The sequence below is a fragment of the Microcaecilia unicolor genome, unplaced genomic scaffold (genome assembly GCF_901765095.1).
Source record: "Microcaecilia unicolor unplaced genomic scaffold, aMicUni1.1, whole genome shotgun sequence".
Classification (NCBI taxonomy): Eukaryota; Metazoa; Chordata; class Amphibia; order Gymnophiona; family Siphonopidae; genus Microcaecilia; species Microcaecilia unicolor.
Genome location: NW_021963057.1, coordinates 1 through 130,265, shown reverse-complemented (window position 1 = coordinate 130,265; position 130,265 = coordinate 1). Strand labels below are relative to the sequence as shown.

General features: G+C 46.7%; 1 protein-coding gene across 2 annotated transcripts; it reads left to right on the top strand.

The window, feature by feature from the left end:
• The first annotated feature begins 27,465 nt into the window (after nt 1–27,465).
• On the top strand, nt 27,466–88,065 carry LOC115458855 (desumoylating isopeptidase 1-like). 2 transcript variants are annotated; one of them, XM_030188693.1, is made up of 5 exons: nt 27,466–27,850; nt 31,989–32,010; nt 60,372–60,481; nt 64,393–64,515; nt 88,029–88,065. In XM_030188693.1, exons 1-5 carry the CDS (start codon nt 27,744–27,746, stop codon nt 88,054–88,056), a joined length of 390 nt encoding a protein of 129 aa, XP_030044553.1. In that variant the 5' UTR covers nt 27,466–27,743; the 3' UTR covers nt 88,057–88,065. The 2 variants fall into 2 exon arrangements, with proteins under 2 accessions (XP_030044553.1, XP_030044552.1); XM_030188692.1 differs by lacking the exon at nt 88,029–88,065 and adding an exon at nt 85,962–87,524 and having other exon boundaries at nt 27,474–27,850.
• Nucleotides 88,066–130,265: the final 42,200 nt, after the last annotated feature.

Below are 130,265 nucleotides of genomic sequence, written 5' to 3'. Positions count from 1 at the left end.
GTTTCGTCTTTAGAAATGTTAAGTAGTAGTAGTGTTCCTGTGACACCTGGCTGATTCATCGCCTGGTGAGTTCTTACTTTTCTTCTTCAATCTCCTAAGTGGGGCGATGGAGGTCTCTGTGTAAGCAAAGGCGGTCACTCACTCATCCTTGATTCTTTCCCTCTTTTGCAGCCTCTACAGCTTTCCTGCTCCAGAGTCCAGAGTGGGAGAGCCCCAAGTGTGCCTGCAGCGAAGTTCCAGTGTTCCTGCAGTATACGGTCCCAAGGCCCTAAGAGTCCGGTGAGTCCTCTTCTTGGAGGGGGTGGGTGTCACACAGTAACCTGAGCATTGGGTGAGAGAGTCATGCTTTATTCTCTCTTGTTTCCTTTTCAGTCCGAGTTCCTGTGCCTGGCTGCGTCAAGAGAGCCAGGGGGTTTCTGTGCCTGGCTACGTCGAACGAGTCAGAGAGGGTTCCTTTGCCTGTCCGTGTGAAACGAGTCAGGGGGGGTTCCTATGCCTGGCTGCGTCCATCGAGTCAGAAGGGGTTCTTTCGCCTTTAGAAATGTTAAGTAGTAGTAGTGTTCCTGTGACACCTGGCTGATTCATCGCCTGGTGAGTTCTTACTTTTCTTCTTCAATCTCCTAAGTGGGGCGATGGAGGTCTCTGTGTAAGCAAAGGCGGTCACTCACTCATCCTTGATTCTTTCCCTCTTTTGCAGCCTCTACAGCTTTCCTGCTCCAGAGTCCAGAGTGGGAGAGCCCCAAGTGTGCCTGCAGCGAAGTTTCCAGTGTTCCTGCAGTATACAGTCCCAAGGCCCTAAGAGTCCGGTGAGTCCTCTTCTTGGAGGGGGTGGGTGTCACACAGTAACCTGAGCATTGGGTGAGAGAGTCATGCTTTATTCTCTCTTGTTTCCTTTTCAGTCCGAGTTCCTGTGCCTGGCTGCGTCAAGAGAGCCAGGGGGTTTCTGTGCCTGGCTACGTCGAACGAGTCAGAGAGGGTTCCTTTGCCTGTCCGTGTGAAACGAGTCAGGGGGGGTTCCTATGCCTGGCTGCGTCCATCGAGTCAGAAGGGGTTCTTTCGCCTTTAGAAATGTTAAGTAGTAGTAGTGTTCCTGTGACACCTGGCTGATTCATCGCCTGGTGAGTTCTTACTTTTCTTCTTCAATCTCCTAAGTGGGGCGATGGAGGTCTCTGTGTAAGCAAAGGCGGTCACTCACTCATCCTTGATTCTTTCCCTGTTTTGCAGCCTCTACAGCTTTCCTGCTCCAGAGTCCAGAGTGGGAGAGCCCCAAGTGTGCCTGCAGCGAAGTTTCCAGTGTTCCTGCAGTATACGGTCCCAAGGCCCTAAGAGCCCGGTGAGTCCTCTTGTTGGAGGGGGTGGGTGTCACACAGTAACCTGAGCATTGGGTGAGAGAGTCATGCTTTATTCTCTCTTGTTTCCTTTTCAGCCCGAGTTCCTGTGCCTGGCTGCGTCAAGAGAGCCAGGGGGTTTCTGTGCCTGGCTACGTCGAACGAGTCAGAGAGGGTTCCTTTGCCTGTCCGTGTGAAACGAGTCAGGGGGGGTTCCTATGCTTGGCTGCGTCCATCGAGTCAGAAGGGGTTCTTTCGCCTTTAGAAATGTTAAGTAGTAGTAGTGTTCCTGTGACACCTGGCTGATTCATCGCCTGGTGAGTTCTTACTTTTCTTCTTCAATCTCCTAAGTGGGGCGATGGAGGTCTCTGTGTAAGCAAAGGCGGTCACTCACTCATCCTTGATTCTTTCCCTCTTTTGCAGCCTCTACAGCTTTCCTGCTCCAGAGTCCAGAGTGGGAGAGCCCCAAGTGTGCCTGCAGCGAAGTTTCCAGTGTTCCTGCAGTATACAGTCCCAAGGCCCTAAGAGTCCGGTGAGTCCTCTTCTTGGAGGGGGTGGGTGTCACACAGTAACCTGAGCATTGGGTGAGAGAGTCATGCTTTATTCTCTCTTGTTTCCTTTTCAGTCCGAGTTCCTGTGCCTGGCTGCGTCAAGAGAGCCAGGGGGTTTCTGTGCCTGGCTACGTCGAACGAGTCAGAGAGGGTTCCTTTGCCTGTCCGTGTGAAACGAGTCAGGGGGGGTTCCTATGCCTGGCTGCGTCCATCGAGTCAGAAGGGGTTCTTTCGCCTTTAGAAATGTTAAGTAGTAGTAGTGTTCCTGTGACACCTGGCTGATTCATCGCCTGGTGAGTTCTTACTTTTCTTCTTCAATCTCCTAAGTGGGGCGATGGAGGTCTCTGTGTAAGCAAAGGCGGTCACTCACTCATCCTTGATTCTTTCCCTCTTTTGCAGCCTCTACAGCTTTCCTGCTCCAGAGTCCAGAGTGGGAGAGCCCCAAGTGTGCCTGCAGCGAAGTTTCCAGTGTTCCTGCAGTATACGGTCCCAAGGCCCTAAGAGCCCGGTGAGTCCTCTTCTTGGAGGGGGTGGGTGTCACACAGTAACCTGAGCATTGGGTGAGAGAGTCATGCTTTATTCCCTCTTGTTTCCTTTTCAGTCCGAGTTCCTGTGCCTGGCTGCGTCAAAGAGCCAGGGGGTTTCTGTGCCTGGCTACGTCGAACGAGTCAGAGAGGGTTCCTTTGCCTGTCCGTGTGAAACGAGTCAGGGGGGGTTCCTATGCCTGGCTGCGTCCATCGAGTCAGAAGGGGTTCTTTCGCCTTTAGAAATGTTAAGTAGTAGTAGTGTTCCTGTGACACCTGGCTGATTCATCGCCTGGTGAGTTCTTACTTTTCTTCTTCAATCTCCTAAGTGGGGCGATGGAGGTCTCTGTGTAAGCAAAGGCGGTCACTCACTCATCCTTGATTCTTTCCCTCTTTTGCAGCCTCTACAGCTTTCCTGCTCCAGAGTCCAGAGTGGGAGAGCCCCAAGTGTGCCTGCAGCGGAGTTTCCAGTGTTCCTGCAGTATACGGTCCCAAGGCCCTAAGAGTCCGGTGAGTCCTCTTCTTGGAGGGGGTGGGTGTCACACAGTAACCTGAGCATTGGGTGAGAGAGTCATGCTTTATTCTCTCGTTTCCTTTTCAGTCCGAGTTCCTGTGCCTGGCTGCGTCAAGAGAGCCAGGGGGTTTCTGTGCCTGGCTACGTCGAACGAGTCAGAGAGGGTTCCTTTGCCTGTCCGTGTGAAACGAGTCAGGGGGGGTTCCTATGCTTGGCTGCGTCCATCGAGTCAGAAGGGGTTCTTTCGCCTTTAGAAATGTTAAGTAGTAGTAGTGTTCCTGTGACACCTGGCTGATTCATCGCCTGGTGAGTTCTTACTTTTCTTCTTCAATCTCCTAAGTGGGGCGATGGAGGTCTCTGTGTAAGCAAAGGCGGTCACTCACTCATCCTTGATTCTTTCCCTCTTTTGCAGCCTCTACAGCTTTCCTGCTCCAGAGTCCAGAGTGGGAGAGCCCCAAGTGTGCCTGCAGCGAAGTTTCCAGTGTTCCTGCAGTATACAGTCCCAAGGCCCTAAGAGTCCGGTGAGTCCTCTTCTTGGAGGGGGTGGGTGTCACACAGTAACCTGAGCATTGGGTGAGAGAGTCATGCTTTATTCTCTCTTGTTTCCTTTTCAGTCCGAGTTCCTGTGCCTGGCTGCGTCAAGAGAGCCAGGGGGTTTCTGTGCCTGGCTACGTCGAACGAGTCAGAGAGGGTTCCTTTGCCTGTCCGTGTGAAACGAGTCAGGGGGGGTTCCTATGCCTGGCTGCGTCCATCGAGTCAGAAGGGGTTCTTTCGCCTTTAGAAATGTTAAGTAGTAGTAGTGTTCCTGTGACACTTGGCTGATTCATCGCCTGGTGAGTTCTTAATTTTCTTCTTCAATCTCCTAAGTGGGGCGATGGAGGTCTCTGTGTAAGCAAAGGCGGTCACTCACTCATCCTTGATTCTTTCCCTGTTTTGCAGCCTCTACAGCTTTCCTGCTCCAGAGTCCAGAGTGGGAGAGCCCCAAGTGTGCCTGCAGCGAAGTTTCCAGTGTTCCTGCAGTATACGGTCCCAAGGCCCTAAGAGTCCGGTGAGTCCTCTTCTTGGAGGGGGTGGGTGTCACACAGTAACCTGAGCATTGGGTGAGAGAGTCATGCTTTATTCTCTCTTGTTTCCTTTTCAGTCCGAGTTCCTGTGCCTGGCTGCGTCAAGAGAGCCAGGGGGTTTCTGTGCCTGGCTACGTCGAACGAGTCAGAGAGGGTTCCTTTGCCTGTCCGTGTGAAACGAGTCAGGGGGGGTTCCTATGCCTGGCTGCGTCCATCGAGTCAGAAGGGGTTCTTTCGCCTTTAGAAATGTTAAGTAGTAGTAGTGTTCCTGTGACACCTGGCTGATTCATCGCCTGGTGAGTTCTTACTTTTCTTCTTCAATCTCCTAAGTGGGGCGATGGAGGTCTCTGTGTAAGCAAAGGCGGTCACTCACTCATCCTTGATTCTTTCCCTGTTTTGCAGCCTCTACAGCTTTCCTGCTCCAGAGTCCAGAGTGGGAGAGCCCCACGTGTGCCTGCAGCGGAGTTTCCAGTGTTCCTGCAGTATACAGTCCCAAGGCCCTAAGAGTCCGGTGAGTCCTCTTCTTGGAGGGGGTGGGTGTCACACAGTAACCTGAGCATTGGGTGAGAGAGTCATGCTTTATTCTCTCTTGTTTCCTTTTCAGTCCGAGTTCCTGTGCCTGGCTGCGTCAAGAGAGCCAGGGGGTTTCTGTGCCTGGCTACGTCGAACGAGTCAGAGAGGGTTCCTTTGCCTGTCCGTGTGAAACGAGTCAGGGGGGGTTCCTATGCCTGGCTGCGTCCATCGAGTCAGAAGGGGTTCTTTCGCCTTTAGAAATGTTAAGTAGTAGTAGTGTTCCTGTGACACCTGGCTGATTCATCGCCTGGTGAGTTCTTACTTTTCTTCTTCAATCTCCTAAGTGGGGTGATGGAGGTCTCTGTGTAAGCAAAGGCGGTCACTCACTCATCCTTGATTCTTTCCCTCTTTTGCAGCCTCTACAGCTTTCCTGCTCCAGAGTCCAGAGTGGGAGAGCCCCAAGTGTGCCTGCAGCGAAGTTTCCAGTGTTCCTGCAGTATACAGGTCCCAAGGCCCTAAGAGTCCGGTGAGTCCTCTTCTTGGAGGGGGTGGGTGTCACACAGTAACCTGAGCATTGGGTGAGAGAGTCATGCTTTATTCTCTCTTGTTTCCTTTTCAGTCCGAGTTCCTGTGCCTGGCTGCGTCAAGAGAGCCAGGGGGTTTCTGTGCCTGGCTACGTCGAACGAGTCAGAGAGGGTTCCTTTGCCTGTCCGTGTGAAACGAGTCAGGGGGGGTTCCTATGCCTGGCTGCGTCCATCGAGTCAGAAGGGGTTCTTTCGTCCTTTAGAAATGTTAAGTAGTAGTAGTGTTCCTGTGACACCTGGCTGATTCATCGCCTGGTGAGTTCTTACTTTTCTTCTTCAATCTCCTAAGTGGGGCGATGGAGGTCTCTGTGTAAGCAAAGGCGGTCACTCACTCATCCTTGATTCTTTCCCTGTTTTGCAGCCTCTACAGCTTTCCTGCTCCAGAGTCCAGAGTGGGAGAGCCCCACGTGTGCCTGCAGCGAAGTTTCCAGTGTTCCTGCAGTATACAGTCCCAAGGCCCTAAGAGTCCGGTGAGTCCTCTTCTTGGAGGGGGTGGGTGTCACACAGTAACCTGAGCATTGGGTGAGAGAGTCATGCTTTATTCTCTCTTGTTTCCTTTTCAGTCCGAGTTCCTGTGCCTGGCTGCGTCAAAAGAGCCAGGGGGTTTCTGTGCCTGGCTACGTCGAACGAGTCAGAGAGGGTTCCTTTGCCTGTCCGTGTGAAACGAGTCAGGGGGGGTTCCTATGCCTGGCTGCGTCCATCGAGTCAGAAGGGGTTCTTTCGCCTTTAGAAATGTTAAGTAGTAGTAGTGTTCTTGTGACACCTGGCTGATTCATCGCCTGGTGAGTTCTTACTTTTCTTCTTCAATCTCCTAAGTGGGGCGATGGAGGTCTCTGTGTAAGCAAAGGCGGTCACTCACTCATCCTTGATTCTTTCCCTGTTTTGCAGCCTCTACAGCTTTCCTGCTCCAGAGTCCAGAGTGGGAGAGCCCCAAGTGTGCCTGCAGCGGAGTTTCCAGTGTTCCTGCAGTATAAGGTCCCAAGGCCCTAAGAGTCCGGTGAGTCCTCTTCTTGGAGAGGGGTGGGTGTCACACAGTAACCTGAGCATTGGGTGAGAGAGTCATGCTTTATTCTCTCTTGTTTCCTTTTCAGTCCGAGTTCCTGTGCCTGGCTGCGTCAAGAGAGCCAGGGGGTTTCTGTGCCTGGCTACGTCGAACGAGTCAGAGAGGGTTCCTTTGCCTGTCCGTGTGAAACGAGTCAGGGGGGGTTCCTATGCCTGGCTGCGTCCATCGAGTCAGAAGGGGTTGTTTCGCCTTTAGAAATGTTAAGTAGTAGTAGTGTTCCTGTGACACCTGGCTGATTCATTGCCTGGTGAGTTCTTACTTTTCTTCTTCAATCTCCTAAGTGGGGCGATGGAGGTCTCTGTGTAAGCAAAGGCGGTCACTCACTCATCCTTGATTCTTTCCCTCTTTTGCAGCCTCTACAGCTTTCCTGCTCCAGAGTCCAGAGTGGGAGAGCCCCAAGTGTGCCTGCAGCGAAGTTTCCAGTGTTCCTGCAGTATACGGTCCCAAGGCCCTAAGACTCCGGTGAGTCCTCTTCTTGGAGGGGGTGGGTGTCACACAGTAACCTGAGCATTGGGTGAGAGAGTCATGCTTTATTCTCTTTTGTTTCCTTTTCAGTCCGAGTTCCTGTGCCTGGCTGCGTCAAAAGAGCCAGGGGGTTTCTGTGCCTGGCTACGTCGAACGAGTCAGAGAGGGTTCCTTTGCCTGTCCGTGTGAAACGAGTCAGGGGGGGTTCCTATGCCTGGCTGCGTCCATCGAGTCAGAAGGGGTTCTTTCGCCTTTAGAAATGTTAAGTAGTAGTAGTGTTCCTGTGACACCTGGCTGATTCATCGCCTGGTGAGTTCTTACTTTTCTTCTTCAATCTCCTAAGTGGGGCGATGGAGGTCTCTGTGTAAGCAAAGGCGGTCACTCACTCATCCTTGATTCTTTCCCTCTTTTGCAGCCTCTACAGCTTTCCTGCTCCAGAGTCCAGAGTGGGAGAGCCCCAAGTGTGCCTGCAGCGAAGTTTCCAGTGTTCCTGCAGTATACGGTCCCAAGGCCCTAAGAGTCCGGTGAGTCCTCTTCTTGGAGGGGGTGGGTGTCACACAGTAACCTGAGCATTGGGTGAGAGAGTCATGCTTTATTCTCTCTTGTTTCCTTTTCAGTCTGAGTTCCTGTGCCTGGCTGCGTCAAGAGAGCCAGGGGGTTTCTGTGCCTGGCTACGTCGAACGAGTCAGAGAGGGTTCCTTTGCCTGTCCGTGTGAAACGAGTCAGGGGGGGTTCCTATGCCTGGCTGCGTCCATCGAGTCAGAAGGGGTTCTTTCGCCTTTAGAAATGTTAAGTAGTAGTAGTGTTCCTGTGACACCTGGCTGATTCATCGCCTGGTGAGTTCTTACTTTTCTTCTTCAATCTTCTAAGTGGGGCGATGGAGGTCTCTGTGTAAGCAAAGGCGGTCACTCACTCATCCTTGATTCTTTCCCTCTTTTGCAGCCTCTACAGCTTTCCTGCTCCAGAGTCCAGAGTGGGAGAGCCCCAAGTGTGCCTGCAGCGAAGTTTCCAGTGTTCCTGCAGTATACGGTCCCAAGGCCCTAAGAGTCCGGTGAGTCCTCTTCTTGGAGGGGGTGGGTGTCACACAGTAACCTGAGCATTGGGTGAGAGAGTCATGCTTTATTCTCTCTTGTTTCCTTTTCAGTCCGAGTTCCTGTGCCTGGCTGCGTCAAGAGAGCCAGGGGGTTTCTGTGCCTGGCTACGTCGAACGAGTCAGAGAGGGTTCCTTTGCCTGTCCGTGTGAAACGAGTCAGGGGGGGTTCCTATGCCTGGCTGCGTCCATCGAGTCAGAAGGGGTTCTTTCGCCTTTAGAAATGTTAAGTAGTAGTAGTGTTCCTGTGACACCTGGCTGATTCATCGCCTGGTGAGTTCTTACTTTTCTTCTTCAATCTCCTAAGTGGGGCGATGGAGGTCTCTGTGTAAGCAAAGGCGGTCACTCACTCATCCTTGATTCTTTCCCTGTTTTGCAGCCTCTACAGCTTTCCTGCTCCAGAGTCCAGAGTGGGAGAGCCCCAAGTGTGCCTGCAGCGAAGTTTCCAGTGTTCCTGCAGTATACGGTCCCAAGGCCCTAAGAGTCCGGTGAGTCCTCTTCTTGGAGGGGGTGGGTGTCACACAGTAACCTGAGCATTGGGTGAGAGAGTCATGCTTTATTCTCTCTTGTTTCCTTTTCAGTCCGAGTTCCTGTGCCTGGCTGCATCAAGAGAGCCAGGGGGTTTCTGTGCCTGGCTACGTCGAACGAGTCAGAGAGGGTTCCTTTGCCTGTCCGTGTGAAACGAGTCGGGGGGGTTCCTATGCCTGGCTGCGTCCATCGAGTCAGAAGGGGTTCTTTCGCCTTTAGAAATGTTAAGTAGTAGTAGTGTTCCTGTGACACCTGGCTGATTCATCGCCTGCTGAGTTCTTACTTTTCTTCTTCAATCTCCTAAGTGGGGCGATGGAGGTCTCTGTGTAAGCAAAGGCGGTCACTCACTCATCCTTGATTCTTTCCCTCTTTTGCAGCCTCTACAGCTTTCCTGCTCCAGAGTCCAGAGTGGGAGAGCCCCAAGTGTGCCTGCAGCGAAGTTTCCAGTGTTCCTGCAGTATACGGTCCCAAGGCCCTAAGAGTCCGGTGAGTCCTCTTCTTGGAGGGGGTGGGTGTCACACAGTAACCTGAGCATTGGGTGAGAGAGTCATGCTTTATTCATTCTTGTTTCCTTTTCAGTCCGAGTTCCTGTGCCTGGCTGCATCAAAAGAGCCAGGGGGTTTCTGTGCCTGGCTACGTCGAACGAGTCAGAGAGGGTTCCTTTGCCTGTCCGTGTGAAACGAGTCAGGGGGGGTTCCTATGCCTGGCTGCGTCCATCGAGTCAGAAGGGGTTCTTTCGCCTTTAGAAATGTTAAGTAGTAGTAGTGTTCCTGTGACACCTGGCTGATTCATCGCCTGGTGAGTTCTTACTTTTCTTCTTCAATCTCCTAAGTGGGGCGATGGAGGTCTCTGTGTAAGCAAAGGCGGTCACTCACTCATCCTTGATTCTTTCCCTCTTTTGCAGCCTCTACAGCTTTCCTGCTCCAGAGTCCAGAGTGGGAGAGCCCCAAGTGTGCCTGCAGCGAAGTTTCCAGTGTTCCTGCAGTATACGGTCCCAAGGCCCTAAGAGTCCGGTGAGTCCTCTTCTTGGAGGGGGTGGGTGTCACACAGTAACCTGAGCATTGGGTGAGAGAGTCATGCTTTATTCTCTCTTGTTTCCTTTTCAGTCCGAGTTCCTGTGCCTGGCTGCGTCAAGAGAGCCAGGGGGTTTCTGTGCCTGGCTACGTCGAACGAGTCAGAGAGGGTTCCTTTGCCTGTCCGTGTGAAACGAGTCAGGGGGGGTTCCTATGCTTGGCTGCGTCCATCGAGTCAGAAGGGGTTCTTTCGCCTTTAGAAATGTTAAGTAGTAGTAGTGTTCCTGTGACACCTGGCTGATTCATCGCCTGGTGAGTTCTTACTTTTCTTCTTCAATCTTCTAAGTGGGGCGATGGAGGTCTCTGTGTAAGCAAAGGCGGTCACTCACTCATCCTTGATTCTTTCCCTCTTTTGCAGCCTCTACAGCTTTCCTGCTCCAGAGTCCAGAGTGGGAGAGCCCCAAGTGTGCCTGCAGCGAAGTTTCCAGTGTTCCTGCAGTATACAGTCCCAAGGCCCTAAGAGTCCGGTGAGTCCTCTTCTTGGAGGGGGTGGGTGTCACACAGTAACCTGAGCATTGGGTGAGAGAGTCATGCTTTATTCATTCTTGTTTCCTTTTCAGTCCGAGTTCCTGTGCCTGGCTGCATCAAAAGAGCCAGGGGGTTTCTGTGCCTGGCTACGTCGAACGAGTCAGAGAGGGTTCCTTTGCCTGTCCGTGTGAAACGAGTCAGGGGGGGTTCCTATGCTTGGCTGCGTCCATCGAGTCAGAAGGGGTTCTTTCGCCTTTAGAAATGTTAAGTAGTAGTAGTGTTCCTGTGACACCTGGCTGATTCATCGCCTGGTGAGTTCTTACTTTTCTTCTTCAATCTCCTAAGTGGGGCGATGGAGGTCTCTGTGTAAGCAAAGGCGGTCACTCACTCATCCTTGATTCTTTCCCTCTTTTGCAGCCTCTACAGCTTTCCTGCTCCAGAGTCCAGAGTGGGAGAGCCCCAAGTGTGCCTGCAGCGGAGTTTCCAGTGTTCCTGCAGTATACGGTCCCAAGGCCCTAAGAGTCCGGTGAGTCCTCTTCTTGGAGGGGGTGGGTGTCACACAGTAACCTGAGCATTGGGTGAGAGAGTCATGCTTTATTCTCTCGTTTCCTTTTCAGTCCGAGTTCCTGTGCCTGGCTGCGTCAAGAGAGCCAGGGGGTTTCTGTGCCTGGCTACGTCGAACGAGTCAGAGAGGGTTCCTTTGCCTGTCCGTGTGAAACGAGTCAGGGGGGGTTCCTATGCCTGGCTGCGTCCATCGAGTCAGAAGGGGTTCTTTCGCCTTTAGAAATGTTAAGTAGTAGTAGTGTTCCTGTGACACCTGGCTGATTCATCGCCTGGTGAGTTCTTACTTTTCTTCTTCAATCTCCTAAGTGGGGCGATGGAGGTCTCTGTGTAAGCAAAGGCGGTCACTCACTCATCCTTGATTCTTTCCCTCTTTTGCAGCCTCTACAGCTTTCCTGCTCCAGAGTCCAGAGTGGGAGAGCCCCAAGTGTGCCTGCAGCGGAGTTTCCAGTGTTCCTGCAGTATACGGTCCCAAGGCTCTAAGAGCCCGGTGAGTCCTCTTCTAGGAGGGGGTGGGTGTCACACAGTAACCTGAGCATTGGGTGAGACAGTAATCCTTTATTCCCCCCTGTTTCCTTTTCAGTCCGAGTTCCTGTGCCTGGCTGCCTCTGTCTGCGTTGGTGTTCAGTGTTCCTGTGCCTGCCTCGGGAGCTAGGACTGGAGAGTTCAGCATTCCTGTCTGTACCAGTTTCATTTTCATCTGTTTCATTCAGTGTACTTCTAACTGTTCCATCCTAATCTGTTTCTTTTTCTTTTTCTCTTTCAGTTTGTGTTCCTGTGCCTGTTCCTGCCTTGGTGATGGACGATGGTGATGTTCCTGTCCCTGGGCCTGCCTTGGTGTTTCTGTTCCTGTTTCTGTTCCTATTCCTGGGCAGGAGCAGTAACACTGGGGCAGTTCCAGGAACAGGAACACTGGGGCAGGCCTCAGTGTGTACCTGGTTTCCTGGGCCTGCCTCAGTGTTCTGTTCCTGGCCTGGGCCTACCTCAGTCACCATTGCTGCTTCTGTTTTCAGGTGCTCTGATTCTGTTTTTTTTCAGGTGCTCTGTTGCTGCTTCAGTCGCCATCCTGTTCCTGTTGCCTCAGCATTTCCTGTCAGGATCTTGATACTTAAGCTAAGTGCTTGCTTAAATTAATTTTAAAATCTACTCAAATAGAAATGTAATTTGCAATATATCGAATTTCTCATTAATATTCATAATTTCCTCATTAATATTCATAATTTCCTATGAATATTCATATTTTTTATGAATATTCACGATTCTGCATGAATATTAACGTTGGGCTCCTTTTGGGCTCCTTTTGGCCACTAATTGGGCTGGAAATTTTTTTGCCATCTGGCAACCCTGCTAAGCACATGGAAAGAGCTGATAATCCAAATGTATTGTATTATGTTAAATAAGCCTGCCTGAATATCAATCTAACTAAAACTGTGAGTAAACAGATGTTTTGTTAATTCAACTTTAAAGTGACTCAGCAGTGAATTATTCTGGGGTGTATGTGAGAGAGATGAAGAAAAGAAATTAACATTTCTAAAGCTGAAGCTGTGTGTATAAAAATCTGCTAATTATTTACTACAAATAATCCAACAAATCCGACGCATGAAGAGAAAACACGGCTCTGACATGGCAGATGAAAGGATGTTTCCTTGAGTCTGGATATACTGGACCTGAACTAAGAAATGATTGGAGTGCTTTATGAGCAATTATATAGAATGAGCAATAGGGGAGGCCAAACACTAACAGATTGATTTGCAGGCTTTATTCCCCAGTGATGAAAACAAAATCAATGTGGCCATCACAGTGCCCATAGCTGAGCTTCCCCTGCCAAAGTTTGCTAGACTGACCTTGAGACTAACATTAATCTGGATCAGGTATGAAAAGGGGTGAACAGTGTAACAGTCCAGCCAACATGTTGAATGTACTCTGGAGAGCAGGGCAGCAAGCAGATAGCACCCGTCTCTAACATATTCTCTTCTTTTTTCTATTTCAGATGCTAATCTTCTTCAATCAAGGTTAAAAGTAATAAAAATTAGTCTCTAATAAAGGTTGTATGGTTTTTTGTAATGTCTCTAACATTTCTGGTGACTGTAGCCTTGCTGAAATGGTCAGAGTGACAACACAGGATGCTGGACTCTTTGATTTCTGTACAGAGCAGGAACAGCAAACCACTCCTGATGAAAGCTCCCTGCTTTGGAGGGAGCAATGTAAAAGGTGAAAAGGGGATTTTAGTATTCAGGCTCTGTTAGTTTCTTTGCTGATAATGCCATCACAATGTGAAATACATATGGTTATTTTAATGCTGAGGGCACCCGTCACTAGGAAACGTCTCCTCTGCAGTTCCCACAGCTCCTCTCTACACATGCAAGGACAAATAGGAAGCATGGTTAAATATGAAAGTTTACTCTCAACCCCACCACCATGCAAGCAACTAGGGTTCAATATTTTGACATAGGCTCCCATTCCTTAAGCTTGGAACAGGCAAAAGTCCTACAGTAGCATAACTCCTGATGCCTAATAGAGCAAAGGGGGTGAAGTCAAGCAGTATACACTAGTGAAGGCCTGAAATTTTTTCATTATGTGTAGGACCCAGCCCAAAAACTTAGGAGCCAGTGACTCAGACCTTTCTCGTTCCCCCCCCCCCCCCCCCCACACACACACCCATTCCTCTGAGATTAGCAGCAGCTCTTCTAAAAACTGATTACTAATGCTTTTTTTCCTATTCTGTATGTGTATGGGCAAAGAAACTTTAATAAATCAGTCTGTTAAAGTGCTTCTGCAATCATTAGCCCAAGCCAACAGTCTCCCTTCCACCTTAATAGGTGAAGCAAAAAAGCACTCGCCTCTTTGCTTCACCTGTCATCATGGTCTGGAACCCCACCAGTCTCTCTCTCTCTCTCTTGTTCTCTTCACCATCTACCCCCCCCCCCCCCCCTTCTTCAGTTGTTCTCTTTAAAAAACAAAAAAAAACTTTTTTCACTTTTATCAATAACAAACCATGCATTTTCATAACGTCATAATGCATTTTCATAATGCAAGCAAATCACTCCACCACTATACCTTCAATCTCCCTCACTCACATCCCCAGCCCCATCCTGGGCCCAAAATCAGGAATCAGATGAATGGAATCCCATCTGTGGCATCCCTCAAGGCTCACCGTTGTCATCTTTATTGTTTAATATGTTTTGCATTTCTTTGGGTTCCGTTTTAAGTCAAGCAGGTTTCGAATTATACATATATGCAGATGACATCACGGTGCTTATTCCAAGCTGTTTGAAAGAAACAGATATTTCAAGCAAGATTTGTATTCGTCTTTTGGAGGAATGGATTTCTTCTCCTCTTCTAAAAATGAACAAAGATAAAACCAAAATTCTTCTAATAGGTCAAACTTATGGAATGACCATATTTTAAGAGTAGCTAATACTCAATTCAAATTCAAATCTAGTCTGAAAATATTAGGAGTGAATCCTGACTAGTACTACTAGTAAATCCAGATTTACAGGTTCAAGCCTTGGTTAAAAAAATATATGTAATGGAAAAAGTTAAGAAGGGTAAGAAATTAATTTAATTTGATTAGCTTTTAAGCTAATTGTGCAAAGTTTTATAATAGGTCAGATAGACTATTGTGATAGCATCTATCTGGGCTGCTCTTTGCTGAAAAGGATTCAAACAATCCAGAATACTGCTGCTCGCCTTATATTCTCAGCCCATAAATTTGATAGGGTTTCACCATTGCTAATTAGGATTCATTGGCTACCAGTGGAAGCTCAACATCATTTTAAATTGTGTACCTTTGTTTTTAAAATACTTTATGGTAAGGCTCCCATATATATGAAAGATTTATTAGCCTTTTGTCACACTCAAGAATACCACTACCAGAAATCCTATACTGCTGCTATTTCCTAGCCCCAGAGGATTGTGTTCAGCATAAATATGGAATTCTCTTCCAGTCAGAATTCAAATAATTTCAGGTAATATGTTTTTTTTTTAATTAAAAACATATCATTTTAACAAATTTTTTGTAGCTGGGCAGAATGATATTATTCAGTAGCAAGACGTTAGAAAATCGCATTCATTTTAGGATTGATGTTTGAATCTTCAGATACCGTCTGAACTCTTTTACTATATGTTATCTGTACTGAACTGTAAGGTAGCTGTGGAATACAAGAGTGTATCAGTATCAGTACCACCAACACCCCATTCTATAATTCCACCTTCAACCCTCCTGAACACCACTCAATTATCCACCCATACACACACACTCCGCTCCATCATAAATATCCTATTGTTGGAACCACATTGTTCAGCACCCCACAATCAAATATTCCCATGTAAATCAGTGAGACTGAAAAGTGGGGCTCATGAGCAAAGATCTCACAGCCTGGAGGTAGTATTGGTGGAAACAATTTGAGAACTACTCTTTCAATTAAATGATTTAATCCATAGCAGCCACATCATTGAGTGAGCCCAGAGAACTGGTTGCTTTGCCTAGCAAGTCCTGCCTTACGTTGAAGGTAATGTCAATAATTGCCCCTTACTTGAAATGGAATTACTATTCTTAAATAGCCAGGATTTATACCCCCTACTTCCAGAAACGATTTGCTTACCAGAATAGTCAATCCAAATAGAGAAGAAAACACCAAGAGAAAGATCACAGGGAATAAACAAGGAGTTGGCCACAGGATACCAAGGGAAAAGACCACAGGATTCAGATGGAAGATTTCTCACCACTTATATTAAAATAGTGACCCAACATGGACCGTGTTTTGGCCAGAGCCTGCATCAGGGATCTGAATTAAATGATACTAAAAAAGAATCAGTCAAACAGTGGTCATGATGTCGTAAAAAAATCAGTAAACAGCATATTATGGTCACACTTTGCTGACACTTTTTATACAAGGGCTCACGACCACACCAGGAGCATGGCTGATGTTTTTTCGTATGCCATTTGCTGACAGTGTTCATACCTGTGTTCATGACCGCAACAAACCTGTTTAATGGTTTTTTTTTAAATTTTTTATTTATGCTTTATTCAAATTTACATTTATGCAATACAACATAAATCGATCAAGACAAAAGTAGAAAAAAAAAATTCAGTTCAAAGCGGAAATTATCCAACATTATATCGACCACAAATTATGATCCAAGATCTAGGAAAATAACTGTAAAATCAAGAGTAGTCAATTTAAGTGAACAGAGAGAGGTGACGGTAAATCGCAGCCGAATAGCGCCTAATACAGTGCCTATTACAACATTATTCTTTAGAGGAAATAAATTCTTGTAATTTTTCTGGGTCAAAGAAAATATATGATATGGAATTAATGTTAATAAGACATTTACAGGGAAACCTCAATTGAAAGGTTCCACCTAAACGGAGAACTCTTTCTTTTAACAACAGGAAAACTTTTCTTCTTCTCTGGGTATCCTTGGAAAAGTCTGGAAAAATCTGTATTTTTGATGTTTAATGGTTTTTTAAGACATCACTATCACTGTTTGATTTTTAGTACCATTTTATTAGGGCTGCAAGTTAACTTTGTGATTGTTTAAATTCTTCATCACAAATGTAAAAATCATATTGCAGCATCTTCTGTCTCTTCCAGACATTTCTTCTGCTCAATTCCACTCCCAACCCCCATTCTCAGTGTGATCTGGCATCTCCCCCCCCCCCCCCCCCCCCGCAATTCAACATCAACACCCCCCCTAGTTGGCTTTCTGCTGTCTCCTGGCAGCAAGTGTTGCACATATGCTGCTTTCAGCCTCCTCTAAAGCTTTCCATCAGACCAGACCCGCCCATGCAGACACAGAAAGTGATGTCAGAGAAGGTGGGAAGGACCAGAGGGAATGCTTTGAAGAAGGCTGTGGGTGTGCAAAGCTGCTGCTGCTGGGGACCAACAGAAGACCACCTTTAAGGTAGACCGGCAGGGTGGGGGGATCAAGAGGGAAGATGCCAAACCTTGGGTGGGTGAAGGGGAGTGAGCTGCAGACCCACAAGCAGAACTGGAGGGGCCACTGGTGGAAGCTATGCCTGAGGTGGTAAGCTCCAGCAGCCATGAGAAGAGCTTGGTCTTGCTCGCCACCAAGTTTGTGCTGCTGCTCAAGGGGTGGAGGGGAGGGAAAGAGGAAGGGAAGAGAGAGAGATGATGGACCTGGAAGGAAGAGAAAGGGAGAGATGCTGGATCTGGGGATGGGAGGCAGGGTGATTATCAGTTCTTTAGGGAAAAGAAAGGAGATGGGATTTGATATACCGCCTTTCTGTGGTTACAATCAAAGAAGTTTACATATTATTGTAACCCTATGGGTTAAATGTTAAACGATTACCTGGCTCATTCTGGATCTGGTGTGGAGAAAGTGAGCAGTGCAGTGAAACTGAGTGGTCTGTGTGCATGCGCTGAGTGTTCCGCATGCTGATGGAACTCTCAGGAGAGTGACAAACAGCTCAGGCTGGCAGTTGGGAGAGAGCTCTATTGGTGAGAACATGTTACTAGGGAAAGACAAGAGAGCCAGAGAGAGAAAACAAAGAGAGCAGCTAAGTGACTGAAACTATTTTAAAAAGTGCACATAAGAGAAAAAAGTAAAGGAAACCTGAACAATACGTGAGAGATAACTAAAAGAAGAAAAAAGAGTAGAGGAAAACTTACATGTTGGGATCCTTGGGGGTCTCCAGGGGTCTGAGGGACAGGAGATGGGAGACTTTGAAGAGTCTGGTGTTTTGTGGAATTGAATGTACTTAAATGATTTGTGTAACTATTATTTATACTTATCTGAGGATGCTCTCAATGTTTCTAGAGACTAAACTGATTTGTGTTGCTAACCTGTAATTGGAATACATATGTTAAATTTGCAAGTTGATAAAATTTCATTAGCATTTAAATACAATTCACTAATAAAAAAATATTTTCTTTTTATTGTTAAACTCCCTGGTTGGTGTTGAGTCATTTTGGGGAAACACTGTGACATATTTGGTACCATCATTGTAATACCTTGCCCTGCCACCAGGGGGTTTACTTTATATACTGGTACTTTATTTTGTATGTGGAGCAATGGAAAGTTAGTGACTTGCCCAGAATCACAAGGAGCTGCAGTGGGGAATAAATAAAATATCTTTAATTGTTTGATTAATTCTGATTAAAACATTTTAATGGAAGCAGTAGGGATGTTTTTTCTTAGATTTCCTTGTAAATGCTTGAACATACAAATCACTAAATAGAACAAGCGAACTATCTCTGTTACCTAGATAACCTTTTAATTAGTGGAGGAAAAGACTTCAGAAACTCTACAACAGCTGATCCAACTTATAACAGGACTGCTGATTGCTCTGCTCTGCGTGGCCAATTATTCGACTCACGCTGGCGAGAATCCTCATCTGTCCAAATCCTCTCTCACTAGCACTAGCAGTAATATATTTTTTTCACATTTTAAAAAATGTTTATACATGCTGTGCAGTGTAAAAAAGAACAAATACTTAGCTGTGGCTGTGCTGGAATGGTAGCGAATGTCTGCACCCAACAGCGAGCTCCTGTTTCGCTGAATGCTTCTAAGGGGCCGGACTTTACATGTTTTCACAGCACTTTCACAAGCCACCAGCCAGCTAAGTATTTGTTCTTTTTTACACTGCACAGCATGTATAAAAATTTTAAAAAATGTGAAAAAAATATATTACTACTAGTGCTAGTGAGAGAGGATTTGGACTGATGAGGATTCTCGCCAGCGTGAGTCGAATAATTGGCCATGCAGAACAGAGCAATCAGCAGTCCTGTTATACGTTGGATCAGCTGTTGTAGAGTTTCTGAAGTCTTTTCCTCCACTAATTAAAAGGTTATCTAGGTAACAGAGATAGTTCGCTTGTTCTATTTAGTGATTTGTATGTTCAAACTCAGACAAGCACCAAGATTATAGTTTAACACTTGTAAATGCTTGGCAACTTTTGGGAATATCTATTTTTAGAATCAATTGATTTGGATAAGTTTCTTTAGAATAAAACTGGTATGCAAACTAATTGAGAATTTAGAATTTTTTGATGTTTCTAGCTGATAAGGATGTAGGGAATCTTTAAATGAATTTATCCTGTCATCACTTTTATGGTCTAATTAAGTGGCATTTAGGTAGCATTTATCCCCATATTGTAGCCTTGAAATTGATCTTTTTCTTTATATATCTTATTATCTGTAATTATCTGCCACAATAAAAGATCACTGAGCAAGTGTCCATAGTTGAAGATATCCAAAGAAAGACCTCAGCATGGAACATGTTGAGGATGCTGGACTGCATGGCTTCAATGGCACACACAACTCCCCTAGAACATCTCAAAATATGACAGGCTCAATTAACCTTGAGCATGAGATGGACACAGATCACACACAAGCTTAGAGATGTCATATTTGTCACCAGAGCTGTCTGGGACTCTACGTCCTGGTGGGCAGTTTAATCCAATTTTGCAAAGTGCACCCCCTCAAGTTGCACTATGTAAAAACAACACTTATAACATGCATCCATACCACGTCTGGCCCAAAATACTTACGAGGAATAGGAGTCTGCCTAGGGTGGCACGCTTTGGGGGTGGCAACCAGCATGTCTATGCATCACTCATGGTGATTTGCATGGGGCCCTGAGCTCAAGGCCTGCCAGGAACTGTCCTCTTTGAACTTCCTGTTTTGGAGCAGGGAGATCAGATGAGACCTTAAACATGATCAAGGCCCTGTACAAGCTGATGTAAAACAGAAGAACAAACCCTCGCAGTCAATCAGACAAACATAAATAGAACGAAGGTGACTAGAAAACAGACAATGAGAGATATCAACTGTTTATTAACATCCAAGACTAAACATGGGCCGTGTTTTAGCCAAGTAGACCTGCATCAGGAGTCTTAAAGGGACGTAAGTAAAAATGATCCATCTGTAACAATTGTATCAGAATATTGGAAATACACTACGCATAAAATGAAACCTTGCCAGGTGGCTAGTTTCCACTGAACAAAGAATGAGCAACAATATCTGTTCTAAGAACCTTGATTCTGCTTCAGTTGAAACTTTCATTTTGACTCTAGCATCATGCAGTTAAAATCTGTCATTGTCTGGCTATTTTCAAGGCCCTGCACAACCACAATAAGTCTTCTATAGACTCATGAGTGCTGTCCCAGAGGGAGTAAGAAAGGGAAGGGAAGCTGAGGAACATTTTTCCGGGGGGGGGGGGGGGGGGGGGAGAGTTGCTGGACACATCAGGGGGGGGGGAGGAGAAGCGGATAGAGGTGGAGAGATGCTGGACATTTGCAGGGAGGAGGAGAGAGACATGTCAGACACCATGATGGGGAAAGAAGGGAAGGAGAAAGATGCTGGTCATGGTGGTGAGAGGGCTTTAAGCCACCCCTTGGTGGTAGTGAAGGTGCATGGCTGAAGATCAGTTTAGAGCACAGCATCCATCCTCAGCCCTTGAGGCCAGAACCTAGTCAGGTTTCAGGATCAATGAATATGTTTGAGATTATTTATTTAGAATTTTCTCACACCCTTTTCAGTAGCAGCTCAAGATGAGTTACATTCAGGTACACTAAGTATTTGCATACAAGGGAGGCAGTGCATGCAAACAGTTATCATGCATATTCATTAGGGAAATCCTGAAAACCCAACTGGGTTGTGGCCCTCAAGGACCAAGGTTGAACACCTCTGGTCTACAGTGTCAGATAGCCTTGTGTTGGCCCTAGTCCAAACACAGGCGCCCTGTTATCAAATTAGCTCCCTCAAGGGCAATTTCCATAAGCCATTCAACCAGGTAAATAAGTTATTTGAAAACTGCTCATTATCCCTGTTGGTAAAAGCATAAGCTTGTGGTTCCTTGAATTTGGCCTACATGCAGGACATGGCTGACAACCAGGGAAGCTAAGTTCAAATCCTGCTGCTGCTCCTTGTGATCTTAACATAACATAGTAGCATAACACAGTAGATGACGGCAGATAAAGACCTATACGGTCCATCTAGACTGCCCAACAGATAAACTCATTTCATATGGTATGATGTGATACATCATGCGTACACCTGATCTTGATTTATCCTTGCCATGTTTAGGGAATAGACTGTAGAAGTCTGCCCGGCACTGGCCTTGTTCTAAAATTTCTGAAGTTGTCAAAGCCCCTGAAAAGCTCCACTCCAGCCCATCCAAATCTATTCAGCCTCGATCAGGGCACAGACCACACCGGCTTTCCTACCTATTCTCCACTAAGCTTCTTTGGATCCATTTCTTCTAAACAGGATTCCTTTGTGCTTGTCCCACACATTTTTGAATTCCGTTACTGTTTGCATCTCTACCACCTCCCGCAGGAGGGCATTCCAGGTATCTACAACCCCCTCCGTGAAAAAATACTTCCTGCATTATTCCTGAGTTGGCCCCCTTTCAACTTCAATTCATGTCCTCTAGTTCTACCACCTTCCCTTCTCTGGAAAATATTTGTTTGCAGATTAATACGTTTCAAATATTTGAATATCTGTATCATTCTCCTTTCCTGCAAGGTATACATGTTTAGGTCAGCAAGTCTCTCCATGTATGTCTTGCTATGTAAACCCCATACCATTTTCGTCACTTTTCTCTGAACCACTTCAAGTCTTTTTACATCCAAGTGGGGCCTCACCAACAACTTGTTCAGCGGCATCAACACCTTCTTTCTTCTGCTGGTGACCGGAGAATTGAACCGTGGACGTGCTATAGACGTAATCTACTTAGATTTCAGCAAGGCTTTTGACACGGTTCCCCACAGGAGGCTCTTAAATAAACTGGATGGGCTGAAGATAGGACCCAAAGTGGTGAACTGGATTAGGAACTGGTTGACGGACAGGCGCCAGAGGGTGGTGGTGAATGGAGTTCGCTCAGAGGAGGGAAAGGTGAGTAGTGGAGTGCCTCAGGGATCGGTGCTGGGGCCGATTCTGTTTAATATATTTGTGAGTGACATTGCCGAAGGGTTAGAAGGTAAAGTTTGCCTATTTGCGGATGATACTAAGATTAGTAACACAGTGGACACCCCGGAGGGAGTGGAAAACATGAAAAAGGATCTGAAAAAAGCTAGAAGAATGGTCTAAGGTTTGCAATTAAAATTCAATGCGAAGAAATGCAAAGTGATGCACTTAGGGAGTAGAAATCCAAGAGAGGCATATGTGTTAGGCGGTGAGAGTCTGCTAGGTACGGATGGGGAGAGGGATCTTGGGATGATAGTATCTGAGGATCTGAAGGCGATGAAACAGTGTGACAAGGCGGTGGCCGTAGCTAGAAGGTTACTAGGCTGTATAGAGAGAGGTGTGACCAGCAGAAGAAAAGAGGTGTTGATGCCCCTGTACAAGTCGTTGGTGAGGCCCCACCTGGAGTATTGTGTTCAGTTTTGGAGGCCGTATCTTGCTAAGGATGTAAAAAGAATTGAAGCGGTGCAAAGAAAAGCTACGAGGATGGTATGGGATTTGCATTACAAGACGTATGAGGAGAGACTTGCGGACCTGAACATGAATACCCTGGAGGAAAGGAGGAACAGGGGTGATATGATACAGACGTTCAAATATTTGAAAGGTATTAATCCGCAAACAAACCTTTTCCAGAGATGGGAAGGCGGTAGAACGAGAGGGCATGAAATGAGATTGAAGGGGGGCAGACTCAAGAAGAATGTCAGGAAGTATTTTTTCACGGAGAGGGTGGTGGATGCTTGGAGATTTCTTTATTTACAGCAACGAATAACAAAAATACAGAAATCATATAAATACCAATATTCACATGCCTAACACAAACCATTCTATCACCAAAACAATCCCTTCTGCCCCTATACATATATACACCCCTCCCCCTCCCTTTTCCCCCCCCTTATTCCCCCCCTAAAATTACAACCAACACAACATCACAGTAACTATAATCATAAGGCCTTTAACCTCACATGCTTCCACCACAAGGACACCATCTGTGAATCCCTCTCCACTCTTTCCCATTGCGCCACTTGCTGTACAGCCCGCATCACATCCCAACTGACCTGTTCAATGGATCGATTTTCTTGGTGCAGGGATACCCGGCAACGAGCCATCCAAAGACAGAACCGGAGAATGAGCGAAATCAAGAACCCCGTCCCCGGATCCAGCTGACCTCTCTTGAATCGATATCCATACACCCAGTCCGCATACGTATAGGAACGGAACGTGGGGATCTGGAGGAGAGCAGAAACCCTGTCACCCACCCCCCGGGAAAAGGGACAGTCCTTCAAAAAGTGGTCCATGGTTTCTAACTTCCCCACACATTCCCCCCTTGGACAATTCCTGTCCTGGATCTTCCTATCTCTCAGATTCTCTCTGACATATAATTTGCCGTGTAGGGACAGCCAGGCAATGTCCCGATATTTAGCCGGAATCCTCTCCGAATTGATATTCCGTAGCCCTTGCCTCAGCACTTCCCCGGGAGCATCCCTAAGTACCAGAGGGGACGAGAACATCTGGGAGCGCACTCTCTCCACCCAGATTCCTCTCTTCCCATCCCTAATCTCCCCCACTAGAATCCCACAGACCCGAACTAATTTTACTAACGTTTTATAGTACCCTACCCTTTCCGGAGCCCCTTTCCGCAATACCCCTACCCTCTCCCCTCTCCTCCACCCCACCCAAACCCTCTCCCACCACCCCAGCACACTACTCGCCCACCCTGGAGGAGCCTGACCCACCGCTCTCCCTAGATTAAAGTGCACAAACAAAGAACTAAAAAACAAAACCGGATTGATCATCCCTACCCCCCCCCCCCCCCTCCTTCCTAGATAGATATGTGGTGTTTCGTTTGACTGGATTCAACCGATTGCCCCACAGCAGCTGGAAGAAAATGCTATACAACGAGGCATAGCACTTTTCAGGTACCAAACAAATGTAGCTGATGAACAAAAAGAGGGGCACCAAATGGGTCTTGATGAGTTTCACCCGATCTTCCATGGACATTTTCCACCTCTTCCACCTGTCCACCCGCCCCTTTGCTTCCTGAAGACAACGGTCCCAGTTGAATTTAGCATAATCTCCTAACTCAAAGTAAATCCCCAAAACCCTCATTCTATCCACCACCCCCGGGAAACCCCCTCCTAATTCAAACTGCTCCCCTACTGGCCCCAACCACAAACTGTTGCATTTGTGGATATTCACCCGTGACCCTGTATCCCCTGCGAAAACGTGGATGAACTCCAAAAGTTTATCCCCTTCTGCTTTGTTTGCCACCCACACAGTAATATCGTCTGCGTATGCCACCACCCGCAACTGTTCTCCCGTGCTTACCTCCACCCCCCTCAATCCTCCCACCCCACCCTGCTCCAGACGCCTAATAAAAGGGTCTATAGAAAATGCATACAGCAAAGGGCTTAAAGGGCACCCTTGCCGAACCCCTGCCGTCAGCTCAAATTCCCCCCCTTTCCACCCATTGATCAATGGAAATGCATGTGCATGAGAATATAACAACCGTAATTGTGCCACCCAATCCCTAGGGAACCCGTAATACTCTAAAACCCGCCAGAGAAATCCCCATTGGACCCTGTCAAAGGCTTTTTCTTGGTCAAGCGCCACCATCAGCCACCCTGTCCCCTCCTCCCGACTCCGCTCTAAACCTTCCCTCACCCATGCCGCAGCCTCCAGAACCCCTCTACCCGGCACCCCACAAGCCTGTGAGGCTGCCAACAAGTCCCCCGAGAATTGCCGCATACGCTTGAAGAGCATCTGCGCAAAGATCTTACGATCACAGTTTAGTAGCGCAATAGGCCTCCAGTTAGTTAACAGCTGCGGATCTTTGCCCTTACTTAACAAAATCAATGCAGACTCCAACAAGGATTTTGGAAGAGACCCCCTCTGACGTGCCTCTTCCCAGAGATCCAATAAAATCGGAGCCAGGCGCCTGCGAAACGTATGATAGAATTCTGCCGGCAGCCCGTCCGGCCCCGGAGATGTCCTCTTTCTCAGGGCCCCTATAGCCTCCTCAACCTCCTGCAGTGTCCAGGGGCACGAAAGGGCCTGGAGATGAGACCCCCAATTCCCCACCCCCGGAGTCCCTTCCACATACTGATCCATCCTCCCCCCATCCAAGTGCTGATCCGAAAAAAAACCCCTGAAGTGCTCTTCCACCACCTTCAATATTCCCTCTTTGGAATCCTGCATCACCCCCCTAGTATCCCTAAAACCCTCCACCACCCTATGCTCTCTTCTTTCCCTACAACAAACGAAGGGATCTGGGCTAATCAATTTACCAAAGTCCCTCTCATAAACTAAAGAGGAATACCGATCGTATTGAGTCTTCTCTAACAGAGACTGTAATTCTTGGATATCCTCTTTCCTCCCTCCCTTGGAAATCAAATAATCCTTCCTTTGCTTCAAGGCCATCCCCAAACGTGTCCTTTCCCTTCCCCTCCTCCGTGCCTGTCCCATGAAAAGGAAACGCGTCCGTTTTTTCACCACCTCCCACCATTCTCCTCTGGAGGGAAAGATCCCCCGTAAGGATAACTGGTCTTCTAAAAAATTCAAATATTTCTTTTGAGCCTCCTCATCCTGGACCCATCTTAAATTCATCCTCCACAACCCCCTACCTATCCTATGAGCCGCTGACCCCCCTACTTCCACAAGAAGCAGTTTATGGTCGGAAAAATCCACGTCCAGCAGGCGAGGCCCCCGCTGGCATACCCCTCTACGAACCAAAAACCGATCAATTCGGCTCCTACATCTCCCCCTGCTAAACGTGAATCCATCCTCATCTGGGAAATGTTCTATGTGAACATCTATCAGCCCCCCCTCTTTCATGATCCCGAGCAAACGCACCCCATCATATGTCACCTGTACCTTAGTACCCCCACTATCCTGTTTCCTAAGAATTAAATTGAAATCTCCCCCCCAAATTACCTGGCGTGCAGTAAACAAGTAAGGCCTGATCTTCCCTAATAACAAACTGCGCTCCTTCCTAGTCTGCGGCCCATAAAGATTAATAATTCGCAACGCCATACCCTGCCATAATACGTCTACCACTAAACACCTCCCAACCCCGAGTTCCATCACACGCTGAATTTCCACCTTATGTGTCTTAAATAAAATCCCCACTCCCCCATATCTTTCCCCTGCCAGCCCCCACACCGAGGGTCCCCATCTCCAATCCCTGCGCGCCCTTCTCAGCTGCTCCAGGTTCTGCAAACGCGTTTCCTGAATCAGAAAACAATCGGCCTTAACCTGAGAAAAGCACTCATAGGCCAAACACTGAGCTCTCTGGGAAGCCACACTCGCCACATTTAGGGTGGCGAACGTCAGAAGAAGCCCTGCCATACCCCCCATTAGGACTCATGCAACTCCTCACTCTCCTCCTTCCTTTGCATACTATCTACTCTCTGTGGCAACCTGCTACCCAGAATGTAATCCTCCTCTCCATTATCCCCTATCTCTGCCGCCCAGTCCCGTATCCTTGTATCCTGCTCCCAACCTTCCCCTCCCCCCTCCCTCATACCTTTCTTCCTCCCTTTCTTCTTTTTAAACCCTACGGAATCCCCCCCTGCAACCTTCCCCTCTTGAACCTCTCCCCTCTGCACCCCTTCCCCCTCCTTTCCTACCTCTACACTACCGTCCCCTTGAGCTTGCTCCTGGCTAACCACCCCCTGCCCCATCCTCCTCTTACCCCCCCCTCCCTTCCCTACCGGAACCCCCTCCTCCTCCCCAACCTCAACATCTTCCACTTCCATCCCCCCCTCCTCGTCATGGGTACCCCTTCCCTTCCTACCTTGACTCCTTTCCCCCTTATCCTTTCCCCGACTCCTCTCCCCTCCTCCCTCTTCCTGAGGTCCCTTCTCCCCATCATCCCCCTTCCCCTGTATCTCTGCCCCCCCATCCTCTTCTTCCAAAATCTGAAATCGATTACCCCCCTGCCCCACCCCAGGCAACCCCTGTAATGTCAAACCCTTTCCCTTTGAAACCTTCCGTTTCTTTAATTTTGACACTTGAACCCACTCTCCCTTTCCCTCCTCCTCCTGTCCCCTTCTAGTCTCTAGACCCCCGCCCTCCTCTAACCGTAAACCCTCCTCTTCCCCCTGCAAACCACCCCTCCCCTGTACCCCCAAACCTCCCTCTCCTCCCCCTTCCTCCCAAGCCCTCCCGACCCCCAGACCCCCAGAACCCTGACCTAGATCCTGCCCCTCTCCCCGAATCATATTCCCCCTGCCCTCATCCCTCCTATTATGACGCGCCCTCGGGCAGTCTCTAAAGGCATGCCCCAGACCCCCGCACAAATTGCAACGGATAGAGGAACAATTTTCTGTATAGTGCTCCTTACTCCCGCACTTTACACACTGTTGTACTGGGCAAGACATACTATAATGGCGAAAGGATCCGCAACGGAAACACTGCCGTGGCTGTCCCTTGTAAAAACAGAGAATCCTGTCCCGGCCAATAAAAGCCGCAGAAGGAATGTGCTTGACCACTTGCCCTTCCTGTCTTAGCTTAACCCAAGCCCCCCACCCCCCTGCCCACACCCTACTTGGATCCGGGAGTTTGGATAACGGGGTTCTCAAATCCGCATGCCGCTGTAACCAGTAGGCCAGGTCTGCCCCTGAAATGGACTCGTTTCGTACCAATACAGTGACTTGCACCAAGTCAGGTCTACTAATAGGAATAACCACATAATTGCTCCAATCCCCCCTTCCTTTCACCCCCTCATACCTCTCCCAAAAGATTTCCATACCCCTCTGCGTTAGAAAACTAACATCGTACTCAGGCAAATTAACTGGGTGAATACAGGCATAGAAGTCCTCCGGCACAAACCCCAGACCCATGACCATCCTCAACACCGTCTCCCGAGAAGGCATAGCCCCCTCCCCCACCCATCTAATCTGCACCACATTCCTTCGTTTGGGGATTTGCCCCGCCCCTCTCCCTTCCCCCCCTTTCCCCCTTGATCCCTCCACAGACACTGGCCGCCCCCCCATCTCCCCTCCCCCCTCACCACCGCCGCAAAGGAAAGAGCACCCTGCCCCTCCCCCGCCCCCCTCACTTCTCCCATACCCTTCTTCCCTTCCTCCGAATCCCGGCTCCCCACATCCCCCTCCCCCACCTTCCGACAAGAAAGCATACCCCTCTCTTGACCAAGACCCTCCCCCCGCCCCCCACCCTCCCCTCGCACACAGCCCCCCCTCAACCAGTTCAAACCCAGACCTTCAACTGGGACATCAGGAGCTTTAAAAATTAGTGCACTTTCAGAGCTTACTCTGGTCTGAGCAATTGGTCCAATGTCCTGCTCCATTCCATGCAACTCCTGTTCCAGCTCCTCTTTCTCCTGCTGATTCTCTATGTCCTGGGCACCATACCCTAGCAGGTCCCCTGCAAACTTGACTGCAGATTGAACAGAGACCTCTCCTGATTCTTCCTCCTGTCCGTCCTGACCTCGCGGGCAGACCTGCTCTGAGCCAAGCTGCACAGCTGATGATAATTGATTACCAGAAACTGCTGCCTCAATCAGAGCACCTTTGGAGTGCTCCTGCAGTTGAAAGCCTGCTGGCTTTTGCTTCTCTTGCAATCTCTCCACACAGGTAAGTTCAATACTTTTTTCCACACCCTGTTCTTCTTCCCCACTAGTGGGTACTGAAAAAGTGTCCTGGGTGAAAAGCCTGTCTCCATCCGTTTCAATAATATGAAAGTGTTGTAACTTTGTGTCTTTTCCTTTCTGTTCTACCGGAATACCTGAGGCCAAACAATCCGCCCCTCCCCCTTCTCCTGGAGCTGTATCCAACCTGAGTACTCCCTCTTCCCTTGGGCTCATCAGGGCTTTCATAGTTTGCAATGTACTTTGACTGTTTGGACTTTGTACAATCTCTGTTACCAACTGCCTTTTGTGAAACAATGTTCCTGAGCTGAAACTGGTAGATTCCTGTGCTGGGGAAAAAACCTCCTGGCTCATAGTTTTAGATGTACCAGCCTGCATCCTCTCTTGATTCTCATAAACCTCCCTCAAGGGATTTGCAGAGCCTGTCTTAAAACAAACAATTCTTTTTTCCTTCTGTTTCAGCAACTTTGTTAAGCGCTTTTCTTCCGTCTTATACTTTTGACCATGCTCTGCTGGGGCCAGCCTACTCATGGCTTTAGTCATTTTCAACCGTTTCCCCAGCTCCTCTATTTCCTTCTCCAGAGACTTGATGTGCCTCACCCGCTCCACCGTTTCTCTGGCACACTGTCCTGGGTCCATATTCTCCCACTCACCGGCCTCCTCCCCTTCTTCTGACCACTCTTCTTCACTGCCGGCTGCCTCAAATCCCAACTGGGCCTCCTGCCCCACCTCCATTCCTTCTTGTCCTTGCTCCTTCTGGGTCTGCACCTTTAGGGCCTCAACCTTCCTCCTTCCTCCCCCATGATCTTCAGGCTCCTTACCTGGACGCCGCTGGGTCATGGAGGAGGCACCAGATCCACAATCCTCCCTGGCCCTGGAAGCTTTACGGTCCAGGGGACTACGCTCCCTTCGTGCTGGAGGAGGGGCTGGCTGAGAGCTACTCCGCCGGGCCTTCAGATCCTTCGGCCTTGTAGGCCCCATAGCCTGGGAGTTTCCTGGGCCTCTCTCCCCAGGCCCCCTCCGCATAGCTGGGGAAGGGACCAGGCCTGGCTCCCTTTCCTCAGAGCCTCTGACCGCACCTCCTTCCTGCCCTCTGTCTGACAACGACTGACGCTTGGAATGCCCTCCCGCGGGAGGTGGTGGAGATGAAAACGGTAACGGAATTCAAACATGTGTGGGATAAACATAAAGGAATCCTGTGCAGAAGGAAGGTATCCTCAGGAGCTTAGTCTAGAATGGGTGGCAGAGCTGGTGGTTGGGAGGCGGGGCTAGTGCTGGGCAGACATATACGATCTGTGCTGGGGCTGGTGGTTGGGAGGCGGGACTAGTGCTGGGCAGACTTATACGGTCTGTGCCGGGGCTGGTGGTTGGGCGGCAGGGATAGTGCTGGGCATACGGTCTGTGCCAGAGCCGGTGGTGGGAGGCAGGGATAGTGCTGGGCAGACTTATACGGTCTGTGCCAGAGCTGGTGGTTGGGAGGCGGGGTTGGTGGTTGGGAGGCGGGGATGGGGCTGGCCAGACTTGTACGGTCTGTGCACTGAAGAGGACAATACAAATAAAAAAAGTAGCACATATGAATTTATCTTCTTGGGCAGACTGGATGGACCGTGCAGGTCTTTTTCTGCCGTCATCTACTATGTTACTATGTTACCCCTCTCTATGCAGCTTAGCATTCTTCTGGCTGCAGCCACCAATTTGTCGCACTGTTTTGTCACCTTGAGATCCTCGGACACCATCACCCCACAAAGAAAGGAAGATAAGATGATACCTTTTTTATTGGACTAACAATACATTTTTTGATTACCATTATTTGCATATTTCTAATACAAAGCCTAGGATAGGGTAGGGAAATATGTAGTGTACCTGAATATAACTAGGGTTGCTAGGGAATACCCTCCCGCGGGAGGTGGTGGAGAGGAAAACGGTAATGGAATTCAAACATGCGTGGGATAAACATAAAGGAATCCTCAGAAGGAAGGGATCCCCAGAAGCTTAGCCGGCGGTGGGAGGCAGGGCTGGTGGTTGGAAGGTGGGGATAGTGCTGGGCAGACTTATACGGTCTGTGCCAGAGCCGGTGGTGGGAGGCGGGGCGGGTGGTTGGGAGGTGGGGATAGTGCTGGGCAGACTTATACGGTCTGTGCCCTGAAAAGGACAGGTACAAATCAAGGTAAGGTATACACAAAAAAAATGACACGTGAGTTTATCTTGTTGGGCAGACTGGGTGGACCGTGCAGGTCTTTTTCTGCCGTCATCTACTATGTTATATTTGTGCAGACACAAAAAAAAAGAACAGAAAAAATAAAAATGGTTGCTACCTTTGCTAAAGAAATATTTAATTGTAGTTAATGAACACACATGAAAGTGACTTACAGTACAGCAGTAGACATTCTACACATCAGGATATTCTGGATTTGAGTTTGAGTGTTAGCCTAAGCGTACTTATCATAAGATCGCATATCCCTTTGTCTGGCTTCTGTGATATGTGTGAAAGTCTTTGCATGACAAATGCTTAAAATCATGCAGTACAAACAAAATTCCTTTGACAGATTCAACCAGCAGGGGAGCAGAGAGTAATGCATTTTTCTTTGTTTAGCACTCCCCCCCCATATGTCCAGACTGACTAATAAGCCAGAGATGGTTTCTCTCATTATGTGGGTAGGTGTGTTGGTCATAGGCACATAAAAGAAAAACAGGGCATTTCCCTAAAAATTAAAAATCCTGTAGGACATATTTGAAGATGTCCAAAAAGAGGACATATGGTAACCCTAAATATAACACCCTGAGTTACTACTGAAAAAGATTTCACTAATTCCAGATTATTATTATTAATAAATTAAAACCTAGTCTAGTGGGAAGGCAAAAAAAAAAAAAAAAGCAAAAACAGAAAGCAATGAACTAACAACTGCGCTGCTACCAACTTCCTGCAGGGGCCATTTAAGCTAGTTCTGGTTTTGGAGCTTACATCACCAGTAGAGGTATTTGTGATCCATGATTCATCCATTGAAAATCACAGCTGCAGATGGATCCCATAATACCTGAGTTGTCAAAAATCCAGGACTGGCTTTTAATGACCCTCCTTGAACTGCTTGGAGGACACCACATTTCCCAAGATGTTGAAGGTTGCCATAATAACCGATTTCACTCTCAACTATGTACTACATTCAAAAAAAAGGCAAAGGTAGAAAGGGCTTTGCTATCTCGCCTTTCTGTGGTTAATAATCGAAGCAGTCTGTTTACATACTATATATATATACCGGTACCAGAGCTGCCAAGTTACCCATTCCAGGAGGGAGACTTTTTGGCCAGACCTGGTTTTTTAATGTGCATTCCAAAGCACTGTTTGTAGTCCATGATTCTATCCATTGAAATCACTGCTGCAGGTCCCATAATGCACCAGGATGAGGCTGACAGAATTCCAGGACCGGCCAAAAAGTCTCCCTACTACTACAAATCATTTCTATAGCGCTACCAGTCTCCTGGAATGGGTAACTTGGCAGCTCTGCGGTACATATTTTGTACATGCGGTAATGGCGATTTACGTGAGTCGTGACGTATCCAGGGTCACAGAAAGTGGCAGCTGGAACCGAGCCAGTTGCTGTTTCACCTCGTTCTAAGGTCATTGCCCCAAACCAATAATACTATCTTCACTCTTCGGTGCTCCATGACAGGAGATAGCATGACGTCAAGAAGTTGAAGCTGCCTCCTCCCCCCCCCTTCTCCCGCGCAGCCGCCATATAGTGTGACCCCAAACATTCGCAGACGCTATTGAAAACAATAGCAAACTTGTGAGGTTTAGTGACCCCCTTCACCTTTCAAAATAAATAAAAAAACACACAGAGGCAATCATAAACCTCATAAGTTTGCTATTGTTTTCAACTAGAGCGTCTTCTAATGTTTGGGGTCACACAATATGGCGGCAAGATCCGCCCAATGGCTTCGCAGAATGGGCCAGATATGCATTGCTGATGCCGTTTCCTGTCATGAAATCTCCAAGCTCCGGGCTGTAACTTTTAGGAGACCCTGCTTTGTGTAGTTGTATCATTATAACAATGGTATAGACTTAGCTATGCATCAGACAAATTGGTAATGCTTGTTCTCTCTCTCCTTGTCTTTTCTTCTTACAGGGAAACAGCTGGAAGGCATCTGGTAAGCATTTGGATGAAGTTTCTTGCATGAGTTTTGAATGTGCCTTATTCAATCCTCCTCTGTCAGGTCGCCATGTACCATGTACCCCCCCCCCCCCCAATATATTTTTTAATTACCTGCCAAACAGGAAATGATGAAAACGAGGTCGGGACCCAGCCGATGGAAGCCTGCAGGGCTAGCACAGGCAGCAATAATCAAATTGCTGCAGGCGCCGAGGACTCCTGTAAGATACATCAGAGATGGGCAGGCAGATGCCGGGACAGTGCGGAGGAGGAGAGATGTTGATGTGGTGTTCCACCGCGGGGTGGGCTTGTGCCCACCCAGGCCCACCTGTAGCTACGCCACTGATTCAGAGTAAATTAAAACTGCCTTGTGTGCTGCAGTGAAATTTATATGACCCAATATTCAAAATGTTTATGTACATAATGCAGGGGTGGAACATTCCTAACCGAGAGGGCCTGGTGATAAGCAGGTGCCATCTGTGTAGTTATGCAGATAAATTCAGCAAAAAGGCCATCCTACATTTATCAATATAGCTCTACGGATAGCAGCTGAATATAGTCTGCTATCCATATAGTGACTGCTCTTGCTGCTATAGATGTGTATTCAGCATCATTGCTTCTGCAGATAGATTCAGTGCCACTATGTAAAATATTTATATAGCATAGCTGGCATTTTTAAAAACATCAACTGCAAATGTAGGGGTGAGATACCTAAATCAGTCGGGTGAAAGTAAATAGGTTAAAGGTACTCAAAAATTTTTTTTTAGCAAGTACACTTATTTGTCTTAGGAGCAGGGCTTTTTTTGAGGGGTTACTCGGGGGTACTGAGTACCGGCACTTTTTCCAGTGTCTGCTAAAATTGACCCATGAACCACAAGTTTTAATGAAACAGCTCAGGCTCTACACACCAATTCTGCCTTGTCATAGATTCTGTGACTGGTTGCAGGGGGCCTGGCTATTGTGGGGTGGGTCCCTCAGTCATCACCCCACCCCTGAAGGGTGGCCTGGCTTTTGAGTACCGGCACCTTTTTTTGCTAGAAAAATTGCACTGCTTAGGAGGAAAAGGCCTTGAGAAACCCCTTGACATATGAAAAAGTCAATAGGGGGTTGGACTTCCTCATCATTGGCCAGAAAACCTCCGTATGGGATCTCACTTTGTAGTTCTTAAACTTTTAAGCTTAGCTAATCAGTGCTAAAATAGACTTAGCTCAATAGAGAGATGATCTCTGTATTTTCTTGTTGACTTTGTGATCAATGGCGGCCAGCGTTTCAAGTTTGCGTGTTCTGCTTCAGGATCACTGAAGCAGAACACGCGAACTTGAAACGCTGGCCACCATTGATCACGGAACTTTGGTTAGCCAATACCTTTCTGAAATTGGCGACAGCTGTCCTTATTCGTTTGGATAGGGTGCATCGACTGGGGTGATGCCAAGATAGAGACGCGGCCTCGCCCTTCATCTTTTTTGTTGTTCTGATATGGGAATGGTGCATTGTACTTGCTATTAGTTGGGGTGGGTGGTGCATGTTCTCCATGTGAGTGCTGGGTGGAAGGGGTAACTGATGTCTTAGTGTCAATTGGGAACGGTTTTAAGTCTCTTGAAAGAACATAAAGCTGGCATCGTTTATCTTCAGGAGATAAAATTAACTGATGTTGAACATGGGAAACTCTGAAAGGGCTGGATGGGTGAGATTTTTTTTTTAATTATTCATCTATGTCTAGGAAGGGCGGAGTAGCAGTGTTGATTTGAAAGAACCTGTTGGGGACTGTGAAATTAGTTTGTAAAGACTCCTATGGTCGCTATATATTACAGGTAACCTTAAGTGATCAGACATTTTTTCTTTTAGTGGTGTATGGCCCGAATAGATATGAGCACGTTTTTTTTTTTTTTTTTTTAATTGGTACATATGGAGGGGCATAATGGAACAGAAACGCCTATCTCCATGGGCGTTAATCTCCGAGAACGGGTCCGTGAAGGGGCGGACCGAACCGTATTATCGATAAAAAATAGACGCCCATGTTTTATTCGCCAATGTGTGAGCTGGGCGTTTTTGCTTTTCAGCGATAATGGAAAAGGAAAGTGCCCAGCTCAAAAACGAATAAATCCAAGGCATTTGTTCGTGGGAGGGGCCAGGATTCGTAGTGCACTGGTCCCCCTCACATGCCAGGACACCAACCGGGCACCCTAGGGGGCACTTTTACAAAAACAAAAAAACAGGTAAAAGAGCTCCCAGGTGCATAGCACCCTTCCATTGTGTGTTGAGCCCCCCAAATCCCCCTCAAAACCCACTGCCCACAAGTCTACACCATTACTATAGCCCTAAGGGGTGAAGGGGGGCACCTACATGTGGGTACAGTGGGTTTGGGGGGGTTGGACGACTAATAAGCATTAAGCAGCACAATTGTAACAGGTAGGGGGGATGGGCCTGGGTCCACCTGCCTGACGTCCACTGCACCCCCTAACAACTGCTCCAGGGACCTGCATACTGCTGCCTGGGAGGAGGGTATGACATTTGAGGGTGAAAATAAAAAGTTGTGAAACATCATTTTTTTGTGGTGGGAGGGGGTTAGTGACCACTGGGGGAGTCAGGGGAGGTCATCCCCGATTCCCTCTGGGGGTAATCTGGTCATTTAGGGCACTTTTTGGGGCCTTATTCGTGAAAAAACAGGGTCCAGGAAAAGTGCCCTAAATTCTAGCTACAAACGCATCCATTATCGGCGAAGGGCGCCCATCTCTGTTCGGGTGATAACCACGCCCCAGTTCCGCCTTCGACACGCCTTCGACACGCCCCCGTCCACTTTGTCCGCATCCGCGACGGAGTGCAGTTGAAAGCGTCCCAAATTCGGCTTTTGATTATACCGCGTTATTCGTTTTTGTGAGATAAACGCCCATCTCCCGATTTAGGTCGGAACTTGGGCGTTTTTCTCGTTCGATTATAAGCTGGATGGGCTTACAAGATACCACCTTGTCTATGATAGTAGTGGGGCATTTTAATCAAGTGATAGACCCATTAGTAGATAGATGAGCTTTGAGGAGTGGTGTGGACTTGCGGCCCATGAAGATGCTGCCCTTTCTTTGTTCTTTTCTGAATTTGGTCGGTCCCTGGCACCTCCTGCACCCCACGGAAAGAGATTGTATACCCATTTATCTAGGGTACATAATACCTTTTCACATACTGATTATATCTTGCTTACTGAAACCTTATTTTTTTAGGTTGCAGGGGCTGCGATTGGACCATTGGCTGTTTATGATCATAATATGATTTGGGTTGATTTGGAAGGTAGTAAACAGCAGTGTAGTGGTCATCGATGACAATTTCTGGCTTATCTCTATAAGGATGAGCATTTTCGGAAGTATCTTTGCCAGGAATCCAAAGAATTTGAGGAGTTTAATGGGCAACATCGCGATGACCAACCACCTATACTGGAATTCTTCATGGAGATGTCATTGCGTATGTTGTAACCCGAAGTAAGCAGATTACACAAGGTATAATTGGACTGGAAGCTAAATATAAAGCAGAAAAAAAATTGTAAATCCTAGTTTAGTTGATTAATCCATGATCATACAAAAAAGGAGTTGATCTTTTGGAAATATAAATTTCATAAATTTGGAAATAAACCGGGGAAATTATTGACTAAAGTAACGAAAGCGTGGCATGGCTTGCATTTTATCTTCTCTATGCAGACTTCTGGAGATCAACGTACCAATAAGGTGGAGGAAATCGCAAACATTTTTTTATGATCGCTTTAGTAATTTGTATAAGGGTGAGGACCAGCTGGTTGGGCCTTCTTTGACAGATTATTTAGAGGATGCTGGACTACCTCGCTTTTCTGCAGCAGTTCTCACCCAGTTGAGTGCTCCATTGGGTGCCATTGAGATCCAAAAAGCTATTAAGGCACTTAAATGTTTTATAGCCCCAGGTCCCGATGGGTACTCACCGGAGTCTTACAAAATGGTACATCCTCATCTGTGTGGCCCCTTGGAGGCATATTACTCGGCTTCATTAGAAGCGGGGGTTTTACCACCATATGATGGTATGGCTTTGATCACACTTATTCCAAAACCGGGTAAACTCCAACATTTACCAGAAGCATACCGTTTAATTTCCCTTCTTAATGTGGATTTAAAGATTTTTCGCATCTTTTGGCGGACAGGTTGGCTCTTCATCTTCCTGATGTGATCGACCCTGAACAGACAGGTTTTGTGAAGGGACAACATTCGGTATTGAATATTTGGAAGACCTTAGTTGGCATCTCTCATAGTCACCGTCATGGAGTCCCAGCTATTCTAGTTAGTCTAGATGCCAAAAAGGCGTTTGACTTGGTTGACGAACTATCTATTCTCGGTTTTGAAGTACATGGGCCAGTGTAGTTTTTAAGAGCTTTGTAACTCTTGTATGCCAATCCATCTGCTGCAGTATTTGTTAATGGGCAACCTACTCCATCCTTTTCAATTGGTTGTGGCGTGCGGCAAGGTTATCCTCTGTCCCTGCTCTTATTTCTACTGTGTTTGGAACCCGTTATTTGTATGGTTTTCAGGGATGGTGAAATCTTTGGTATACAGATAGAGACTGAAACTATCAATGTATTCGCGTTTGCTGATGATTTGTTAGTTCTTTGTCTTCTCCACAGGTGTCTCTGCCATGTCTTATGAGTGTCAGTATTATTCGGGATGTACATTAAATCTCCATAAATCAGTAGCCCTTCCAGTGCAACAGACAGTCCATCATGATTGGGTGAGGTCATTTCCCTTACTGTAGGCTGATGCTTCTATCAAACATCTAGGTATCCAGATTCCACAGGATCTGACACAGTTTTATGAGGTTACATTTCTCCCACTATTGGAGGCAACTTGGTGCAAATTACACATTTGGAGGGTGTATCCGCTTTCACTGATGGGGAAAATAGTTTTATATAATATGATGATTGTGGTCCCACAGTGTCTCTATTATTTTCAAATGCATCTGTGTGTGTTAACTGGTATTATGGAGAAACGTCTTAATAAACATCTCATAGGTTACCTATGGAATGGGGAGAGAGCTCGCCTTCCTCTAGCAAAGGTGGTCTTACCTAGAGATAAAGTGGGGTTGGGATTGCTTAATTTAAAGCTGCTCTCGATGGCATGCAGGATGTGACATCTCAATGATTGGTATTGCGATACTGACTATTTTTCCTACTTAATTCTGGAAAAGAGACTGTGTGCACTGTATCAGTTGTGTTGCATGCCTCAACGGCACTATGCCAGCCAAAGGTGAGGGATTCACTTTGTGTCTCCCCTATGTTAGGTGTGGGGCTGGGTAGGCAGTCAGTCTCATCTTGTCCAAAAGGTTTCACCCCTCTTGCCTCTACAAGGTAATGGGTCCTTCCTCCCCCGGTATGAATAATGCTTCCTTTCAGTGTTTAGGACGGAAGGGAATATTTTATTTCTTTTTCATGTATTTCCAAAGGAGGGTTACTGTAAATCTTATGATTGTTTACGAACGGAGTTTACATTAAAAGATTGATACATTTTCTTATCTACAGTTAAAACATTATGTAAACTCTTTGCCTGCCTCTGCTTTGACAGAGGACTTGCGGGAGCAGCTGTCTACTACATTTACACTAGGTGCACAACAACTGGTGACTCTGCAATATCACCATCAATCTTTGAAAGACTTATTGTTGGTTTTGGACTATGAGCCTCTGGCGGGGGCATGGACTAGAGATCTGAATGTACAAATTGATTCCACTTGGATACCAAATTGTCTAAAACACACCATAGCCCTTACTGACAACATTACCTTATGGAAACTACAATATAAAATGGTATTTTATCTACATACAGTGGGGGAAATAAGTATTTGATCCCTTGCTGATTTTGTAAGTTTGCCCACTGACAAAGACATGAGCAGCCCATAATTGAAGGGTAGGTTATTGGTAACAGTGAGAGATAGCACATCACAAATTAAATCCGGAAAATCACATTGTGGAAAGTATATGAATTTATTTGCATTCTGCAGAGGGAAATAAGTATTTGATCCCCCACCAACCAGTAAGAGATCTGGCCCCTACAGACCAGGTAGATGCTCCAAATCAACTCGTTACCTGCATGACAGACAGCTGTCGGCAATGGTCACCTGTATGAAAGACACCTGTCCACAGACTCAGTGAATCAGTCAGACTCTAACCTCTACAAAATGGCCAAGAGCAAGGAGCTGTCTAAGGATGTCAGGGACAAGATCATACACCTGCACAAGGCTGGAATGGGCTACAAAACCATCAGTAAGACGCTGGGCGAGAAGGAGACAACTGTTGGTGCCATAGTAAGAAAATGGAAGAAGTACAAAATGACTGTCAATCGACAAAGATCTGGGGCTCCACGCAAAATCTCACCTCGTGGGGTATCCTTGATCATGAGGAAGGTTAGAAATCAGCCTACAACTACAAGGGGGGAACTTGTCAATGATCTCAAGGCAGCTGGGACCACTGTCACCACGAAAACCATTGGTAACACATTACGACATAACGGATTGCAATCCTGCAGTGCCCGCAAGGTCCCCCTGCTCCGGAAGGCACATGTGACGGCCCGTCTGAAGTTTGCCAGTGAACACCTGGATGATGCCGAGAGTGATTGGGAGAAGGTGCTGTGGTCAGATGAGACAAAAATTGAGCTCTTTGGCATGAACTCAACTCGCCGTGTTTGGAGGAAGAGAAATGCTGCCTATGACCCAAAGAACACCGTCCCCACTGTCAAGCATGGAGGTGGAAATGTTATGTTTTGGGGGTGTTTCTCTGCTAAGGGCACAGGACTACTTCACCGCATCAATGGGAGAATGGATGGGGCCATGTACCGTACAATTCTGAGTGACAACCTCCTTCCCTCCGCCAGGGCCTTAAAAATGGGTCGTGGCTGGGTCTTCCAGCACGACAATGACCCAAAACATACAGCCAAGGCAACAAAGGAGTGGCTCAGGAAGAAGCACATTAGGGTCATGGAGTGGCCTAGCCAGTCACCAGACCTTAATCCCATTGAAAACTTATGGAGGGAGCTGAAGCTGCGAGTTGCCAAGCGACAGCCCAGAACTCTTAATGATTTAGAGATGATCTGCAAAGAGGAGTGGACCAAAATTCCTCCTGACATGTGTGCAAACCTCATCATCAACTACAGAAGACGTCTGACCGCTGTGCTTGCCAACAAGGGTTTTGCCACCAAGTATTAGGTCTTGTTTGCCAGAGGGATCAAATACTTATTTCCCTCTGCAGAATGCAAATAAATTCATATACTTTCCACAATGTGATTTTCCGGATTTAATTTGTGATGTGCTATCTCTCACTGTTACCAATAACCTACCCTTCAATTATGGGCTGCTCATGTCTTTGTCAGTGGGCAAACTTACAAAATCAGCAAGGGATCAAATACTTATTTCCCCCACTGTATATCACCTCACCGTGCCTTTAAAGCCACTATGAGTGTAGAGGATAAATGTCCAAAATGTCAGGCATCTTCGGCATCACTGGGACACATGTACTGGCGCTGCTCAGTAATTCATCAGTTTTGGGCTCGCCTGAAAGCACCCCAAAAATCTTGTTTAATGTCTTTGGATTGGCACATTCTATTAAACCTAGCCTGACTGGTTTTTTACACAGGGCCACTTTGATGGAGAAAAAGAGTATTTTGAGGTGTTGGTTGCACCTCCACCATCCTTGGCCTCTTGGCGGGCTGATATGGTTATGTTGTGTCCTATGGAAAGACTGACTGTGGGTCAATTAGATTCTGTTTAGGGGAAAAGATTTACTGTGATATAGGAGCCATTTTGGACTATGTTGTCATACAGCACGAAGCAGAATACTTAGTGTTGATTTTGATGTTGAAGATTGATGGGGGTGGGGGGATAGGTGGGGGAAAGGGTAAAATTAAAAACTAAAAGTTTGTATTTGATGTAACATTGTTAACTGTGTGGATGGAACAATTTGTATTTCTTAAGATTTCTGGAGATCTGTTGTTTGTTCCTCTTTGGTAATAAAGAGATTTAAACATAAAAATTAACGTATTTTTCACACTGTTTTGTAAATGGTGTGAAAAAATGTTTAGATTTAATATGGATGAGAATTTGTGAGCATGCATTCAGGTTTGTTTGGGTGTCTAAAATTGTAAAGTGCACAAATTGCTTGTATGCGCGTATATTTCATGTTTATCCACTTCTGCCCTAGCTGAGAGAATATTCAGCCATCTCTCTGACCTCATGTGCAACTTTCTTTAAATCAATCACCTTATTTTCTAACTCTTCCTACTTTCTTACCTACTTGTATGTTACTTCTTTGCTTTACCCTTCAGTATCAATTATAATTCTCTATTATGTATTGTGTTATTGTAAGTAGTATACTCAGTGCTTTTTTTGTGCCGGTACGCAACGGTACGGCGTACCGGCACCTTTTTTTTTTGCTCCCCCCGCCCCGTGACAGACGCAGTGCCAGCCCCCGTTTCCGGCCGCTGCTGCTTCTCCTGTTGAGCAGCAGCGGCCGCTACACAAAGAAAAAGATTAAAAAAAACTTCAAACCTGGCTGAAACGTGGCACCCCGGCACTGTAGACAGCCATTAGGCATTGGCTGTTGTCCCGCAGCTGCTCCTCCTCTTGCCTTACGTCACTGCACTCCTCCGGGGTCTTCCTCCAGGGGCAGTGACGTAGAGGCAAGAGGAGGAGCGGCTGTGGGGCAACAGCCAATGCCTAATGGCTGTCTACAGTGCCGGGGTGCCGCGTTTCAGCCAGGTTTCAATTTTTTTTTAAATCTTTTTCTTTGTGTAGCGGCCGCTGCTGCTCAACAGGAGAAGCAGCAGCGGCCGGAAATAGGGGCTGGTGCCGCGTGCATCGCAACTTCGCGCCGTTCGCGGGAAACTTGGCAGGGAGAGGGAAACCAACAGAGGGAAGGATTGGGGAGAGAGAGAGAGAGAGGGAAAACAACAGAGGGAAGGATTGGGGAGAGAGAGAAAGAGGGAAAACAACAGAGGGAAGGATTGGGGAGAGAGAGAGAGGGAAAACAACAGAGGGAAGGATTGGAGAGAGATAGAAAGAGGGAAACCAACAGAGGGAAGGGTTGGGGAGAGAGAGAGAGGGAAACCAACAGAGGGAAGGATTGGGGAGAGAGAGAAAGAGGGAAAACAACAGAGGGAAGGATTGGGGAGAGAGAGAAAGAGGGAAAACAACAGAGGGAAGGATTGGGGGGGGGGGAGAGAGAAAGAGGGAAACCAACAGAGGAAGGATTGGGGGGAGAGAGAGAAAGAGGGAAACCAACACAGGGAAGGATGGGGGGGGGGAGAGAGAAAGAGGGAAACCAACAGAGGAAGGATTGGGGGGAGAGAGAGAAAGAGGGAAACCAACAGAGGAAGGATTGGGGAGAGAGAGAAAGAGGGAAACCAACAGAGGAAAGGATTGGGGAGAGAGAGAGAGAGGGAAACAACAGAGGGAAGGATTGGGAGAGAGAGAGAGGGAAAACAACAGAGGGAAGGATTGGAGAGAGATAGAAAGAGGGAAACCAACAGAGGGAAGGGTTGGGGAGAGAGAGAGAGGGAACAACAGAGGGAAGGATTGGGGAGAGAGAGAAAGAGGGAAAACAACAGAGGGAAGGATTGGGGAGAGAGAGAAAGAGGGAAAACAACAGAGGGAAGGATTGGGGAGAGAGAGAAAGAGGGAAAACAACAAAGGGAAGGATTGGGGAGAGAGAGAAAGAGGGAAAACAGCAGAGGGAAGGATTGGGGAGAGAGAGAAAGAGGGAAAACAACAGAGGAAAGGATTGGGGAGAGAGAGAGAGAGGGAAAACAACAGAGGAAAGGATTGGGGAGAGAGAGAGAGAGGGAAAACAACAGAGGGAAGGATTGGGGAGAGATAGAAAGAGGGAAACCAACAGAGGGAAGGATTGGGGAGAGAGAGAAAGAGGGAAACCAACAGAGGGAAGGATTGGGGAGTTAGAGAAAGAGGGAAAACAACAGAGGGAAGGATTGGGGAGAGAGAGAGAGGGAAAACAACAGAGGGAAGAATTGGGGAGAGAGAGAAAGAGGGAAAACAACAGAGGGAAGGATTGGGGAGAGAGAGAAAGAGGGAAAACAACAGAGGGAAGGATTGGGGAGAGAGAGAGGGGGAAAGCAACAGAGGGAAGGATTGGGGAGAGAGAAAGAGGGAAAACAACAAAGGGAAGGATTGGGGGAGAGAGAGGGAAAACAGGGGAGAGAGAGGGAAAAACAGATGGAAGGATGGGGAGAGAGAGGGAAAAACAGATGGAAGGATTGGGGAGAGAGGAGAAAAACAGATGGAAGGATTGGGGAGAGAGGGGAAAACAGATGGAAGGATGGGGAGAGAGAGAAAGAGGGAAAACAACAGAGGGAAGGATTGGGGAGAGAGAGAAAGAGGGAAAACAACAGAGGGAAGGATTGGGGAGAGAGAGAGAGGGAAAACAACAGAGGGAAGGATTGGGGAGAGAGAAAGAGGGAAAACAACAGAGGGAAGGATTGGGGAGAGAGAGGGAAAACAGGGGAGAGAGGGAAAAACAGATGGAAGGATGGGGAGAGAGAGGGAAAAACAGATGGAAGGATTGGGGAGAGAGGGGAAAAACAGATGGAAGGATTGGGGAGAGAGGGGAAAACAGATGGAAGGATGGGGAGAGAGAGAAAGACGGAAAACAACAGAGGGAAGGATTGGGGAGAGAGAGAAAGAGGGAAAACAACAGAGGGAAGGATTGGGGAGAGAGAGAAAGAGGGAAAAAACAGAGAAGGATTGGGGAGAGAGAGGGGAAAACAGATGGAAGGATGGGGAGAGAGAGGGAAAAAGAGATGGAAGTATTGGGGAGAGGGGAAAAACAGATGGAAGGATGGGGAGAGAGAGGGAAAAACACAGATGGAAGGATTGGGGAGAGAGGGAAAAACAGATGGAAGGATGGGGAGAGAGAGGGGGAAAACAGATGGAAGGATGGGGAGAAAGAGAGAGGGAAAAACGGAAGGATGGGGAGAGAGAGAGGGAAAACGGAAGGATAGGGAGAGAAAGAGGGAAGACGCTGGATGGAAGAATGCAGAAAGAAATAGGGGAGACACTGGAAGGATGGGGAGAGAAAGCAGAGCTGCTGGATGGAAAAGGGGAATAGAGAAAGATTGGAGAATAAGAGGAAGGGGCATGGGGAGAACAAGGGTGAGGAAAAGATGAAAAGCCACGGGTAGATGAAGGAAATTAAAGAATGGATAGTAAGAATGAATTAAATCTGGACAGAGAGAGAGCCTGAAAAATATTGAAGAAAGCAAAGAAAAAGGAGACAAAAAATGACAAATGGCACAGAAGAGTTAAGCGAAAACAAAGGAAAGGAGAATCACAGACTGGGACCAATATGGAAAGAAAAACAGTCACCAGACAACAAAGGTAGAAAAAAATCATTTTATTTTCATTTTAGTGTTTGTAATATGTCCAATTTGAGAATTTACATTAGCTGTCTTATTTACTGCTACTACTTAGCAAATCACGTTATTTTTTTCTCCTATAGTACTGTAATATTTTCAATGATGTCTGTTTATATGCGCCATGGCTGGTATAGGGGGTGTGGTTAATGTGGGTGTGGCTATCATAGGGGTGGAGCCATATGTGGTGACCCCGCCCATAATGAGTACCGGCACCTTTTTTTCTACAAAAAAAGCACTGAGTATACTATGCTATACTTTGTATTGTTTTTGAATATTTTTACTGCTGTAATTGCCTATTGCTCGTTTGATCTATTCTTACTGTACGCCGCCTTGAGTGAATTCCTTCAAAAAGGCTGTAAATAAAGCCTAATAAATATTTCAGATTTAATACAGGCACATTGTGTGCACTTTTAAAATCTTGTGTGCATACAGTGTGCACCTAAAAAAAGAGTAGCTTTAATGACACAAAAGATACCTGAAAATAAGGAAAATGCCATCTTAAAAACTTAAGAATAGCCATACTGTGTCAGACCAATGGTCCATCTAGCCCAGTATCCTACTTCCAACAGTGGCCAATTCAGGTCACAAGTACCTGACAGAATCCCAAATAGTAGCAAGATTCATGCTGCTGCTGATCCCAGGCACAAGCACTAGCGTCCCCTATGTCGTATCTCAATTGCAGACTCTGGACTTTTCCTGCAGGAACTTGTCCAAACCTTTTTTTAAACCCAGATATAATAACCACTGATACCACATCCTCTAGCAACAAGTTCCAGAGCTTAACTATTCATTGAGTTTCAAGTTTCTTAGTAGTCTGATATACTGTCCTATGGTGAGGCCTTCAGGGCAGTCAGTATAGAGTAAGAGGCGAGAGAAAGAGGGCGGGGAAGAACTCCATAAACATATAGGAAAGAAGGATTGGGAAAGGGGAAGGGAAGAGAACATGTGCTCTCTGTACAGGATCACCAGTCACTGATGTCCAAAAGACTCTGGGAGTAGCATCTAAAGCATTCTAAAGGGGTTAAAGGCATCAGGAATTTTTTTTTTTAAAGGGCAGCACAGAATACAGTGTGATTAGTCAGGGAGTACAGATGAAGGGGCAGGGAGTTCCAGAGGGTAGAGGCTGCTACACTGAAAGCTTTGGAGCGGATGGAATCAAAGCGGAGCTAACATAGGGAAGGAACATGTAATAGGTTGGAGGAGGATGAGCACAGGGATCTGGAGGGAGCATAAGGGATCAGGTGTGTAAGAGAGGAGTCGTGTCAAATTGGAGTGTTACAGTAGTCCAGAAAGGAATTCACCAAAGAGTGAATAAAGACCCGAAGAGCTGGTTTAGTAAAAAAGTGGTGAATTGAAGAGATCATTTTACGTTTATAAAAGTAACGTTGTACTATGGCTGAGATATGAGTATGGTATGTGAGGGCTGAATCAAATGTAACGCCTAGAAGTTTGAGAGTAGGCTGAAAAATGACAGGAGAACTGGCTCAATAATGGGAAGATCTGGATTAGGAGTCCCTGAGCAAGTCATAAGTAGAGCCTGTGGGGTTTTTTTTTTCTGGGTTGAGTTTGTTTGGATGAGAAAAACCAGTTGGCTGCTGTATAGAGTTTTCATTGAGTGAAGCAATAGCCAAAGGATCAGTGTTATTTGAAAGTAGTACCGTGTAACTTCCTTGAATGTCCCCTAGTCTTTATACTTTTTGAAAAAAGTAAAAAAAAATCAATTTATGTTTACTTGTTCTACACTGCTTAGTATTTTTAGACCTCTGTTGTATCCCCCCTTAGTTGTCTCTCTTGTTCCAAGCTGAAGAGTCCTAACTTCTTAAGCCCTTCCTTATATGAGAGGAGTTCCATCCCACTTTATCGTTTTGGTTGCCCTTCTTTCATAGGCGTAGACTGGGGGGGGGCGAGGGGGGGCAATGCCCCCCCAAACGACGAGGACGTGGACTGGCGCTAGAAGAATGAAAAAAAAAAAAAAAAAAAACAAGCAGGCACGCCTCGTCTCCGTCCGCTTCGCTGCTTCCCTGCCCTCTCTGTCTGCGTCCCGCCCGAAAGGAAATGACATCAGAGGAAGGCGGGACGCAGACAGAGAGGGCAGGGAAGCAGCGAAGCAGACGGAGACGAGCGTGTCTATCTACCCCCTCTCTTCCTACCCTCCGGCGCAGGCAGCACCAATCTTCTCTAAGCCTTTCTTGTTCCTGGCAGCGGTAGCGACGTACACGCTGCCTTCAGCTCTGCTCCGAAGCCTTCTCTTCAAGTTCCTGTTCCCGCATAGGTGGGAACAGGAACTTGAAGAGAAGGCTTCCGGGACAGACCGAAGGCAGCGTGTATACGTCGCTACCGCTGCCAGGAACGCTGGAAAAGACTGCTGCCTGCGCCGGAGGGAGGGAGGGAGGAAGAGAGGGGGTAAACGGAGTCACCATCTTGGACCTCGCGGGGGGGGGGGAGCAGAGGGAAGATGGATGGGACGGAGGGATGGTGAGCAGAGGAAAGGAACAGAAGATGGATGGGACTGGGAGGGGTGGGGAGCAGAGGGAAGGAGCAAGAGATGGTTGGGACTGGGAGGGGTGGGGAGCAGAGGGAAGGAGCAAGAGATGGATGGGACTGCGAGGGGTGGGGAGCAGAGGGATGGACCAGGAGATGGATGGGATTGGGAGGGGTGGGTGGGGAGCAGAGGGAAGGAGCAGGAGATGGATGGGACTGGGAGGGTGGGAAGCAGTGGAAAGGAGCAGGAGATGGATGGGACTGGGAGGGGTGGGAAGCAGAGGGAAGGAGCAAGAGATGGATGGGACTGGGAGGGGTGGGTGGGGAGCAGAGGGAAGGACCAGGAATTGGATGGGACTGGGAGGGTGGGAAGCAGAGTGAAGGAGCAGGAGATGGATGGGACTGGGAGGGTGGGAAGCAGTGGGAAGGAGCAGGAGATGGATGGGACTGGGAGGGGTGGGAAGCAGAGGAAAGGAGCAAGAGATGGATGGGACTGGGAGGGGTGGGTGGGGAGCAGAGGGAAGGACCAGGAATTGGATGGGACTGGGAGGGTGGGAAGCAGAGGGAAGGAGCAAGAGATGGATGGGACTGGGAGGGGTGGGTGGGGAGCAGAGGGAAGGACCAGGAATTGGATTGGACTGGGAAAGGAGGTGAGCAGAGGGAAGGAACAGAAGATGGATGGGACTGCGAGGGGTGGGGAGCAGAGGGATGGACCAGGAGATGGATGGGATTTGGAGAGGTCAGGCACAGCAGAGGGAAGGAGCAAGAGATGGATGGGACGGAGGGATGGTGAGCAGAGGGAAGGAACAGAAGATGGATGGGACTGGGAGGGGTGGGGAGCAGAGGGAAGGAGCAAGAGATGGATGGGACTGCGAGGGGTGGGGAGCAGAGGGATGGACCAGGAGATGGATGGGATTGGGAGAGGTCAGGCACAGCAGAGGGAAGGAGCAGAAGATGGATGGGACGGAGGGATGGTGAGCAGAGGGAAGGAACAGAAGATGGATGGGACTGGGAGGGGTGGGAAGCAGAGGGAAGGAGCAAGAGATGGATGGGACTGGGAGGGTGGGGAGCAGAGGGAAGCCTACTGGAAAGAAGACACTGCATAAAACAGAAGACACTGGGATCAAAGCGAATAGAAAAACTACATGATCAGACAACAAAGGTAAATAAAAGTTTATTTTATTCAGAATTTATTAATTGAAATGTGTCAGCTTTTTGAAATGTGCATCTGTGATATTTTGCCTGTAAATTTCATTTCCTTCCTCCATATTAGCATATTCATTTGCATATGTATATATGCAAATGATATGCTAATATGCTCCGCCCATTTTTTTTGCCCCCCCCAAATGAAACAGTCAAACTACGCCTATGCCTTCTTTGAACCTTTTGTAATTCCATTATATCATTTTTACAATGCAACAGCCAAAATTGCGCGCAATACTGAAGGTGTGATCACACCATGGAGCGATATAGAGCCATTAATAACATCTTAGTCTTATTTTCTATCCCTTTCCTAATAATTCTTATCATTCTGTTTTCATTTTTGGCCTCCACCACACACTGGCAGAAGACTTCAGTGGATTATCCACATGACACTTAGATTTTTTTCTTCAGAGCTACTCCTAGGGTGGACCCTAGCATCAAATAACTGATTTGGATTATTCTTTCCAATGTGCATCACTTTGCACTTGTCCACATTAAATCTCATCTGCCATTTGGATGCCCAGTCTTCCAACTTCTAAGGTCTTCCTACAATTGTTCACAGTCTTCTGCATTTGACAACTTGAAATAGTTTTGTTATTGTCAAATTTAATCGTCTCACTTGTTTATTTTCCAGATAACTGAAGGATGCCAAGTAGCTGTAAATCTCATATGTGCATTCGCACTATTGAGAAACGACACAAATTGCTGGAGTTCTTCCTCAGTTCCGTCCCAAATAATGAGGATGTCGTCAATATAACGCTTCCATACCAAAACCTTACCTATCAAAGGAGCAATGCACATATGAGATTTACAGCTACTTGGCATCCTTCAGTTATCAGTTTTCTTGATGTAAGTATTACCTTACAGGAAGGAAAATTATGTACTTCTTTATAAGTGAATGTTACTTAGAACTGGGGTTCATAGTTTAATTACAGTTACTTGCTTTGTGGTATAATAGGTACTTAAGGGTACATGTTTTCATTGTACAGCTGATTCAATGAGATCTGGGTCTTAAGAGTTTGTAACATCGTTAACTGTAAGCTGCATTATATATAACAGCAGGTGTGTGCGCATACACTTTTGAGGAGGTGGAACACGGGTTGTGCTATGATGGTTCCATCTAAACACTACCACATGTTCTCCTTGGGAACGCTATGGGTGTAATGGATATGGACTGAGCACAATTTAAATAATTTAATTAATTACATTAGTGGTTATGTGTGTGAATGGTTAGTTTAATTTGTCCCAAGTATTTTGTGGTATATTTATATTTGAGGACTTGGGTAGTTTATTTGATTTATTCTTCCGTTTGAGTAGATAGTTTAATTTAAGGCCAGAATAGGACCCAAATTCTTTAAATATCTCTAAAAGATACGCTAGCGTCTCCCAGGGCTTCATGAGTATGATTAACAGGTCGTCGGCAAATGCCGCCACCTTAAATTCCTGGTGCTCAAATTTAACTCCTTTAATTGCCGGGCATGTGCATATGTCTCGGATCAGAGGATCCAGATATAGAGCAAAAAGTAAAGGTGACAATGGGCATCCCTCTCGGGTCCCTCGACAAATTTCAAACTCTTCTGAGTACAGCCCGTTCACCCATATCCTGGCTCGAGGCGACGTGTATAATGCAGAGATCGCCCTCCGAAACCAGCCCTGAAACCCATATTTGGCTAAGGTTGTAAATAAATAAGGCCAGTCCACATGATCAAATGTCTTTTCGGCGTCGAAACTAATCATTATAGCCAATTCTTGAGTGGTTTCCAATCTCTCTAGTGAAGCCAATATGCTTCTCGGATTACGCGCCACTGAGTGCCCCTGAACAAAAACCCTACCTGTGCTTCGTGAATGACTCTCGGTAACACTCTACTCAACCTGTTAGCTAAAATTTTGGCAAATAGTTTTACCTCTTGATTTAGGAGAGAGATCGGCCTATATGAAGACACCAGAGTGGGATCTCTCTGTTGTTTAGGTAGCACTATAATCTGAGCTAGATTGAGATGTTCTGGTAGCCGGCCAACCTTCACCCACCTGTTAAATGCTTTCGCTATTGACGGAGCTATCGGATCCCCCAGCATCCTATAGAATTCTAATTTGAGACCATCTGGGCCCGGGGCCTTACCCAACTTACTATGTCCAATTGCCCAGCTCACCTCGTCATCAGTTATAGGGGCATTTAACATCTTACGATCTGCTTGCGTAATGCCAGGGAGGGCAATGTTTTCTAAGTATAGCTCCCCACTAAGACCACTCTCCGCCTCTGACTTGTAGAGTTGCTTGAAAAATTTTTGGAAGACATCACGTATCTCTCTGTCAGTATGAAGCAATTGCCCCTTATCATTCCTAATAGTTAGAATTTGTTTAGAAGTGTGCCTAGGAGCAGTTAAATGAGCCAACATCTTGCCCCCCTTGTTACCAAATTTATAAAGATGAAATTTATAATACGTATGGGATTTAACTGCACGTTCGTGTATCAATGAGTTCAAAGCGCATTGGGCCCCTACTATATCTTGTCGAACCCTTGGTATCGGGTTCACACTAAATTGTTTCCTCAAACCCAGCAATTGTTTTTCCAATCGAAGGATTTCCCTATCTCTAGCTCTCTTGTGGTGACTAACATAGTTTATTATGTCCCCTCTTAGAACGGCCTTTGCCGCTTCCCAGAAGAGTGTGGCATCTACATTTGGAGCTGCATTAAAATGTGAGTATTCACCCCATTTGGTTAACAAATATTCCCGAAAATGCACAAGCTTAGCATGTTCTTGTCCAGACAGATGTGTTTCCTGGAGGAATACTATATCCGCTCTAATGCGCTGTAAATACTGTAAAATTTTTGATCTTTTTATTGGGGAGTGTATACCCCCCACGTTCCAGGTAACAATCTTAAGCATCCCTCTCACAGTGTTTAAGAGTATTAAGCCAGATGAATCTTTTATCTAACATGAGGAGCCAGCCCAGCCTCTGGCCCCTCTTCCACAAACCATTGATGTGTCCCTCGTGTCTCTTGTCACTCCTTAACTTCCAGTAATAGATCAAAATTTTCCTTGTGTCATCTTTACAGTCTAAACTCCAGTCTACTCCTACTTCTTTCCATTCATGCCCCGAAGCTAACTTCCTTATTATACCTTCCTTTACACTCCCACCCTCCCAATCCCATCCCCCCTTTTCCCCCTCCTATCCCTATGGGATACAGGTCACTTCGAACGCCCCTCCTCTACACCCTGATAGTCAACTAATCAAATTTTTTGGTGCAACCACCCCCCATCCACCAATCATCAGCCAATGACCCCCTTGCCATTATTACCCAGAAAACCGGGACAGCCTCTGCCAACCACTATTTTCACTCCCTTATTTTTCCATTTCACCCCATTCTGGGAACCAAAAACATTGCTAACAACATCATTTACTCTAAACAGTGAACATAACAAATAGAAACATAACATATTTCAAATGTACTTGGTTTCTCTTACTACTGCATTAGATCTTATAAGCAACCAGACACTTGATATCAAATGTTCCTGAGTTGATGAGCCGTTTCAACTGGGAGCCAGAAAACTGCATGGAAGATGGCTTTCTCTCTCTTGAAGCTGTGGTTGCTTCCCCAGCCACTGACCTTTTTCTGCAGCAGCAAACCCTCTCAAAATGTTGCTGTAGATCAATTCACCAATCCACTCTGCTGCAACATATATAAATCTGCATTGTTTCACTGCCGCTTCGCCAAAAGTTTGACTACTGATTATAGGCATCCATTTAAGCTTAACAACTCTTTTCAGCTTGCTCTAGGTGTCTCCAAATCTTTTATAAAGGCACGGGCTTCTTCTGCTGTAGTGTAAAACTTTGTCTCCGACTTGTGCACTATGCGCAGCTTCGCTGGATATAATAAAGCAAACGGAATTTTGCACTGCACTAGTTCAGAACAAACAGGTGAGAACTGCTTTCTCCTAGCCGCAACTCTGGCTGAATAATCTTGAAAGCAAAGTATTTTCTGGTTTCCAACACGCAGTTCTCTCCCGCCTCTCAGCGCCTGCAGAATAGCCGTTTTATGTGCAAAATTTAGTACACGACAAATAATCACCCTGGGTCTTGTAGCATTAGTTTGTTTTGGTCCCAGCCGATGTGCCCTCTCGATTTTTAAAGGGCCCAGCTCCTGCGGAAGGTCCAATTCTTTAGTGAGCCAACTTTCCAAATAGCTTCTCAAATCACGGTCTCCTCGATCTTCCGCTAAGCCTACCAAGCGAAGATTGTTGCGTCTCGACCTGTTCTCGAGATCTTCAATTTTGTCGGCGTATTGGGATAATTGTTTTTCCATCTCACTATGGCTGGCCTCCATTTTAGCGACACGGTCCTCTATATCGCTTGTCCGCTGTTGGTAGGACGCCATGTCTTCCTTAATTTGCGCGACATTATTATGCAGTGATTCCAGTTTCGATTCCAGCGAACCCAGCTTGTTTTCTAATATTGTTTCCAGCGCATTAGTGACCTCCCCAACTATTTCAGCTGTCCACATCGAGCTGACCTGGGAGGAAGACTGACTAGCCGGGGCCGCCATCTTGTCATCTGTCGGCCGTTTTTTCTCCTTGCGTTTTCGCCGCCATTGAGTCTCGCCGCCGGGTCTGGCTGATCTTAAAGCTTCCCTCCAGGTTATCCTGGTAGAATGGGTCGGAGGTCGCTCGAATTTCTGCTGTTTATCCGCAAGGTTCTCGAGGAGTTGGCAGGAGCGAAGTAGCTAACGTCCGCTCTTGTGCATAGCGTCACGTGACCCCCTCGTATGTTTTTTTTTTTTTTTAATGAACCTGTTTGGAGGGGAGAAGTGTAATTCTCACTTAACACTTACTCCTTTCTTCTTAAATTTCACTTCTTTAAATATCTTTCTATAGATTTGCTTCTTTTTGGTTCCTCTCCTTTATTTTGGACTATGATTAAAGTTGTATTTCTTGTTTGATGTATTGATCACTATTGTTATTTCTTAATTTGTTCTGAATTTCTATTCAAAGTTTTTGATCTTTGATGTTTTTGTGAAATGCAAATAAATAATAATAATTTTTAAAAAAGGACTAGATCTAAAATAGCTCCCCTTCTTGTTGTCTCCTGGACCAGTTGCTCCAAAAAGCAGTCATTTATTACATCTGGAAATCTTACCTTCCTAGCACTCCCTGACGTGGCATTTATTTGAAATCACCCATTATTGTGCTCAGGGCCGTGCCTAGGGTCTCTGGCGCCCCCCTGCAGACTATCAGTTGGCGCCCCCCCCCCCCCCGTGAAAATGATCACGCCCCCCCCCCAATGAAAATGATCGCTCACCACTTGCCACACTGAAAGGAATTGTCAGCAATATTCTTAGAAACAAATTGGTATACATTGCAAAATAAGATAGCAGATGTAAATCCTCAAAGTGGACATATTCCAAACGCTAAAATGAAAATAAAATTATTTTTTTCTACCTTTGTTGTCTGGTGACTTTCTTTTTCCGATCATGCTGGCCCAGTATCTGAGTCTGCTGCTATCTGTCCTCTTAACTCCATTTCCAGGGCTTCCTTTCCATTTATTTCTTTACTTTCCTCCTTTCTTCTTCATTTCTTGCTCTATATCCATTTCCAGCAATTTCTCCTCTCTCCCTGGGTCCTGCCCTCCCATCCATGTCCATTCTTGTCCCTCTCTGCCCTTCCCTCCTCCATCCATAGCCAGCAATCCTCCTCTCTCCCCTCCCCTCCATTTCCAGCAATTTGTCCTCTCCCTGGGCCCCCATGTCCATCCTTGTCCCTCTCTGCCCTTCCCTCCTCCATCCATAGCCAGCAATCCTCTCTCCCCTCCCCTTCCAGCAATTTGTCCTCTCCCTGGGCCCTGCCCTCCCATCCATGCCTCTCTGCCCTCCCATCCATGCCTCTCTGCTCTTCCCTCCGCGCCCTGGGGCCTTTAAATCTTTTACTTCCGGTCGCAGCAGCGTCAGTGAAAGCGGAGCGCTGCCGACGTCTCCCTTCCCTTTGCGCTCTTGGTTCCCTCAGTGTCCGCCTTCTTCTGACGTCAGAAGAAGGCGGGACACTGAGGGAACCAATGAGTGCAAGGGAAGGGAGACGTCGGCAGCAGTGGTGTAGCTAGGGTAGTTGACACCCGGGGCCGGTCATTTTTTTAACCCCCCCCCCCCCAAATCCAGTACTAGGCATACCGAGAATACAAAACACTCACGACCTATAGAGCAATTTTACCATACCATAAGCAGTCGTTTCTACGAGTCACACAAGGAAAAGGAAAGCATCTTAAGCACTACAGTGAGCACTAGAACATCAATTCACCTATTGTAAAACGAAACCAGACAGAATAGTACAGATCGTCGATCCTGCACAGTCATGCCAACTGAAAGCCATGTCTTTCTCACAAACACAGATACACCCTAATCCACTATAGAATAAGTAATTATAAACTTTCTATTTAGACAAAAATTAAACTGAACCCCCGATGCCAGACTCTGCATACAATGCAACACTACAGAAACAGAAAATGTCTCCTAGTACTGTGCAAAATATAAAGACAGCAGATGTAAATTTGAAAAAACTAACAAATACCAATCACCACTTTACAAATTAACAAATAGAAATAAAACAAATACAGAAAATAAAATAATACCATTTTATTGGACTAATACATTTAGCTTCCAGAGGCCAAAATCTCCTTCCTCAGGTCAATACAGTATAGTGCTGTTACAGTATCCTATCCTGATCTGAGGAAGGGGGTTTTGTTCTCTGAAAGTAAAGTCAAAATGTATTAAAATTAGTACAATAAAAAGATTACCTTATTTACATGTTCTATTATAAACATTTATTAACACAGCTAAATACTATATCCTAAAGCAAAATAATAAAAATATATATTTACAGTTTGTTGTCTTTGGTTTCTGCTTTCCTCATCTTCTTTTCACCGTCTTCCTTCCATCCAGCATCTGTCTTCGCTCTCTCTCTGCCATCCAGTGTCTGTCCTCTCTAATGTTCCTTCCATCCACATCTGCTCTCTATTTCTGCCCCTTCCATCCACCATCTGCCCCAGTCTGCCATCTCTCTCTCTCCCCCTTCCATCCACCATCTGCCCTCTCTCTCTCCTTTCCCTCCAGCATTTGCCCTCTATCTCTGCCCCTTCCATCCACTGTCTGCTCTTTCACTCCCTTCTATCCACTGTCTGCCCTTTCTCTCTGCTCCTTCGATTCACCATTTGCCCTCTCTCTTTCCCCCTCCCATCCATTCAGGGTCTGCCCTCCCTCTCACTCCCCATTCCGTCCAGGATCTATCCCCCCTCTCTCAATGCCCCCTCTTTTCGGCTCCCAGTTCCCACCTGCGGCTGCCCCTAGTTCCAGATCCATTGATTCTCCCATCCACCCCTGCCCCAGGCATGACCCCATTCTCCCTCCTGCTCACTTTTCAGACCCCAGTTCCAGATCCATGCCCCTTCTCCCATCTGTCTCCCACCCAGTCCCTTCTGCCCATCCAAGTCCCCCTCACCCCATCTGTCTTCCACCCAGTCCCTTCTGCCCATCCGAGTCCCCCTCACCCCATCTGTCTCCCACCCAGTCCCTTCTGCTATCCAAGTGCCCCCACCCTCACCCCATCTGTCTCCCACCCAGTCCCTTCTGCCCATCCGAGTCCCCCTCACCCCATCTGTCTCCCACCCAGTCCCTTCTGCCCATCCAAGTCCCCCTCACCCCATCTGTCTCCCACCCAGTCCCTTCTGCTATCCATGTGCCCCCACCCTCACCCCATCTGTCTCCCACCCAGTCCCTTCTGCCCATCCGAGTCCCCCTCACCCCATCTGTCTCCCACCCAGTCCCTTCTGCTATCCAAGTGCCCCCCACCCTCACCCCATCTGTCTCCCACCCAGTCTTCTGCCCATCCGAGTCCCCCTCACCCCATCTGTCTCCCACCCAGTCCCTTCTGCCCATCCGAATCCCCCTCACCCTCACCCCATCTGTCTCCCACCCAGTCCCTTCTGCCCATCTGAGTCCCCCTCACCCCATCTGTCTCCCACCCAGTCCCTTCTGCTATCCAAGTGCCCCCACCCTCACCCCATCTCTCCCACCCAGTCCCTTCTGCTATCCAAGTGCCCCCCACCCTCACCCCATCTGTCTCCCACCCAGTCCCTTCTGCCCATCTGAGTCCCCCTCACCCCATCTGTCTCCCACCCAGTCCCTTCTGCTATCCAAGTGCCCCCACCCTCACCCCATCTGTCTCCCACCCAGTCCCTTCTGCTATCCATGTGCCCCCACCCTCACCCCATCTGTCTCCCACCCAGTCCCTTCTGCCCATCCGAGTCCCCCTCACCCCATCTGTCTCCCACCCAGTCCCTTCTGCTATCCATGTGCCCCCACCCTCACCCCATCTGTCTCCCACCCAGTCCCTTCTGCCCATCCGAGTCCCCCTCACCCCATCTGTCTCCCACCCAGTCCCTTCTGCTATCCAAGTGCCCCCCACCCTCACCCCATCTGTCTCCCACCCAGTCCCTTCTGCCCATCCGAGTCCCCCTCACCCCATCTGGCTCCCACCCAGTCCCTTCTGCTATCCGAGTCCCCCCCACCTTCACCCCATCTGTCCCCCACCCTCACCCTGCCTCGTCTTCTCCCTGCCAACCGGTCTTTAAAAATAAATTGCCGACGCGAATAGCGAGCACAGCACCTCGTGTGCAAGTAAAAGAAGCGGATCCGATCATCTCATTGGGCCTTCCTTCACTGTCCCGCCCTAGAGGAAATAGGAAGTTGCGTCAGAGGAGGGCGGGACAATGAGGGAAAGCCCAATGAGATGATCGGATCCGCTTCTTTTACTTGCACACGAGGTGCTGTGCTCGCTATTCGCGTCGGCAATTTATTTTTAAAGGGCTGGTGCGGGGGGGGGGGGGTGCCAGGAAGAAGAGCAGCGGGAGCGGCGGCACCCCCCCTTTCTGATGACACCCGGGGCGGACCGCCCCCACCGCCCTGCCCTTGCTGGTCGGCAGCGCTTTCACTGACGCTGCTGCGACCCAGGTAAAAGGTTTAAAGGCCTTGGCGGCGCGGGGCGAGGGTGGCGCCCCCCTGCGGCGCTTACCTCGCTTACCGCATCGGCACGGCCCTGATTGTGCTGTTGCCGGATTTGCTAGCTCTTCTAATTTCTGTTAACATATCTTGATTGTTCTGGCCTGGTGGGATGGTAGTATAGCCCTACACGTATATTCTTTCCCTTCACATATGAAATTTCTTAAATGACAACCAGTCTTAAGGGGGGGGGGGGGGGGGAAGAGATCATGCACATTCTTAAGATTTACCATCTGCCTTTTCAGTTTTGCCCGTGAATAAAAAGTCTCTGATTTGTTAACTGTAGTTCCTGTTCTTCTGCAGCTTTTCTCTGTACTTCTCGTAAATATATTATACGTTTTAAATCCTCAGGCAAGCTGTAGACATTTCCTTTCTCTCCATCGCTAATGAATGCGTAGGGTTTGACTGAGCATGGGAAGACAACAGACTGTTCATTAGCGATGGAGAGGAAGGAAATGTCTACAGCTTGCCTGAGGATTTAAAACGTATAATATATTTATGAGAAGTACAGAGAAAAGCTGCAGAAGAACAGGAAATGCAGTTAACAAGCGTACATCATGAAGTTGCTTAAAGATAAGTGATTCAAGGATCGGCATTGAACTGACAGTCAAGTATACATGGATCTTGACGAAGTGAAGTAAATGAGTTGATCACATGATAACTGTGATAAGAGACGTTTTGTTTATCTATAACGGGATCCATAAAAGGAAGGAAAGACTTATATAACCCATTTGAGAACAGAAGGGAGGTAATTTCATTGCAGTCTAATGTAGAAAATATCTCTGTATCTCTTTATAGAGTTAAGTTGTGACAGTTATGCTGTGTAGTATGAATGTGAGTGTATGAGTGAAGGGATAATAGGATAACTGAGTAAAATGCAGTATAGCATTTATGTGAAAAAAGAATATTTACTAAGAAGGAAGTTTTGATATTAATAAAAAAAAGATTTTGATATATAAATCTTGTAGTTACTGTGTTAAGCATATTCATTAAGGATATCCTGAAAATGTGGCACTCGTGCAACCCTCCTGAGTTAGTGTGTGCTGCTACGGTTCTCAGTCTTTCTTCTGTTTATGTGCATGACACACTGAACCATTATAGTTAGCAGCTGAACAAAGAAGAAAATTCTATATATCATTTTAATTGTTGCTAACAATGATGCAAGGGAAATACAAACACAATGGTGGTAACTGTTGTGGTTGAGGAGAAGGGTGGGCCAGAGACTGCAGCATTTCAAGTTGAGCCTGGTGATAGAAGTAGGGACTAATAAAGGAGATTTCAAGGACTTGATTTCCTGGTTCTCGGCTCTCTCCAACCTGCCACACACGCAATTGTTGAGGAACACTGTCTGTCCCTCCCAGCTCTGTATCACTCACCTTGAATATTGTGTGCAATTCTGGTCGCCATATCTGAAAGATATAGCAGAATTAGAACCAAAATGATTAAGGGGATGAAACGCCTCTCTTATGAGGAAAGGTTAAAGTTACAGTTATTCAACTTGGGAAAGGTGGCTGAGGGGGATATGATAAAATCCTGAGTGGAATAGAATAGATAAACGTAAATTGATTGTTTACTCTTTCAAAAAGTACAAAGACTAGGGGACACTCCATGAAGTTACATAGTAATACTTTTAAAACAAATAAGAGAAAATATATTTTTTTCATTCAATGAATAGTTAAGCTCTGGAGCTAGTTACTGGAGGATGTGATAACAGCAGTTAGTGTGTTTAAAAAAGGTTTGGACAACTTCTGGACGAAAAGTCCATAATCTGCTATTAAGACAGACATGGGAAAAGCCACCACTTATCTTTAGGGTCGGTTGCAGGGCCGGTCAAACCCAGTAAGCGGGGTAAGCGCCGCAGGGAGGCACCTGCCTTCAAGGGCGCCGCTGCGCCGCCATATCGCGCCGCCCTTGGTGCTTTAAATCTTTAATTTACCTCAGTTCCAGCAGTCGCATCATTTGAAAGCCTTCCCCGTCTCTAGCCTTCCCTCCCTTCGTGAGTTTGTTCCGCAGTCCCGCCTTCTGACGGCATTTCCTCGAGGGTGGGACTGCAGAATGAACTTGCGAAGGGAGGGAAGCCTAGAGACGGGGCAGGGCTTTCAAATGATGCGGCTGCTGGAACTGAGGTAAATTAAAGATTTAAAGCACCAAGGGCGGCGGGGGATGGGGGCGAAGGAGAATCGCTGGACAGGGGCAGGGTGGGAGAACAGAGAAAGGAGATGCTGGGGGGGGGGGGGGTCGCGCGGGCGCCAACTCGTAGTCTGCAGGGGGGCGCCAGAGACCCTAGGACTGGCCCTGGTCGGTAGCATGGAATTTTGATACACTTTGGGATTCTGCCAGATACTTGACTTGTATTGGCCTCCTGCTGGAAGCAGGGTACTGTGCTAGATGATCCTTTAGTCTGACCTAGTATAGCTACTCTTTTGTTATGTTGAGAACCATGGTGTGCAGTAAGTTTGCTCTGCCCATAAGCTTTTTTCATAAAGAGAAAGCAAGTGATGTTTTGATTGATGCAGGGAGACTTTTGGCATGGTGGCATAAACTTCTGGGCTCCATTGAGGCTATACAAGTTGGAACAGAGATGGATCTGAGGAGAGTGGGGCCTGTAGAGTGCATTTATTTAAAAATAAGCCCTACACTCCTGTATTTATATCCAAGTAGAATTTGGAAGCCAGTGTGAGAAGATTGAGAACCACAGTTTACACTGGTGTGCTCTAATTGGCATAGTTTCATGATCATGAAAATTCAGCTAGAAAAGAACTTGATATAAGTAAGCTGAGAAATCACCAAGGCTTGGCCAGGAATCCTGCACGGTGCAGGTGAGATAAACATATGGGCATGCAAGATGCTACAGAGGTGGTAATCTGTCCTCCGCCAGGGAAAGAATCAACAGCTTTCAGTGTAAGATGCAGGCAGAGAATATTAGTGTGCCAAGAAGAAGCTGTGTTTTGATGGTGGGATGATATATTTGATGAGCATGAGGTTAAAAGGCTGAGCACAGGAGCAGTTAGTGGAAGCAGTGGTGTGGAAGGTTGTAAGGAGAAACCAGAGCATCTACACAGCTGATGTAAACTGTGAAAGAAGAGAGAAGTGTGCAATTAAGGGTTCTTAAATTGAAATATATTTAAAAAAAACAAAACAGTTAAGCCTGGATTTGCAGAGGCGTTCGTGCTAATACCTGATTGAGAAAGTGGTGGGGGATGGGGTCCATTTTGATCCATTGTGTTGTACAAGGGTGAGGGAGCAGACAGCATGGTGGATCCTCAGGCTGGAATGTCAAATATAAAACAAGGCAACTCCTTAGCTCAATTCTCTCTTCCCAGCTCCTCTCCCGAGGAGAGTTATAAGAGACTGATGTCTGACCTTATTCTCTCCACTGTCTCATCTCCCACACTGCTGTCCTCGCGTTGCTTTGGGTCCTTTTTCTAGGGAGGAAAGCACTACAAAATCTACTAGAAATGGAAACAGAAAAGTATCAATTCCCTCCTATATTTAATTTCATCATCATCTTTTCCAGACTTTGTGTTCTGCTGCCATCTCCCCTGCTCTGATTTCTTGTAATGCCCCTTCCCATTCCCTGTGCTCATTTTCTCCTACACTGATGTTTTGCACAGGATGGCTGGCCTTGTTCTCCCTTCCCTGCACACCATTCCAGGCTTCCTTGATTCACATGCCGACTGTGCATGCAGATAATGCTGTCCGTGATCACTCTGCTTCTTCCTCCCCCATCCTGTGTCCCCCTTTACATTCTAAATAGTTATAGGCTTTTTGGACACCCATTGTACCTGTCAGACTCATGCAGACCATGCCCTGTGCCTTGTAAATGCACAGACTAGCTCCCAGAGCACACCATGGTCCATGTGACTTTTACAAGGACTGCCTAGTGCTATGGAACTCTGCAGTCTTACGTGTTCAGTGACTGTGGAGAGAAAGTAGGAAACAGGTTTGATTGTAATTTCATTATTTGCTTTATTATAATTCTCAGTGTTTTTATGGAATTCTTTGTGTACCCTGCCTTGGACCTGTTAGGGGTAAGGTGAGATAATAAATGTCAAGATTAGACTACTTTAACTTTTGGACTGCAGACCATCTTCTTCCTTATTAAGATTCACTTGTAACCCAGCTGAGATGTTCTGGTCTCTGGCTGGTAGTGAACAGGTGAAGGGAATGTTCTTATGCTAATGATCTCTCACTGGTGCATATTGTCTGTGTTTATAGGGGGGTACACTGCTGGGACCCCCAGATGCTGTGGTAGATCTTGGGAGCACAGAAGTGACAGAGGAAATCTTTTTGGAGTACCTGACAGCCCTAGGAGAGTCCATGTTCCGGTGAGTACAGGGGAGGAACGTAATGATCACTTGGGAGAAACACTTTGAGGGCTCCAAATTAAGTGTTAGAATGTGCCAAATTTGTGCAAAAGCTTATGCAGCCATGGTCAAACTGTATGTTTCACTGATATTCTGTAAGTGAACACAAGCTGACATAACCTCTGCATGATAGAAAAAAATCAAGACTTCCCACAAAATTTTCTATCGGCTCTGGGAAAATGTGTTTCTCTGATACCTTATTTTGCACAGTACAGGAGTATAAAAACAATTCCACATACCAAGCTAAGCTTAGAAATATAAAAACATTTTGTGGAATTGGGATTACCGAACCTAGCTTTATACAACCAGGCTTGCTTATTGAGGCATGTGGGAGATTAGGTGGGCCAATCCAGCACATTCACACCCCTGGAGACAGAGCGTGCATATTTTGCCCCTTATGATGTTCTTACTTTGCTGCACCTAGAGGGGGGTCAGGTCCCGGCTCAATTCAAACACTGCATGCTGCTGCAGCCGATGTGTATGGCATGGAGGATGTTGGTTAAAGGCATGGGGGGACAGCCAACAGTGTCAGAACTACTGGCTCTTAGGCGTAACCCAAAGTTTGAACCCGGGCAGAGTAACACCACATTTCTAAGATGGGAGCAGCTAGGGATCACAAGGGTGGAGCATTTGCTAGGAAGGGAAGGGGACCTTATAAAATTTGAGGGAGTTACAAGGTAAGATAGGGAATGCGTGGGGAGACTGTTTCGCATATGCCCAGGTCAAACATTACATTTTACATTTAGATCAGTCAAGTCTGCAGAAGAAACTGGGACACAAAATAAACACCTTTTTCCAAAACCTAGAGATAGGGGGAATGACAGTGTCAACCTATATAAAGCCCTGGTGAAGCGAGTCCCCCCCCAAAACTCTGGATACATTAAACAAAAATGGGAAAAGGAATCGGGGAGGGCCTTAGAGAGGTGGGACATAGGGGCAACACTGAAAAGTATCCCGACCCTCTCCATAAACGAGAGACTTCGAGAGTGTTGATATCGGGTGATTATGCAGGCAACAATGTCAGGACAGCAATGGGGACACATAAGCATCACACGGGAGGCGAAGTGCGTCAAATGCGATTATACACCCCACACATTATATCACACCTTCTGGGGATGCCCAGGTGTGCGGGCCTTTTGGGGCCACATCCAGAGGTTTATGTCCAAAACAACACAGGCACCAGTGGGTGGGACCTGGGATCACTGTGTTAGATACGCAATCAGCATTTAGGACGCAGGCTGAAGGAACTCGGACATGGTGCCGCAAGGTGTGTCTAGTGGCGCGCAAAAGTATTTTACAACGGTGGATATCCCCAGAACCACCGACATACTGGCAGTGGAGAAACCAGGTACATGAACTGGCTACATGGGAAGCTAAGGAGGCGAAAGAGAACCTGAAACGGAAAAAGTATTTCCTTTCGGTATGGAACCAATACATACAGGGGTTAAGCCCGTGAGGGCGAAGCTTGCTTCTTAACTTGCTATAGACTTGAGTGGGAGGCTTCAAGATCTATAATGTTTTTCTCACCGGCAAAGGTTGGTACTCAGGGAGGGGGGAAGGCCTGCCTGGACTATCAGAGACCAAGTCCAGGGAGGCAGGGAGGAAGTAGGATTACATGGGAGGAGGGGAAGAGAGGATAGGGGATCGAAAGGAGGGGAGGGGGGATCTCATACTAAAGGACAGGAGGAAGGTGGTACATTGTTATTTGTACGTCATTGGGGGGGAAGGGGGATATTCAAGATAAACCAATGAGTTTTCGTCATGTAAATGACCAAACGAAGAGTTTGATCTCTATGACTGTTATTGCAACCATATATGTATAAGTAGTTTAGACGTTGCTTTTCATTAAGAAGTAAAAACATGACGTAGTGGGAGGGAGGGGGACTAAAATGTTAAAAGTTTGATGACAGACAGTAGTAATTTGATTTTACTGAGCGTGCTTCTAGTTTTGGACATTTGTATGATTAAAATGTGGAGTATATTTCTTTTCAATTGTCATCACTAAAAATGTTGAACCATAAAACATTTTGTGGAGCTCAATACACCGTTGAGGACCCGTAAATCAAAAAGCAGGTCACACAACAAATCTTCAGAACACTTTATGAAAAGACAATTTTTTACAAGAAGAATTCTTTTGGGAGGAAAAATTGTTAGTTGCCAGAAGGAAGAGTTTGAAGATATTACATACATTGTTTAAAGACATTCACTAGTAAAAATAATTTAAACATTTTTGGGAAGTTTTTGCCAGTGATTGGTCTGAGTCAGTAAGCTGCTGTGGTCCTCCAGTTGGAGTGCATTCGACAATGTTTGAATTTCACAGCTGATAGTCCTTGACTTCTGAGGCTTTTTTCCTCCCAAAAGAATTCTTCTTGTAAAAAATTGTCTTTTCATAAAGTGTTCTGAAGATTTGTTGTGTGACCTGCTTTTTGATTTACGGGTCCTCAACGGTGTATTGAGCGCCACAAAAAATTTTATATTTCTAAGCACAGTACAGGAGGAAATACATTTCTGTTTTCTATTTCTCTACTATTGCACTGCATTCAAAGTATGGCTTCTTGGGATATTCAGTTCTTTTTTTACCTGCATATCTCTAGTTATAATTCATGGCCTGTCTTCTGTATTCAAGAGGTTCATTCTCCTTCCCTGCATCTCTGCACTTGCATGTGTCTGTGTCTTATTCTTTTCCTCTTCATGTCTTGTTTGTGTGAGTGGGACAAAAGTGCCAGAGAACTTTTAAGGCTTTTATTTGTAATGTTTTCTCTTTCAGGAGCTGGGATTTGCACCCTCTGGTTGTTGTGTTATGCCATAGGAGCCAGGAATGATCAAACATTTTGAGAACAGCACTTCTCTTAGCACAGCTGCAGTTACTTTTTAAGCAGTAAACTGTAGTACTGGGGGAGGCCCTGTTTTCTGTGCTTTGCAGATCATTCCTGACTCCAATGGGAGAACGCATAGCAGGGTGCAAATCCCGGCTCCTGGAAGAGAAACGGGAGGTGGAAAGAGCACATCAAGCAGATGTGCGGGGAAGGAGAAAGGGGTTGTATACCGCTTTTCATCCAAACAGAATTCCAGCATGGCGCACAATTCAGCCCCTTAAAAATAGGTAGGCAACCACATCCTGGTGGCTACCTGTGCACACCAACTTAAACACAACAAGCCAACTTTCAGAGGGGAGAAGGAATAACATAAAAATCCTTAGTGACTGGTGTGGCAAAGTGAAACAGACTGATAAATTACCTGCTCAAAGTCACAGACGGAATCCGTGGCAGAGCGGAGATTGGAAAAATGGAACAACTCAGATTTAAAAACCTATAAAGTTTTCCTGCACTCTTGACCCATTCACATAGAGCTGCAGAATGCAGGACACACATGAACATGATCATCCTTTGACCTCTTTGCTGCAGAAAAATATACTTAAAAGACAAGTTATTTTTGTGTTAACACTTTTCTAAGAGCAGCAAAAAAGTTATATCCAAATTAAATAAATGTAAAAATATGCTGATTAAAATGGTTGGACTTACGAAAATGTGAATTGACTCCATAATTTTGTATATGATCATTTAAAATACATGTAGACGTATATGATACAAAGGCTTGAATGTGAATTGAAACTGGATTAAGGTCTTTTCATTTAGTGATGTCCAATTATGACTTTGTTGGCAGTCTGAGCAACAAGGTCAGCGTCTACACAGACCTGGTCACTGCGTTGCCCTCTCCACAGCAGAGCTGGGCACTGATGGCACTTGTGCCAACCCTAATATCCCTATTCTGTGGACAAATGGGAGCCTTTAGTTTCTATCATGTCACTCGAATACCCAAAAATACATTAGATGCTAACTTTGCTTTTCTTTTTTCTTGCTGTTTTTCTATAGAGGGGAGAGCTACAACCTATTTGATCACAACTGTAACACTTTTAGCAATGAAGTGGCCCAGTTCCTGACTGGGAAGAAGATCCCTTCCTACATCACTGACCTGCCCTCTGAGATCCTATCCACGTGAGTCCTAGACCTGCAGGTGGAGGGACAGGAGGGGAACAGAAAGGCCGGGACACATTGTGCTATGGTCCAATTTTTGGTCCGATATTTTTGAGACACTCTTTCCCTCAAATGACATTTACAATTCTGGGCCTGTTAACTGTGCAAAACTTCCAACAGATGGAGCACACAGCAGCACAAGGGGTTAATGAACAGCAGAGAAAAGGGGTATAATGCAGCCACATCACAGGGGTGCTTAGAGCCCAGGAAACAAAACACATCATTTATTAAAAGCATCATCACTTGTATTTCCAGAAAAGTAAATTCTTGAGTCTAGTTTCTTTTTTAGTTGAATTAAATGGAGTAAAAGTTTACATATCACTTTTTACCTTTTTTTTTTTAATCTAAGAATTTTGTTGATTTGTTTAGTATAGAATACTGTAAGTCCCACCATCTATACACTTTACCATCTCAAAAAGCTGCACTGACCAGCTCCATTCTGCTGTTAACTTTCCACCTGGGCTGAATTATTTAAATCGTACAATATGCATGGCCTGGAAAAGCTTTGTATGACTGCTTTTACCGTAGTTTGCCTGTCAGTCCTCAAGAGTGTCCTGATTTCTCTACACTCTTTGCTACGGAGATGGCCAAGCTTTGGTCTCATTGCCCCAAGTTCTGCAGATTAACAGTATTTCAAAGTTCATATCTTCTGAAGGCTGTGTGAAAAGTGATTTCATGAAAGCCTATGGCATTCTGCATAAGAACAGGGGCTACTTGTTTCCAGAAATAATTTTTTTTTCTTTAAATTTTATTGACATGCCAGAATAACTCAAACGTAACATCAAGTATCTGTGTCATTACTGAACATTAGAAGGTCAATATTCAGCTAGCAGTGGTCAATGGCTCTTTAAATGCTGTCCTCTGCTGACTAAATTGGATCTGGATATTCAGTGCTGGGCCGTGGCCTGGCATTGGCATTGAATATCTGTACTCAGTACCTGGTGCCAGCCAGTATTGTGTGTCAATACCCCACATACCTAACTGGGCAAAGATAGGCCTGCGTTTAAAAGTGGTCTGTCGGCCCAGTTAGGTATGAAGGCAGGGGCACTGGATATCACTGGTGCCCACCTAATCTTCTAGCTCTGCCCCAATTCTGCCCCCAGACTGTAGTGGCACTATCCGGATTCAGGCCAGAGCAGTCGGAACAGATATTCAGCAGCACAACCCTGTTAAGTACCACTGAATATTGATGAACAGCCTGCAATGTGTGGTTTAAGCTAGCAGGAGTCTCCTGTCCACCTAAACCATGTTGAATATGGTCTCTTAGTTTTGAAAGTTATATTTCTCCTTTCTGCAGTTAACAGCACGTAACTTTTTTTCTTCTTAAATCCCATCCCACCAACCTACTCTCCCTTTGTTTTTGGTTCCAGTAGTTTAAAAAGTATCTTCCTGGCTTGATTGTTAGCCATCCGCACAAACCAAACATTCATTTAACAATCTCCTAATACCCTTCTCCCTCCCCTCCCAGCATCCCATAAACAATGCACCAAAAACACATTTATTCACCTCCTCTCCCTCCCATTCTGCAGCCTACCCTCTACTGTCTATCATCTGAAACCACCTTTCAGAGGATCCCCACACTTGGGTGCATTGTTTGGTGTCTATAAGTAGTGATTTTACTTATTATGTAGCTCTCGAATCTTCTCCACTAATGCACTCCTCTGTGTCAGGTTCCGTTGCTTCCAAATCACAGCTGCCAGTCTGCATGCTGGTATCGTACAGTGCGTCCACCCACCTTCCCAAGATTCATCATCAAGAGACATAGTGTAGGGCTCTTCTCCAGTAACAGCCCTGTGACCTTTTGGACCAAGCCTATGACTCGCTTCCAACATTTCTGAAAATCTGGGCAACATTTCTCACCACAACCCTTCCAGCAAGTCCTGTTCTCCATTATCCTGCCTTTTGAGTCAGAGGAGTGAGAAGTCCTATATAGTATCATATAACAATTTTCTTGGATACTCACTTAAGTAGAGAGGTGTGGTAGCCGTGTTAGTCCACTCTTAAAGGTTATCAATAGAAATCAAACAAAATAAAACATGGAAAAGAAAATAAGATACCTTTTTTATTGGACATAACTTAATACATTTCTTGATTAGCTTTCGAAGGTTGCCCTTCTTCGTCAGATCGGAAATAAGCAAATGTGGTAGCAGATAGTATATATAAGAGAAACATTTGCTTATTTCCGATCTGACGAAGAAGGGCAACCTTCGAAAGCTAATCAAGAAATGTATTAAGTTATGTCCAATAAAAAAGGTATCATCTTATTTTCTTTTCCATGTTTTATTTTGTTTGATTTCTATTGATAACCTTGGATACTCACAAAACGCATTCATACACGCTGCCATCAGAAATGTCTGGGTACGCTTTTTCATCTAGAACCTGTCACCCAAATCTTTCTCCCAAACCTTTCTCCTAAACCTTAACAAACACTGCCTGCCTTTCTTCAGTGAGCAGTAATTCCCCATAAAGCTTGGCCAATAGGCTCTTCCCCACCTTCAGTTAACCTCAGCAGTGCTTGCTTTCTTTCTAGTTCATCTTTGATATATCGCCCATCAACAGTATATCTAAGTGGTTTACAGTCGGAGGAAAAGACAGTGAGGAAATAAGGAGCGATACCATAGGTGGCTTAGGTTGCAATGTAAACTCATAATTCCAGATTAGGATAAGGGAGGGTTGGCAGTTCCTTTATTTGATATGAGATCTCCCATGACAATCTAGGTGGCCACCTCCTCCAAATACATCCAAAAAATCCTCCACTGGAGGACTTTAGGACCTTCCTGGGTACAGCTGCTGATAAGGAAAGGAACAAAATCAGTCATATCAGTCATGGCAGTATGTTCATTTTTATATTTGTCATTCTGCCTATCCAGGAGAAGCAAACAATCTCTTTCCCAAATTTCCAAATCTTATCAATACTACATATGTTATAAGTACATAAGTAATACCATACTGGGAAAAGACCAAGGGTCCATCGAGCCCAGCATCCTGTCCACGACACCGGCCAATCCAGGCCAAGGGCACCTGGCAAGCTTCCCAAACGTACAAACATTCTATACATGTTATTCCTGGAATTGTGGATTTTTCCCAAGTCCATTTAGTAGTGGTTTATGGACTTGTTAAAAACTTATATACCACTTAATTGACTAAGTGTTTAAAAAAAAAACTTATATATTACTTGGTGGTTTACAAAAGAACATACATATTCATGTTATAGAACCTAATATACAAACAGATACATCTTTTATACAAAATTAGTTAATGTTGTATCAAAGAGCATAACATTCCAAGAACTCAATAAAATGCAGCCACAAACAACTGTGTTTTGAGAAGTTTCTTAAATTTAATCACATTACTACAAAGCCACAGTTGTCCTGTAAGAGTGTTCCATGGTTACTGTGATACAATGCTTCCAGATTTGCAGTTCTCTGAAACCTCGAGTTATTTCATGCTACCATGTCATTGTCTCCTCTGCCAACCTAAATTGATAGACATCTCTAAGTGATATTTCCTCATCCTGTACCCAAGCTTCTCAGTTCCTAGATAAATATTAAAGCCCAACACCCTGCCGTAGCTCTGAATTTCCTCAGCTAAGACTGGAAGAGTCAGGCCCGGATGCCTGTTCACTGTTGCCCACCCACACCTAGTCTTAGTCCAGGAAATTCAGAGCTACAGCAAGGTGTTGGGCTTTTAATATTTAATCTAGGGACATCAGTCCACATATAATACACCTCTGTCCATTTCAAAAAACTTCTACAAAAAAAATATATATATTTTCTAGTCCCCTACTGGTCTTGTCAAAGCTCCTCAGGTTCCTTCTTGATCCTCAATATCAATGAATTTAGCTTTTTGCCATGCAGCTTAGTAGCTAATATCATACTGGCTTTGTTCTCTTCTTCGAAATAAAATGCTTTTTAGGTAGGTCCAGGCAACATATGACCTGGACTACTTTAACTTCATGTAATTCTGCTCTCATTCTATCTAGTTCCTTCCTAGAAATTTCTTTTGTAAATCGTCCATCCTTTTCATCCATACCAAACCAGTCCACACTGATGTGTTATGTCCATCCACCAGCGGAAGAGAAAATAGGTCAAAGTGTAATAACACACTCGCCTGCTCTGATCCTGGGACGAAAGCAAGCGCAGGTGCTAGTCCAGCACTAATGGCCTCTAGCACCTGCATTTGCCTTTGATCATCTGCTCATCAGGTAAGCTGACTTTATTTTGCAGTATATGAGTCTCTTCGTTGAAAATGAGTCTCCTTTTTTTTCTTTCTTCTTTTTCATGTGAAAATTAGATTTCTGTGGTTTGAGTTCTATCAGGTGTATGGTACTTTCTGTTGGTGAACAACAAGAAAATTTCACGCTGAACCCTTTACCAATATAGGGGAATACTGTTCTTGCTAGTTTAAGTGGAATGGTAGTTTGGGAGCAGCAAATTTGTTCAGCAGAGCTGTTTCTCCTTTTCCTGCCAGCGGCTCCTTTTCAGGTTTTTTGGCTTTCACTCTTATTCTTTCAGGAGTTGGATTCTTTTCTGACAAATGGATTAATTTGAGCCTAGCTGTTTGTTTAAAAAAAGAAAAAAAATCAAATGAGTCTTTTGGAGCAGAGTGTAAGCCACACTGAGCCCGCAAATAGGTGGGAAAATGTGGGATACAAATTCAATAAATAAATAAAATATTGTTGTTATGGCAGTTAAAGAGGTGTCTCAGCTGTGCTTCCAGCTTCTCCCCAGTGAATTTAGTTTCCGGTTTCAAATCTCTTCGGTTCTGCAGTTTCGCTGCCTTCAGTTGGGATTTATTTATTCACTTATTTCCCAGCTCAGCGTTTTCAATTCTCTTTCTCTTTGCTATGGCAACACCAGTTCCCTGGTCTCATAGCCTTTGGTGTTGGGCATGGGCATGAAACATTTATTTTTTCACTGGCTCTGATATGTGTTTTGGTACTACCTTATTCTTAAAGACTCAGTGCAGGAATACTTCATATTAGACTATGTTAGGATGTATGATTCTGGCTACATAGTCTCAGCTCCCTCAGTTACTCAGATGCAGCACTCTAGCTGCTGTACAGCGCAGCAGTTTTATCTTCTGTTCAGTTCCAGCTTCAGTATTTTCTGTGGGGTAGCTGTTATCTCTTTTCTGCTGAATAGGGGCAGAAAGATTTTTCTGTTCTGGGCAGAGAGACAGTTCCCTTTTTATGTGCTCTGTTGACATGGTGTCCTTCTTTGCTGCATGCAGCCAGGTACCCTGTCTGCTGAGGAGTGGCAATTTCCATATCCACTACTTTGTGGTAGACTGCGAGGTTGCAGCTTCCTTTTAGGCTACTAGTGGTTACTTTCTGGTGTCAGACATTCCGGTGGCCCCCTTGTGTACTCCTACCATCACTATCAAGTGTCAGCCTCCTTGTATGTCTTGCGCCTCTCTGCTTCCTCTTTGGGGAGAGCGACTCCATTCCTAGCGGATGTCAGCAGTCACTTGGCCTGTTTCAGACCGCAGATGTATGGCTTATATGTGGCACTGGCCTTTGTGCTATGTTGGTCAGCAGTCTGTAGGGTTGCACTGGGATGCCTTTCTTGGTTGTATTAGGGCAACAGCCTTTGGGATTTTTTGATACCACATCCATATTACTGTAGAATATCTCCCTATTGGAAGCCTCAAGGCAAATTCTTGGTGCCTCCTTCCAGTGTCTATGGCCCTTTGTGCTACGAGGGAATACTAGCTGCTTGGACTCTGTATTCCCATCTCCCTCGTTGACTGAGTGGTACTGGCAGCCTCTTTACCTTCTCTGGATAATGTGGCCCTGTCTCTGCATGCGACCCTGTCGCAGGATATCAAAAGTGACTTCTCTTCTGGAAGTAGGGGCAATCCATCTCTAGGTGTATAACACACTTCCCCCTTTTTTTTTTTTTTGTTAGGGAGCACAGTTCCTCTCTCAGTATTTTACCTGTGTTTGCCCAGCTGGTAGTCCACGGTTCCTTCTCTGGGTACAGCAGAGCTGCATCTTGGCATGTGCAGCACATTCTTTTTTTTTTTTTTCTCTGAATGTAGCTCGTACATCTTTCCTTAGGTGTGGGGATCTGACCCATCTCTGGATGTTTAGGTTTTATTAATTTATTAATTATTAATAATTTATTGACTCATAACCACTTGTAACCACTCGCCTCCACCTACCCTCCTCTCCTCCTTCCTGTACACATTAATTGATTTGATTTGCTTAGTTTATTTTTTGTCTATTAGATTGTAAGCTCTTTGAGCAGGGACTGTCTTTCTTCTGTGTTTGTGCAGCGCTGCGTACGCCTTGTAGCGCTATAGAAATGCTAAATAGTAGTAGTAGTATGACTGGGATCTGGATCTCTGGCATGCAATCATCTGATGTGTGTACATCTTACCTGCTCTGGGTTTGGCGCACAGCCCATCTCTACCTATAGAGCTCAATCTCTGGTCTGGTCTTGTTCTAAGCATAGCTCTTTCCAGTGATTATTCTCTCTGTACACAGAATTCAGCTCTGGAGGTTGGGCATGGCTCCATCTCTGAGACTGGAACTCTGCGCCATCTCGGCAGGTACTGTTGCAGGAATTGTGATAGGAATTTGTGATGCTTCAAGAGTCAGACAGCACACACCAGTATGAGAGAGAAATCTTCTTTATTTGCCAGCAAACAAAGCAGGACATCAGTTCTAGCTCTCTTCTCTCTCTCTCAGCTCTCTGTGTCTTTGTCTCAGCTCTCTGTCTCAGCTCTCTTCTTATGCTGTCTTCTCCTTCTTCTGTCTGTTCCTTCTGTCCTTCTCTTTCTTCTGAGCTCCTTCTGACGTAAACTGCTTCTGCTCCTACTTAAATACTGTTCTATCCCCCTCCTAGCCTTGCCCCCCCTTACTCTCCAATTGGTTAAGGAATAGATTGGTCACTTTGCCTCAACCAATCATTACTTTTGAAATATCAGTTACATAGGTTTGATATTTCTCAAACTGACCTCTAACCTGGGGCCCCTCAAGCCAGACAATATGGCACTAGAACTCTTATATTCTCATCATGATTGATTTCTCATCTATAGCTTAAATTGCTTACTGGACTCTGGCATTCATTAAAGAGGTCAAAAGTCAGTCTTACTTAATAGCATACGGCTATGGTCTGTTATTTCTTTCAGGAGGCCAGTCCTACACTTAGCTATAATTAATCAAGGAGAAGAGAGCTGACTAGTCCTGACCTCGTTCACCTATCAGCTTATACATTGAACCAGCCAGAACTGCAGATAAGTCAAAACACATGTTTGACCTCTTCACTGCAGTCTTTGCTTAGAAAATACAGCAGAGAGTAACATTAGATTTAAAAAGGTATTCTACATTTAACTACACAGAGTAAACATATTCTAAAATAAGCATTCTTATAAGACATATTCTAAATATCAAAAACTTGTAAATACTAATCTATTGCCTCTCTCTCTAAATAGTATTTTCTATCTTTAAACTACTATATATCTGGCTCATTCCTTTGTTCATTCATAATAATATCCCCTCAAGATTTAATAGTATACAGATGTGCCAGCTAGCATTGGCAATTCACAAGGGACAGAGTTTCATTTCTCACTGACCTTTCCTAACCTTAGCTCGGCAGCTAGAGTTCTAGTAATTAACTCCAGCCTGCATTCCTTCACTACTTGCAGGACTGAGAATTTAAAATAATATCTGAGCACCTTTAAACAAAATTAACCCTTAATATGATTTCTCAGAATTATTCTTTGCCCATGGCTGCCTCATTCCCCCCTTTGAGACTAAAATCAGCTTATGCAGAGATAAGTCTCACAACTCAAACTCTGAAGATTATAGTGATCCTAACTAGGAATAGACTTATGAACCACCATTACCCTACTTGTTAAGGTTCGACGGCATACTGCCGAAGCACATGAGGCCAGGAAACAAAACAACAACCCTGCTAAAACTAAGACTATTAGGGAAATGAACAAGGGGCGTATCCAGGAGGTCAATGACCACCACCAGGAGGTAAGGTCTAATCCTCCTCGGTAATCCTCCACATTATGGCTGGCCAACTGTAGGACTTTATCCATAGCATGCCTAACTACATGCGTCCTATTTATGACAATGGTACAGCACTCTGAAGAATTTAGCACTGTGCAGAGGCCACCCTGAGCTGCAAAGAGATAGTCAAGGCCCATACGATTATACCGAGAAACTATACTTAATTCATTAATTTGATCCTGCAATGCATTGACTACCACATTCAGCTCATGAACTAAAACATGGAGTAGGGACTGAAGTCTCCGAGTAGCCATACCTAGTTCAGTAATACCCGCTACCGGGCCTCCAATTGGAATCCAGGCCGTGGCAGAAAGGGCTACAAGTCTCTTTTTAGTCACAGGATAAGTAGAATTGATATACTGGAGGGCTAATTCAATCGCTTCATCCTCTGTGGCAACGGAGGAGGGTAAGGACAAAGCCTCTCGCTTAGAGCGGTGCGGGGATAGTGGCTTAAGAGGAATAACTTTAGGAAAATAATTCAAGGTTACCAATACACAAAAATCATATGTAGGGGGAAGAATCATGTGGAGGACATTATCACAGAGCCAGTAATGACCAAGGAGAGGGTGAGGAAAGTTCCCAATAAATGTTGGCTCAGGCTGGACAGGGTACTTAGGGTGCCCATAATGCGAGCCCCTATCCCAGGGGGAACGAAGACGAAATGGAGACTTTGCACACCATAGGCGCCAATCCCCAATTGTGACAGGCGGCTCATTTGTTAGTAACTCTTCATACCCCGGGGACTTATGAAAGTAGAAAATAAGCTTGGAGACTATAGTCTTCTCAGTGGTACGCTTAGGAGCCAGATAATCACCTGGGTCATAATCTGCAGGTACGGTAGCAGGGCACATAGGAGTACCTGGAGAAACTACCCACACAGATTCTCCTTTTTCTGGGAGAACATTAGTATAATTACAGGGAATGGGAAGAACAGTTGAGATGCTTCTTGTTAAACAAAACACTCCAGAGGCTGGATAGGGAGACGTAAAAACTGGCCTTAGAGAAGATTCAGAGGGGGAAGTAGCATTATAAAAGGACCACCAAGTATAATCCTGGCTCCAAGGGCCTGAACTCGAAAAGTAGGGAGGTATAAGAGCTGGGAGTTGCACAGGGACAGGAACAGCTGGGACATCTGTGGTATAAGGAGAAAATCGGGAACACACAAGGGGAAGTAATCTTTGCCTGGCTAATTAGTTCCTGAACAGAGTGTAACCAAAGGTTGGAGCGAGTTGGGGTACTAGGAACAAGAAGGCAAGGAGTAGAAAACAACAAAAGCATCCAAACTACTAACATTTTCTTTCTTCCTAATCTAAAACAAATACAGCAAACTAATTAAGCAATAATATTTCAACAGTCTGTGCTAATCACAGATTACTCTAATATAATGTTCTCAGTCTTTGAGTTCTTATACCAGTTGGGATAGACCCTCAACTGATAAGGATCAAGCTCTCAAATTCCAAGAAAGCCAGAATCTGGGCAAGAAAGAGTCTCAGTATGAAGCCGAAGTTCAGCCGCTCCTGCAATATGCAGTTGACCCTTCTTTTCAGCTAGTAGATTCTTTGGTTCGGGTCAAGCGCAACTTCAATGGCTCCGCTGGATCACTTTCTGCTCTCCACTGTCTAGGCTCCGTCTGATCCGTGCTGGGCTCAGTCTGGTCAGCAGACTTAATTCGAGACCAATGGACCCATGGAGTTATCCCTGCGACCTTCACAGCTGTAGGGGTAGAAAGCAAAACAGTAAAAGGTCCTTTCCATCGGGGCCCCAGAGGCTGAAGCCTCCAGTCTTTCACCCAAACTCTATCCCCTGGCAGGAAGGAATGTACCTGAGCCTGGAAGGGGACAGGGTTTATTTCTCTCACATAAGACTGAAGCTCAGAAATTATCTTTCCCAAGAGGGCTACCTGCTCCTGCACCTGGGCAGACCCTAAAATCCCTATGTCTCCCTTAATTCCCTGTAAAATGGCTGGGGGCTTCCCATACACAATTTCAAAGGGAGAGAGGGCTGTTCCTTTAGTTGGGGTGCATCGGAGGCGGAAGAGGGCTAGTGGCAATGCCTGTGGCCATTTCAATTGGGTTTCCTGACAAATCTTTGCTAGGCTATTTTTCAAGGTTCTGTTTGCCCGCTCAACCTGCCCTGAACTCTGGGGACGATAGGCACAATGCAATTTCCAGGTAATGCGCAATGCGCGGGACAGGGCCTGAAGTGTAGCTTCAACAAAGGCGGGACCATTATCTGAACCTATGGCAAGGGGCAGTCCATACCTGGGGGTGACATCCCTAAGGAGAGCTCGAGCTACTTCTGTGGCTTTCTCAGTGACTGTAGGATATGCTTCCACCCACCCAGAAAAGGTACAGACCATAACCAAGAGGTATCGGAGCCTACCGCTCCTGGGCATTTCTGTGAAGTCTATAACTAGGGACTCAAAGGGTGTTAGTCCTCTAGACTGAACTCCTGGTGGAATACGGGGTCCCTGACGAGCATTATTCTGGGCACAGAGAGTACATCGGGCAGAGGCAGTGGCAACCAGACTATCCAATCCTTCCAGCACCACTACTCGACTGAGTAGACGGGCTAGTGCTGTTTTCCCTAAGTGTGATAGGTCATGAGCTTGAGATACTACAGGCCAAGCTAGGTGGCGTGGCACCAGAACTCTGGTAGCAGGGAGATGTAACCAGCCATCAGGTCTCCTTACCGCACCTTCTTCTTGAGCCCATTTCTCTTCCATTTGGGTATACATAGGCGTCCATTCTTGCAATCGGATTTGGAACAGGGGGGTCACAGTACTTGCTGAGGGTCCTCGAGCAGCTTCTTTGGCCACCCGATCAGCATGGCGGTTCCCTCGGGCCACTGGAGTATCTATCCTTTGGTGTCCCCTGCAGTGAATGACAGCTACCTTCTTAGGGGCCCACACAGCCTCTAGCAGCTGAAGTATTTCAGGTCCATACTTAACAGGTTGGCCTGCAGCATTTATGAGTCCCTTTTCCTTATACAAAGCTCCATGAGCATGTAGGGTTGTGAAGGCATACTTAGAATCAGTATAAATGTTGGTTACCAGTCCTGCTGCTAACTCCAGAGCTCGTATGAGGGCCACAAGTTCTGCTTTCTGGGCTGAAGTTCCTTGGGGCAGGGCCCTTGCTTCTATCACCTTGTCTTCTGTCACCACAGCATAGCCTGCCAGTCGCTTGGAGTTCTCCACATAACTGCTTCCATCTGTAAAATAAATTACATCTGGGTCCCTCCAAGGCACATCTTTAAGATCTGGTCGACTGGAGTACACTTCATCCATAGTTTGGATACAGTCATGATCCGGTGGTCCCTCAGATGCTGGCAAAAGAGTGGCAGGATTAAATGTAGCCACTGTTTCCAGGTGTATCCGTGGATTCTCACACAAACTGGCTTGGTACTTAACCATACGGTTATTTGTAAACCAATGGTTGCCCTTATACTCCATGAGGGTGAGAACTGCATGGGGGACTTTAACAACCAGTTCTTGCCCCAAGGTCAGCTTATCAGCTTCCTGGACCAGTAAGGCTGTTGCTGCAATGGCCCTCATGCAGGCTGGCCATCCTTTAGCCACTCCATCCAGCTGTTTAGACAGGTATGCAACAGGCCTCTGCCAGGATCCCATCATCTGGGTCAGCACACCCAGAGCAACCCCCTGTCGCTCATGGACATACAGTGAGAAAGGTTTCTCCACATCAGGAAGGCCTAACGCAGGGGCTTGGAGTAGGGCTTTCTTTATGGCAATGAAGGATTGTTGAGCAGTAGGTCCCCATTCAAATGGTTCCTTTTCACCCCCCTTTGTGGCCTGGTAAAGGGGTTTCGCCATCAATGCAAAATTTGGAATCCAAATTCTGCAGAATCCAGCTGCTCCCAGGAATTCCCTAACTTCTCTTCTGGACTTGGGTTGGGGGATTGCAGCTACCGCTTGCTTCCTACTAGCATCCAGTCTCCTACTTCCCTGGGAAATGCAAAAACCCAGATACTTCACTTCTGACTGACAGAGTTGGGCCTTTGAGCGTGAGACCTTATAGCCTGCATCCAAGAGTAGCTCCAGCAATTCTCTGGTAGCCTCAAAACACTCTTCCTGAGTCACTGCTGCAATCAGGAGGTCATCTACATACTGGAGTAAAACTCGCCTGGAAGGCTCAGATTTAAAAGTCTTAAGGTCTTGCCCTAGGGCAGTCCCAAAAATGGTGGGGGAGTTCTTGAACCCCTGTGGCAGGCGAGTCCATGTATACTGAAGCTTCCTTCCTGTTACTGGGTTTTCCCATTGAAAGGCGAAAAGCAGTTGACTGGCGGGGGCCACCCGAATACAAAAGAAGGCATCTTTTAGATCTAGTGTTGTGAAATGGGTAGCTCCAGAAGGTATCAATCCTAGCAGGACATATGGATTAGGCACTACAGGGTGTAATGAGATAGTGGATTTGTTGACCACTCGTAAGTCTTGGACTGGCCGGTAGTCCTCAGTCCCTGGCTTCTGAACTGGCAATAGTGGCGTATTCCATGGAGACTGGCAAGGACGAATAATTCCATGGGATAACAGACGATTCAGATGTGCTTGAATCCCTTCCAGAGCCTTTCGGGGAATTGGGTATTGGCGAAGATGGATTGGCCGGGCACTTGGAAGTAAATCTACATGTACAGGAGGAATATTTCGGGCCAACCCTGGGGGATTATCTTCTGCCCATACCCCACTGACCTGAAAGCTGTCTGCCAGGGGTAGGTCAACTTGGCCCTGCGACTGATGCAGCCGCCATTCTTCTTCAAGAGGGCAGCAGAAACTCAATATACCCTTAGGGCTGGATGTTGGGGGCCGAAAGGAGACTGAAGTCTGGCCATCAGAGTCAAAGGAAATTTGGGCCCTAAGCTTGGACAGCAGGTCTCGACCTAACAAAGGGATTGGACAGTCTGGCATATAAAGGAATTCATGAGTGACTATGTGTGAGCCTAATTGGCATCTACGGGTTGTCAGAAAGGGCCTCCGGTTCTGCACCCCCGTGGCTCCCACCACTCGGACAGTTTTTCCAGACACAGGCGCTAATCGCTCCGTCACAACAGAATGTTCAGCTCCTGTATCAATCATGAATGGAATTGAGCGGCTCCCTATAGTTAGCTTGACCATAGGTTCCTGGGAGCCCAGTTTGTAGGAACCCGGTCTGTCCTATTCGTCCCATTCTGCCATCTCGGCTATCCCGATGATGTCAGATTCAGGAGGCTCATATCTTCCCTCTCGAACTCGGCCTCGGCTTCCTCGATCTCCTGGTCCCCTTCTCAGTCCCTGGCGCCTCTGGGGGCATTCATCTTTCCAGTGCCCTCTTTCCTTACAATAGGCACACTGGTCCCTCTCCAATCTTGGTCTGGGATTCTCCCCCCTTGGCCGGGATTGATTGAAGGAATCTCGGGGCCTGGCTGGTGGTCCGGGGTCCCACTTTGGCTTCCCATTAGCTAGAGGTCGACCTCGGTTAAGGGTGGAATTAGTAATGGCTGCCGCTAAAAGGTCGGCCTTCTTCTGCATCTTCCGGTCAGCCTCTCGGCGCACCTCCTGATCTCTATTAATGAAAACCTTGGTTGCGATCTCAATTAGCTGGGTGGTATTCATCCCTGCGAATCCTTCCTGACGCTGCAACTTCTTCCGGATATCTGGCATACTCTGGGCCACCAATGCACTATTCACCATTCTCTGATTTTCTTGGGCTTCAGGGTCAAATGGGGTGTATGTTCTGTAGGCTTCAATTAGTCGCTCTAGAAAGGCCCCAGGGGATTCAGTTGCCCCTTGGAGAATTTCAGAGACCTTTGCCAGATTAATGGGCCTCTTTATGCCTTTCCTCATACCTTCCAGTAAGTCCCGGCAATAGCCAGACAACAGTTCATAGTGCTGCCCATCATTTGGATCCCAATCTGGAGCTGCGCGAGGAAACCGAGCTCTAACCCATCCCTCTGGATCCTGTGTCCCCCCGGGGACACGCTCTCGCGTGATGGCCTCAGCATTTTGCAAAATCTTCCGCCTCTCCTCAGTTGTGAAGAGGGTCAGGAGAAGTTGTTGACAATCAGTCCAGGTTGGGTTATGGGTGGCCATAATGCTAGCCACTAGGTCCACCACTGCCTGAGGCTTTTCAGTATAAGAGGGGTAATGCGTCTTCCAATTCAGGAGATCGGTGGTTGTGAAGGGTACATACTGATAGGCCTGTGCCTGTATAACCTGACCCTGATTATTAGGATCCGGTCGAGTGGTAGTTACCTGACGAAGTGGCAGAACTCTCGAGGAGGTGGGAATGGAACCTGAGGTAGAGCTAGGAGCTACCCTCCTATCATGCTCAAAGGTGATTGCAGCAGGTCTAACCCATTCAGTGGAGGTGTGTTGAACCCCTGAGGGATGGGGAGGGGTACTCATAGACTGAGAGGTGGTCACAGGTGATTCAGTCCATTGAAAGGGATGCCGGGCCCCTAATGAGTGGGTAGGGGTATTAGAAGGAGAGGCTGGGCTGTCGGGAGTTGAGGAGTCAGGGAGTGGAACCCAAAACGGGTCTTCAGAGGTTAACAGGAGAGGATGTGGCACAGAAGGGTAGAGGCCAGGTGAAAAGTCCAACCTAGGGTGTGGTGGGGTTTGCACAGGAGGGGAAGAACTATCCGGAGAAGCCTGTGCTGGAGAGGCTTGAGCTGGGCGGCATGGATCTCTAGGGGCGGCACGGAACCCCAACAATGGGCCATAAGGTGGTGGCTCAAGGTCTGAGGGGTCATCAGAGAGTATGGGCTTCTCAGACAGGGTAGGGGCGGAAGCCACCGATTGGGTGGTAGGCTTCCTAGGGCTCTTTCCCTCTTCTAGTTTAGATTTTCTAATCTTTCTTTGAACACGGCCTAACATGAATTTTACTGGGGATCCCATATAAGTTTTCAACCACGAGGGAGGGTCAGTCACAAGGCTGTCCCAGGAATCTATATAGGGGAGTTGTTCAGAATATTCTGGTTCTCCTACAACTATGCTGTAGACCTTCCGGATTACTTCAATATCTAAGCTGCCACTAGGGGGCCACCCCACTCCCATAGATGGCCACTCAACTTCACACAAGGTTCTTAAAGTACCTGAGCTTAAAGTCTGTCCATAGTCATTAATTAAAAAGCCTTTTTTAAAGTTCTTAAGCATACAGTCTAGGGGGGTAGCAATTTGTCTAGATGATGTCCCACCCATAATGCTTACAGTTACAACACACAAAAGGGAGGGAGTTTTTGGATTTGCGGTAAGGGGTCCGCAGATCCGGAAACAAAAGGGTAGAACAAACAACAATCGCTTCCTTCCGTTGCTGGTCAATTGAACTCGCGTTAATTGAAAACGCAGCTATAAGAAGTCCGCACTCATTTAATCATTCACGCATCACACATTCCATACAGAAAATCCCACCCAACAATTTCAGATTTCTCAGATACAGATAAGCTCAAGCATTTTCGCTTCTAGTCCCCGCGACTAGAAGGTACTAGGGCCTTCGCTGAGAGTTGATCAGGCTCTCCTTCCTCAATTTTTTTGAGGGGCTGGTTTACAATTTCCTAGCTAGGATTACAATACAGAATACAGAATACATACCCGGCGAATGTTCTCCAGTCAGTTGGGTGCTGGGATTAATGCAGGATTCAGGATCCCACCGCTGCCACCAAGAATTGTTGCAGGAATTGTGATAGGAATTTGTGATGCTTCAAGAGTCAGACAGCACACACCAGTATGAGAGAGAAATCTTCTTTATTTGCCAGCAAACAAAGCAGGACATCAGTTCTAGCTCTCTTCTCTCTCTCTCAGCTCTCTGTGTCTTTGTCTCAGCTCTCTGTCTCAGCTCTCTTCTTATGCTGTCTTCTCCTTCTTCTGTCTGTTCCTTCTGTCCTTCTCTTTCTTCTGAGCTCCTTCTGACGTAAACTGCTTCTGCTCCTACTTAAATACTGTTCTATCCCCCTCCTAGCCTTGCCCCCCCTTACTCTCCAATTGGTTAAGGAATAGATTGGTCACTTTGCCTCAACCAATCATTACTTTTGAAATATCAGTTACATAGGTTTGATATTTCTCAAACTGACCTCTAACCTGGGGCCCCTCAAGCCAGACAATATGGCACTAGAACTCTTATATTCTCATCATGATTGATTTCTCATCTATAGCTTAAATTGCTTACTGGACTCTGGCATTCATTAAAGAGGTCAAAAGTCAGTCTTACTTAATAGCATACGGCTATGGTCTGTTATTTCTTTCAGGAGGCCAGTCCTACACTTAGCTATAATTAATCAAGGAGAAGAGAGCTGACTAGTCCTGACCTCGTTCACCTATCAGCTTATACATTGAACCAGCCAGAACTGCAGATAAGTCAAAACACATGTTTGACCTCTTCACTGCAGTCTTTGCTTAGAAAATACAGCAGAGAGTAACATTAGATTTAAAAAGGTATTCTACATTTAACTACACAGAGTAAACATATTCTAAAATAAGCATTCTTATAAGACATATTCTAAATATCAAAAACTTGTAAATACTAATCTATTGCCTCTCTCTCTAAATAGTATTTTCTATCTTTAAACTACTATATATCTGGCTCATTCCTTTGTTCATTCATAATAATATCCCCTCAAGATTTAATAGTATACAGATGTGCCAGCTAGCATTGGCAATTCACAAGGGACAGAGTTTCATTTCTCACTGACCTTTCCTAACCTTAGCTCGGCAGCTAGAGTTCTAGTAATTAACTGCAGCCTGCATTCCTTCACTACTTGCAGGACTGAGAATTTAAAATAATATCTGAGCACCTTTAAACAAAATTAACCCTTAATATGATTTCTCAGAATTATTCTTTGCCCATGGCTGCCTCAGTACCACGCAATACCATCTTTGAGTGAGACTCCCTAGTGCATCTCTGAACTTGGTGTATGGCTCCTTGTGCTCTGCAGAGCCAGTCCCATCTCAACATGGGGCTTTACAGCTATATCTCCTTAGGTAGACCAAGCCTCTGTCTTGGTGTGTGGTCCCATTTGTTTATCTCTGAATATATGGCATTGCTTCATCTCTGCTTGTGGGTTACAGCTTTAGCAGTACACCTCAGCTGCATATCTTACAGTAGGCGCATCTCTGTCGCTGTTGTTGTGACTCAAGCCTTTGGCTGTCTAAGCAGTATGGCTCTTTCTGAGGCATACCTTTGTTCCTTCTCAGAGAGTGTGTGACATAGCCTAACCATAGTTAATTGTTTGGTTCCCTCATTTGATATTTGATAGCCCTAGGTTGGCCAAGATTCTATCTGCTTTCTACGTTACGGAAGTCTGTTTCCTGGTGTTGAACCCAACAGACTCTTCTGCCCTGTGGCCTTGTGTGCGAAGGCATTGCTGTTTTGAGTATTTGACTTTGGATTTCTCTCCTGCTTAGTGCTGATAACTGGCATCCTCAAGGGATGTTAATTGGAGCTCATATACCCTTGGGTCTGTTGGGTACAGATTCTTCCAACCCTTCCCCTTGTTCTTATTCTGGGGTTTTAACATCCTACAGCTGGCTTTATTTGCAGTATGGGTAGGCTTGGCACTTGGCTGCAGCTGTGTTACTTTTTTTGGCCTAGCCCAAGTGAGCCTTCCATATTTGTTCCCAGTCATCCTATTGACACACTGAGGGTCGTAGTTCTCCAGTATTACTGGGCGTCTTTAGTACTCTTCCAGGGCGTCTGGCTTGACATGTTTGCTGTCTGTGATCTTCTAGGCCCTCATTGGCTCCTTTTCATTTTCTTCTCTGGAGTACCCACCTTATTTGTGAGACTGTTTTGCTACATCCCATTAGTCTAGACTGGTCTGGTATGATGAAAAGGAAGGAGAAATTCTTACCTGATAATTTTCTTTCCTTTAGTCCTTCCCTCTCTGTTTTGTTAGGTTTTCGGGCTGTCCATGAAGGGTATTCTTCCATTTTCCATGTCATTCCCTTTTAGATCACATCTCCGGATTCAGTGCGCTATCTGCATGTCAGTAGCGTGTAGTTATTCTCTTGAGCTCAAGTTACATCTCCTCGCTGGATAATATTTTCCTACATCAGTTATGGATGACTCGCGCGCCATGTTATAACTTGGACCATACCTCCTGACTCAGTGGAATATCTGGATGTCAGTCGAATATGAGTTGAGCCAGGCAGCATCTTCTCTCTCTCAGTGGTCTACCTGTAGCTCGGTTGAGTGGGAACCGCTCAGTATTTTGCAGCTGTGAATGGGTCGCTTCCATGACTGGCGATTTTCTGTGTTTTTCATTATAGATGTCTGGAGCACCATTGCTTAGCTATTCAAAATACTGAACATTCCAGGCTGTGTGATACCCTTAAGGGGCAAATTACTTGGAACTATTTTCTCTGTCTCCTGCTGGTGGATGGATATAACCCATTAGTCTGGACTGGTCTGGTAGGACTAAAGGAAAGAAAATTATCAGGTAAGATGTAATTTCTCCATCTCCTTTATTTGCTGCCTAACTTGTTTTTCCCTGCACATTTTCTCCTTGTCCTGATTTGCTGCACTTGAAACAAGGGTTCCCCAGGTATAAGCTTTCACAGTCTCTCCCAAAGGCCAGCTGAGCTTACCATCCCATTGTGATTAATTGGATAGTACTATATCATCCTCAGCCATCCTCTTACTGGCCCCACCCCAATTTTCCAGTAGGCTTTCATTCAATAACAGACTACTATATTACGTAATTTCAACTTGTACCTTGACTGGGCTGTGATCTGACCAGGTGATGGGTCATTCCATTGGAGAGGATTCCAGAAGCACAGGGCCTCTCAACCCAGTCCTAGGGACATATCTAGACTGTTAGGTTTTCAGGATACCTACAATGAATATTGATGAGATGAATTTGCATGCAATAAACAGATGTAGTGCATGCAAATTTATTTGATGCATATTCATTTTGGATATCTTGAAAACCAGACTGGCTTAGCATATCCTGAGGACTGGGTTAAGAACTCTTGCACCAGGATGAGCTTATATCCTTGATTAAAAGTGTGCATGTGAAAGTCAGTCAGTCAGGGAGTGAGGCTGTGAGCCAACCAGTCAGTCAGACTGTTGACTAGCTGAGCCATGGCTCAATTGAATGGGTTGACTCAGTTGACTGACTGGGTAAACTTAATTGACTGCCTGACTGGGTTGACAGTGGTCTGTGATCTGCTCTGGTGGGGCCACAGACAAATAGAAAGTGCCACAGCTTACAGTTCTTTGTATTCCTCATGTCTAGTTAGCAATCGTTTCCACTCAGGCACCCTGAGAAGGTAGATTATACTTATCTTTTATCAGCAGCGGATGGGAATTCCAGAAAATAGATAGATACTCAAGTTCATAAATCAGGAATCTCAGCATAAAGGTAGATAACAGAAGATAATTACAGGAGGTAGGTAACAATTAACAGTAGTTGTAGAAGACAGGCACGGGCCCTCCTAAGCTCTCTCTCCTGGGTAATTCTGGAGCAAGAAAGGTCACAAACACCAGCTCTGCACTCCCGAGACTGTTCACTTCTTTTGGTGCTGGTGTCAGTCTTAAGAGTCCCTCCAGAGCTTGTTGCAGGCAACCTAAGATAGTTACAGTGAACATCCTGATGAAAAGTTCCAATAAATAAACTCTTGCAATAGCAGTCATACTTGGCTTTCCAGGAGATGGATGGTTTCTCTAGCCAATCAGAAAAATGCAGAAATAGAGAAAGATAATTGTTTATAACAGATGAAAACATCTTTGGCTCTCAGCAAAGCCCAGCCAACTTGGCCATACCTTGCTATGTCTTTTAGTGTCAGGCCCAGCATGTATTCTACTATTTTGGAAACTAGGCAATGGGGGTGGGGGAGGGGGGGGGCGTCTCCCTGTAACAAAAATATGCAATAAATATTCTCTTTTAGCTAGAGCAGACAAATATGGAGTTTAATATGTGGCTGAGTGGTTCTGGCAAGTAGGTAGACCTCAGAAGCCTGATTCTCAGTAGCATCAAAATAGGGCATGAGTTTGTCCCGTGTCAGTCCCCTGCACCTTCCCCGTTCCTCCTCCACATCCCTGTCTCCAGTGTACCTCTTTAACACATACTCTTTCTGCACCTATACCCACCTTCCTGCATTACAACCTTCCAGTCCCTCAAATACCCTATTTAATAGCTATCGCACCCCATACATAGCATTCCTCCTACCATCCCATCCCTACTTCACCCAGAGTTCTTTGCTCCCTCTTGATCACTCAAAATCTCTCCCCCAGTCTATTTTACTTGATTCAGTTATTTCTGCTCCCTCTCCTCACTTTCTGGTTTGTCTCCTTGTCCTCCACCTGCTCTTAAGTGCTTTTTGCGCCAACAGTATAGCCCAGTAGGCCCTCTCCAACTTAATCTCCACATCCATCACTGGATGCTCTGATGCCAGCAGCCTCACAGATCCTTATTGCCACATCTTTGCAGTTGAGTAGGTGTCCATCTCCAGGACTACTCTTATTTGTAGATTATTATGCATCGTTCTACTTTCTAACCCCTCCACCCTTTCAGATAGGTGACTTTGCCTTGAAGTCTGTAGTGCTCCGTTCCTCTGTATGCTTGACCATTCATCCCTCCATGTCCTCAAAGCTGTCCCAGCTCTACCACATCCGTCCTCGGTTCTCCCATCAACTACATATAATTGCCTTTTACTGCTGTGATCACCCCCATTTCTTGGAAACATTTCCTGAATCATTTTGTCAGGGGTAGTGTTGCACTGGTATCCAGGTGCAGCACTCTTTCCCACTGAGCTGTGTGCCACCTTGGCGCCTTCACACCCCTTACTTCTTGACATTCTCATAAGCAAAGTCTTTCAAGTCAACTGCTCTCCGTCTTATCACAAGCCACTTCTCTTCTCTCCATCCCTTCTCTCTTACAATTTCCCCCCCCCCCCCCAACTTTCTTCTTTCTGCCCCACCTCCTCTGTCCACAATACATATCCCTCAGAGGGAAATTTTTAAAAAGAACTGTATTCCCTCTTCTGCCTCTCCTTTTGGAGGAGATTGGGGGTGGGGGGGAGCTCAGTCAACCAGTGGAGCATGGGAAAGGAAGTGGGGAAGGCGTGAAATGGCTCCCCCTATATGCTGCACAAGCCGCCTCCCTCCTTCCTGCAGGTTAAGCAGGCAGTGGATTTCTGGGTTTCCACAGCAAGGAAAATGTCTAGGTCTGCAAGCATACCCCCAAGAGTTTATGCACATGGGTTTGAGAATCCCTGCCCAAAACCACAGGCAGGACTAGGCAATGGAAGAAATCGTAAAAGAACCTTTTGTTCATATCTGCCTGGGGCTGAGTAATTCTAGTGAATTGGTCCCCTCTATCCATACACTGGATGATAGGATTAGCCAGCCATCTGCACCTTCAACTATCAGTTAACTCTTCTCTTTCTCTCTTACAGGCCTTTTGGACAAGCATTGCGGCCCCTGCTGGACTCTGTACAGATCCAGCCCCCTGGGGGGAATACCTTCAACAGGCACAATGCCCAGAGTTAACAGCCGCAGGGATCGATCATCACCTCTTTATAACATGATGCAGTTTCTGTTTTCTTCTCATGGGGCCTAACATTTTTAATTGAGGTGGAGGGGAAGTGGGATATTTGGCTGCATATAAAAATCAGCTTTAAAATTTAAGAGGGACCCTGCCCTGTGCCAACCAAGGACTCTTCTGGGTGAAAGTTCAAGTACATTGTCAGGTGCTGGCCCTGAGACATTGAAAGATGATGTGACTTGTCAGACATCGCAAGAAGTGGAAGTGGGAGAGACGGGGTTTGAGCCCTAGCTTTCCAGGTTCCTAGTCCACTGCTCTAACCAGTAGGCAGCTACTCTACATGGTGAACAGATCAGAGGTTAGAAACTCATGGGGTAGATGCAGGCATGGCCCAGACTGCTACAGCGTGGGAGTCTTGGTGTTCCCTGCAGGATGGTGCTTCATATGAACACATTTTTAGCTCCCTGTAGTGCTGTTTCACCTGAATGCATTATCTCTACAGTGGGAAGTGTGGATATGCAGTCTGATATTTTGTATGTGGATGCGCAGGGCTTCTCAAATTTGGGGTCACAATTCCAAATTAAGTGACAACCTGGGTGGACCAAAACAAACCTCATCGGCCCATGCCTCCTGGCAAGCCAAGTGTAGGCTCCATAAAAGGTGAGGGGATAATGGCAGCACCAGGTGCAAAGCTGTAGGAGAGTTAGGAGAAGCAGCATGGATGGAAAGGTAGGCTTCCAGGGGTTGCATGCTTTTCTGTGGCTGTGATAATGGGGTTGCAGCCACAGAAAGTTTGATCAGCACTGGAACAGTGTCTCTGTGCACGTTTGACAATATTTAATCCATTTTTGTTAACCAACCTCTCTGTGATAGCATAATCACAATTTGGGTGGATTAACTTTTACTGCACTATGATTTAGGTTTTCTTCTGTCTCGGTAATATTTCATTTGGACATATCGCAGTGCAATCTGGCAGTGTTAATATTTCACTTGTGCACATTATATCTCTGCAGTATGATAATGTGATAAAGTTGTATTTAAATGTATTATCTTGTGCAACATCTGCAGCTCCCTGGGAGAGACTGGGTGCCTGGCTGCCACTGTACCATGCCACCTGCTGGCTGAGATGGGCATGTACTTGGGTGCAAGCTCTGAAGGAAGGGGGATTAAACTAACAAGGAAAAATCTACAGTAGCTTGCCACTGAAGCACATGGTGCCAGAGAGGCCTGCCAGAACCATCTGCTCATAAGAAAGGAAAGTACCAGCTGATAGCTGAAAGGAAGGGGAATATATTTTGTTCCACTGAAAGATATGTATTTCATCTGGATGTATTCTGTTTCAGTGTGGTATAAAAAGTGTCAATGTTTTTACACATTAAGCTTTTTTCCTTTGTTCTTGAAAATCTGATTATAATATTGAGCTGTCTTTGGCAAGGATGGATATTGTCCTCACTAAACAGCATATGTTGTAACTCTACCCATGTGCCTTCTGTATATGTTCAAAGTCTTCAAGATGGGTGTCGCTTAAGCAAGTGCATACGTAATCCTAAATATTTCCCAGGGTGCTGTGCATGGTAGCAGTAGAGGGGAGATCTTCCATGTTTTGGCCTCTTGTTCATGTTAACAGTATGTTGTACTGCATCCCAGCAAGCTTGCTTCCAGGGGAAAGGCAGCACTGAGAACAGAACTTTTTCTCTTAGCTCTGAGTGTTGGAGCTTGGGCCAGCCAATGTATTCTTTTGCTAGATATGTTGCAGGAGTCCTCAGCTGTCTACACAGTCTCTGCTACACTCTGACAGCCCCTTTCCTACAAAGACCAGTCCAGGTCACAAGTACCTGGCAGAGTCCCAGAAGGTAGTAAGATTCCATGATACTTAAACCTGGGGAAAGCCACGGCTTAGCCCTGAGGTTATCTTAAGTTTATGGACCTTTCCTCTAGGAATTTATTCAAACCTTTTTTTAAAACTCTGTTCCATTAGGTGCTTTTACCACTTGCTCCAGCAATGAGTTCCAGAGCTTTAATTATATATGTAAATGAAAAAAAAATATTTCCTCCTATTTGTTTCAAATGTGCTACTATGTAGCTTCATGGAGTGTCCCCTAGGCTTTGTACTTTTTTTCATGTTTAATTTCTTTTATTGATTTTTGATACAGATACAATCAAGAGCTCACAGCATAACAAGAAGTAACATTTTACAAAGTAAGGCAATACTGGAGCTCACATGTAAGTAGCAATCTACATCCAGAATCAAATTAAGTGAAAACAAGAGAGAGGGAGGAAAGAGGAAAAGAAGAGGGGGGGGGGGGGGGGGCTGGAGGATACAAATCAAAGTATAAAGCATGCATATGCCAAAAAATACATCAAATTTAGTACTTATCTTTGTACCGTATCAAAATAAGAGACAAGTGGTAGCCATTTTTCCCTATATGAAGTAAAACGAGAAGATTTCTTTGCAAGGTGTGATTTGAGTTTGTAAATTTGGAGCACTAAGTTCCACCATTCCTGGTAGGTAGCCTGATGTAAAGACTTCCAATGGGAGAAGATTACCTTCAATGCTAAAGAAACCATGGTGCTAACAAGAGCCCCTTCACTAGGAGTCTTTGTACTTTTTGATAAAGTAAACAATTGATTTATGTTTACCTGTTACACTCTATTCAGGACTTTATAGACTTCCATCACAGCTGTTTCTTCTTTAAGATGGAGCCTTATCTTTAACCTTTCCTCATATGAGTATCATGCCATCTCAATCATTTTTGTCATCTTTCTTTGTACCTTTTCTAGTTCCACTACATCTTTTTGAGATGTGATGACCAGAATTGAATACTATACTCAAGATGCATTCTCAGCATGGAGCATATCAGAGGCATGATATTCTGTTTTATTCTCTATCCTATTCTAATAATTCCTGTTGTTCTGGGGGGGGGGGTTTGCTGCCGCCAGCACACTAAACACAAAATTTCAAGTATTGCTCAAAATGACCCCTAAAGCCTTTTCCTTAGTGGTGACTCTTAAAGTGGGCCCCATATAGCTATTAATTTGGGTTACTTTTCCCAATGTGCATCACTTTGCATTGATCCATGCTAAATTTAATCTGCCATTTGGATGTCCAGTCTTCCAGCCTCCCAAGGTTCTTCTGCAATTTCATGCAGTCCACATGCAATTTAAGAACTGTGAATAGTTTTGCGTCATCTGTAAATCTGGCCACCTTGCTTAATGTTCCCATTTCCAGATCATTTATAAATGTTAAAAAGCACTGGTCCCAGTTCAAATCTGGCATCTTGCCACTTAATCATCTTCCTTCATTGAGTGAATTGTCCATTTAATCGTACTCTTTCTGGTTGTTGTTGTTTTTTAAACTTTTAATCTGTTTCCAATCCACAGTAAAATATGGCCTCCTATCCCATGACTTCAAATTTCTCAGGAGTCTCATGTGGAACTATGTCAAAAACTTTCTGAAAATCTAGTTATACTACATCAACTGCAGAACTGGAGAAAAATAAAAGCAGATAGATCATATTGCCTATCCAGTTTGCCCATCCGTACCATCCAATATTCCCTCTTCTCACTTAGAGATCATACGTACTTATCCCAGGCTTTCTTAAATTCAGGTAGTCTTTGTCTTCACCACCTTCATCAGGAGGCTTTCCCATATCTTTACCACTCAATGAAGAGTTATTTCTTCAGGTTACTCCTGAGTCTATCCCCTTTCATCTTCAATCTGTTCCCCTCATTCCAGAGCTCCCTTTCAATTGGAAGAGACTAGCCTCCTGTGCATTTATAGCACAGAGGTATTTAGATGTTTCTAGTTTATCTCCCTTCTCCCACCTTTCTTCTAAACAGTGGTGTACCAAGGGGGGGCGGTAGGGGTGGTCCGTGGCACCCCCCCCCCAGCGGCGTGCACCCGGGGGGTGTCATTTCGCAGGGGGGGCCGCACTACACCCGGGGGGGGGGCGCATCGGCGATCCGCCACGGGTGTCATCCAGGCTAGGAATGCCACTGCTTCTAAAGTGTACACATTGACATCTGTAAGTCTGTCCCCATATACTTTGTGATGAAGACCACTGACCATTTTAGTAGCCTCCTTATGGACCATCCTATTTATATCTTTTTGAAAGTATAGTCTCCAGGATTGTACACAATAAAGTCTCACCAGAGACTTATACAGCGGCATTATCAGCTCCTCTTTCCTGCTGGTCATACCTCTTATATGCACCCTTTTGCTGTCTCCTTTTCTACCTGTTTAGCTACCTTAAGATTATCACATATGATCCCACCAAAGACCCACTCCTCTTTAGTGCACTTCACCTCCTAACCTGTACTGCATGACCCTGAATTTTTTTTATCATTAAATCTTAGCTGCCAAATTTTACATTGGCTGACTTTTATCCAAATGTTACCCTAGTCCCTCTATCAATAGTCTGGAGTGTGGGTTAGACCCTTTGGGGTAGGTACCTGGACCATGATTCACAAAAAAACATTGTCAAATGGGTTAGGACATAGGCCAGGGGGGTTTACAACCATCCCTCAGTCTCTCTAACTGATCCTGTTCCAAGAATTCACTCAGGTTTTCATAAAATAAGGCTTCAACTTTAATGAATGGAGAAACAACAAACAATTCGTTTTGATAAAGACTGTATCTTGATAACATGAATGGTTCAGAATTTCACTGGACAGCTTTGTTTGTTCCTACTCATAGCAGGTTCTGTCCCCTCCTGCTTGGCAGAACAATCTGAGGGCTGACCACCTCATGATTCCAAATCCTGCTGGGCTCTTCCCCAGTAGTTAGACTTGTTTGTGGCTAGACCTTCCTCTTCTTTCCACTCCACCAGGTGTGGTTCTCCTCACTCACCTCCTTCTTTGGTAGCATGCTTCCCTGCCTGATTATCCTAGTTTTAAAACCCTCCTCCCCCAGAGGGCTAATCTTCACTTCTGATTGCTTCTGCCAATGGGCAGAAACACTTCCACTATGCCCCTGTAGCCCTCTGTTTCTTTTGCCAGGATACCCCCTCCATTTCTCGGGTCTCGGAGGGGATTAGGGATACCAAAGACTCTGTGATGGTCTGAGCTAACCTTTTTATTACCCAGTCCTTGCCTTCAATTTAATAATATGTCAATTATCTCTTACCATAATATTTACTGAAGTCAATTACAGCTCCATCCCCCAACCAATAAAACATAAACCACTGTGCCATTCCCCAGCAGCACAGCATCCCATAATCCTAGCCCCTTCTGGCTGTTTCATGGGCTTCTTCTAGTAACCCCCAGGAAAACCCACTCATTCTTTCTGTGCCTTAGGAGTTTTCGGAGGGGGTTACACACACATTTATTCATGCCTCAAAAGTAGTAAATTAGTGAGGCAAGACTTTGCTTGGCTGAATCCATTAAACCAGGTTTGTCTAGGTGTTTAGTAGTTTTGGGGTTTTTTTTTAATAATAGTTTTTACCCAGCACTTACTGGTATGTAGTTTCCCAGATCACCCCTGGAACCCTCTTTAAAAATTGCCATTCCATTGGCCACCTCCCAATTCAGGTACTGTGACGATTTTAATGACAGGTTGGAGATTACCAATAGTAGATTGTAATTTAATTTTTGAGTGTATACCATCCAGTCCAGGTGATTACTGCTCTTCTTTTTTTTATGTTTTCCCCCCACCCATTCCCCACATTCAACTATTAATGATATTTTGATAACATTTTAAAAAAATACTTGGCTACTCCAGTTTACATATTCAAAACACTCTTCTAAATGCCGCATGTGTGTGTTCCAAAAGGGTGTCCATGTCTGACAAAGTGTCTCTTATGTGAATCTAAGTCATCCACCTCTCGCACTTCAAGTGGCAAGAGATATCCTTGGTGATCTCCATTGAAGAAGAGAGAGAGTGGGTCCACTGTCATCCAGTTAATATAGACCTTTTTTTTTTTTTTGCCATCAAGGTACCACGTTTCAAAAGTCCTTTTAAACCTTTAGGTATTGGGCTCAGATGCTATCGTACCTGGTATAATTGAGAAACATGTTCACATAAGTGTTTCTAAAATGCTAGCATTTTTTAGCACTGCCAGAGATATGGTCCAGGATCACATTAGCCTGTGCACCTTTGGAACGAACACCATTTTGTCAGAGTGGCTTTATAAGCTGTATGAGGAGATGCAATATAAAATGTAAATGAGAATTTATTTGCTACAACAAAATATTTTTCCGTAACGAGTACCTGATGAGCATCTTTTGATTAAGCTCACTATGGAGTTCAATGTGTGTTCCAAATGTGTGCTAAAGTATCATAATCAAAGCGTAACTGATTGTAAGTATTTAAGATATTATTACAAAGATACTGGGACTTGTGCATCTGAGCATGTCTCTTGAACCTCAGAGTGTACTAAAGAGTGGCTTAATGATGAGGTGTAGTGATGTGTTTATATGTAAGAAAAAATATCCTGAGGCCTCAGGCCATATTCATTACAGATGGCAGAATATGGCTTCATACATGATAAAGATGAGTTGACACCTTTATTTGCCTGTTGTTTAAAAGTGCTAGATGGGTCCAGCAGAAAAATACTTCCTTGAATTGTTAATTGATGTGGGAAATTTGTGATGTGCAAACCCAATGGCAGACCTGTTGTGGCGGCTTATAGATATTCTTTTGGTGTAAAATACAGACAAGTCTTTTAGCTGGTGCACGCAGTCTAGCTAAAAGGTAGTGGGGGATAAAGTGTTCTCTCTAAAGATGTTGATGAAAATTGGATGGTGATTATACAGTAGTCACTAATATGTCTCATACCACCAGCCAAGGAAATGAGCCTTATATTAAGAAGACCTAAGCTCCCTCCCCCCCAATATCCCAAGGTGTTGCTACTCTTTCCAAAGGGAGTATTTAAAGCCTTACCCAGTCATGCAATGTCTTTGATAATATTTAAGGGAAGCATTTGGAAAGTATATAATCACTTGGGTACTATTATGCTATATAGTGCAATTCTACCCATTAACGATAAGGGATAGGTCTGCCACATCTACAATTTGGTATTAGTAGAAGTCAACAGTGGGTAGATATTCAAGGGATATAGTAATGAAATTTCTCATGGTAGAATTACTCCCAGGTATCTTATAGTCTTCTACCCATCTTAAGGGGAACCTGCCTATCCATTTTTGTTTGATGTCTAATTGTAGGAGTAATGCCAGGGATTTTTTCAAGTTCAGCATGAAACTGGAAAAGGACCCAAAGTCCTCAATAAGTAACATTCTCTGTAAAGATGCCTGGGGATTAGTTAAAGTTAAAAAGAGTGTCATTTGTGAAAGCTAAGGCCTTTATCATAGATGAGCCTAAAGCTATTCCTGACACTTCACTATCTTTAATAATAGTTTTTAAAAGAGGTTCCAAATTTAATAAAAATAATAGTGGGGAGAGTGGGTAGCTCTGTTAAGTTCCTCTACAGCTGTTAAAAACCTCCCGTTTTATAGCTATTGGCCAATATAGACGGTCTGGGCTTATTATAAAGAGTCTGCGTGGCTTGCCTAAACCGGCCTTCTAATCCCACATCTGACAAATTCTGAAAAATATAATGCCAGTTGTCTGTCAGAAGCCTTTCTGGTGTCAAACTGCACTATCATCCCAGGCTGATTTGTGACTATGTGACATCACTAGTCTAACCTTCCTCATGTTAACTACTGATTGGCGACTTGAAAAAGCCAAATTGTTCCTCTCCTATCAAGGAAGGTAAGTGAGCTGAGAAATGGACTGCCAGTATTCTTGAGAAAATCATAATAGCTATGTTAAGTAGGAATAGAGGGCTGTAGGATTCTGGGAATTATGTTGACTTTCCAGGTTTGGGAATAAGAGTAATTAGTGCCTAGGGGGAAGGAACCCTGTCTCTTTGCTCCCATATAGTAAACTTCCAAGGGACCACATAACTCTATGTGCAATAGTTTATAAAATTCAGGAGTAAACCCATCTGGATCTGGAGTTGTGAATTTTTACATGTCTTAGTAGCTTTTTGTATTTCTTTTGCTCTAAGTAGACCATTTAGTTGGGATAACGCTTCTGAAGACAGACATGACAGGCCTGAGCTTTGCAAGTATTCCTTTATTTTGCTACAGCACATCTGAGTAAAAACAATCTTGGAATATTTTGACAATATATGATGTTTGGTTAGTGGGTTATACCCTAGCAGTTTGTTACCAAAATGATATTTCCTGAAAAGCAGTATTTTTTTTTGTATGCTCTTGAATTAGTGCATTTAATGAAGCTTGTGTAACTATTAATGTTTGTTTGGTTACTGGGCTAGGAGAACGAATATAAGCCTGCTTTGCTGCCCTATATTTTTCTCCAAAACTATTATACCCAGAAACTACACTTGGATCTAGCACAAACATATGATATGTCTCCATGAAGGGCCACATTAGCTGTTTCCAAAAAAAAAGAAAAAGCAAGAGTTCTTTCACATGCTAGGAATTAGTCTGCATAATCTGTACATTTTTTTTAGTAAATAAATTGTGTGTTAATCCCAGTCTTGATAAAGGCATGTGGGGAAATCTTCATCCCTGTGACTTTGGCAGAGTTGGTTACTTAAGTCTATCCCGATCATTGAGTGGTCAGATACTTCCATTGGCCCTATGGTAACATTTGCAACTAAAGGGAACAGGGATTGCGAAATCAGTATATAATCTATTCTAGCGAGTGAGCCATAGGCTTGTGAGTGATGTATGTAATCTCAGTAATTGGGGTAGACGAAGATACCAGGGTGAGTACAATTTTTTTTTTAATTTGTGGTCATAGTGTTGGGTGCATAGGCCACCAAAAGTTGTATTTCACATCCCATTAGAAAATTGTTCAATAAAAATAGCTTCCTGTGTGGTTTTTACTACTACTTACCATTTCTGTAGCACTACTAGACGTTCATAGCGCTGTACACTTGAACATGAAGAGACACTCCCTGCTTGACAGAGCTTACAATCTAATTAGGACAAACAGGACAAATAAGAGATAAGGGAATTACTAAGGTGGGGATGATAAAATATGGATACTGAACAAGTGAGCCAAGGGTTAAGAGATAAAAGCAGCATCAAAAAGCATAGCTGCAGAGAGGGGGGGCAGGGGGCGACAAAATGGTCTGGGCCTCCAAGGGGGGGCCCGGTGCCGCAGTCCCACCCGCCCTCCGTCGTCGACCATCTGCCTCCTGCATTGAAATCGCAGTCTCACCTCCATGAAAGCAGCGCTGCAAGCAGCAGAATGCCTCCTTTCAGCCCTCCTTCCCTCCTTGTGTCCCGCCCTCGTGGAAGTTACATCAGACGAGGGTGGGACACAAGGAGGGAAGGAGGGCCAAAGGAAGGTGTTCTGCCTGCAGCACTGCTTTCACGGAGGTGAGACTGCGATTTCAATGCAGGGGGAGCGGCGGTGGCGGTGACCTTGGGGGGGGGGGGAGTGGCAGGGGTGGGGCCTCAGGGGCGGCCTTGCCCCGGCCCAGTCTCTCGGTGGCCCTGTCAAAAAGGTGGGCTTTTAGCCTAGATTTGAAGACGGCCAGAGATGGAGCTTGACGTACTGGCTCAGGAAGTCTATTCCAGGCATATGGTGCAGCAAGATAAAAGGAACGGAGTCTGGAGTTAGCGGTAGAGGAGAAGGGTGCAGATAAGAGAGATTTACCCAGTGAATGGAGTTCCCAGGGAGGAGTGTAGGTCGAGATGAGAGTGGAGAGGTACTGAGGAGCTGCAGAGTGAATGCATTTGTAAGTCAATAAGAGGAGTTTGAACTGTATGCAGAAACGGATAGGGAACCAGTGAAGACTTGAGGAGAGGATTTTTGTTATTAGTGTGATTTTTACATTGCAAATCTTTTCATATTAACACTGCCTCATCTCTGAAGAGTATGTCTCCTACCTAACCTTTTTGTAGCTTTTGATAATCTTGGTCTGAAAGTTTCTTGCAAACACAGTGTTGCAACATAGGATATTACTGCACTTTATAGGGGATGTTATGCCAGATAAATTCCAAGATATAATTGTTCTGCCCCCATAGTCAAGGAGGCAAAGTGCATTGTTATGTATATTTAATATGGGTACTTTATTGCATTGTGTATAAATAGCACTGTGTACTGGGGCTTCCGCTCCCCCCTGTAGTTTGCAGTATCTTGTGATTGACTACTTGTGAGCTCTTCCTATTGGCTGTTAGCTCTGAGCTTGGGCCAGCTTTCTCTCTCTCTCTCTCTCTGTGCCCCTAGGCTGTGTAAGAGAGCCCAGTCTTCCTAGCATCCTTTGTGATCAGTAGCTGTTCTAGGACTGATCCCTCCTTTACTGTAATTCCATCAAGATTTTTCACCATCTGCCCAAGCCATTCACCTGCGTTTCTCCCCTTTATTTCCTTTGAGAGCCATAGCTTTTCCTCTCAGCTGGGCTGAGGTTCTGGCCATCTCCTTGCCTGCAGTGGCTAGATACAGACTATGTGCAGAGAGTAACAATTCTCTTCTATGCAACTGAACTGTAAGTTGGTTTCTTTGTTTATTATGAGTGCTACGGTAAAGAAGGTTTGCTTAAGGCCTGAGTACTGGTAAAGCTTCTACATGGGAATGGTTTAAGCTACACTATACTTTGCCTAGAACAGTATAGTGAAAAATCTTGGACACTATAGTACAAATCTCAGGGGGAGTGAAGAATCCTGGTCACTGTGGATTTTACTGACAAAGATTTTAGTGAACATGTTCATAAAACCAGATTTGAGAACCAGAACGACACAACGTCGTCCACAATAATCAGCATCTCTTTGGAGACATTCTCAAGAGGCTGAGATACAGGTGCTAGAATTAGGTTTGTCCCTACTACAGTATATGATCTTTTTCCATTAAGGATAGTATTTTATTGTTTTATGAGGAAATTTATAAGTTTATTTTCAGGATAAGCCACCCACCATTGACATATTGGTAAAAGGAAAAACCAAAAACTGTCACTGGCAACCACCAGGTGTTATGGATCCAGCAATTTTGATTTTTAGGGAACTAGTTTTGAGTGATCTAATTCAATTGGAAAAAGGGAATTCCTTTAGAAGCAGTTTTAATTTAATTAAAGGACTACATTGAGGATCTACAGAATTTAAGGCATTCTAAATAATAATGAGATCAAAGTTGGAGCTACAGTTATACGAAATAAATAACAGTATGAAAGGAAAGCAATCATGCAGTTTTCAGACATTGCTACTTACAAGTCTATTGATTTGAAGGATGAAAATAAAATGTTAACTGACAAGCTTCATTTTTGATTCATCCCAAGACACCTAAAATTTTATTTTGTCCCCAAAATTCATAAGAATCTAGTACCACCACCAGGTCGTCCAATAGTGTCTACCAGAAATTCTGTCTTAGAGCCCTTATCCCAATTTGTGGATGTTTTTTTAAGGTTTGAAGTAGTGAAAATAGTCTTATTTAAAAGATACTAGTCATTTTTTGATACTTTTGGAAACAATTGGGACTTTGCCAAATAATGCAATTTTTGCTGCTTTAGATGTAACATTGTACACACGAATCCCGCATGATAGAGACATAGAAATCATCATTAAAGAAATTTTAGAGAGGTGAGAAGGAACACCACGTATAGCTACATATTTTTTGACATCTCTAGCTGAGATGGTTATTACAAAGAACTACTTTTGGCACAAAGGATTTTACCTACACTTACAAGGGGTAGCCATGGGAGCCACTTTGGCCCTGTTGGTGGCAACATTCTATGTAGCACATTTTGAAAGAAAAAATCATACCAACTACAGAATTTGAGCCATTCCTCTTTCGGAAGAGGTTTCTAGATGATATATTTTTCATCTGGCAAGGGGCAGAAGAGAATTTACATCAGTTTGGCACTTTGATCAATACTTTGGACCCGCATTTACAGTTTACTATGTCTTGTAGTAAGACTCAGATTGAATTTTTGGATGTCTTAATTTTTAAAACTCAAGAGATGATCAATACAACATTGTATCATGGAGAGAAACAGTTTTCTCCAATTTACAAGTTTCCATCTGAGAAAACTAAAGAATAGCTTACCTTTCAGCCAATTTTTGCGTATTCGGACAATATATACCTCAGTTGAGGAATTTAAGATTCAAACAGCTTCATTGACAGAACGCTTCACACAAAGAGGATATCCCCATGTCTATATCCAAGGCCTATTTCAGAATATGATTTGCTAATAGAGAATTGCTTTTATTGGGTAAACCCCAAACATTAGACCTAGATGTTTTAACTTCCATATTGCCATTAATACATTTGTTTGTAACCATTTTAAGGACACATTGGCATGTTTTGAAGCTACATCCATGCTTGGAACATTTTCCCACGATTGCATACACACGAGGACACACTATCGGAGAGATGTTATCTAGATAGCATTATGAAGACTTCACGATGCCTAATCAAATGGGATGTCACTTGACTTGTGGACACTGTTAATGGTGTGAATCAGCTATTACAGGTCCAGTATGACAGATTATAAACAGGACAGAAGCTTCAATCACAATTCAACAGTGATTGTAACAGTCGTATACTTGATACAATGCCCTTGTCAGCTGATCTACATAGAATGGAGTAGTAGACCAGTACGTACTTGATTAACTGAACACAAATCGAGAATCAACACCAATAATATAGAGGCACCACTGGTCCCCCATTGGAGGGAGAATCATCATACAGTCAAAGATATTCATTGGCGCATATTAGATCAAGTACAAGAAGGGTGGGAGGGTGGTAATCGTGAAAATATACTTAATTTTAAGGAACAACACTGAATTTTTTTTTACCTCGGATGGTCATTCCTGCAGGTTTAAATGCTGAGATTGAATGGACTTCCTTACTATGATGTCATCAATTTTGGGTTCTGGGGTCAGCAGGCTCGGTCAGCTGATGGTTTTCTAAGGAGTCAAGGAGTTGATAAGTAATGGTGGAGAATCTCCTTACATTGATGGTGTTGGTGGGGAGGGGGTTCTTATGTCAATATTGAAAAGTATTGTTTGGACAAGAAAGATGGTGAATGTTTGTCAAATTCAGATTTAATCTTTTTCAGGGGGTATGTCCTTGAAACAGCTTATGCAAAACATGTACCATGTCGGTCTATTTTGCCCCTGAGCCAACAAAAGCAGTGTCTTTTAATTGAATTAAGAATGAGGCTTGAAATAATGTTTAATAAGATACTAGAGGGGAAGTTAGTCATAAAACATAAAAATTGAATATAAAGAGACTGATGAAGAATGATGTGCTTGATTCTTACTCTCATTAGTTTTGAGTTTCACAACTGAGGTCTGTTTAAATTACCAAAAATTGGGGGGGGGGGGGGGGGGGTTATTATAAATTTGAACTCTAGTATATGTTTGCATGATAAAGAGTAATTATAAGCATTCTTCAATGTGAAAAAAAGAGCAGAGTTACAGGTGCATTGCTTAAAAGCTTCCTAATGTATGACCCCAAGTGAAAAATAATTCTGCAGAAGAACTGTGCAGTGTGAAACTTTGGCTCCATTGCTAGCAGAATAAAAGTTTTTAAAATTTGCATTGCTTAAAGCACTTGTGGTATCCATTTGAGGGGAAATTGGGATATTAAAATAAAATGAGAATGATTAAAAAAAATAAGAGCAGCTGCAAAGGTCAAAAATGTATAGCAGTTGTGGATGTTCTTCAAAAATACCATCCTGGAAATCCTGACCAGATATATTCCATGTTTTAAAGGCAGAAGGAAAGCCCAAATGACAGCTAGCATGACTAAAAAGTGAGGCAATGAAGACAAACCTAAAAATGTTTACACGGCTGAAGACGTTCTACGAATGAGCTATTCAAACAGCGGGTAATATAACCTGATTGTTTATTCCACATTTTTGTCAACTTATTATCTTGCTGACCTATAGGAGTTCCTTGACCCCTGATGCAGGCATTTGTACGCCGAAACACGGACCGTGTCGGGTCTCCATTATAAATAAAGAACTACATTTTTCTCAATCCTGAAGGCCCAGTGTTTGCTTTGTTTGTTTGTTTACCTGGAGGATAGACAATTGTCCTCCTTGACAGACTGGGACTGCCAGAAGTTAAAAGCCCCCATTGCAGAGGAGGAAGTGGTTTTGTCCCTTAAACAGTGTAAATTAGACAAGGCACCTGGGTGGAATTTTAGAAGCTTCTGTGAGAAGATGTCATATGCCATCGTCTTGGCGTTTGCCAGACATTCTCGATCAGTCACAGATTATCATATTACCAAAGCTGGGCAAGGATTCTACCAAAGTTGAGTGTAGAAGCCTATCCCATTGCTTTGCATGGAAACTAAATTGATTGCTAAGATATTGGTGAACTGCTTGGCGCAATGCTTGCCTTCCTTGATAGCATCTCCCCAGGCCGGCTTCATCTGTGGGCGGTATGAATCTTCCGTTGATATTGGCCTCCTTGAAGGAAGTTAGAGTCTGGTTGATGCCTTCCCTGTTGGTCAGTTTTGCAGGGCTGCCGTGTGACAGGCCCGGGGCAGAACCACCGCCACCACCCCCCGGGCCCCCCCCCCCCCCACTCAGGACACAATAGCAGTTGCAGCCACTCCCTCTTTCGGGCTACCCCTCCATGCGCATAGTCAGACTTAAAAGATTGGGGGGGCCAGAGCCAAAAGTGGGGGGGGGCACATTTTGCCCCACATCCATGCCCCTGCCACAACGCCACATACTTTACTCCAGCGCTATTCTCCACTGCATTGCCTGCCCTGGCATGGCGTGACATGAGAAGAAGCACTGAGAAAGGCAGATAATACGGAGGAGAACACCACTGGAGGAAGGCTTCTGATGGTGTGGCTTGGGGACCCTGCCAGCTAAACCAGGGGCCCTGAATCCAATTTGGGATCCTGTCTGCTCCTCCCCAGCATCTAAGGGAGGCCTGGTGCCTATCTGTCTCCTGCTCTTGTCGGGACCCAGGTGATTACATCCGAGTCCCCATCAGGAGCAGGAGAGAGACAGATCCCGGCATCAGACCCCTTGGAGACTGGGCCCAGGGGAAACTTGCCCCCCCCCTCCCCCTCAGTGGCCCTGCATTCAATTGAGTGGATTGGTGGTTTCTACAGGGGCTTTTTCATGACACTATTCACACTCTTTATCAGGACCCCCGGGCATATATTGTGGTTAATGGGTGTCACAGTAATTAGAAGTGGAGGAGTGGCCTAGTGGTTAGGGTGGTCCTGAGGAACTGAGTTCGATTCCCAGCACAGGCAGCTCCTTGTGACTCTGGGCAAGTCACTTAACCCTTCATTACCTGCCACATTGAGCCTGCCATGAGTGGGAAAAAGTGTGGGGTACAAATGTAACAAAAATAAAAAAATTCTTAGATTTTATACTTTTTGTTGTGCATCCCGCAAATGTTAGAAGTCATAATGATTGTTAGTCACTAAGAATCCTAAATGGAAAAATGGCAGTATATAAAACAGCAATAGAATAGAATCAAACATATAAATTGCAAGTGACCGTACTCACCGCAAATGCGCAGTAGAGACCGAACGTTCAAGGAGCAACACTCCAAACCCCGCCTCCACCAGCAGCTCCTGTACCGAACGTAATGCAGCCAATAGGGAGGGGAGGGGGCGTGGAAATCGGAGGAGGACGTAATGCAGCCAATAGGGAGGGGAGGGGTGTGGAAATCGGAGGAGGACGTAATGCAGCCAATAGGGAGGGGAGGGGCGTGGAAATCGGAGGAGGACATAATGCAGCCAATAGGAAGGGAAGGAGGGGGCGTGGAAATCGGAGACGGACGTAATGCAGCCAATAGGGAGGGGAGGGGATGTGGAAATCGAAGGAGGACGTAATGCAGCCAATTGGGAGGGAAGGAGGGGGCGTAGAAATCGGAGGAGGACGTAATGCAGCCAATAGGGAGGGGAGGGGGCGTGGAAAACGAAGGAGGATGTAATGCAGCCAATAGGGAGGGGAGGGGGCGTGGAAAACGAAGGAGGACGTAATGCAGCCAATAGGGAGGGAAGGAGGGGGCGTGGAAATCGGAGGAGGACGTAATGCAGCCAATAGGGAGGGGAGGGGGCGTGGAAAACGGAGGAAGATGTAATGCAGCCAATAGGGAGGGGAGGGGGTGTGGAAAACGGAAGAGGACGTAATGCAGCCAATAGGGAGGGAAGGAGGGGGCGTGGAAATTGGAGGAGGACGTAATGCAGCCAATAGGGAGGGGAAGGGGCGTGGAAAACGAAGGAGGATGTAATGCAGCCAATAGGGAGGGAAGGAGGGGGCGTGGAAATCGGAGGAGGACGTAATGCAGCCAATAGGGAGGGAAGGAGGGGGCGTGGAAATCGGAGGAGGACGTAATGCAGCCAATAGGGAGGGGAGGGGGCGTGGAAAACGGAAGAGGACGTAATGCAGCCAATAGGGAGGGAAGGAGGGGGCATGGAAATCGGAGGAGGACGTAATGCAGCAAATAGGGAGGGAAGGAGGGGGCGTGGAAATTGGAGGAGGACGTAATGCAGCCAATAGGGAGGGAATGAGGGGGCGTGGACATCGGTGGGGGAGGGAGGGAGGGAGGGAGGATGGAGAAGAGAACCACCATGTACAAGGGCACAGCAGGAAGGATGAAGTGGGCAACAAAAAAACCCACAGCAGAAACCAAGCAGGGATCAAAAAACGTTCTGGGGCCAACAGAAAAAGGTAAACAGGTGTATTCACTCACAACACACACACACACACCTTTGCAGCATGAAGCAAAGACATAGCTGTCCCGCCCCTTTGTCTCACTGAACAGCACAAGTCAGCAGAAGGGGCGGAACAACAACATGTATGCTGGGGAGGGGGGGAGGGAGACCGGCACACACTTAAAAACGAGCCTGCCTTTCAAACTGCTCTAACAACTGCCTAAAAGGAGACACTGAACCTCCACTGCCACACAGCTCCAACAACGGACTACAAGGAGACACTGAACCTCCACTGCCACACAGCTCCAACAACTGACTGCAAGGAGACACTGAACCTCCACTGACACACAGCTACAAGGAGACACTGAACCTCCACTGCCACACAGCTCCAACAACTGACTGCAAGGAGACACTGAACCTCCACTGACACACAGCTACAAGGAGACACTGAACCTCCACTGCCACACAGCTCCAACAACTGACTACAAGGAGACACTGAACCTCCACTGACACACAGCTCCAACAACTGACTGCAAGGAGACACTGAACCTCCACTGCCACACAGCTCCAACAACTGACTGCAAGGAGACACTGAACCTCCACTGCCACACAGCTCCAACAACTGACTGCAAGGAGACACTGAACCTCCACTGACACACAGCTACAAGGAGACACTGAACCTCCACTGCCACACAGCTCCAACAACTGACTACAAGGAGACACTGAACCTCCACTGCCACACAGCTACAAGGAGACACTGAACCTCCACTGCCACACAGCTCCAACAACTGACTACAAGGAGACACTGAACCTCCACTGCCACACAGCTACAAGGAGACACTGAACCTCCACTGCCACACAGCTCCAACAACTGACTACAAGGAGACACTGAACCTCCACTGACACACAGCTCCAACAACTGACTGCAAGGAGACACTGAACCTCCACTGCCACACAGCTCCAACAACTGACTGCAAGGAGACACTGAACCTCCACTGACACACAGCTACAAGGAGACACTGAACCTCCACTGCCACACAGCTCCAACAACTGACTACAAGGAGACACTGAACCTCCACTGCCACACAGCTCCAACAACTGACTACAAGGAGACACTGAACCTCCACTGACACACAGCTCCAACAACTGACTGCAAGGAGACACTGAACCTCCACTGCCACACAGCTCCAACAACTGCCTACAAGGAGACACTGAACCTCCACTGAGACAGGGAGTACTAACAGCTCACAGGCACTCTCTCTCATTCACTCACACACACACACACACACACACACACACACACACACACACACACACACACACACACACACACACACACACACACACACACACTAGCTGCTCACTCTCACACTCACTGTCTCTTTGGGAGGGCAGGGAACAGAGGACGGTGGCTTGACATGGGGTGAGGGAAGAGGACAGAGGAGGGTTGCTGGACATGAGGGGAGGACAGGGGACAGAGCAGACTTGCTACACATGGAGGTGAAATTAAAAAAACTTGCCCGTTTTAACGGGCTTAACGGCTAGTTACCAGAGAAAGAGAGAAGCCAGAGCAACAAACAGGTCGGGCGCGCAGCACACACACTGACAGCAGCAGAAAACCGGCTATAGCCACGCCCACTCCGCCGGGGCAACCCCACCCCTATTTCTGTTGGCCACGCCCATTTCGCGGGGGTTGGTAATCTGGAACATCTTGCTCCGCCCTTTCACCCTCTAGCCACGCCTCTTGCCCAATGCATTTTGTTGCTACCGCCTCTGGATCCTGGGTAGCATCAAGGAGATTTCATGACAGGAAACAGCATCAGCATATCTGGCCCATTCTGCGAAGCCATTGGGCGGATCTTGCCGCCATATTGTGTGACCCTCAAACATTAGAAGACGCTCTAGTTGAAAACAATAGCAAACTTATGAGGTTTATGATTGCCTGTGTGTGTTTTTTTATTTATTTTGAAAGGTGAAGGGGTCAATAAACCTCACAAGTTTGCTATTGTTTTCAATAGCGTCTGCGAATGTTTGGGGTCACACTATATGGCGGCTGCGCGGGAGAAGGGGGGGGAGGCAGCTTCAACTTCTTGACGTCATGCTATCTCCTATCATGGAGCACCGAAGAGTGAAGATAGTACTATTGGTTTGGTGCAATGACCTTAGAACGAGGTGAACCAGCAACTGGCTCGGTTCCAGCTGCCACTTTCTGTGACCCTGGATACGTCACAACTCACGTAAATCTCCATTACCGCATGTACAAAATATGTACCGCAGAGCTGCCAAGTTACCCATTCCAGGAGATTGGTAGCGCTATATATATATATATATATATGTATCAAACATATAAATTGCAAGTGACCGTACTCACCGCAAATGCGCAGTAGAGACCGAACGTTCAAGGAGCAACTCTCCAAACCCCGCCTCCACCAGCAGCTCCTGTACCGAACGTAATGCAGCCAATAGGGAGGGGAGGGGGCGTGGAAATCGGAGGAGGACGTAATGCAGCCAATAGGGAGGGGAGGGGCGTGGAAATCGGAGGAGGACATAATGCAGCCAATAGGGAGGGAAGGAGGGGGCGTGGAAATCGGAGACGGACGTAATGCAGCCAATAGGGAGGGGAGGGGATGTGGAAATCGAAGGAGGACGTAATGCAGCCAATTGGGAGGGAAGGAGGAGGCGTAGAAATCGGAGGAGGACGTAATGCAGCCAATAGGGAGGGGAGGGGGCGTGGAAAACGAAGGAGGACGTAATGCAGCCAATAGGGAGGGGAGGGGGCGTGGAAAACGAAGGAGGACGTAATGCAGCCAATAGAGAGGGAAGGAGGGGGCGTGGAAATCGGAGGAGGACGTAATGCAGCCAATAGGGAGGGGAGGGGGCGTGGAAAACGGAGGAAGATGTAATGCAGCCAATAGGGAGGGGAGGGGGCGTGGAAAACGAAGGAGGACGTAATGCAGCCAATAGGGAGGGGAGGGGGCGTGGAAAACGAAGGAGGACGTAATGCAGCCAATAGGGAGGGAAGGAGGGGGCGTGGAAATCGGAAGGAGGACGTAATGCAGCCAATAGGGAGGGGAGGGGGCGTGGAAAACGGAAGAGGACGTAAAGAGTAGTTACTCACCTGTAACAGGTGTTCTCCGAAGACAGCAGGCAATATATTCTCACTGATGGGTGACGTCACGTCGGCCCGGAGGACTTTCCAGCAAAGTCCATGACAAAGTCTAAAATGTCCCCCGTCGCGCGGGCGGATGCAGTGCGCATGCGCGCGTCCACTTTCCCGCCCGCCGCGCGGGCACATTCCTCAGTTAATTACAAGAATTAGAGGAATACAACTCCAAAGGGGAGGTGGGAGGGTTGTGAGAATATATTGCCTGCTGTCTTCGGAGAACACCTGTTACAGGTGAGTAACTACTCTTTCTCCAAAGACAAGCAGGCCAATATTCTCACTGATGGGGTATCCCTAGCCCCCAGGCTCACTCAACACAACAAAGAATGGTCAATTGGGTCCCGCAACGGCGAGGACAAAAAACAAAATTGACCTGAAACCAAATTCAACTATTGAGAGTGCAGCCTGGAACAGAATAAACATGGGCCTAGGGGGGTGGAGTTGGATTCTAAACCCCAAACAGACTCTGCAGCACCGACTGCCCAAACCGACTGTCGCGTCGGCTATGCTGCTGAAGGCAGTAATGTGATGTGAATGTGTGGATCGAAGCCCACGTCGCAGCTTTGCAAATCTCTTCTATGGTGGCTGACTTTAGATGAGCCAGTGACGCCGCCATGGCTCTAACATTATGAGCCGTGACATGACCATCCAAAGTCAGCCCGGCTTGGGCGTAAGAGAAGGAAATGCAATCTGCTAGCCAATTAGAGATGGTGCGTTTTCCGACAGCAACTCCCCTCTTGTTGGGATTAAAAGAAACAAACAGATGGGCGGACTTTCTGAAGGGGCGCGTCCGCTCCACGTAACAGGCCAGTGCTCTTTTACAGTCCAAAGTGTGCAACTTGCTTTCGCCCGGGCTCATGTGAGGAGGGGGAAAGAATGTTGGCAAGACAATTGACTGGTTCAGATGGAACTCCGACACCACCTTCGGTAGAAACTTTGGGTGGGTGCGGAGGACTACTCTGTCATGATGAAAGACAAGGAATGGTGCATGAACTACCAGGGCTTGAAGCTCACTGACCCTACTAGCTGAAGTAACAGCCACCAAGAAAATGACCTTCAAGGTCAAGTACTTCAGATGGCAGGAATCCAGTGGCTCGAAAGGAGTTGTCATCAGCTGGGTGAGAACGACATTGAGATCCCATGGCACTGGAGGAGGTTTGATAGGGGGCTTTGACAAAAACAAACCTCTCATGAAACGCATGACTAAAGGCTGTCCAGAAATCGGCAAGCCATCAACATGTGAATGATAAGCACTGATTGCGCTAAGATGAACCTTGACCGAGTTGGTCTTAAGACCAGACTCGGATAAATGCAGAAGGTACTCAAGCAAGGTCTGTGCAGGACAAGAGAAAGGATCTAGACCGTTGCTGTCACACCAGACGGCAAACCTCCTCCATTTAAAAGAGTAACACTTATGTGTGGAATCTTTCCTGGAAGCAAACAGAACTCTGGAGACACCCTCAGAGAGACCAAAGGAGGCAACCTCTATGCTCGCAACATTCAGGCCGTGAGAGCTAGAGACCGGAGGTTGGGATGTAGAAGCGCCCCCTCGTTCTGAGTAATGAGGGTCGGAAAACAGTCCAATCTCCATGGCTCTTCTGACGAAAGTTCCAGAAGAAGGGGAAACCATATCTGGCGGGGCCAAAAAGGCGCTATCAGAATCATGGTTCCGTGGTCCTGCTTGAGTTTCAGGAGAGTCTTCCCCACTAAAGGGATGGGAGGATAAGCATACAGGAGTCCTGTCCCCCAAAAAAGGAGGAAGGCATCCGACGCTAGTCTGCCGTGGGCCTGGAGTCTGGAACAGAATTGAGGAACCTTGTGAGTGTCCTGGGAAGCAAAAAGATCTATCGATGGAGTTCCCCAAATTCGAAAGATCTTTTTGACAATAGTCATGTTCAAGGACCACTCGTGAGGCCGCATAACTCTGCTCAGCCTGTCGGCCAGACCGTTGTTTACACCGGCTAGATAAGTGGCTTGGAGAAACATTCCGTTTTGATAGGCCCATAGCCACATCTGCACGGCCTCCTGGCACAGAGGACGAGATCCGGTCCCGCCTTGCTTGTTGGTATAATACATTGCCACTTGATTGTCTGTCTGAATGAGAACAATTTTGTTGGCTAGCCGATCTCTGAAGGCCCTCAGAGCATTCCAGATCGCTCGCAATTCCAGGAGATTGATCTGGAGATGCTTCTCCTGAAGAGACCAAGCTCCTTGAGTGTGAAGCCCATCTACATGCGCTCCCCACCCGAGGAGGGATGCATCCGTCGTCAGCACTTTTTGAGGCTGAGGAATTTGAAATGGGCGCCCCAAGACCAGATTGGATCGAATGGTCCACCAAGTGAGGGAATTGCGAAAATTGGTGGACAGCCGGACAACATCCTCTAGATTCCCTGTGGCTTGAAACCACTGAGAAGCTAGGGTCCATTGCGCCGATCTCATGTGTAGACGTGCCATGGGTGTCACACGAACTGTGGAGGCCATGTGGCCAAGCAATCTCAACATCTGCCGAGCTGTGATCTGCTGAGATGCTTGTACTTTGGAAACCAGAGACAGAAGTCTGTCTGCTCTGGGCCCTGGGAGATAAGCACAAGCTGTCTGTGTGCACAACAGAGCTCCTATAAATTCCAATTGTTGAACTGGGACGAGATGGGACTTGGGGTAATTGATGACAAAGCCCAGCATCTCTAGCACCTGAATAGTCATCCGCATGGACCGCAAAGTTTCTTGCGGGGAGGTGTTCTTCACCAGCCAATCGTCCAGATAAGGGAACACATGCACTCCCAGTCTGCGTAGCGACGCTGCCACAACTGCCAGGCACTTTGTAAAAACCCTGGGTGCAGACGCCAAGCCAAAAGGCAAAACACAGTACTGAAAGTGCTGTGATCCCAGCCGAAATCGAAGATACTTCCTGTGGGCTGGAAGTATCGATATGTGAGTGTAAGCATCCTTCAAGTCCAGAGAGCATAGCCAATCGTTTTTCTGAATCATGGGAAGAAGAGTGCCCAGGGAAAGCATCCTGAACTTTTCTTTGACCAGATATTTGTTCAGGGCCCTTAGGTCTAGGATGGGACGCATCCCCCCTGTTTTCTTTTCCACAAGGAAGTACTTGGAATAGAATCCCAGCCCTTCTTGCCCTGGTGGTACGGGCTCGACCGCATTGGCGCTGAGAAGGGCGGAGAGTTCCTCTGCAAGTACCTGCCTGTGGTAGGAGCTGAAAGACTGAGCTCTTGGTGGGCAATTTGGAGGTTTGGAAATCAAATTGAGGGTGTACCCGCACCGGACTATTTGAAGAACCCACCGATCGGAGGTTAAGAGAGGCCACCTTTGGTGAAAAAATTTTAACCTCCCTCCGACCGGCAGATCGTCCGGTACAAGCACTTTGACTTCGGCTATGCTCTGCTGGAGCCAGTCAAAAACCCGTCCCTGGTTTTTGCTGGGGAGCTGCAGGGGGCTGCTTCGGTGCCCGCTGCTGACGAGAGCGAGCGGGCTGGGGTCGAGCCTGAACCGGCTGACGGGAATAAGGAGTGTACCTACGATTTCTAGAAGCGTAGGGAGCACTTCTTTTCCCCTTAAAAAACTTCCTAGCAGTGGAAGTGGTTGCAGAAGGCGCCCGGCGGGAGAGAGAGTCCATAGCGTTATCACGCTGGTAGAGATGATCAATCATCTCTTCAACCTTCTCTCCAAAAAGGTGATCCCCCCGGCATGGGATATCTGCTATCTTCCGCTGAGTTCTTTCCTCCAGGTTAGAGGCACGCAGCCATGAGAGCCTGCGCATCGCTATACCTTGAGCGGAAAAGCGAGATGTCACATCGCAAGTGTCAAAAATGCCCCTGGACAGGAACTTGCGACACGCCTTCTGCTGCCTGATCACTTGGCGAAAGGGTTCAGCTTTCTCCTCAGGGAGTGTATCTACTAAACTCTCAAGTTGCCTCACAGAGTTCCGTAAATGCACACTCGTGAAGAGTTGGTAAGACTGGATTTTGGAAGCGAGCAGACCAGCCTGATACGCCTTCCTCCCAAAAGAGTCCAGAGTTGCAAATTCTCGCCCCGGGGGCGCCGAGGAGAAATTCCTGGAACTCTTGGCTCTTCTGAGGGCAGAATCCACCACCGCTGAATCATGAGGCAATTGGGTCTGCATGAGACTGGGTTCCCTGTGGATCCTATATTGGGACTCAGCTTTTTTAGGGACGGTTGGACTTGAAAAAGGCTTCTCCCAGTTCCTCAGCATAAGTTCCTTAAGAGTCTCATGAAAAGGAACTGTGGCAGAAGATGAAGTTGGAGATGGATAGTCCAGAACCTCAAGCATTTTGGCTCTGGGCTCGTCCACAATTTCCACGGGGAAGGGGATGGCCTCAGACATCTCCCGAACAAAAGATGAAAAAGACAAGCTCTCGGGAGGAGACAGCTGCCTTTGTGGCGAGGGAGTGGAGTCAGATGGAATGCCTTGAGAATCCTCGCCAGAGAACTCCCCATGCATTCCTTCCTCATCCTCGGATGAGGTACCATCAGATGGGGCTAAAAGCTCAGACAGAGCCGCCCGAATCTGAGCCCGTCTCGACGAAGAGGCTTGATGGCCTCTATGATGGTGCCGAGAAGTTGATGGTCCCTGAGGCTCCGGGGAAGCTTCCTGCTCCGATGCCTCGGGAGAGTCAACTTGGGAAGTCAAAGACACCGGCACCGGAGGCGGCACCGGTGAGACAGACCTCACCACAGGCTGAAGGCCTGATGCAGGAACATCCGGCATCGGCAATGTCGACACCTTCGACGCCGTCGGCACCGGTGCCTCTGAAAGCATCGACACCGGCCCCGTCGACGCCGTCGGCACCGACAACCTCGATGCCGACTGCCACTGCTGCATCATGTTCATGAAAAAAGGGAACATGGCCTGCATACTCTCATCCACAGCTGGTGTCGGAAAAGGCTGCGGGGTCGGTTGAGGTGTCGGAGGCAAAGTCTGCTGAGGTTGGGGAGTGGGGACTCGGCTGCCAGCGACCCCACGCGTCGGAACCTCAGTAATAGAGGGAGAGCGATCCTCTCGGCACCGACGCTTCTCGGGTATCGAGTGTATCGATGACCCGGAGCTCCCGGTGCCGTGTCTCGAAGGAGATCGACGACGATGCTTCTTGGCCTTCGCCCGACGCATGTCATCGAGACTCCTCGGCACCGGAGAGGAGGACGTGGAATCCACACGTCTCCTCGGGGCCGGGTCCGACGCAGGACGGTCCCGGGGGGCCTGCACAGCAGGAGGCGCCGAGGCGGGTGGAGACCCACTCGATGCATCACTGCTCCCAGCGTGCATGGGTCTAATGGCAGCCTGTCCCCTGTCTCCCGGTGCCGACGCCTCCTTCGACGTCGACCTCGACGCCGCCGGCCTCGAAGACATCATCCTCGACGGCACCGACTTCATCGGCACCAACTTGCCCGGCGCCGATTTGGAGGGCGCCGACTTAGACGACGCCGACGCTGAAGCACCGGGCCCAAAAATCTTTTCTCTCTGGGCATCTCGAGAGAGCAGTGTCCGCTTCTTCATGGCGAGACACAACTTACAACTCTCCGAGCGGTGGTCCGGCCCAAGGCACTGAATACACCACGAGTGTGTATCAGTGCCAGAGATGGCCCGATGGCAGCGGGCACAAGGCTTGAAGCCGCTGGGCGTCTTCGTTGACATCTCGGGAAAAATTGTCCCTGCCAAATCAAAAGACGCGATTGTGTCTAGAAAAAGATGACACAGAAAAACAAAAGAAAAAGACGGGAAAAATACCCGACCGAGCGATTTAAATAAAATCGCAGACTAAAATAAAGGAAACTTAATAAACGAAAACAATCTAAGATAACAAAAAAAGGATACTTCGCTTTTTTCTTCTTTCTTCACCTCCGGGCACAGGAGGAACACGAAGACGAACAGTCGAGCTCCGTGTCACCTCAGACGCGGAGAAGAAAAAACTGAGGAATGTGCCCGCGCGGCGGGCGGGAAAGTGGACGCGCGCATGCGCACTGCATCCGCCCGCGCGACGGGGGACATTTTAGACTTTGTCATGGACTTTGCTGGAAAGTCCTCCGGGCCGACGTGACGTCACCCATCAGTGAGAATATTGGCCTGCTTGTCTTTGGAGAATGCAGCCAATAGGGAGGGAAGGAGGGGGCGTGGAAATCGGAGGAGGACGTAATGCAGCCAATAGGGAGGGGAGGGGGCGTGGAAAACGGAAGAGGACGTAATGCAGCCAATAGGGAGGGAAGGAGGGGGCATGGAAATCGGAGGAGGACGTAATGCAGCAAATAGGGAGGGAAGGAGGGGGGCGTGGAAATTGGAGGAGGACGTAATGCAGCCAATAGGGAGGGAATGAGGGGGCGTGGACATCGGTGGGGGAGGGAGGGAGGGAGGATGGAGAAGAGAACCACCATGTACAAGGGCACAGCAGGAAGGATGAAGTGGGCAACAAAAAAACCCACAGCAGAAACCAAGCAGGGATCAAAAAACGTTCTGGGGCCAACAGAAAAAGGTAAACAGGTGTATTCACTCACAACACACACACACAACACACACACACACACCTTTGCAGCATGAAGCAAAGACATAGCTGTCCCGCCCCTTTGGCTCACTGAACAGCACAAGTCAGCAGAAGGGGCGGAACAACAACATGTATGCTGGGGAGGGGGGGAGGGAGACCGGCACACACTTAAAAACGAGCCTGCCTTTCAAACTGCTCTAACAACTGCCTAAAAGGAGACACTGAACCTCCACTGCCACACAGCTCCAACAACTGACTACAAGGAGACACTGAACTTCCACTGCCACACAGCTACAAGGAGACACTGAACCTCCACTGCCACACAGCTCCAACAACTGACTACAAGGAGACACTGAACCTCCACTGCCACACAGCTCCAACAACTGACTGCAAGGAGACACTGAACCTCCACTGACACACAGCTACAAGGAGACACTGAACCTCCACTGCCACACAGCTCCAACAACTGACTACAAGGAGACACTGAACCTCCACTGCCACACAGCTCCAACAACTGACTACAAGGAGACACTGAACCTCCACTGCCACACAGCTCCAACAACTGACTGCAAGGAGACACTGAACCTCCACTGCCACACAGCTACAAGGAGACACTGAACCTCCACTGACACACAGCTACAAGGAGACACTGAACCTCCACTGCCACACAGCTCCAACAACTGACTGCAAGGAGACACTGAACCTCCACTGCCACACAGCTACAAGGAGACACTGAACCTCCACTGCCACACAGCTCCAACAACTGACTACAAGGAGACACTGAACCTCCACTGCCACACAGCTACAAGGAGACACTGAACCTCCACTGCCACACAGCTCCAACAACTGACTGCAAGGAGACACTGAACCTCCACTGACACACAGCTACAAGGAGACACTGAACCTCCACTGCCACACAGCTCCAACAACTGACTACAAGGAGACACTGAACCTCCACTGCCACACAGCTACAAGGAGACACTGAACCTCCACTGCCACACAGCTCCAACAACTGACTACAAGGAGACACTGAACCTCCACTGACACACAGCTCCAACAACTGACTGCAAGGAGACACTGAACCTCCACTGCCACACAGCTCCAACAACTGACTGCAAGGAGACACTGAACCTCCACTGACACACAGCTACAAGGAGACACTGAACCTCCACTGCCACACAGCTCCAACAACTGACTACAAGGAGACACTGAACCTCCACTGACACACAGCTCCAACAACTGACTGCAAGGAGACACTGAACCTCCACTGAGACAGGGAGTACTAACAGCTCACAAGCACTCTCTCTCCCACACACACACACCCACACACACCCACACACACACACACACACACACACACACACACACACGGGAGGGCAGGGATCAGAGGACGGTGGCTTGACATGGGGTGAGGGAAGAGGACAGAGGAGGGTTGCTGGACATGAGGGGAGGACAGGGGACAGAGCAGACTTGCTACACATGGAGGTGAAATTAAAAAAACTTGCCCGTTTTAACGGCTAGTATATATATATAGTATGTAAACAGACTGCTTCGATTATTAACCACAGAAAGGCGAGATAGCAAAGCCCTTTCTACCTTTGCCTTTTTTTTTATTTATTTATTTTTTTTTTTATTTCTTTATTTATACATTTCATATATACATTAACAAGAACACCTCTTGTACAATCTAGGAGAACTGTAAGTACATCTTTTCACAGGAAATCTCAACCCACACTCACTCACCCGCCTCCTCCATTAGTCCACAACTAGAGCCAGGAAACCAAGTCACTATTCTGGGCAAAATTTAAACCCTATTAATCTAACACAAAAAGAGACTCTGAAGGGAGTAATGGGCAGCAATTTATAACTGAGGTGGGGATACATCCTCCGCCCCAACCTCTAGAGAAGGCGCTCCCCCACCTCCCTGGGACTCCAGGAATGCTGTCAGCTGCACAGGTTCAAAAAACACATACTTTACAGTATTCATCTTCACCACACATTTACAGGGATAATTGAGCCAAAAGAGGCCCCCCAACTGTAACACAGTAGGGCGCAACTTAAGAAAAGCTTGTCGCCTCCTCTGCGTTACCTTGGTCACATCAGGATACATCCGTATTTGAACATTCAAAAACTTTTCTTTCCGAAATTTAAAGAATAGCTTCATAATCCTATCTCTATCAAACTGAGAAACAAATGTCACTATAAGGGTAGCTCGCTCCCGCCGCTCCTCTTCACCCTCCAACTCCCGAATAAAGTCCAGCGTGTCATACCGCCCAGTGACATCCTCACCAGCGGCCTGCACACCCCGGACCGCTCGCTTAAAGGGCTGAAGATAATAAATCTGCGAGATAGGTGGGCATGCCGGTTCAGACACTTTTAACACTTCAATAAGATATTTTTTAAAAGTCTGTAGCGGTGCAGTCAGCTGTAATTTAGGAAAATTAATCAACCGCAGAGTATTAGCCCTCTGCCGATTTTCCAACGCCTCAATCTTCCTATGCAACCATTGATTTTCTTTAATCATGGTTGTTTGCACCGCTTGAACCGACTGTATGGCCAAATCATGGGCCTCAGTTCTTTCCCCCACCTTCTGCACTTGCAGTCCCAATTGAGTAACCGTCTCAGTTGGAAGCTGAGAGGCCTGCGACAGTAACAACATTTTAGTAGATAGGGAAGTTTCCAGGGTCAATAATGCATCCCAAATCGTTTCCAAAGTAAAGTTAGGAGGCTTAGGCAACAGTGAAGACTTACACAAAACTGCAGCACTCCTCTGGGCTCCCAAGGCTATGCCAGCTCCCTCCTCCAGAAGTGATCCCTCCAGGGCTATGTCTCCCAGCATGCTGTTACTCCCCCCTTCCGGGGAATCTTGCGCGCTCCCAGCCTCAGCAGGTCCCGTCCCAGAGCCAGCCGCCCCCTCATCAGGGGCCAGGAAGCCCTGTCCGCCTGCAGCCCGAACCGACGCAGGCATGGGAGGCGGTTCCCTCACCTCCTGGCTGAGCTCCGTCTCAGGCAGCAGGGACGCTTCATCTCTCTCCGCCCCTCCCGGCAGCAAGACGCCCGAACTCAGCAAGCTGCCCCCCGCAACGACAAAGCGGTCCAGCGGTCCAGAAACGGGTCCCGCGGGTGCCCCGGAACCAGGCACCCGCTTTCCCTTCCTTTTCGGCATTCCCCAGGCAAACAAACTCTCAGGTAACCAAACGCCGCCGAGCTGCCTCGCCGTCCTCCCTTCAGGCCGCCATCTTGGCCCCCTGCTGCCATTCTTTCTACCTTTGCCTTTTTTTTTGAGTGTAGTACATAGTTGAGAGTGAAATCGGTTATTATGGCAACCTTCAACATCTTGGGAAATGTGGTGTCCTCCAAGCAGTTCAAGGAGGGTCATTAAAAGCCAGTCCTGGATTTTTGACAACTCAGGTATTATGGGATCCATCTGCAGCCGTGATTTTCAATGGATGAATCATGGATCACAAATACCTCTACTGGTGATGTAAGCTCCAAAACCAGAACTAGCTTAAATGGCCCCTGCAGGAAGTTGGTAGCAGCGCAGTTGTTAGTTCATTGCTTTTTGTTTTTGCTTTTTTTTTTTTTTGCCTTCCCACTAGACTAGGTTTTAATTTATTAATAATAATAATCTGGAATTAGTGAAACCTTTTTCAGTAGTAACGCAGGGTGTTATATTTAGGGTTACCATATGTCCTCTTTTTGGACATCTTCAAATATGTCCTACAGGATTTTTAATTTTTAGGGAAATGCCCTGTTTTTCTTTTATGTGCCTATGACCAACACACCTACCCACATAATGAGAGAAACCATCTCTGGCTTATTAGTCAGTCTGGACATATGGGGGGGGGGGGGGTGCTAAACAAAGAAAAGGGCATTACTCTCTGCTCCCCTGCTGGTTGAATCTGTCAAAGAAATTTTGTTTGTACTGCATGATTTTAAGCATTTGTCATGCAAAGACTTTCACACGTATCAGAGAAGCCAGACAAAGGGATATGCGATCTTATGATAAGTACGCTTAGGCTAACACTCAAATTCAAATCTAGAATATCCTGACGTGTAGAATGTCTACTGCTGTACTGTAAGTCACTTTCATGTGTGTTCATTAACTACAATTAAATATTTCTTTAGCAAAGGTAGCAACCATTTTTATTTTTTCTGTTCTTTTTTTTGTGTCTCCACAAATATAACATAGTAGATGACGGCAGAAAAAGACCTGCACGGTCCACCCAGTCTGCCCAACAAGATAAACTCACGTGTCATTTTTTTGTGTATACCTTACCTTGATTTGTACCTGTCTTTTTCAGGGCACAGACCATATAAGTCTGCCCAGCACTATCCCCACCTCCCAACCACCCGCCCCGCCTCCCACCACCGGCTCTGGCACAGACCGTATAAGTCTGCCCAGCACTATCCCCACCTTCCAACCACCAGCCCTGCCTCCCACCGTCGGCTAAGCTTCTGGGGATCCCTTCCTTCTGAGGATTCCTTTATGTTTATCCCACGCATGTTTGAATTCCGTTACCGTTTTCCTCTCCACCACCTCCCGCGGGAGGGTATTCCCTAGCAACCCTAGTTATATTCAGGTACACTACATATTTCCCTACCCTATCCTAGGCTTTGTATTAGAAATATGCAAATAATGGTAATCAAAAAATGTATTGTTAGTCCAATAAAAAAGATATCATCTTATCTTCCTTTCTTTGTGGGGTGATGGTGTCCGAGGATCTCAAGGTGACAAAACAGTGCGACAAATCGGTGGCTGCAGCCAGAAGAATGTTAGGCTGCATAGAGAGGGGTAACATAGTAGATGACGGCAGAAAAAGACCTGCACGGTCCATCCAGTCTGCCCAAGAAGATAAATTCATATGTGCTACTTTTTTATTTGTACTGTCCTTTTCAGTGCACAGACCGTACAAGTCTGGCCAGCCCCATCCCCGCCTCCCAACCACCAACCCCGCCTCCCAACCACCAGCTCTGGCACAGACCGTATAAGTCTGCCCAGCACTATCCCTGCCTCCCACCACCGGCTCTGGCACAGACCGTATAAGTCTGCCCAGCACTATCCCTGCCGCCCAACCACCAGCCCCGGCACAGACCGTATAAGTCTGCTCAGCACTAGTCCCGCCTCCCAACCACCAGCCCCAGCACAGACCGTATATGTCTGCCCAGCACTAGCCCCGCCTCCCAACCACCAGCTCTGCCACCCATTCTAGGCTAAGCTCCTGAGGATCCCTTCCTTCTGCACAGGATTCCTTTATGTTTATCCCACGCATGTTTGAATTCCGTTACCGTTTTCATCTCCACCACCTCCCGCGGGAGGGCATTCCAAGCATCCACCACCCTCTCCGTGAAAAAATACTTCCTGACATTCTTCTTGAGTCTGCCCCCCTTCAATCTCATTTCATGCCTTCTCGTTCTACCGCCTTCCCATCTCTGGAAAAGGTTCGTTTGCGGATTAATACCGTTCAAATATTTGAACGTCTGTATCATATCACCCCTGTTCCTCCTTTCCTCCAGGGTATTCATGTTCAGGTCCGCAAGTCTCTCCTCATACGTCTTGTAACGCAAATCCCATACCATCCTCGTAGCTTTTCTTTGCACCGCTTCAATTCTTTTTACATCCTTCGCAAGATACGGCCTCCAAAACTGAACACAATACTCCAGGTGGGGCCTCACCAACGACTTGTACAGGGGCATCAACACCTCTTTTCTTCTGCTAGTCACACCTCTCTCTATACAGCCTAGTAACCTTCTAGCTACGGCCACCGCCTTGTTACACTGTTTCATCGCCTTCAGATCCTCAGATACTATCATCCCAAGATCCCTCTCCCCATCCGTACCTAGCAGACTCTCACCACCTAACACATACGCCTCTCTTGGATTTCTACTCCCTAAGTGCATCACTTTGCATTTCTTCGCATTGAATTTTAATTGCAAACCTTAGACCATTCTTCTAGCTTTTTCAGATCCTTTTTCATGTTTTCCACTCCCTCCGGGGTGCCCACTGTGTTACAAATCTTAGTATCATCCGCAAATAGGCAAACTTTACCTTCTAACCCTTCGGCAATGTCACTCACAAATATATTAAACAGAATCGGCCCCAGCACCGATCCCTGAGGCACTCCACTACTCACCTTTCCCTCCTCCGAGCGAACTCCATTCACCACCGCTCTCTGGCGCCTGTCCGTCAACCAGTTCCTAATCCAGTTCACCACTTTGGGTCCTATCTTCAGCCCATCCAGTTTATTTAAGAGCCTCCTGTGGGGAACCATGTCAAAAGCCTTGCTGAAATCTAAGTAGATTACGTCTATAGCACGTCCACGGTTCAATTCTCCGGTCACCAGCAGAAGAAAGAAGGTGTTGATGCCGCTGAACAAGTTGTTGGTGAGGCCCCACTTGGATGTAAAAAGACTTGAAGTGGTTCAGAGAAAAGTGACGAAAATGGTATGGGGTTTACATAGCAAGACATACATGGAGAGACTTGCTGACCTAAACATGTATACCTTGCAGGAAAGGAGAATGATACAGATATTCAAATATTTTAAACGTATTAATCTGCAAACAAATATTTTCCAGAGAAGGGAAGGTGGTAGAACTAGAGGACATGAATTGAAGTTGAAAGGGGACCAACTCAGGAATAATGCCAGGAAGTATTTTTTCACGGAGAGGGTTGTAGATACCTGGAATGCCCTCTTGCGGGAGGTGGTAGAGATGCAAACAGTAACGGAATTCAAAAATGTGTGGGACAAGCACAAAGGAATCCTGTTTAGAAGAAATGGATCCAAAGAAGCTTAGTGGAGAACAGGTAGGAAAGCCGGTGCTGGACAGACGTCTGTGGTCTGTGCCCTGATCGAGGCTGAATAGATTTGGATGGGCTGGAGTGGAGCTTTTCAGGGGCTTTAACAACTTCAGAAATTTTAGAACAAGGCCAGTGCCGGGCAGACTTCTACAGTCTATTCCCTAAACATGGCAAGGATAAATCAAGATCAGGTGTACGCATGATGTATCACATCATACCATATGAAATGAGTTTATCTGTTGGGCAGACTAGATGGACCGTATAGGTCTTTATCTGCCGTCATCTACTGTGTTATGCTACTATGTTATGTTAAGATCACAAGGAGCAGCAGCAGGATTTGGACTTAGCTTCCCTGGTTGTCAGCCAGGTCCTGCATGTAGGCCAAATTCAAGGAACCACAAGCTTATGCTTTTACCAACAGGGATAATGAGCAGTTTTCAAATAACTTATTTACCTGGTTGAATGGCTTATGGAAATTGCCCTTGAGGGAGCTAATTTGATAACAGGGCGCCTGGACTAGGGCCAACACAAGGCTATCTGACACTGTAGACCAGAGGTGTCCAACCTTGGTCCTTGAGGGCCACAACCCAGTTGGGTTTTCAGGATTTCCCTAATGAATATGCATGATAACTGTTTGCATGCACTGCCTCCCTTGTATGCAAATACTTAGTGTACCTGAATGTAACTCATCTTGAGCTGCTACTGAAAAGGGTGTGAGAAAATTCTAAATAAATAATCTCAAACATATTCATTGATCCTGAAACCTGACTAGGTTCTGGCCTCAAGGGCTGAGGATGGATGCTGTGCTCTAAACTGATCTTCAGCCATGCACCTTCACTACCACCAAGGGGTGGCTTAAAGCCCTCTCACCACCATGACCAGCATCTTTCTCCTTCCCTTCTTTCCCCCTCATGGTGTCTGACATGTCTCTCTCCTCCTCCCTGCAAATGTCCAGCATCTCTCCACCTCTATCCGCTTCTCCTCCCCCCCTGATGTGTCCAGCAACTCTCCCCCCCCCCCCCCCCCCCCCCCCCGAACAATGTTCCTCAGCTTCCCTTCCCGTTCTTACTCCCTCTGGGACAGCACTCATGAGTCTATAGAAGACTTATTGTGGTTGTGCAGGGCCTTGAAAATAGCCAGACGATGACAGATTTTAACTGCATGATGCTAGAGTCAAAATGAAAGTTTCAACTGAAGCAGAATCAAGGTTCTTAGAACAGATATTGTTGCTCATTCTTTGTTCAGTGGAAACTAGCCACCTGGCAAGGTTTCATTTTATGCGTAGTGTATTTCCAATATTCTGATACAATTGTTACAGATGGATCATTTTTACTTACGTCCCTTTAAGACTCCTGATGCAGGTCTACTTGGCTAAAACACGGCCCATGTTTAGTCTTGGATGTTAATAAACAGTTGATATCTCTCATTGTCTGTTTTCTAGTCACCTTCGTTCTATTTATGTTTGTCTGATTGACTGCGAGGGTTTGTTCTTCTGTTTTACATCAGCTTGTACAGGGCCTTGATCATGTTTAAGGTCTCATCTGATCTCCCTGCTCCAAAACAGGAAGTTCAAAGAGGACAGTTCCTGGCAGGCCTTGAGCTCAGGGCCCCATGCAAATCACCATGAGTGATGCATAGACATGCTGGTTGCCACCCCCAAAGCGTGCCACCCTAGGCAGACTCCTATTCCTCGTAAGTGTTTTGGGCCAGACGTGGTATGGATGCATGTTATAAGTGTTGTTTTTACATAGTGCAACTTGAGGGGGTGCACTTTGCAAAATTGGATTAAACTGCCCACCAGGACGTAGAGTCCCAGACAGCTCTGGTGACAAATATGACATCTCTAAGCTTGTGTGTGATCTGTGTCCATCTCATGCTCAAGGTTAATTGAGCCTGTCATATTTTGAGATGTTCTAGGGGAGTTGTGTGTGCCATTGAAGCCATGCAGTCCAGCATCCTCAACATGTTCCATGCTGAGGTCTTTCTTTGGATATCTTCAACTATGGACACTTGCTCAGTGATCTTTTATTGTGGCAGATAATTACAGATAATAAGATATATAAAGCACTAGTACTAGTAGTAATATATTTTTCACATTTTTTAAAATTTTTATACATGCTGTGCAGTGTAAAAAAGAACAAATACTTAGCTGGCTGGTGGCTTGTGAAAGTGCTGTGAAAAGATGTAAAGTCCGGCCCCTTAGAAGCATTCAGCGAAACAGGAGCTCACTGTTGGGTGCAGACATTCGCTACCATTCCAGCACAGCCACAGCTAAGTATTTGTTCTTTTTTACACTGCACAGCATGTATAAAAATTTTTAAAAATGTTTAAAAAATATATTACTGCTAAGTGCTAGTGAGAGAGGATTTGGACAGATGAGGATTCTCGCCAGCGTGAGTCGAATAATTGGCCACGCAGAGCAATCAGCAGTCCTGTTATAAGTTGGATCAGCTGTTATAGAGTTTCTGAAGTCTTTTCCTCCACTAATTAAAAGGTTATCTAGGTAACAGAGATAGTTCGCTTGTTCTATTTAGTGATTTGTATGTTCAAGCATTTACAAGGAAATCTAAGAAAAAACATCCCTACTGCTTCCATTAAAATGTTTTAATCAGAATTAATCAAACAATTAAAGATATTTTATTTATTCCCCACTGCAGCTCCTTGTGATTCTGGGCAAGTCACTAACTTTCCATTGCTCCACATACAAAATAAAGTACCAGTATATAAAGTAAACCCCCTGGTGGCAGAGCAAGGTATTACAATGATGGTACCAAATATGTCACAGTGTTTCCCCGAAATGACTCAACACCAACCAGGGAGTTTAACAATAAAAATAAATTTTTTTTTATTAGTGAATTATATTTAAATGCTAATGAAATTTTATCAACTTGCAAATTTAACATATGTATTTCAATTACAGGTTAGCAACACAAATCAGTTTAGTCTCTAGAAACATTGAGAGCATCCTCAGATAAGTATAAATATTAGTTACACAAATCATTTAAGTACATTCAATTCCACAAAACACCAGACTCTTCAAAGTCTCCCTTTCTCCTGTCCCTCAGACCCCTGGAGACCCCCAAGGATCTCAATATGTAAGTTTTCCTCTACTCTTTTTTTCTTCTTTTAGTTATCTCTCACGTATTGTTCAGGTTTCCTTTACTATTTTCTCTTATGTGCACTTTTTTAAATAGTTTCAGTCACTTAGCTGCTCTCTTTGTTTTCTCTCTCTGGCTCTCTTGAACGGTGGGCGCCTTTCCCTTTCCGGTGATGATCTCCAGCATCAACTTTCTTCCAGTCTTTCCCTAGTAACATGTTCTCACCAATAGAGCTCTCTCCCAACTGCCAGCCTGAGCTGTTTGTCACTCTCCAGTATGCGGAACACTCAGCGCATGCACACAGACCACTCAGTTTCACTGCACTGCTCACTTTCTCCACACCAGATCCAGAATGAGCCAGGTAATCGTTTAACATTTAACCCATAGGGTTACAATAATATGTAAACTTCTTTGATTGTAACCACAGAAAGGCGGTATATCAAATCCCATCTCCTTTCTTTTCCCTAAAGAACTGATAATCACCCTGCCTCCCATCCCCAGATCCAGCATCTCTCCCTTTCTCTTCCTTCCAGGTCCATCATCTCTCTCTCTTCCCTTCCTCTTTCCCTCCCCTCCACCCCTTGAGCAGCAGCACAAACTTGGTGGCGAGCAAGACCAAGCTCTTCTCATGGCTGCTGGAGCTTACCACCTCAGGCATAGCTTCCACCAGTGGCCCCTCCAGTTCTGCTTGTGGGTCTGCAGCTCACTCCCCTTCACCCACCCAAGGTTTGGCATCTTCCCTCTTGATCCCCCCACCCTGCCGGTCTACCTTAAAGGTGGTCTTCTGTTGGTCCCCAGCAGCAGCAGCTTTGCACACCCACAGCCTTCTTCAAAGCATTCCCTCTGGTCCTTCCCACCTTCTCTGACATCACTTTCTGTGTCTGCATGGGCGGGTCTGGTCTGATGGAAAGCTTTAGAGGAGGCTGAAAGCAGCATATGTGCAACACTTGCTGCCAGGAGACAGCAGAAAGCCAACTAGGGGGGGTGTTGATGTTGAATTGCGGGGGGGGGGGGGGGGGGGGGGGGGGAGATGCCAGATCACACTGAGAATGGGGGTTGGGAGTGGAATTGAGCAGAAGAAATGTCTGGAAGAGACAGAAGATGCTGCAATATGATTTTTACATTTGTGATGAAGAATTTAAACAATCACAAAGTTAACTTGCAGCCCTAATAAAATGGTACTAAAAATCAAACAGTGATAGTGATGTCTTAAAAAACCATTAAACATCAAAAATACAGATTTTTCCAGACTTTTCCAAGGATACCCAGAGAAGAAGAAAAGTTTTCCTGTTGTTAAAAGAAAGAGTTCTCCGTTTAGGTGGAACCTTTCAATTGAGGTTTCCCTGTAAATGTCTTATTAACATTAATTCCATATCATATATTTTCTTTGACCCAGAAAAATTACAAGAATTTATTTCCTCTAAAGAATAATGTTGTAATAGGCACTGTATTAGGCGCTATTCGGCTGCGATTTACCGTCACCTCTCTCTGTTTACTTAAATTGACTACTCTTTGATTTTACAGTTATTTTCCTAGATCTTGGATCATAATTTGTGGTCGATATAATGTTGGATAATTTCCGCTTTGAACTGAATTTTTTTTTCTACTTTTGTCTTGATCGATTTATGTTGTATTGCATAAATGTAAATTTGAATAAAGCATAAATAAAAAATAAAAAAAACCCATTAAACAGGTTTGTTGCAGTCATGAACACAGGTATGAACACTGTCAGCAAATGGCATACGAAACAACATCAGCCATGCTCCTGGTGTGGTCGTGAGCCCTTGTATAAAAAGTGTCAGCAAAGTGTGACCATAATATGCTGTTTACTGATATTTTTAAGACATCATGACCACTTTTTGACTGATTCTTTTTTAGTATCATTTAATTCAGATCCCTGATGCAGGCTCTGGCCAAAACACGGTCCATGTTGGGTCACTTAATATAAGTGGTGAGAAATCTTCCATCTGAATCCTGTGGTCTTTTCCCTTGGTATCCTGTGGCCAACTCCTTGTTTATTCCCTGTGACCTTTCTCTTGGTGTTTTCTTCTCTATTTGGATTGGCTATTCTGGTGAGCAAATTGTTTCTGGAAGTAGGGGGTATAAATCCTGGCTATTTAAGAATAGTAATTCCATTTCAAGTAAGGGGCAATTATTGACATTACCTTCAACGTAAGGCAGGACTTGCTAGGCAAAGCAACCAGTTCTCTGGGCTCACTCAATGATGTGGCTGCTGTGGATTAAATCATTTAATTGAAAGAGTAGTTCTCAAATTGTTTCCACCAATTGCTCATGAGCCCCACTTTTCAGTCTCACTGATTTACATGGGAATATTTGATTGTGGGGTGCTGAACAATGTGGTTCCAACAATAGGATATTTATGATGGAGCGGAGTGTGTGTGTATGGGTGGATAATTGAGTGGTGTTCAGGAGGGTTGAAGGTGGAATTATAGAATGGGGTGTTGGTGGTACTGATACTGATACACTCTTGTATTCCACAGCTTCTCCGAGGACAAGCAGGCTGCTTGTTCTCACTGATGGGTGACGTCCACGGCAGCCCCTCCAATTGGAATCTTCACTAGCAAAGTCCTTTGCTAGCCCTCGCGCGCCCGCGCGCACCGCGCATGCGCGGCCGTCTTCCCGCCCGAAACCGGCACGAGCCGGCCAGTCTTCTTTTGTCCGCACTCGGTACGGTCGCTTTTTCGCCGTGTCGAGCCCCGGAGAGTCGACCTCGCGCGTCCAAAGTTATTATTTTGGCGTGTTTTTTTTCTGAAAAAGTTCTAAAAGTGTCGGGAAGTGATCCGGAACCCCTCTTGGGTTGCGCTTCGCCCCTTCCCGTATTTTTCAGTCTTTGCCCCGGTAAGTTTTATTTCGTTGTCGGGGTAGGCCTCTTTTCGGCCTCGGTCGAGATTTTTTCTCCCTCAAAGTTTTTTGGTGCTCTTCCGCCATTTCGAATTTTGATTTCGCCGGCGTGATTTTTCCGCCCATGACATCGAAGCCTTCCAGCGGCTTCAAGAAGTGCACCCAGTGCGCCCGGGTAATTTCGCTCACTGATAGGCACTCGTCGTGTCTTCAGTGTCTGGGGGCTGAGCACCGCCCTCAGAACTGTAGTCTGTGTGCTCTGTTACAGAGGCGGACTCAGGTAGCGAGATTGGCCCAGTGGAACGTTTTGTTCTCTGGCGCTTCGTCGGTATCGGCATCGAGGACATCGAGTGCATCGACGTCGTCAGCGTCCAGACCATCTTCCTCGGCGGCCACTGCATCGAGTGCATCGAGGCATCGGGCCTCTGCATCGGCGCCAGGACATCGGGCGACTGCATCGACGTCGGTGGTACCGGGACCTCGTCTGCTGATGGCGTCGGACGGTGGTGCATCGGGTGGAGTGCAGGTGAGGGCTGTCCTTTCCCCTGCTGGTGGCGGTGAGCCTTCGGGTGGGTCTCCTCCTACCCTGAGGGCTCCTGCGGTACAGCCCCCCCGAGACCGACCTCCTTCGGCCTCGGCCCCGAGGAAGCGACGGGTGGATTCTACGTCCTCCTCGTCGGTGCCGGGGAGCTCCGGTGACATGCTTCGGAAGAAGTCGAAGAAGCATCGACACCGGTCTCCTCCCCACGTCGGCACCGAGAGCTCTGGGTCGCCGAGGGAGTCGGCACCCAGTAGGCATCGGCACCGAGAGGACCGCTCACCCTCTGTTCAGGAGGTGTCGATGCGCTCCACTCTGGACAGGCCGGAACAGCCTCCACGCCCGGAACAGGTTCTGACGTCGACGCCTGCATCGACCTCTCAGCCTTTCTCTACAGCCGCTCTAAACGAGAGCCTCCGGGCCGTTCTCCCAGAGATTCTGGGAGAGCTGTTGCGCCCTACCCCTCCGGTACCGGAGGTGCTTGCGCCTCCGGTGCCGTCGAGCGTGGCGCCGGCTGGCCCATCGCCCAGATTGAGGTCCCCGACGTCGGTACCGCGTGCGGTGCCGACTGCGGCCACCTCCCAGGAAGGCTCCCCGACTACGTCGGCGGAGGGAGCTTCGCCGATGCAGGCGCGGGAGTCTACCTCTCGACGCCCCCATCGTGGACGTGGTTCCACTGAGTCGAGCAGGGCGAGGTTGCAGACACAGGTTCGTGAACTTGTGTCTGACACCGAGGGTGAGGCCTCGTGGGAGGAAGAGGAAGACCCCAGATATTTCTCTGACGAGGAGTCTGGGGGTCTTCCGTCTGATCCCACTCCCTCTCCTGAAAGGCAGCTTTCTCCGCCCGAGAGTCTGTCTTTCGCTTCCTTTGTCCGGGAGATGTCTACGGCCATCCCCTTCCCGGTGGTCGTGGAGGACGAGCCCAGGGCTGAAATGTTTGAGCTCCTGGACTATCCTTCTCCACCTAAGGAAGCGTCCACTGTACCCATGCATCATGTCTTCAAAAAGACGTTGCTGGCGAACTGGACAAAACCTTTAACTAATCCCCACATCCCCAAGAAGATTGAGTCCCAGTACTGGATCCATGGGGACCCAGAGCTGATGCGCACTCAGTTGCCTCACGACTCTGGAGTTGTGGATTTGGCCCTAAAGAAGGCTAAGAGTTCTAGGGAGCATGCTTCGGCGCCCCCGGGCAAAGACCCTAGAACCTTAGACTCCTTTGGGAGGAAGGCCTATCATTCTTCTATGCTCGTGGCCAAAATCCAGTCTTACCAGCTCTACACGAGCATACACTTGCGGAACAATGTGCGGCAGCTGGCGGGCTTGGTTGATGCTCTCCCCACTGAGCAAGCCAAGCCTTTTCAGGAGGTGGTCAGGCAGCTGAAGGCGTGCAGAAAATTCCTGGCCAGAGGGGTGTTTGACACCTTTGATGTTGCGTCCAGGGCCGCTGCTCAAGGTGTGGTGATGCGCAGGCTCTCATGGCTGCGTGCCGCCGACCTGGAGAATAGACTCCAGCAGCGGATTGCGGACTCGCCTTGCCGAGCGGATAACATTTTTGGAGAGAAGGTCGAACAGGTGGTAGAGCATCTCCACCAGCGGGACACCGCATTCGACAAGTTCTCCCGCTGGCAGCCTTCAGCATCTACCTCTACAGGTAGAAAATTTTTCGGGGGAAGGAAGACTGGTCCCTATGCTGCTGGTAAGCGTAGGTACAATCCTCCTTCCCGACAGCCTGCGGCTCAGGCTAAGCCCCAGCGCGCTCGCTCTCGTCAGCAGCGTGCGCCTCAGCAAGGCCCCGCGGCTCCCCAGCAAAAGCAAGGGGCGAGCTTTTGACTGGCTCCAGCAGAGCATAGCCGACATCCAAGTGTCCGTGCCGGGCGACCTGCCAGTCGGGGGGAGGTTGAAAGCTTTTCACCAAAGGTGGCCTCTCATAACCTCCGACCAGTGGGTTCTTCAAATAGTCCGGCAGGGATACACCCTCAATTTGGCTTCCAAACCTCCAAATTGTCCACCGGGAGCTCAGTCTTACAGCTTCCAGCACAAGCAGGTACTTGCAGAGGAACTCTCCGCCCTTCTCAGCGCCAATGCGGTCGAGCCCGTGCCATCCGGGCAAGAAGGGCTGGGATTCTATTCCAGGTACTTCCTTGTGGAAAAGAAAACAGGGGGGATGCGTCCCATCCTAGACCTAAGGGCCCTGAACAAATATCTCGTAAAAGAAAAGTTCAGGATGCTTTCCCTGGGCACCCTTCTCCCCATGATTCAGCAAAACGATTGGCTATGCTCTCTGGACTTGAAGGATGCCTACACACACATCCCGATACTGCCAGCTCACAGACAGTATCTGCGATTCCAGTTGGGCACACGCCACTTCCAGTACTGTGTGCTACCCTTTGGGCACGCCTCTGCGCCCAGGGTGTTCACAAAGTGCCTGGCTGTGGTAGCAGCGGCACTTCGCAGGCTGGGGATGCACGTGTTCCCATATCTCGACGATTGGCTGGTGAAGAACACATCCGAGGCAGGAGCCCTGCAGTCCATGCAGATGACTATTCGCCTCCTGGAACTACTGGGGTTTGTGATAAATTACCCAAAGTCCCATCTTCTCCCAGTGCAGAAACTCGAATTCATAGGAGCTCTGCTGGATTCTCGGACGGCTCGTGCCTATCTTCCAGAGGCAAGGGCCAACAACTTGTTGTCCCTCGTCTCGCGGGTGCGAGCGTCCCAGCAGATCACAGCTCGGCAGATGTTGAGATTGCTGGGCCACATGGCCTCCACAGTTCATGTGACTCCCATGGCCCGCCTTCACATGAGATCTGCTCAATGGACCCTAGCCTCCCAGTGGTATCAGGCCGCTGGGGGTCTAGAAGACGTGATCCACCTGTCCACGAGTTTTCTCAAATCCCTGTATTGGTGGACGATATGGTCCAATTTGACTCTGGGACGTCCTTTCCAAATTCCTCAGCCACAAAAAGTGCTGACCACGGATGCGTCCCTCCTGGGATGGGGAGCTCATGTCGATGGGCTTCACACCCAAGGAATGTGGTCCCTCCAGGAACGCGATCTGCAGATCAATCTTCTGGAGTTGCGAGCGATCTGGAACGCTCTGAAGGCTTTCAGAGATCGGCTGTCCCACCAAATTATCCAAATTCAGACAGACAACCAGGTTGCCATGTATTATGTCAACAAGCAGGGGGGCACCAGATCTCGCCCCCTGTGTCAGGAAGCCGTCAGCATGTGGCTCTGGGCTCGCCGTCACGGCATGGTGCTCCAAGCCACATATCTGGCAGGCGTAAACAACAGTCTGGCCGACAGGTTGAGCAGGATCATGCAACCTCACGAGTGGTCGCTCAGTTCCAGAGTAGTGCGACAGATCTTCCTGGTGTGGGGCACCCCCTTGGTGGATCTCTTCGCATCTCAAGTGAACCACAAAGTCCCTCAGTTCTGTTCCAGGCTTCAGGCCCACGGCAGACTGGCATCGGATGCCTTCCTCCTGGACTGGGGGGAGGGTCTGCTGTATGCTTATCCTCCCATACCTCTGGTGGGGAAGACTTTGTTGAAACTCAAGCAAGACCGAGGCACCATGATTCTGATTGCTCCCTTTTGGCCGCGTCAGATCTGGTTCCCCCTTCTTCTGGAGTTGTCCTCCGAAGAACCGTGGAGATTGGAGTGTTTTCCGACCCTCATCACACAGGACGAAGGGGCTCTTCTGCACCCCAACCTCCAGTCTCTGGCTCTCACGGCCTGGATGTTGAGGGCGTAGACTTTGCCTCTTTGGGTCTGTCAGAGGGTGTCTCCCGCATCTTGCTTGCTTCCAGGAAAGATTCCACTAAGAGGAGTTACTTCTTTCAATGGAGGAGGTTTGCCGTCTGGTGTGACAGCAAGGCCCTAGATCCTCGCTCTTGTCCTACACAGACCCTGCTTGAATACCTTCTGCACTTGTCTGAGTCTGGTCTTAAGACCAACTCTGTAAGGGTTCACCTTAGTGCGATCAGTGCATACCATTACCGTGTAGAAGGTAAGCCGATCTCAGGACAGCCTTTAGTTGTTCGCTTCATGAGAGGTTTGCTTTTGTCAAAGCCCCCTGTCAAGCCTCCTACAGTGTCATGGGATCTCAATGTCGTTCTCACCCAGCTGATGAAACCTCCTTTTGAGCCACTGAATTCCTGCCATCTGAAGTACTTGACCTGGAAGGTCATTTTCTTGGTGGCAGTTACTTCAGCTCGTAGAGTCAGTGAGCTTCAGGCCCTGGTAGCCCAGGCCCCTTACACCAAATTTCATCATAACAGAGTAGTCCTCCGCACTCACCCTAAGTTTCTGCCAAAGGTTGTGTCGGAGTTCCATCTGAACCAGTCAATTGTCTTGCCAACATTTTTTCCCCGTCCTCATTCCTGCCCTGCTGAACGTCAGCTGCACACATTGGACTGCAAAAGAGCATTGGCCTTCTATCTGGAGCGGACACAGCCCCACAGACAGTCCGCCCAATTGTTTGTTTCTTTTGATCCCAATAGGAGGGGAGTGGCTGTAGGGAAACGCACCATATCCAATTGGCTAGCAGATTGCATTTCCTTCACTTACGCCCAGGCTGGGCTGGCTCTTGAGGGTCACGTCACGGCTCATAATGTGAGAGCCATGGCTGCGTCGGT

Bases quoted from the DNA above. Each gene is read 5' to 3' on its own strand.
- LOC115458855 (XM_030188692.1), top strand. From the start codon at position 27,744: ATGATAATTGATTACCAGAAACTGCTGCCTCAATCAGAGCACCTTTGG. The intron at 60,482-64,392 runs GTGAGTACAGGG...GTTTTTCTATAG, and splicing joins CTAGGAGAGTCCATGTTCCG to AGGGGAGAGCTACAACCTAT. The intron at 64,516-85,961 runs GTGAGTCCTAGA...TCTCTCTTACAG, and splicing joins CCCTCTGAGATCCTATCCAC to GCCTTTTGGACAAGCATTGC.